This window comes from Schistocerca americana, chromosome X (assembly GCF_021461395.2).
Source record: "Schistocerca americana isolate TAMUIC-IGC-003095 chromosome X, iqSchAmer2.1, whole genome shotgun sequence".
Classification (NCBI taxonomy): Eukaryota; Metazoa; Arthropoda; class Insecta; order Orthoptera; family Acrididae; genus Schistocerca; species Schistocerca americana.
The window spans coordinates 996,008,874-996,153,052 of NC_060130.1; positions in this window are offsets into that span (position 1 = coordinate 996,008,874).

Below are 144,179 nucleotides of genomic sequence, written 5' to 3' on the forward strand. Positions count from 1 at the left end.
TCTGGTAACGCCTTTTCATGGTACCAGCCATTTACAGGGAAGTCTCATGATAACCATCTGCACTGCTGCTAGTACAATCTTCTCCAACAGCACAATTACCTCCAGAGGCATCGTCGCCTCCAATGGCACATCGCCACCAGTGGTACCCCGCCTCCAGTGGCACTGTTGTTTCCAATGGGGCATTGTCGCCTCCAGCAGGGCTCCGTCGCCTCCAGCAGGACACCATCGCCCCCAGTGACAACGTCGCCTCCAGCGTCATTGTCGTCTCCATGCAGCACTGTCGTCTCCACGAGGCACCTTCGTCTGCAATGGCATCGTCATCTCCAGTGGCACCGTCATCTCAAATGGCGCTATCCCCTACAGTGGCACTATCGCCTCCAGTGCCACTTTTGCCTCCAATGGTGCCATCACCTCAAGTGGCACCATTGCCTCCAGTGGCACCATCGCTTCAAGCAGCACCTTCACCTTTGGCATCACGTTCTCCATTCTTCTGGTCTGACCCCAACAGGTCATATGCTTTTGGTTACATCCTGTTCATGACCCATTATTGCCTCTATTCCACAGGATCTACATGCTTCTCCTATAATTCTTCCTCCTAGATGGGTCATGCTCCTCATGCATTTGCACTGTTTCCAGACAAGCACTACTGCAAGACTCAACACGTCTTCTGTCAGTCCACGCCCTGTGCTGCTCCTGCTTTGTCGCCTGTGCTAGATCCCTCATGCCAGTGGCACCTCTTGCAGCCACATGGGTCTCATTGCATTGCACAGGCCTGCAACTGTTCCTCATCTGGACACTCCATTCAGGCCATAAGCAGGACTTCCCTGAGCCTACAGTTGTGCACTACTGGAAATTTCGACTCAAACCAGGGCCACGCTGGGTCTCACCTCCTTCGCCACCTATGGCGGCCAGATCGGCCTTCCATGATGACACTATAGCATCTCCTTCCCAGCCTCAACCAGGCAGCTGCTCCTTCTATGATGGCATCTCTCTTTTTCAGATTTGGTCTTATCAGTTCTCGTTGGAGCCAGAGCCATCTGTCACCATGTTCAAGCCACCTGCCTTTGGCAATGCTTCCTGAGCCCAGCCCTCCACAGTCACGATCACCCATCACAAGGACAGCCTTACCAACTCTGGAGCGTCTCCACGCTTTGGCAGCAGATTTGGTCTTATCAGTTCTCGTTGGAGCCAGAGCCATCTGTCACCATGTTCAAGCCACCTGCCTTTGGCAATGCTTCCTGAGCCCAGCCCTCCACAGTCACGATCACCCATCACAAGGACAGCCTTACCAACTCTGGAGCGTCTCCACGCTTTGGCAGCCATGTCTTTTGCGAGACGCCTACGCCGTCACTTACGTCAGGGGAAGATGGATGCTGTATCCCATGGCGAAACATCCATCAAAAATACAGTTATGTACCAAGGATTTCCGGAGCTCTGGCCCAATAGTGTCACTCTCTCTGCAGCCACCATGGTACCGTGTGAATCCAGCCTGGCCACCAGAAATAAAAGCAAACAGCGCTGCCATTGCGGTATTACGCTGCTTCCACGAGTCACGTGCCTCCGCAGATGTCCTTTCGGCGCACGAGTATTTAGATCGCTACTCGATCACTCCGCAGTCAGGTCACTTTCCGGGCTTCATACCGACCACGGAACTATCTTGCCAAGTGTCCTCTACGCTGGCCTCGCCTAGCGGTCGATCAGTCGGAGTTTCTGTGCTCAACACTGACTGCGCCAAGTAGTCCATTCATCAGAGTCCACCGCAACCCGCAGTTGCTCGGGATTTTATTTATGACTCGCCTCCGAGCTCATTGCCCCAAGGGACACTATCACAATGGACCTCGCCCACATATAAACAACCCTGTCCAGTGTCAATGATTTCCCACTAGGACATTCCAGTGCAATGCCAGTGATTACCTGCTATGATATCGCAGTGTTTCAGTGATCAACCATCAGAATGAACCAAGTAGTAAAGATTCATATTCCAAGAAACTGTTACTGTATTTGTTTACTTAGCGCTATAAAAATCTCGTTGTTATTGGTTATTTGGGCACATCAGTTGTAGCGTGTTGTTTCCCTCAGTCACGATCACTACAACAACTTTCTTAATTAAGTGAAATAATAGTCTTATCTAAGGGTGTTAATAAATGGAGAATGGAAAAGAAAAACTTTCTAAGTGTCAGAACTCACATTTGACAGGAGAATGAAGAAAACGATGTTTTGTTGGTATATAACTGATTTGTGTCCAGAAACTTGAGAAGGTATTCTGACAACACACAATTATGATGAACATCGCATCATCAGTCACGAAAGAGACAGAGAGAGAGAGAGAGAGAGAGAGAGAGAGATCAGAAAATAAATATTTTATTAAGAACGTTCTGAGTGCCATACCTGGAAACCGACTAGGTCTAAGTTTCAGTAAAAAAAAGTTTTGTTCCAAGAGCCACTAGTACAGAAGCACTACGTTTTGTTTGTGACAATACAAGCGCAAAAATACAGCAGTAAGTTTATAACTAGTGGAACTGTCGCCAAAAACCGTTAATCATATCTTTCAAATTTTGGAACTCCAGGGAGAAGCCTTGCATGGCGAAAAGACCATGCGCCATTTAATAATGTACGAGGGCAGTTCAATAAGTAATGCAACACATTTTTTTCTCGGCCAATTTTGGTTGAAAAAACCGGAAATTTCTTGTGGAATATTTTCAAACATTCCCGCTTCGTCTCGTATAGTTTTATTGACTTCCAACAGGTGGCAGCGCTGTACGGAGCAGTTAAGATGGCGTCTGTAACGGATGTGCGTTGCAAACAACGGGCAGTGATCGAGTTTCTTTTGGCGGAAAACCAGGGCAGCTCAGATATTCATAGGCGCTTGCAGAATGTCTACGGTGATCTGGCAGTGGACAAAAGCACGGTGAGTCGTTGGGCAAAGCGTGTGTCATCATCGCCGCAAGGTCAAGCTAGACTGTCTGATCTCCCGCGTGCGGGCCGGCCGTGCACAGCTGTGACTCCTGCAATGGCGGAGCGTGCGAACACACTCGTTCGAGATGATCGACGGATCACCATCAAACAACTCAGTGCTCAACTTGACATCTCTGTTGGTAGTGCTGTCACAATTGTTCACCAGTTGGGATATTCAAAGGTTTGTTCCCGCTGGGTGCCTCGTTGTCTAACCGAACACCATAAAGAGCAAAGGAGAACCATCTGTGCGGAATTGCTTGCTCGTCATGTGGCTGAGGGTGACAATTTCTTGTCAAAGATTGTTACAGGCGATGAAACATGGGTTCATCACTTCGAACCTGAAACAAAATGGCAATCAATGGAGTGGCGCCACACCCACTCCCCTACCAAGAAAAAGTTTAAAGCCATACCCTCAGCCGGTAAAGTCATGGTTACAGTCTTCTGGGACGCTGAAGTGTATTGTGCTACTCTTCAGAAATTGAAGAAACGCCTTCAGCGTGTTCGTAGGCACAAAAATCTGAACGAACTTCTCCTTCTTCATGACAACGCAAGACCTCACACAAGTCTTCGCACCCGAGAGGAGCTCACAAAACTTCAGTGGACTGTTCTTCCTCATGCACCCTACAGCCCCGATCTCGCACCGTCGGAATTCCATATGTTTGGCCCAATGAAGGACGCAATCCGTGGGAGGCACTACGCGGATGATGAAGAAGTTATTGATGCAGTACGACGTTGGCTCCGACATCGACCAGTGAAATGGTACCGTGCAGGCATACAGGCCCTCATTTCAAAGTGGCCTAAGGCCGTAGCATTGAATGGAGATTACGTTGAAAAATAGTGTTGTGTAGCTAAAAGATTGGGGAATAACCTGGTGTATTTCAATGCTGAATAAAACAACCCCTGTTTCAGAAAAAAAAATGTGTTGCATTACTTATTGAACTGCCCTCGTATGTTCGAAACACATCTTCCCTGATTTTGCACCTAAGTAGAGGGACATGCAACGGACACAGCAGAACTGAAAATGCCTTTTGTAAAATATCAGAACTTAGAACGTTCTCCATTTCCACTCTTCAAATGATAATAGTGTGTCACTCGTAGTATATTCTATGTAGACCAACTTTAGAGATAGGTAGCTATTGGATAGTAGGATTAACGCAGTGAATACAAATTATCGGTTAATGAGTGAGTGACCGTGGCTGGCTTCTTCCTCTGGCATTGGTTGAACGGTGTGGACATGTCTTTGAACCAAGTAACGCATAGAATAGGCCCCTTAACTCATCTGAGACAGCGCAGACAAGTAAGGAACGGGCTCGAATCGAAAGGATGTTGGTTCGAATACTAATACCACCATTCAGATTCAGCGTCCGTTAAACGAACGTTCAGCCAAGTCACATCCTTCTTAACTGTGCCAGCGTTTGGCACTTTGACCGTAAACTTTGTCATGAGTATAATCTAGCTCGCCTGGACCATAAAATGGTGCGCTTCACTGTAAATTATTGTCAGAAGGCGAGGGAATGATATTCGCGAAGAGCTAATGCAATAGAAAAACCTCTCACAACAGAGCGCGGCGCGGGACGACGAAGCGGCAGCGGCGTGCACTCAACGGCGGAAATGAATTGCCGGTGGAGCTCGTACACCCACTCGCTGTCTCGCGTCATTCTCCTCGAAACAAAGAGCGCTCAGCGACCGTCTTGCACCGGCTCCATGGCCCGCTGGTAGGCGCGGGGGAATATGTAGCAAACCTTCAAACCATTGCGACAAGCATACAGCTCAAATTGTCAAATGTATTCTTAGGTTAAATTTATGTAAGAGTCTGTACAGATTTTAGTAATTCCTTCTAACTGGAGCCAAAAGCCCTTAGGAAATTACTAAGTGACATCATTTTCCCTTTCACTGCTTACAGATGTTAGACACCCGTGCGTCAAATACAGTTAGCTGATTTTGGTCTCTATGAACATTATCGAGTGAATAGTACGCAGAGATAACGAACGTATGGTCCACTTGAGAACGGCTATGGAGGCATATCCCAGATAAAGTTGCTAGACATACAGACGTTTGTATAATAACTGCGACCAAATAAAGGAAAAATGTTGTCAATAATATTGTGCTTTTCCGGCAACACAATATGAGCAAAGGAAATACATTTCCGTGACGATACTTGTTCAAAGCCGGCCGAAGTGGCCGTGCGGTTAAAGGCGCTGCAGTCTGGAACCACAAGACCGCTACGGTCGCAGGTTCGAATCCTGCCTCGGGCATGGATGTTTGTGATGTCCTTAGGTTAGTTAGGTTTAACCAGTTCTCAGTTCTAGGGGACTAACGACTTCAGCAGTTGAGTCCCATAGTGCTCAGAGCCACTTGAACCATATGTTTGTTCAAAAATGTTTCGTTTGAAACGAGAAAATACTTGCTAAATATAAGCAGAAAATGTTCATATATGTAAAAATATGTTAAAGCCAATTTCAGACATCATCAACAGTTGGAAAACCGGGAGAGACAATTCGTTTAGTTATAAGTATTATTACAATTGCCACTTTGGTTTGATGTTATTCCTAGTTCTCTGAAGCGATAAAAGAACAACAAGAATCTTAAATGACATTGTTAGGGCTATACTGGTCTTCTCATGAAAAGCGTAGGGCTTATATGAGTCCACGGTTTCCATTCTTTCAGACATGTCTGAAAGAACAGACACTATGCATTCATATAATTGATTTACCTCGATGGGCAATGAATCCACCACATTAAGTGCAGCTGCAAAATTACTCTCGTTACCTGCGGGAATCTCAAAGTAGCGAGCACGAATGACATGGACGGGGATTACGGATAGGTGGAGCTGGGTGAGAATTTGGGTCGACCGGAAGGCGTGGGCCGTGCATTTGCGATAAACACTGTGTCCAGGTGGCGCAATGGCCTATTAAGCGGGAGATCCCGATTTCGAATTTTGATGTGGCACACATTTTCACTTGTTGCCGCTGATTTCTCATAAAGTCCCGATGCAGCTGACATCAGTAGCTACTTCTCTTTCCCGTACTCCCCTCCTACTTTCTTTTTATGTCTCCCTTTTTATCACCCTTTTTTTATGTAATCACCCTTCTGCATTTTTGTAAAACCAACTGGCTGAAGAGCGGTGGACTGTGCCGCTGCCAGCAGGTGAATGAATTTACAATTAATAAATAAAACTTATGAAAGTTGAAACTTTTAACTAATGTGTGACTTCGGTATCTTTTAAGTGCCCCACAAATCACCGACTGTGTTATTTTAACGGTGTGGCAACTTTTTAACTGTCCCCCAATAAACTTCTCCGTTTTTGTGTATGTCTTAACTCACATCGGGTCCACTTGTTATGTTTTTTTTGTCCCCCTTTTACCACCCCCTTCTTCTGTTAGCGTTCCACTTTCATGTATGTTGTAAAACCGTTTAGTTGAAGGGTGGTGGACTGTACCGCTGCCAGCTCTCCCGGAGCAGGGGAATGAAATTACAATAAAGAAAAATAAAGAGCTTCCGCTTTCCACTTTCAATTTAAATAAAACATAGCGTTTCGCTAAATAATTGTGTCACCCTGTTCTCACCCAAATTACATTCGAAACAAATCAGGCGGTAACTGCGTTCACAGTTTTATGTTTCTGTTCACAGTAATACGAGGGGAGAAGGGAAGATTTTGGTTTAACATCCCTTCGATGATGATGTCATTACAAATGGGCTCGTCAAGGGGTGGACACGACATTGGATGTAGCCTTAGCAAGGAGCAGTACTGACATTTGCCTTAACCAGTTTATGGAAAGCAACAAGAATTTATATCTATCTGCAAGACTGGGATTTAAACGCCACTGCTCCCGGATCTAGATCCATTGCCTTAAATTGAAAAAAGAATCATCTTTGAACACGGTGTTATATATCAGTTTTATAGATTCATACTTTTCCAGAATATTTATCGTTCATCATCTCTGTGATCACAACACACCTGCATCCACGCGATACAGCTGTACCGATGCACCACTGGCGTAAGTCTACTGTTATATCTTGATATAATCATTATTTCAATAACACGGAAATATTCGCTAGACTGCCAGAACTACAGATTCCATCCGAAATAATGTTAACATTGTACCTCTTATGACAGTAACACGTGCTTCAAACCGAGCGAGGTGGTGCATTTGCAACACACTGGACTCGCATTCGGATGAACGACGGTTCAAATCTGCGTCTGGCCATTCAGATTTAGGTTTACCATGATTTCCCTAAATCGCTTCAGTAAAAATCCCGGATGGTTTCTTTGAAAAGGACATGGCGATTTACTTCCTTATCATTTTGTAATCCGAGCTTGTGCTCTGTCTATAATGATCTCACTGTCGATGGGATGTTAAATTCTTTTCTTCATGTTTCAAGAAATTTTGAAAATGGTTTATCCTCTCTGTATATACAATTAAAAACCGTCATATTTGTTTTTGGAAGTTTTTCAGCAGAAAATGTGCATTGACAAAGGCAGCTGCTGCTTACAAAGTAAGGCGAAGCATTGGAGAGCTGCTGGACTCTTGGTTCAGAGGAAGCTGGCATCAGTCCGAAATGACATCGTCTATTTGAAGTGACCGACCTAAAGCGAATGCAAGAATAACAAGATTCGTCTTACATGCTCCTCACCTTCCACTGATCAACAGCTTATTAAATGGCACAGTTTTTATTAAATCTTATTTTATTTATTGGTCTACGGTCAACCAAGATTTATACATATTAGTAACAACTGTCAGTTTTGACTGTTATCTGTGTACACAAGTTAAATTCATTTACAACAAAAGAGTTATAATGTTTATAAAGTTTGTATGTATACTACAATTATCTACGTACAAAAATTAAAATAAATTGAGTTACCAAAATAGAAGTATTATTTTCATAAAATTTATATATATACACTGCAGGTTGTCGGTCAGACTTGTCTTCTGTTGCGTAATTGGGGTTCTACTCCAGGCAATGCGTTTCTTGGTTTGCAGCTCTGCACCTTCGGAGTGGTCCCTCTCACATGTGATTTCATGTTGCCGGTCTCCTCTGGTCCACGGTATCAATCCAAATGACACTGGCTTCAAAGCCTTCGCTGTATTGTATACTTTTATTTGATGTATTGGACACCCATATAAAATGAAAGCAAACGGAAAACTTAGATTTGCTGAACGGGTTCCGGGAAACTGAAACACATCTGTTATGGCAATCGTGTACAAGCCGCTAGTGCAACCAATTCTTGACTATTGTTCCAGTCTTGGGAGTACTTATCAAGTAGCCATGACAACAGATACCGAAAGAATTCACTTACAGTGCTAGGATCGTAACATGTCGGTATAGCTCATACGAAAGAGTAACAGGAATGCTTGGGGAACTTAAATGAGAATCACTGGAAGAAAGGAAACGTGGTTCTTGCGAAACCAGGTTGGGTAGATTTTAGACAACATTTATTCGAAGAAGACTTCGCGACTATAACGCTGCAACCAACGTAGTGATCACGAGAATAAGATAAAAGAGATTAGGGCGCGTACAGGGGCATATATACAGTCTTTTTCCCTCAATCCAAAATGCGGGTGAAACAGGAATGAAAGTTGGTAATATTGTTACGATGTAACCCCCGGCATGCACTGCATTGGAGTATGTACAGGGTGTTTCAAAAATGACCGGTATATTTGAAACGGCAATAAAAACTAAACGAGCAGCGATAGAAATACACCGTTTGTTGCAATATGCTTGGGACAACAGTGCATTTTCAGGCGGACAAACTTTCGAAATTACAGTAGTTACAATTTTCAACAACAGATGGCGCTGCAAGTGATGTGAAAGATATAGAAGACAACGCAGTCTGTGGGTGCGCCATTCTGTACGTCGTCTTTCTGCTGTAAGCGTGTGCTGTTCACAACGTGCAAGTGTGCTGTAGACAACATGGTTTATTCCTTAGAACAGAGGATTTTTCTGGTGTTGGAATTCCACCGCCTAGAACACAGTGTTGTTGCAACAAGACGAAGTTTTCAACGGAGGTTTAATGTAACCAAAGGACCGAAAAGCGATACAATAAAGGATCTGTTTGAAAAATTTCAACGGACTGGGAACGTGACGGATGAACGTGCTGGAAAGGTAGGGCGACCGCGTACGGCAACCACAGAGGGCAACGCGCAGCTAGTGCAGCAGGTGATCCAACAGCGGCCTCGGGTTTCCGTTCGCCGTGTTGCAGCTGCGGTCCAAATGACGCCAACGTCCACGTATCGTCTCATGCGCCAGAGTTTACACCTCTATCCATACAAAATTCAAACGCGGCAACCCCTCAGCGCCGCTACCATTGCTGCACGAGAGACATTCGCTAACGATATAGTGCACAGGATTGATGACGGCGATATGCATGTGGGCAGCATTTGGTTTACTGACGAAGCTTATTTTTACCTGGACGGCTTCGTCAATAAACAGAACTGGCGCATATGGGGAACCGAAAAGCCCCATGTTGCAGTCCCATCGTCCCTGCATCCTCAAAAAGTACTGGTCTGGGCCGCCATTTCTTCCAAAGGAATCATTGGCCCATTTTTCAGATCCGAAACGATTACTGCATCACGCTATCTGGACATTCTTCGTGAATTTGTGGCGGTACAAACTGCCTTAGACGACACTGCGAACACCTCGTGGTTTATGCAAGATGGTGCCCGGCCACATCGCACGGCCGACGTCTTTAATTTCCTGAATGAACATTTCGATGATCGTGTGATTGCTTTGGGCTATCCGAAACATACAGGAGGCGGCGTGGATTGGCCTCCCTATTCGCCAGACATGAACCCCTGTGACTTCTTTTTGTGGGGACACTTGAAAGACCAGGTGTACCGCCAGAATCCAGAAACAATTGATCAGCTGAAGCAGTACATCTCATCTGCATGTGAAGCCATTCCGCCAGACACGTTGTCAAGGGTTTCGGGTAATTTCATTCAGAGACTACGCCATATTATTGCTACGCATGGTGGATATGTGGAAAATATCGTACTATAGAGTTTCCCAGACCGCAGTGCCATCTGTTGTTGAAAATTGTAACTACTGTAATTTCGAAAGTTTGTCTGCCTGAAAATGTACTGTTGTCCCAAGCATATTGCAACAAACGGTGTATTTCTATCGCTGCTCGTTTAGTTTTTATTGCCGTTTCAAATATACCGGTCATTTTTGAAACACCCTGTACATAGGTGTACGACGGCACGATGAAAAGTAATACGTATGAATTTTTTTATAAAACTCTGAAAGCTCTTTAAATAAAACAAACGTTTTAACATCCTACGTCTTTATTCTTCACGCCTACTTATTTGGAACCCTGTGTCGCTAGAGGGCTCCGAATTGTAGTGTGTGACATGCCGCTGAGTAACGGAACTGCCAGAGGGTGAGAAGCAACGTGCTGTACTAAAGTTTCCAATTCGAAGAGTTCACCACATATGGAGCAGGCACTACTTCAGCGTTACTATGCCAGACCATACACGAGCGCTGCGACATCTGGAACAACGACATTCTTCGTACAGTCCCGACTTGCCACATTAGATTTTTATCTGTTTCCATAACTTAAAGTACTCCGTCGAAGACTTCACTTTGATGGTGATGAAGCGGCGCAAGCAGAGGTGAGGTGGTGGCTCCGTCAACAATGTGAAACATTCTGCAGTGACGGTATCAACAAACCGGTCTCTTGTTAGGAGAAATGAGTTCGTCGACAGGGTGTCATGTCTATGCTGAAAAATATATATGTAGAGATGCAGAATAAAAAAGTATAATGTTAATAACGTTCGTTTACTTAAGAGTTTATACATTAAAAATTCGCAGGCAACGCTTCTCAGCACGCCCTCGAAGATATGTGTTATGAAAAGCAAGTCTGTCGCTGTGTCGTTTGAGTGACTGAAATAAATACTTGTGAACGAAGTTATTGTTTTGTTGTCAAGGATGAGGACGTAATAAAGATACGGAGAGTGTGATAACCGATGGAAGACATATCCTTCTCTTTTCAAAAGCGTCAAAAGTGCGCCAAGCTTGACGTCCCCTTCCTGTGTCCGGATCACCATTCCTGCCATTCCTCCTGGATGTGCAACAGAAAGACTTGATATGAGACACTGATGTACTGGGAAAGTCTAGTGATTAATACTTTTGCACCACTAATTCTCCTACCTTGTGAAATAGGGTTGTGAAAACCGAGCGAGGTGGAGCAATAGTAACACGTCAGACTCAGATTTGGGAAGACGGCGGTTCTATGCTCCGTCCAGATAATCAGGTTTAGGTTTCTCGTTGATGTCTTTTAGAGAAAATTTCGGAATGAGTCCTCTGAAAAGGTCACGTCCGGTTTCCCTCCTCCTCCACACCGAACTCGTGTTCCGTCTCTAATGAAACCGTCGTCTACTTTACGCCATAACCTTCCTCTGTTTCCTGTAGTTGGTAAAATATGTTTCACCGCCAAGATTCGAACCAGTCAGTTGTGGATGTTTTGTTTTTGCATTGATTACAGCCTCTCGGGGCAACCCTACGTCACATCCCGAGTGTTTTGTGTTGTGACTTGGCAAGACAGCCAAGCCACTAGGAGAGGAAGCCGAAAGGCACGCGTTTAAGCTCACGCAGGCTGGCGTGAGGTCTGGAACAGGTAAAGTAATTATACTAGCAAAAAAGGTATGTAGCTTCTGGAATACTTATATTTAATCCATAATTGGTGAACATCGGTCTGACGGTACATGCATCACAAGATAAATAGCAAATGATAATGGCGCCTTGCTAGGTCGTAGCAAATGACGTAGCTGAAGGCTATGCTAACTATCGTCTCGGCAAATGAGAGCGTAATTTGTCAGTGAACCATCGCTAGCAAAGTCGGCTGTACAACTGGGGTCGAGTGTTAGGAAGTGTCTCAAGACCTGCCGTGTGGCGGCGCTCGGTCTGCAATCACTGACAGTGGCGACACGCGGGTCCGACGTATACTAACGGACCGCGGCCGATTTAAAGGCTACCACCTAGCAAGTGTGGTGTCTGGCGGTGACACCACATTTTGTCCATCGTAACGTCTCCCGTTCTCTCCGCATTAACTGGTGTTTATAATCACTTGTGTGACTAAATAGTGATTCGCCACACTTGGTTACTGCTCTTTGACTTCACGATGGTGGGTGGAATAACAGAAACCCTCCGAATTCTCCTATAGTGTTCAGTCGCCATAAAGCAGTTCTGCGCCGAACGTCGGAGACCGATGCATTAGGAAGCTTGGAAACTTTTTGCTTACGAGTAGCACACCTACTTCTTTTCACCATCTGGGCTACATTCCAATTTTTTCTGCCTGTCGTAAATCTTCGACAAATTCCTCCGCTAACAACTTCCCTCAGTCCTGGAGTCAGCTGGTTGCCACTTTAATCGTGGTGACACTCTGTCCCACCCAAATCCATCCAACTACGCATCCACGATAATAATCACTCAGAAGACGCATTGCAGCCAGATTCAAAGAGGATTGTTGACACACGGGGATGTTAAGCTGTGACCGTTCGTTATAACTGGCTGCATTTGCATATGAGTCTCCCGAAATGGGCACACGAAGACTGATTGCGGCAGACTTTCCCTCGAAAATAAGCTCCGTTCGTGCAGTTCGTGGACCACGAGCGCACATTTGGTGTCAATGTTCTCGATCCGTCATCTCGTGCAAACACATCGCCGAAGCGCAATGTCTCCTAGTAATTTTCAGATAGTGAAATAAAGGAGTAGCACGGTGCGAAATTATCTACTTAACGCGCATTCAGCAGCGTGGTGCAGGTCTCAGACCTTATGTAAAAGTCAATCCGCCTACATACACGGGCGTGGGACGAAAGTAACTTCCTCATGATGTGTCACTCTAAATAACGTAGCTCGGTGAAACTTGAACCATACGTACGAGGAAAGAACTGCTACAGTATAGCACAGGAGATAACTAAGAGAAATACGCAATCAGACGAACAGAATTGGCACTTCTATTTGAAGAGAATGAATACATTAAAGTCACCGCGATTTTTGATGGCCCTGTGGCGGGACACGGTGTGTGCTCACCACGGACGGCACTGCATGTTCGCTGGCCGCAAGGTTGGTACGGAGTTCATGTGGTGAGGTGTTGACTGCTGCTGGATGGTTGTTGTCTCACCGACACACGTGCGCGATCGGAGGAACGAAGAGGCCGGTCAATTCGCTGAATATCCAAGAGCTCGTCCACCTGCGCAGTTCGGTGTATCATAAACTTCAGAGACTTCAGCGTAATTAACGTCTTTGCGTATAAGTGTCATTTATGTTCGTCTTATTGGGTATTCCTTTCCATTACTTCCTGTGTTATACTGTAGCAGTTCTTTCTATGTATGGTTGAAGGTTCATCGAACTATATTACTTGGCCGTAACACATTAAATGAATGTTACTATCATCCTTACATTTTGCACACCTGTATGTACATTACCCCCAGATGTAAATTATCTGCGCTAGCAAAAGTTGAATCAGATTCGTTCTTACTGTCAGGCTTAACTAAATTGCTTAATTTGTTCGACGACGACTACTGAAACAGCGCATATTGGGGAGTAATAGACTGTCACAACAGACTACTTAATGATGTACCCAGACACCAATGTAAGATTCCCTTCGCAGCTTTTTGCTATCCAGAAGACGACAAATACGATAATTTTGAAACCGAATGACTAAACAGAGTGCCTTCGGGCGAATTAACGGGTGAAACGAGATGACACACCAATAATAACAGTTTCTGATCCATGTTACAAATGATACAGCAGGTCATAACTACCAATCCATTTGGAAACTCAATAAAAAGGCACTTAAGAGCGAATGATTGGGTGAAACTATATAACAGATAAATAATACCAGGTTCAGATCCACGTTACGTAAATACTTCTGCTTACAGTGTGTTGCATGTGAGTCACTACTGCACGCCTACGAGGAGAAAACGGCAAGTGCTACAACCCGATTTCCCAGAAACTGCGCTCCTTGAAAGAGGGGTCAAAATAAGTGAACACGTCTCTCCGTTCATCCGTAGATTCTCAACCGTTTCAGAGGAAACGACGGTCAAAGTTTTCGAGGCACTGTACGTGCCTTTTAACGTATCTTAAGTCCGATTGAAGCGGCGGCATAATGGCTAGTGTCACAGCTTGACAGTTTTGCACTTCGTGTTCTAAAACCGATTATTGTTTTTATTTTCGTTTTCGCTTTTCAGCAGCTACCCAAGTCCGTAGAAGATTCCTACACGAATGTATTCCAACGTATGTTTAAATAACGTTGTCCTTATTCGTCTTTTAACTGTTTGTCTGGTGGATGAATTAAAAAAATTAAGGAATGAGAAAATCAGTTAAAATTGTTTTCGATGAAATTCCTGTAGTCCATCTTGATTCATAATCAATTGCATGCGCCAGTTTTCAGAAAACATCTTTTATGCTTAGTCTGCCACAAAACTAACGACGTTTCTTTCCCAAGTGAGACTGATACTAAGAAATGTCACTGTGGTAAACCTGCCTTACGCGATACTCATAGTATACTGAATATCTATGTTTAGAATGCTTTTACGATCGGTATCGTCCAAGGCAATGCAGAAAATCTTCCTGAAGAATAAACGTGAGAATAAAATATAAGACTTAATATAAGAATTGATATAAGAATGAAATATGAGAGTATGGTAATTTAAAAAAGATTGTAATCCCTGAAAATGCCACATATACATATATTATACAATAAATGTATGACAATTGTCGTGCACCTTGTTGTAATTTTACAGTTAAAATAATGCCCCTTTGTCTCCTAATTTGATATAAAATATTTGTTTAGTAAACTTCCACGAACATGGGTAGATGAATGAAATAAAACAAAATAAAATGTAAAAAAAATCAGGTTTCGAACACTGGGGACAAAACCGTGAAGCCACTGTGAGTATCGCGCAAGGCAGGTTTACCACAGTGACATGGTGCCACTGCCTCGGTTTCACTTTCCGCGTGCTAAAAGGCATATAAATTACGGCGAAAGCTTTGGCCATCTCTTTCTCAGAAACGGTCGAGTATCTACAGATAAACCGATAAACTTGTTCGCTTATTTTGACTCCTCTCCGACTGAGCGAAGTTACTACGAAATCAGTTGACGGTATACTTGCCGTGTCCTCCTCGTTAGTTGATCGCTATCTTGTGTTCACCACCGTGCTAGACAGTATCCGAAATAGTTGTATGTCAACCTGATCTTTTTATCGCGGTGAATTACCTGAAAGCAACGTTACTTGAATTATTCACTGAAGATCGTCGTAGTTCATAGTGAAGTAATACGAACGTTATAGATAAGACTGGAAACGACAAAGCGATTATTTCTGCTAAGGACCCAAGGCGAATAAGAGCGTGGTCTCCCTTGCAAGACCTTATAAAAGACTCGATTTCGTTAAGAGAGCAATATCATTCTAACAGATTGGCATTGGGCGCTACCAGCCCGAAGCACTTTCCGGCAGGGCACCGTTGCATTCTTCAACGTGTACAGATGCTACAGTCCCAACTTTGATGATTACCGATCCAGCTATCCGACTCTTAATTGCGTCCGCCACACCTGTTCAAATTCTTACAGCTGCGTTCACGTTTCTTCTATTTCTAATACGAATACTATTTGTGATAAAGCCTACCGAAGAAAAAATTAGTCAGTCCCAGGGCAGACCATGCAAATACCATGTAACACCGTCCTAGCCTTGATAATGAACTCAGTTCGACGACGGAGAGAGTCCATAAGTTTCTTCAGCTATGCCATATCCAGCTGAAGCCACTCATTGATGATTAGGTCCTGTAGAGCTACCAAACTGCGGGACTGTTGATTGTTGCGTTTCATCCCATGTTCCAAACAGTCGCGGAAACTTTCTGAGTGATTAAGGTCAGGTAATACAGCGGACCAGCGAGAGAGTGCCTGTGTGTTCAAATGGTTCAAATGGCTCTAAGCGCTATGGGACTTAACATCTGAGTTCATCAGTCCCCTAGAGTTAGAACCTAACTAACCTAAGGACATCACACACATCCATGCCCGAGGCAGGATTCGAACCTGCGACCGTAGCCTGTGTGTTCTTCAGACTGATGAGTGTAGCTCTGTGAACACGGCTGTTGTCATTTTCGAAAGCGGGACTGTCCACAGCACACTCATCATGAAAAAATAGAAATAAGGTCAAAACTTGGTCACCAAAAATCTCGAAATAAACATCCTGATTCATATTCACGGGAAACTGAATGGGTGGGCGGAAATCATGGGACGTAAACCTCCCCCAAAACATCACAGAACCACCTCCAGCCTGAGTTACAGCCCTACAAACTGAGGATTAAATATTTCATCGAGCGATCGCTACACGTCTCTACCGTCCAGCTGCTGTGTTCTTTAACCATTGAAAAGTGCAGCTCTATGTTAGCAATTGGCTTTTGCAAGTACCTGATTCCAGATGTCCCTTGCATGCAGTTCCATTCACAATTCTGATATGGACCTGTAGTTGGTGGTTAAGATGGATCTGCATTTTGTAGCTGCGTCAGTTCCTGTCAGTTTTGAAACCGAATGTCATTACGAAGGCGAAACACTGTTTTCCTGTCCCTGTGAGTTAGAATCTTTTCAAAACCACTGTTGTTACGCCGTCGCATATGGCTGCGAAAGTGCACCATTCGTTGTAGAGACGTTGGACATTCAGCACTGATACACCAGCAATTCGAGTAACTTCATTCATGGTGTGGTCAAGGGGTACATCCAAACACAATAGCTCGTTTTTGTCATTCTGTCATGGGTACACATGTGCCCATCTTACTCCGCTAATTTCACACACCAGAGTGTCGCGTATTTACTACTTCACTACAGTGGCATCATATGGTTGCCTGGTACCGGTTCTGCGGGGCTCCTAAGAGACCAGTGGCTCTTTTAAGGGGGTAACTAGCAAACTGTCTGGTGAGGTTGTCTTGCAAACTGTATGTAATAGTAACATTGGTTTCCAAAATGTAGCAGATTTTAATCCTGTTCTTTCGTACTTCATGTCATTAATTTCCTTCCGCACCCTTTAAGTACAACATGCTTAAAATTTGATCTAAAGTATTAAGAGTTACCATTTGATGAGGTAGTGTTAATTTCGTTTGTGCCATCAAACAGGCCGCATTAATGGCCTGCGGATTCCGGATGTCGCTTGTTTGATTATGGCATTCTGAGGATATTCTAATATAAGGGGTGATCAAAAAAATTTTGTTCAAAGGCCGTACAGCCGGTAATCGATATACCAATCAGGCAAATCACCCTGAGCGTTGAGGCAATCATCCCACCGACGCACTAAACTGAAGATAGCATTTTGGTACAACGCAGTGTCCTGCTGCGTGAACAAGTCGTAACTGCCAGCTGCACATCTTCGTCCGACAGGAATCATCAACCTTTCAGTACCTTTTTTAAGAAACCGAAGGTGTGATAATCACACGCGAGTAGAGATGAGGACTATAGGGCCGAGAGTGTCTCCTACTTGAGTTCGGGTAACTTTTGCGTTACGGCATTTCAGTCTTACGTTTCGTGTCTAATCGCGCACTATTCTACGACAGCGATTTACGAAAGACATGCTGCCCCAGACTTGATATTCATTCTCCGACCTCCGATGGGTGTCTACCCGTGTTTGTCCTTCGGCATCCAAGACAAGAGTAACATTACGTTCGTCCTGTTTGGACGCATTTGGTAATAACTTGGCCACAGTTCAGGTTCCCGCACGCACGTCGGAAAGACACGAAAGCCACACTAATGTATGTCGGTGCTCACACAACCGCATCGCATCGCTACAAAACCGCCCTCAAACTAAAACTTTTTGATCGCTCCTTATACAGCTAGACTCGTTTCCAGGAGAAAGTGGTTGAAATGTCTGTCCGGTCTTTCAGATTTAGTTTTTCTGTGATTACCTAAATCACAAACAAAAAATCTGTGACGGTTCCTACGATAAGGAGACGGACGGTTTCCTTACAACTTCTTCCGCTACCCAGAGATTGTGCTCTATCATTATGACCTCGTCTTCTTTCCTACAAACATCCACGTGGCGGTACCAATTTACACTCCTGGAAATGGAAAAAAGAACACAGTGACACCGGTGTGTCAGACCCACCATACTTGCTCCGGACACTGCGAGAGGGCTGTACAAGCAATGATCACACGCACGGCACAGCGGACACACCAGGAACCGCGGAGTTGGCCGTCGAATGGCGCTAGCTGCGCAGCATTTGTGCACCGCCGCCGTCAGTGTCAGCCAGTTTGCCGTGGCATACGGAGCTCCATCGCAGTCTTTAACACTGGTAGCATGCCGCGACAGCGTGGACGTGAACCGTATGGGCAGTTGACGGACTTTGAGCGAGGGCGTATAGTGGGCATGCGGGAGGCCGGGTGGACGTACCGCCGAATTGCTCAACACGTGGGGCATGAGGTCTCCACAGTACATCGATGTTGTCGCCAGTGGTCGGCGGAAGGTGCACGTGCCCGTCGACCTGGGACCGGACCGCAGCGACGCACAGATGCACGACAAGACCGTAGGATCCTACGCAGTGCCGTAGGGGACCGCATCGCCACTTTCCAGCAAATTAGGGACACTGTTGCTCCTGGGGTATCGGCGAGGACCATTCGCAACCGTCTCCATGAAGCTGGGCTACGGTCCCGCACACCGTTAGGCCGTCTTCCGCTCACGCCCCAACATCGTGCAGCCCGCCTCCAGTGGTGTCGCGACAGGCGTGAATGGAGGGACGAATGGAGACGTGTCGTCTTCAGTGATGAGAGTCGCTTCTGCCTTGGTGCCAATGATGGTTGTATGCGTGTTTGGCGCCGTGCAGGTGAGCGCCACAATCAGGACTGCATACGACCGAGGCACACAGGTCCAACACCCGGCATCATGGTGTGGGGAGCGATTTCCTACACTGGCCGTACACCACTGGTGATCGTCGAGGAGACACTGAATAGTGCACGGTACATCCAAACCGTCATCGAACCCATCGTTCTACCATTCCTAGACCGGCAAGGGAACTTGCTGTTCCAACAGGTCAATGCACGTCCGCATGTATCCCGTGCCACCCAACATGCTCTAGAAGGTGTACGTCAACTGCCCTGGCCAGCAAGATCTCCGGATCTGTCCCCCATTAAGCATGTTTGGGACTGGATGAAGCGTCGTCTCACGCGGTCTGCACGCCCAGCACGAACGCTGGTCCAACTGAGGCGCCAGGTGGAAATGGCATGGCAAGCCGTTCCACAGGACTACATCCAGCATCTCTACGATCGTCTCCATGGGAGAATAGCAGCCTGCATTGCTGCGAAAGGTGGATATACACTGTACTAGTGCCGACATTGTGCATGCTCTGTTGCCTGTGTCTATGTGCCTGTGGTTCTGTCAGTGTGATCATGTGATGTATCTGACCCCAGGAATGTATCAATAAAGTCTCCCCTTCCTGGGACAATGAATTCACGGTGTTCTTATTTCAATTTCCAGGAGTGTAGGTATTGTGCGGTTTCCCTAAATAGCTTCTACTAAGTTGCACAGTATTTCCTTTCTCCATTCCCGGCTACAGCTTAGCAGCTACCGATCGTGTCAATAGGATGTTAAATGCTAAATCCATTTTTTACGTGCAGTTCACACTCACCTGATTTCAAAGACGGGTAACGCCATAGTGAACGAAAATGCCTGACGTGTAATTAAGCGAATGTCTAGACTGAAACTCGAGTGTGCTGTTGAGAGACCGAGCGTGAAATATATCTCCGACTGAAAGTGAGAGAGAACTTTTTGGAGAGCTGACCCGAGGGAGGGCTAGAATTATCAGCGCTGCGGTCGCGTCGTTAATCGGATCAACCGACTCTGGCGTCACGAACTGACTGCCGCAGACCGCTGCGAAATCTCGGTGGATTACACCACCACGAGAGTGGAGTGAGGGCTCGAGTCGCGGAAGTGAGACTGTATCTCGGGGGAGTCCTCAGTTCGAAACAACACATTTCATTGGACCGTCTGTTTTTGATGACGAGTGATCTGTCTTTTACAGCTGGAAATACGAGAAGAATATTGATATAGGAATTAGGAGGAACGGAATATAGCGCACATAAAGAAATTTTATCAATGGTTTCGTATAACACTTCGTTCCAATATTCACTGGAAATGAGGTCAGCGTCATCGTAATGATAATTCATAAATAGCATTTGGTGTCTACCACTCAGTGACTAAATAAAACTTGTTGAATCCATCGACGATATGTTCTTGTTAAACATAACCTTTTTGGTTGTTGACATTGAATCACTTTGTGTGGCAATCCATTATCTCCTATCCTAATAAAATACTGGTGCCATTTGGATTGATGGGTCCGTACATAATGTTTCTTTTCTTATACATGCCGTTGTTTTCATATATTTTTACTTTCCACTCTGCACCACGAAGTTAAGTCACTTAGGGAACGTAAGCACCTCATCTGAACGCTGTTTATTCTTGCTTTATCATTTGGGCGTTGACAACAAGATGTAGTCCTTTGTATAAAAGCAGTTTTAATATGACATTGTAAAATCTAATTTGTATATCTTAGCCAGAGCTCTCTCACATTGACGAGGTGGGGAAAGGCCGTGTGGCGCGGGGGGGGGGGGGGGGGGGGGGGGGAGGGCTTAGTACACACCGAGACAGACTACTGTACCAGGGAAGACTAGATTTACTCGCTTGCTGGTTGGTAGGAGGCGAAGACAACGAAGTGTTTATTTACTTGTTGTTGTTGCAAACTAAACCTGCGGACGTTTTACCCAACACAGGTTGTATAACACAAACTGAAATTGTGACAAAAGCTCGAACACTACATTCACAAAAATCTGAACACAGTTTTCAATAGAATAGCTAGAATAATCTATCGTAAGAACACACCACCTGACACTTTGAAACTAAATATCAGTTTTACATAATGTAACTTTAAGCAGGTGTATCATTTTACATTGGCACTGTCTTTTGGAGCTACTGGTTCTCCGGCACTCAGTCTATATTTGACTATTAAAAACTAACAAAGTATGGCTACTGTATTAATAGAACGAGACTACTGCTAAATTACTCTGCCCTTCGTTACATTATCCAGTCCGACTGAAATCTTTCATATACAGAATAGTTTCTTTCTTTCAGTGTGAGATGACGACCGTGTCATCAGAATATTTTACTACGTATCTCATCAGTGGTACACATTCTCAAATGACGCAGCGACAGCATCCAAGACTGCATCCACATCAGACTCACCGGAGTCACCGTTCTACTGTAATGTGCCGAGAGAACATAGCACTGGACACCCTTTCTCAAGCTGACACTGGGACTTACAAAAATTTTTCTCCTATTGGTTTTTATTTTCTCACTGCTGTTAAGGCTACGTCTTCATCTTTTCACAACTCCAGATGCGTTACTCCTTCTGCGCCTGTCGTTAACACATGCTGATGTGTCATCCCTAATGAGCTGCTTTGACTAGTTTTGACTGTACTTCGACGTCAGATACAGCTTGTATTTTGACATTCAGGGTAACAAAGGATTGTCGGCAACGAGGGAGGCGACGTTCGTTCGCAGAATGAACGGCTGACTATTTTAGGTTTTGTTAAGTCCTCAACAGCAGTGGTGACCCCAGTACCACGAAATTCGTGGATCAGGCAACCTATTTTTCGCGCATTTAACAGAAGAAGAAGCACTGCCTTGAGGACTATCCAGAGTCAGATGCACTGGTCCTACATGCCACGGATGAAGTTATGACGAATCAAGGCAGGAGGAAAAGGAGTTACGATTACGATAATCTGTGAATGGTATACGGAAAATGCCCACGACGGTGCTGTGGACAGTGGAGCCTCAATCTTCCCCACACATCCACAGCCGTCTTTGTATCCTCTGCCTTACGGCGTCATTTGGATGCAGTGTTGTGAGACCTGAGGTCAGCACCCCGTTCTCGCAGCCGTCATCGTGCTATCGGTGTGGATACTTGTCTTATTTCAAACAAGTCCATTTTCTAGCTAGGTAAGTGACACGGTTGTATGACCCCGCACGGTAGAATGAACGTTTTGTCTGCCCTCTTCGGCGCTAGCCGTGTGGCGCCACTGAGAACCCTCATGGTGTTGAATATAGCCCTCCTAAAATCATCTATGCTGTGTTGGCGAGATATTCGTCGGATCCCGACCAACGCGCTCAGTGGTACTGCAAAACGATACACTGCAGTCGCAGCTGCCCACGATTCTGCCGCTGTCGGATTCCAACACGTGCTGGTAACCGCTTCTCCTTGTTACACGAGGCATAACACTTTTCATAGGCAACCACCATTCAAATTCGATTTCTGAATGTGAAACCAGTCGCGTAATCTTTCCTTATAGACAGATTGTAGATGACGGTCTTGCTACCTATCTTGAATGGTAGCGATAAAATGCTAATAATTTTCATGCGTAAGCATGTAGTACACTTCATGCTGTTGCAGTCTTAACTGGCAGCAGTGTATTGGGTAAGAATGACACTCAGTTAAAGCAATATACGGGAAAAGGCTCACAAACGGAAGGCAGACTTAAAACGAGAGTAAAAAATTAAGAAACGTGTGTGATGCCACACTCTCCAGGGGTGCCAAACTATTCTCAGAATTAGGGTGCTTAAAGGTTAACAGGCCCTTCAGGCTAGCCGTGATATTAATTAATTTTGCCTTTAATCTGGCTCGTGATTTTGTGTATGTCGCGGGGGCGAACGAGAGATACCAAGCAAGCAGCAATGATGCCCCGGTATGTAGGTATTGTCTATAACTTTTGCTGGTCATAACTGCAACAAACTCTGAAGTTGGTAATTTTCGCGAAGATGGCGTTTTCCCTTGTAAGGGAATCATCTGGGCTTTGCGAATGGTCCTTCGCGCACGAATACAACACAGAAACGTCGGTTTCCCGAGTTCTTGTGACGTCAAAATGCGTTTCCTTGACTGGTAAAGTTAGTCTTGAAACCACATGGTATTATCGTTTGTGTGCCATGACTGTTTAAATTAGTGCTACAGGCACCATAAGGGTCGATAGGAGACTGCCGGTTGGTAGCAGAAACAGTTAATGATCGTGGTGTTCGCTAGATGCGGCATTCAGGCCATCCAGAAATACGATGGCAACTTGAAATTACGATTGCATCCAGAACGCCTATACTTCCATGCCGCCGCTGAGGTAATCTGCCACATTCTACTGCCGCGTCTCATCACTGGGCAACATCTCCCTCGCTCGTCCTCAGTTACATGTTTTATTTCTTCAGTTTGTGTCCTCTGATTAATTATGGGTAACTTTTGTTGACAGATCGAGTGTTTCCCACTGGCCCAGTAACAACTTGATGGCATCCATGCACATTTGCAACGTATTTCAGTGCCTTTTTGCCAGGCAGACCAGGCTGATGTGTGAGCTTCATTGTTAATTTGTTTGTGGATCTACATGGAAAAATACATGTATAATTGAGTTTGTGGTTAACTCTTAATGGAACTGTGTTGTGGTTCCCCTTTCTGTCCTTAATCTATCTATTGTAATTATTAAGGCAGGGTCAAATCACTGCTGCAGTAGGAGATGAATTCGACGGTGTATGCACGGTCAGGGTAGAGACTAAGGTAGTGGCAGCTCGTTTACAAGCCACTCAGCTGGAAATGCGGTTTCACCTTGCACAAACGCTTGCAGACTGAAGGCCTCTAACTCGTAATGGGGAGTTCTGGACCAGACCACTACAATGTTTAAGAAGATAAATGGTGAGCTGAAGTAATAAGACATCGTCGAATAACGATCAGCTTGTTTGTAAGCTGGAAGGCTTTACAATGAGTACTGTAGATGGTAATTATTCGTGTATTAGCACTTTTAGCTATGTTCACTGTTAATATGGGAGAAAGATTAATTACTTGCCATCGCGCATGCTACAGTCAAATTATTCTTGTTCTAGAGTACTGCAGCTCGGGTTGGGATCCTTACCAGATAGGAGGTTGGGATCCTTACCAGATAGGACTGACGGAGTGCACCTAAAAAGTTCAAAGAACGGCAGCACGTTTTGTATTATCGTGAAATATGGGAGAGAGAGTCACTGAAATGATACAGGATTTGGACTGGACATCATTAAAAGAAAGGTGTGTTTCGTTGCGACGGAATGTTCTCACGAAATTCCAATCACCAACTTTCTCCTCCAAATGCGAAAATATTTTGTTGACACCGACCTACATAGAGAGAAACGATCACCACGATAAAATAAGGGAAATCAGAGCTCGCACGGAAAGATATTCGTTCTTTCCGCGCGCTGTACGAGATTGGAATAATAGAGAATTGTGAAGGTGGTTCGATAAACCCTCTGCAAGGCATTTAAATGTGATTTGCAGAGTATCCATGTAGATGTAGATGTAGTAGATGTTCTCACATTTTTCCGTGACTGGCATGTACTAGGCTCTAAAAATTGTGAATTAATCACTGACAACAGATTATGTAAATTCTGAAAACAGCTTTTCATTCGTTATAATCAGGCCAATTAACAGTACTTGACAACTCTTGACAGTTTGATGGCCGTTGATTGACTCAATTTTCTTTCATGTTGCCATCGTGTACACACAGTGTTTTTTGTTATTTAGTTTAATACATACGAAATCTATAAAAACAGCAGTGGAAGAAATAAGGATATGACTACCGTTTCATAAGTTCTCTCTTCTCGAAAATGCCAAAACCGTTAAAAAAAAGAGTAGTAAACCTGCATTAACCATCTGGTTCCAGTAACGAATCTTTAATTACTTAATCAAGTCATTAATTTTTGTTCGTATAATTCCTCAGTTTAAGGATGGTTGTCGTTCAATGGCTGGCTGGTTCAAATGGCTCTGAGCACTATGGGACTTAACATCTATGGTCATCAGTCCCCTAGAACTTAGAACTACTTAAACCTAACTAACCTAAGGACACCACACAACACCCAGCCATCACGAGGCAGAGAAAATCCCTGACCCCGCCGGGAATCGAACCCGGGAACCCGGGCGTGGGAAGCGAGAACGCTACCGCACGACCACGAGGTGCGGGCGTTCAATGGCCTATGGTGCAATATTGTTGAGATCTTACTTCTTGTTCGTACAGAACAGTGTACAAGTGGCCATTTACCAGAACAAAATGACCAGAATGAAATTTTTCCTTTGCAGCGGAGTGTGCATTGATATGAAACTTCCTGGCAGATTAAAACTGTGTGCCGGGGCGAGACTCGAAATCCGGACCTTTGGCGGGCAAGTGCTCTACTGATCGAGCTACCCAAGCACAACTCACAACCAGTCCTCACAGCTTTACGTCCGCCATATGTTTTATAAAAAGACTCACTTCCCTGCTTCAGTCACTTTTACAAACAAGGTTTGATTTAGCACGACACATTCGGCAGTTTCCTGTCATCATGAAGTGTCCATATGTTAAATAGACACTATTTAGTAATACTATATATGTAACAGTTATGATTTTTTGTTGTTATTCTGTCTGACACTGAGGTTAGGCGACAAAGTTGTTATGCTGAGAATATTCCAAGCTACGCTACCTAGAGGACTAAACAAGAACAACAACATTGTTTGGACTTTCAGGGAGCTTTGTGTATAAAACTGGTGCTAAACGTAATTAATGAAGTACTCATGAAATTCATATGTGTTACGAAACAGTGACCACTACTGGAAATCAAACTCACGAACTGGTAGGTAACCAGTAGACATATTGCGAGAGCTGTGGAAATCATTAATTACGAAAATAGAAAATTTTTCGAAAACTTTGCCACTATTAAGATGCAATCCCAATGTGTAGAAGCTACGAGACTAGTTTGTAAGTATCGAAATACTGAACATTTCCATCGATCGAAACCGGTAGTAAATATAAAATTATTTTGTCATCAGCTCTTGGACGTTTTGTGTTAGGAATTTTTTCAAAAACTATGATATTGTCTATACATGAACGTGTCCACTTCTAACGTAACTTCTGCTCAGTTGGGAAACTGAACACGCTCCCCTTACTTCCTCACAAATAATTGCCTTTGCTGACAGAAACACAACCCGTTTGCGGTATGACATCGGAACAACCACCGCACAACATTCACTACACGCACCCTACTACAGGAGTGGCCGCACAGTGTATCGTCACCGTAGCTTCAGATGTTTAGGGTTCTGGCTTTATCTCACGTGGCGTTCTTCTCAAGAATGTGAAAGTGGACACCTTTGGACGTAATTTTAGCAACTGAGAATAGGAACGGTAATGAATCTGGGAAACTGTGCACACATCTCTAATTTTCCAACAGCGTCACATCCTCTCAGCAAACCTGCAAAATTGTTCCTGACTATTGAAAACACTTTCCACAACCAGGATAAGAAGTAGCTCATTCTAGTTCAAATTCCATAGCCAAATCGGCCTCTGGTCGCTATAAGAGAGAGCGCCTGTGCGACATGTTGCACTAACTGTTGCAAGAGCGCAAATACGATTGTGACGGAGTGGCTGTGTTTGGGACCGACACGTTCTGAATACCTCGGCCAACTGTTACCGCGAGCGATCGATTCTTCCCGTCTCGGGGGGCGCCAGGCACCGGCCTTTCCCAGGAGATTACTCAGCAGCTCACTTTCTCACCATTCATACTCGTCTTCTTCAGTCGAATCAATAAGCAGTTACGGGTTACAAAACTGTTTGCCATCAACAAGAAAACCAGGGAACAAAGCAGAAAGTACGAGGGCTAGCCATAAATTAACTGTTTTCATTTAGTATGGGAAGCAGTGGCGGAAATGGAACAATGGCTACAGTGAATCGCTCAGTATGTCAGCGTGCTTAGAGCTGCGGTAACGAGAAAGCCACATTGCATCTCGTTTTTCCGCAATAGTTATCCAAAATGAGCGAAGCAAGAAGACCCAGCCAGATGTGAAATCCGTTCTGTGGTACGGAATTTGGTAGCAAAATAAATCTCAAACTTTTTTGCACTCCTTATGAGGTATTGAAAAGAATTGGGGAGAAGAGGAGTTTGTGGCACAACTTGACAAAAAGAAGGGACCGGTTGGTAGGACATGATCTGAGGCATCAAGGGATCACAAATTTAGCATTGGAGGGCAGCGTGGAGGGTAAAAATCGTAGAGGGAGACAAAGAGATGAATACACTAAGCGGATTCAGAAGGATGTAGGTTGCAGTAAGTACTGGGAGATGAAGAAGCTTGCACAGGATAGAGTAGCATGGAGAGCTGCATCAAACCAGTCTCAGGACTGAACAACACAACAACATATGAAATTTTTGCTGTATATATACGAAATGTGGCGGCTCCTGGTGTTATGAATGGAGTCGTTTGTTTAAGAGTGGAAGGGCAATTTTACATGATGAGGAGAGTTCTGGCCGTCACATGTAATTAGCAACGAACTGGAAAAAAAAAGTGGAGGGGGAAGAAAGGAAAGGAAAGGGACTATTGATATCAGCTGCATCGGGACATTACTTTGAATCAGAGGCGACGAGCGAAAACGTGTGCCAGACCGGGTTTCGAACCTGGAATCTACTGCTTACTACAGTGCGCTTAAAAATATTTGCGACTTTTGACGCTCTTCTCACCCAACGGTGCATGACGCCGTTGGCCAGTTAACACCAATGGCGAACCGACTTTCCCTACCATGCCGCCAGCAGTTCGGTTGGTAAGGCGTTCCTGTTGCCACGCCGTGGATAAACTGTGCCACGTGCTGTCACGTATTAGATGCACTTGCGTTCATTAGCTCTCGTTGTAAAGAGATATTTTCTGGCGTTGAAGTGTTCTAAAGTCGTCGGGTATTGTGAGCGAGTATTTCGTGTCCGCGCTGCATTAATAATGACAGTGCAGCACGCCTGAACAGGAGATTCGCAACAAAAGTGGTCTTCCAAGAAAGCGTTCATCGCCAGTGAAGATAATGTTCTGCTGCAAAATAATCCTCCGAATTCGACAACAGCAACGGACAATGCTCCACACCACTCGGTCTTTGATGGATAAAGCTCCAACAGCGCGGCGCAGGAAACCGCCAATTTTTCTCTGGGTACAAATAAATGTTCGATTGGATAAAGTTGAACCTAGCTTGTGTAAGGCGAAGTTAATGGAACTTGTAGTACTGCATAAGCCAAAAACTGCACGTTACCGGGTCGACGAACCGGCTAACGCTAAAGGGCATAATTTAATTATACCTCCTCCCTATCATGCTCATTTAAATTCGACTGAGAATATATGGGCCTAGGTGGAAAGTAATGTGGCAAAAAACAACAACAAATATACGCTCATTGAAGTTGGAATGCTGACAAATGAAGTCATTGCAGATGTTACGTCACAGGATATTGTTGGTCCTTAAAAGTTAGGTTATTTCATTTACAACCATCTGTAGTTGCTTGAATATCACGGTAGATACTGTAGTTTCGCATATTAATTATATGGCAAAGTACTCTCCTCTTTATGTTCTATAATTTACCAGATTCTTGTTTCGATATCTCAGGCTGTTCATGAGATACGTGGGATTTATGAGTATTTAATTCTGCTTTTTCACTGGCGCGGGTACCTTCGTGATGGAACCCTTTACATACATTAAATTTTATCGACGTTGGAGACAGATAGCGATATCCTTTCAAGTTTAAAGAACAATTCAATATGTTATCTAAATGTCATACACAGCAACATATGACGTGACACACACTAAATGCAATTTCATAGTGACCCCTATTTTCCACTGCAGATCTTAAGAACTTATTGCAGTAGTTCACCTTACTATCCAAATATCACGATAACTATGACCATTAACGAAATGGAAGGCAGTTCATCATGAAGCTGACAAATGTCTAACGTAACTGTACACCCGCACTCAAGAAAGTCGATTCGTTGCCCATCAGTTATATGAATTCACGGTGTCTGGTCTTGGGACATGTCCAGCAGGAATCTCAAAGTAGCACACGGAGGACATTGACAGGGACTGAGGATAGGTGCCGCTCGCTGAGAGTATGGGTCAGCCGACAGGCTTGCCGAGGTAATCCGCGAGTGTCTGGGTGGCCAACTGCCTAGTCAGCAGGAAATAATGGGTTCGAATCCGGTCCGGGATATGTTTTCACTCGTCGTTCCTGATTCCGTATGATATACGGATGCAGCTAATATCAATAGTCCCTTCCCTTTCCTTTCTCCCCCTCCACCTCCACCTTCAATTTACATGTAAAACACAAGGGTAGTAGCATCAATTGAATTTACGCTCTAGAGCCCAGAATTGAGGCAAAGTAATTTACACCACTTCATATAACTGTACATATACATGAAAAAGTACTCTATGACTCTGAAAAGAACATCAAGATCCTGTCACGGGATGACTGCATCTCAGATGGCAAAATTTTATGCAGTGGGAATTTGTCACAACATCAAGAGGTATGATGAATGCTGAATGGTAGGTTATGTAGAGAAGTAATATAAAGATTTAGTTTTCTGATATTTCAAATGAAATTGGGTGAGCTATTGAGGTGTTCTATTTATAGTGTATTAACATTATAAATCGTACAACTTTCATAATCTAATATAGGGGACCAGTCTAACGTGCCGGTCCAGGGTATCACTGTAGTTTGTTACGTATATGCTGATCATGGTACAAATCGAATGACTTGCCACTACATCAGCAGAAACGTCCGGTATTATCAAAGACGGAAAGAAATGAATTTAAAAATAAATGTTGCAAATAACTATAGAAAACTAATTTTTATAATTTCAGTTTTTTCGCGTACCTCATTCAGTATTTCAACTTTAGCTGAGTATGATTCTTATGGCTCCTATGTCGTTTTAATGGTAGATTCAGGTATTTTATTTTTCGCTGTTGTTGTACGATACTGTATTATTTCCTTGGCGTCAAGATTTATTTTTTGTCTTTCTCAAAGTTTTGTTTTAGTTAGCACTGAGATGCCTGAAATACGAAAATTGGAGGCGCTCTCATTTTCTAGGGTTTGTTGTTCAATTATTAGCGGTATTCGCTGTCCACAGAGTAGCTTACAGTACAAGTGTTGGGAGTACTAACGATTCAGATCGACAGTATGGCGTAGTAGATTCCGATATTAAGGGAATTCTGAGTTAAAATAGCATCTAGAGAAGCTTTCGTTCGAGTTTCTTGTCCTACCGCCAAAACTAAATTAAAAACGTCTCAGGAAAATGTGAAGGCGAACGTTCCAGCACGCGCACTTTGATATTACTAGAGTTATCAACAGGTTTAAGTTTCTATACGTGTGGCACCCTATTATGATCACGACTTAAAGAGAGCTGCACGTGTATTATTTTTTAAATTTTTAACTCGTGGCCGGCCGGTGCGGCCGAGCACTTCTACGCGCTTCAGTCTGGAAACGCGCGACCGTTACGGTCGCAGGTTCGAATCCTGCCTCGGGCATGGATGTGTGTGATGTTCTTAGGTTAGTTAGGTTTAAGTAGTTCTAAGTTCTAGGGGAGTGATGACCTCAGATGTTAGGTCCCATAGTGCTCAGTGCCATTTGAACCATTTTAACTCGTTTTGAAGCTCGTTTAGATATGACATAAGTTGAATAAATCACTACTTTTCTCGTGTTTCAGTGCTCGAGATAAAAGTAAGAAAGCTGTTGCAATAGCCAAACACATGATTACATATATTCAAGGTGTCTATAGTTAAAGGTATAGTTTCAGAACGCTGTAGAAAGAGAAAAAAAACGTTCAGAATTACGTAAAATTTGAACAACATATTATTAATACCGGGAGAAACTTCATGAAACAAAAAAATTTAACGAAATTTTGACCAACAGATGGCGCTGTAAGTGTGAGGATGAGGCGCGGCACACGGCTGCGTCCGAGACGCCCGACGTGGCTGCCTCGCTCTGCTGAGTTCCGGGCGCCCAGCGGCACTGGTCCGATGTCTGCTTTGGGTCTGGAGAAAATGATTACAAAATTCGAAAAGACAGGTTCTTTTGAAGTGCAATGTGACCCGAGGTCTGTCGAAGATTTGGCTACAGCATTGCAGGAGGGATCGAGCGGTGGTGTGCAATCATGCAGTACATGGGGAACTGCTAGAACGTTGGACGTGTCTGAGAGCTAAATGCTACGGAACGTCCTGTATTGCTATGCGTACAAAATTACACATGTCCAGAAGTTTCTTTCTGCTGACCTGCCGGCAAGACGAACATTCGCTCTGGAACCTCTTGTTCGCGTGGAAGTAACAATGAACGCCATGGAACATTCTGTGGGCAGACGAATTACATTTCCATTTCCAAGCACATGCCAATATGCAGAATTGGAGAATATGGGCATCGAAAAATCCGCAGGCACATCAACCGATGCCACTTCATTCTGCAAAAGGTGACTGTGTGGTGCGAGTTGACAGTGTAGTTTATCGTAAGGCCGTATTTTTCGAGGGGATGAGTCCTGAGGACCCTGTTACCTGTACTGTCATTGGTAAACGCTATGAGACTCTTTCGCACACCCCTTCAACATCGATGAAGTGTCGGTAGGATCGTTTTTATGCGAGGTGGCGCTCCCGCACACACGGCCCAGCCAGTGAAGGGGATGCGGCAGAGGCATTTCGGAAATTCTAAAATAATCAGCTCTCATTTCCCTGCAGCCTGACCGTCTATATCGCTTAATCTTAATCCACGTGACTTCTGGCTGTGGGGTTATCCGGAGGATGTTGTGTTCAGTGCTCCAGTTACGAACGTAGCTTAACTGAAGGCATGCATTGCGCAAGGCATCTCAACGTAAACCCTGAGACACTCCGAAACATGCCATTTCTCGATTTGAAATTGTGCCATAAAACGGTGGAGAGCATAATGAACATGTCTTGCGCCAGTCTCATTACAAATGTAAACCGATGTCATTTTGCAGTTTACGCGGTTTTTGGCCCCAGGCCAATTAAACACTGATGTCATTTTGCTTTTTTATGCAGTTTTTGGGCTCAGGACATTTAATCCCTTAATTCCGAGTGTCGCGCATTCGCCAGTGACGTAAGTTACTGATTCCTCATGAAGCTACCAACGCTTTTGACAAGTGCTGCATTCTCCTGAATGTTTCGGATATCTCTAAAGCAGCACGATTTTTAATTTTGATCTTTCAGCTAGAAATTTATCCAGGCATTAAGGCGTTAAAAACCGATTTCTTTTCCATTCGATGCTGTACGATCTTTCGGTGGTGGATGGGCTTAACTAACTAATAGTGCCACAACTGTTGAGTGCTATACTTGAGGAGTCATTGAAAAGTACGGATGGAGTAATGTGCAACTCAAACTATAGTCATCGTATTGCGATTCATCTGTCATTTGTAGCTGACCCCATTTACGTTAAGACGCTTACAGCGCCATCTGTTGCTAGAATTTTCGTTAATTTTTTTTTTGTTCCATGACGTTTCCCCCCTGCGTCAATAACATTCTGTTCAGTTTTGACGTCATCCCGAGCAGTGGTTCTGTTTCTGCAGCGTTCTGAAATCGGAACATTAATTACGGACACCCTGTACGTGCAGGCTCTGTTGTGCACTGAAGTGAATCTCTAAATAAGAACGGATATTGAATTACAGAGCAATGTATAAATCCACAAATAAGCAGATATTAAATGAAAGATGGGCGGATACCAGTAGGGTGATGCGTAAACTTTCAAAAAACACCGTAGCCACATATTATTGCACGACTTGCACCAATACTCAAAGAATTTTTATTCGTATATTAAACCAGGCAGTGGGCCACAAAAATTTTATTCCCTTATGGGTGAGGCGGTTATCGAAACAGGAAAAAAAGCCAAAATGCCGAATTCTGTCTTAAAAGGCTCATCCTCAAAGGAAAATGAAGTTATGCTGCCACTCTTCAATAACTGTACTTCTGCAAAAGTGATTGCCGCAGTTTTCCACACAAATAATTTTTTGTGAATGTAGACTTTCTCGGCGTGCACTGTTAATGAGAAGACCTCGAATTACTAGCTGAGTGACAGTTTTGATCTACAGCAACGTGTCAATGAGTGTCGCACACAGCCTCTTCTGGCCAAGTGTTGACATACAGCGGACGTCCTTCTTTTTATACGCGGGAGGTGGCCGCTCCTTTCGTCAAAACTGTTCAGTCAAACCTAGGCGGTAAGTGCGTTCAGAGAAAGTCAAGACTCAGCCAACCACGAAGAGGATGAGGAGGAGACAGGAGAATCGGTTTTCTCCCAATATCAGGCCACCCTCCGCCAAAATCGGGACGTTGGTTGGGAAGTGAGACACTGCGAAAGACAAAGCGTTTCTGTGCTCTGTGAAAGACCATCAAATTACGGGTGCCATTGAATTTAGCATCCCATGTCAACGAGGCCACCAAGACACCCAATAACTGGAGCGCTATATCTCGCTGCACTGCGAGGAACACGTCAGGTGCTTATGTCTGGGACACAAGTCAATGTTAACAATGTACCGTCATATGGTACAGCGGTTAGAACACGCACACCCCTCCAGTGTCATGAAACAAACAAGGATGAATGACGAAGAACGAAGCGGCAGACAAACTCTCTGCTGTGGACTGGGAATCACTAAGTGGACAATTCTGAGTGTTTTGCAGAGGACATAGTCACAAATGGTGCTTCTCTGGACTACCAGTTTTGGACTCTTTCCTCGGACGAAGAAACCGTTGCGTCCGTCGTACGCATTTCCAGATTGGCGACTGGATACTTTTCGAGGTGCAACGTTGGAATGACGGGCAAATATGTAGCCTTATTCGGCAGTCAATGTCTCCACGAAGTCATGCATCTTTGGGAGAAACGTGTGAGGTACAGAATCACCAGGTTTCATGATCGTAATTTGTCTTTTTTTCATGTGATTATTAAAACTTCATGACTACCTCTCATAGATGAGCATTTTGAGAACACGAAGCAGCTATGCCGATAGCACAATACATGAATCAATATAAACAGGGGTCCACGAGAATGTCGTTAAGAGGGATGCGGGCTGTCGACGCAGGTTGTAAAGCCGGGCCAGTTACGGTGTGCCGAACGTGACGCATGCAGAGGATGCGGGCCAAGGATCGGCCTCCCTCGGCTTTGCTTGGCCCTCCTCGGAAGTAGCCGGTACAACGCGACCCATGCGGCGTAGCATTTGTTTGGTCGACAAAGCTCTCTTCAGTTCATTTTGCTGTTTGTTCGTGGTATGGTGAACGTTCACAGGTCCAGTGGTTGTTTGGACAGAAACATTCAGCAAGAGATCTATCGTCGCAAGCTTTTGAAAATGAATGGGAATGACAGAAGAGACGGATGACAATTCTCAATGTATATCGTGCAGTCGCATAAGCTATGGAGACCGGAATTTGCTATGAAACGACATTACAATAACATGCAGAAAGAATTTAAAGGTTGGTAATGAAATAGCAAGCAATTACAGCCATCGAGAGACGGGTCTCGTTGTTCTGTATTTCAAGGAGCTTTTTGTGCTAAATTTGCAGGTGTGGAACACGTGAAGAAATCTGTGGTACGAATAGCAAAATTTCTGACGTGGCACACATTATTACGCTGTCAGTTGCTACAGTTTTCGATTGACCTGAACGAAGAGTATGGAGACTTTATATATTAGTGCAAAGAACTTTGGTTAAATCAATGGGCACGTGTGGAACGATTTTTCGATTTAAAACCCACTATACTTTAATTTATGAAGGAAAAAGGAGTTCGAGAACGAAAATTAGAACATCCGGAATGAATTATAGACCTCGCATTTTAAGTGGACGTGACTGCACACTGCCCACAGTAAGACACTGAAATATGGAAAACAACTTTTTTCATGGGGACGCACTTGATAGGAAAGATCACACTGTAGAAAGGGCACATTCTGACGAATACAGTTCAGTTCCGTAAGCTCACTGGCGTTAAAGAAAACGCGAGGTATCGAAAAATCTTTGTGGACTTAAAAATATTACAAGGCTAGTTTCCTAAACGTTTTGAGGACACTGCCAATCTAACATTTATCTTCGAGCTGTTTGCGAGACGATTTGCAAAAAAAAAAAAAAAAAAAAAAAAAAAAAAAAAAAAAAAAAAAAAAAAAAAAAAAAATTGGCACTATGGGACTTAACATCTGAGGTCATCAGTCCCCTAGCACTTAGAACTAGTTAAACCTAACTAACCTAAGGACATCACGCACATCCATGCCCGAGGCAGGATTCGAACCTGCGACCGTAGCGGTCGCGCGGTTCCAGACTGTAGCGCCTAGAACCGCTCGGCCACTCCGGCCGGCGACCCTTTGCAGTTTTAGTTGAAAGCGCCCCTATGCATGTGCAGATGTAACTGGTCTGCAAGGTAAGTCCCTTTTTTTAAAGACAAATCCCTTTAACATTAAAACTGTCCAGGACGTACACACTGCTTTCCTCAGGCAGAGTTTGCACGTCTCCGTAATGAGGTTGCAAAAGTGCTGCTATTGTATATTTCGGCCAACATATGTGTGTGAAAGACATTTTTTTCACTATGAAACTAAATAAGAGGCTATTCCGTGGCGACTGTCCGCATGCCGACAGTTTATACCAGATAAAAATTATATGTCTACAGCACGCCAAAAATAATTAAATAATACTGACAATCGGTTTTTTTAATCTATGTTTTTGAGAAACGTGAAATGTAAAACCAAGTGCGACTGCATTGCTACTGTAAGGCGGTGGGTTCGCAGACTTCTTCTCATGCTCAGACAGCGTGGCGTGGCGATGGGGAAAACGTGCCAGCTGAGCGCTAAGGCACTACGGTCAGTCAGCCCAGTTCTTGGTCACCTCTGTCGTAGAGAGACCCCGTGTTATCGGTATCGGCCATATGCCGAGAGAGCGCACAGTTGTGGCGGTCATGCTGATCTAGTGTGTCCAAACATAGATTTCGAACGCTGTTTCCTGACCTAAACCTTCCCATGCGTATAAATAGGCTGACATCCGCAATATCTTCGCCAGAAGATGGTGGTATGGTCGTCGTTGAATCATTGCCGCATTTCAACACTGCCACCCAGCTGGAAATCTTAAAGATTTTTACTAAATAATTGTGCTTCTCACCGACTTGCACGGCAGATGAGTCAGTAGTTGTGTAAATCCGTAATAGAGTTCAAAGTTGCATGCATCGACACATCTGCCAAGTAAAAAGTGCCAGTCAGTACTATTTTCCACTTTTACTGGCCAGTAGATCTGTTTTTCAATAAAAGCTGGGAGCAGCTGCTTCTACGCAGCCACGTGCTTCAAAAACATACAAGTATTCAAGCAGTAATTGTTTTCGTTATTAAAAAAATCTGCATCTTTTTCTCCACTTCTGTAACAAACATCTCGTGCGATTAACAAAGTTTTTCGACTATTAATTTTTCACTTTTTCTGTTATTTTCAGACCACCTAGTACGGAGGTACCTTCCTTTCCACTAAATATTGTTATAGAGAGATGAAATATTAATTTCTAACCATTACATGGTAATATTTATTCTCGTTCCGCTTTTTTCTACAGTCGCAAATCATACATTGAAACTGTGTAGTCGTATAGTCTAATCTCTTTGACTGTACACAGAACCAAGGCGTTAAGATGAAAAATCTTCAGTAACAATGCTTCATTGACTCCTCAATAGGCAATGATATTAAATCATAAATGTAAACAAAGTACAGTGCAAGAGACATCTATGAAGCATCAGTAACTCCATCTCCGCGGAGACGGGTAAGGAAAATCACGTTCATAAAATGTCTTAAATATGAATAATGTTCCGAGACTACATCCACTCATTCGGCTGATGTTAAATAACGAGTGCATTAATAGATTAAAATGAGTATGTAGCAGCGTAATATTCGTTAGGTCTTCAAGTCATATGCAGCACGTCAACTGAAAGCGTAGTTAACGAGTGAATGTGTGTCCCGAGTAAATCTGCTGGATACCTTCGTAACTGCTTTGCTGTTGTTGGTGAGAGTCAGGCTTTTCCTTAATCCGATTTTTTTATAAACACCACATCACAAGCTCTGTTGTGTTTATACATCTACTTAATGCAGTTTGTTTTTTCATTTTACGCAAGACACAAATTTTATACGCACTCAAATTAGAAAACATTTAGTTTAAATTATAATGATGACGATTACCATGATTATGATATCGATGACGATAATGGTATTGATGATGATGATGATGATGATGATGGTGATGGATGACGATCATGATGAAACGCATACAAAAATTAATATCCAAAACTTGTTCATATCTTGATGTCTATGTGTTTTAAATAGTTCCCAATGATGTTGTAGATACTTACATCGCCCGTACTTACGAGGGCTGTAATGAATAGTTAATTGATTTAAATTCAAGTATAAATTCATTTCATGTCTTCGGTTTATAGTGGATGATAAAAAAAAGTGATTGAAATTCGATTATCCTTCATTGCGACAACCGCACATGGGGGAAGGGGGGCTAAGACATTAATTTTATATAATTGATTGGAGTAACATCCACATCCGAAACCTACTGGTATTATGGAGCTTTGAGGCTAGTTACTTGTATCTTTCCTCTTTAGGTATGGCTATACAGGGTGTCTCCCGTGATGGGTTACTGGTCCCCCATCGGGGGCCTCCCAAGGTGGCGGATAGGGGAACGCTCACCTGATATGGTGGATACCGGAGAAATAAAATACGTGGGGCGGACCAAAACCAGTAGCTGCTGCCTTGCAGAGAGAGAGAGGACCTTCAAAGGCTACGGGAGAGAACTCCGACAGAAAACTCCTGTGAGCTTGATTGCAGTCAAGGGAGTAGCCCTCCCATCAAGCTAGGGTTCATGGGCCGATGACCCTTGAACCTGAAAGTAACATATCACAGAAACTGCAACAGAGAATATCAACAATCAGACAGATTTAAAGATGACAACCTTGGAAATGAAAAAGGTGATACGTATAGGTTTCTGGAACGTGAGAACAATGTGGCAAACTGGTAAACAAATGGAAGTGGTACAAGAAATGGAACGATGCAGAGTAGAAATTTTGGGATTAAGTGAAACAAGAGTAACTGGATTTGGAGAAAGAAGAATAAAGGAAGGACGTGTTCTGCTGTATTCTGGAAGAAAGGATGAAACACATACTGAAGGGATGGCATTACTAACAGACCGGAGAGCAAAGCACTCTTTGATAGAGTGGCATCCAATTACAGAGAGAATCATAGTCGCTCGTTTTGCAACGAGAGTGAGACCAGTCACCATTGTACAGAAGTGCCTGAGGATGAAGAGAAAGACAAGTTTTATAGCAAACTTCGAGAAACATTGCAAAAGTGTCGAAAAAGAGATATCCTCCTACTGATGGGTGACTTTAACGCAAAAACTGGGAATGACAATGATGGGATATACCGTATTATCGCTCAACATGACAACGGAGAACGCCTCACTGACCTATGCGGCATGTTAAACTTGATTATAGGTGGCTCCATTTACCCACATAAACGGTGCCACAAAGTGTCGTGGGTCTCACCTGACGGCAACACAGAGAACCAGACAGACCACTCTGCAATTAACAGGACCTGGCGAAAATCACTCCTAGATGTGAGGGATAAAAGAGGAGCAGATGTCGGAAGCGACCACCACCTTATGCTAGCAACAGTCCGACTAAAAATAGCTGCACACAAAAGACATTGTGGGCAAAAGAGGATTAAGTTTAATTGTAGAAAGTTGGACAATACAAATGTCCGTAAAGAGTTCTTGACCCAGTTGAGAAATTGTTTTGAAGTGCTTAGCAGAGGAATCGGAGAGAATAACATCGAGGGGCAATGGGATGCGGTGAAAATGACCTACGTAGAGGCTGCTGAAGAAATTCTTGGAACAAAGGATCACAGCAGACATGACTGGATCTCTGACCGTAATTGGGACGCAATACAGCAGAGGAGAAAGGCAAAACTTCAGCTAAATTGTGCACAGACAGGGGAGGCAAAAGAAGATATCCAACAGGAGCTCGGAATATTAAATAAGATCGTGAGAAGGAGTTTCCGAAAAGATAAGAGAACCTTCATCAATAGTCTCGCAGCTAAGGCAGAGGCTGAAGCTAACAGAGGCAATAGCAAGACACTATACAACATCACAACAAAACTGTCAAATAAGAAATTTGGGGGTGATTTGCCAATCAAGGACAAGCAAAGAAAACTACTCACCATTCGAGAAGACCAACTAAAGAGATGGAGGGAACATTTTGAGAACGTTCTGCACCGCGAAACTACAGATGACAGTGTAACTCAGCTGAATGCGGATGGCGAACGACTCCTGCAGGATATGCCAATTAATGTAGAGGCGCCATCCAGAGAAGAAATCGCCAGAGCTGTCCAACAAATAAGAAACGGGAAAGCTCCAGGCCTGGACAACACCAACCCAGAGTTACTTAAAGCAGATCCCTATATAACAGCAGAAATTTTACATCCACTCCTGACAACCATATGGATGAATGAACAAGTACCAAATGAATGGAACACAGGCTTGCTCATCAAGCTCCCCGAGAAAGGAGACCTATCCGTTTGTGATCATTGGAGAGGAATCACCCTGCTGTCAATCCCAAGTAAGATCCTTTCACAAATATCCTAAATAGGATAAAATCACATGTAGACAAGAAAATAAGAAGGGAACAAGCAGGATTCAGGGAAGGTCGCTCTTGCATTGACCAGATAAACACCTTCAGAATAATAGCAAAACATTCATATGAATACCAGTCACAACTTAACATGCTGTTTGTAGACTTTGAAAAGGCATCTGACAGTATAACTAGAACAAAAATTTGGAGTTCACAGCGAACTTTTGGAATCCCGAAGAAAATAATAGCTCTCGTCAACTGCATGTATGAAAACTACTCATGCCAGATTCGACATCAAGGTCTGCTTTCAGATCCAATAGCAGTGAAACAGGAGTTAAGCAAGGCTGCATGCTCTCACCGATGCTTTTTATATAGTACTTATCTTGTAATGGCGCAAGCAATAGATAAAGTGAGAGGAATAAAATGGAGCAATGGGACATATCTAGAAGACCTAGATTTTGCAGATGACCTTTGCCTTCTATCCCACAGCCTCAACGACATGAAAGAGAAACTAGAAGACCTGAAATCTGCAGCGAAGGAAGTTGGCTTGAAAATTAACGCCCAAAAAACCAAAGACATGCGGGCAAATGATAACAGCACTGCAGAGCTTGAGAGCCAGATAATTGAAAAGGTGGATACGTTTTGCTACCTTGGAAGCATGATTACACCAGATGGCGGTGCAGCAGAGGACATTAACAGCCGCATCAACAAAGCAAGAGGAGCTTTTACAACTCTACGCCCTATCTGGAGATCGAAGGAAATATCACTGAGGACCAAACTGCATGTATTTGAAAGTATTGTAAAATCTGTGCTCCTTTACGGGTGTGAAACATGAGAAGTGACAAAACAGTTGATCCACAAGCTGCAGACATTCAACAACAGATGCCTGAGGAACATCCTGGGGATATAGTGGCTGAGTGTCATCTCTAACGAAACTCTTTGGGAAAGAACGAACCAGAAGCCAATTGAGTTGCAAATCAGAAGCAAGAAGTGGAGATGGTGAGGACATACTCGTCGTAGAAGACCAAATGAACATATTCCGAGAGAAGCATTTGACTGGGTTCCGCAAGGACGACGGAGACGAGGCTGCCCAAAATGAGACGGAGACGGTCAGTTGAAGCAGAAGGCCATCAACAAGGAGTAGGATGGGAAGAAATGAAGATACTAGCAGAAGACAGAACGAGATGGCGGTCCTTTGTTGTAGCCCTATGCTCCACATAAGGAGTTACAGGAATTAATAAATAATAATAAATACAGGATGTTTGCACAAACGCAAGGGGGCGAGAATGAACGAATTATGTTGTCCCAACAAATAAAGGCTGAATCATAATTAATGGCGTAAATGTATACAGTTGAAAGTACACGATAGTAGAAGCTAAAATGTCTAGTAAACCTGGGATCTAAACCGCATACTTGAAGAGCAGTCAGCACATCTTCACCTTCGATACCGTGAAATAAATCTCTTCTACTGCAAGCTCTGTGCTTCCCATATTTTGAGAGGTAGTGGTATGGACAAAAACAAGAAAATGTTCATTAAACGTGAATTCTAAACTGCATAACTAGCACTTGTTTATTTTCGCTAGTGTGAAACACATCTCTTTTACTGAACACGTGCACGTAGCTCTTAATGTGTGCATTTCAGAGCCCATATTTACCGGGCAAATTTTTCTTGTTCTAGTCCATACTTCCTCCTCCAAAAATTTAGAAGACAAAGAAATTTATTTCGGAGTATCGAATATGAGGAAGTGCCCATAGTTCTTCAGGTACGCAGTTTAGAGCCCATGTTTATTAGACTTATTTGCTTCTAGTATGGTGTACATTCAACTGTATACGTTTGTGGCATTAGTTGTGATACACCCTATGCCGCGCGGGATTAGTCGAGCTGTCTAGGGCGCTGCAGTCATGGGCTGCGCGGCTGGTCCCGGCGGAGGTTCCAGTCCTCCCTCGGGCATGGGTGTGTGTGTTTGTCCTTAGGATGATTTACGTTAAGTAGTGTGTAAGCTTAGGGACTGATAACCTTAGCAGTTGAGTCCCATAGGATTTCACACACATTTGAACATACACCCTGTATAGATCTGATACGACGTATTACGACTGAGTACACGAACACATAACAGAGTCGCTAAGCATCCAAACAGCGGTTGTGCACTTGAAGAAAAACAGATTACGACAAGTGTTTCACAACACCACCGATCGTGAGGAGGCACACTTCAGCACAGCTCCTCGTCACTGCCCGCACACGATCAAAAATCCATAGCGTGCGCTTCATACATTGACAACCATCCATGGTATACTTTCTCGGAATTCCTTGACGTTGTCAACATGGCTAGAATACATCAAAGCTTTCAAATATCCCGTACAAAAAAAAAAAAAAACATATATCCAACGGGTTCCAGTCTAGTGACCGGGGAGGCCGTTTTCGTTCGCACCTATAATAGTGAAACATCCTGTATACCGAGGTAAAGTGTCCCCTTTCTCGTTTGGGACTAAGTACAATTTTTTTCCAATCGTCTTGTGCTTGTCGACGTATTTTCGATATGTAATCGTTACGTGGAAGTGTAATGCCTTCGAATATGCCATGCCTTATTTATCCTTCCTGTCGTTTGTTAGCCTTTTTTCATCAACGTTTACACTTCTAGTTGTGTGAATCAAACTCAGTACTGAAAAGGAAACTACTAGTCACATTTGTTACTATGAATTTAATAATTCGTACAATATTTGTTTTCTAGCGTTCCGTCCTCGTCTTCACCGTAAGTCTACCTCTGGCCACGTACAAAAATGTAATTTCCGTGGCCGCTACCGAATGCTGTCCGTTCGTCGGAGGCCGGGCTATTCGCTCGTCCGTGGATGACAATAGCAGCCACGCTGGACTTGACAGCTGCCACGGCCAGAGGCACGCCCACCTCTCGTACCTTTTAGCAGGTTGCCTCACAGCCGGCAGACCACACCACTGTTTAGCGAGAATAGCGCTGTCAGCAGATGAAACCCCTCTTTCCAGTTTACGGATCAGTTTCAGCGTTCCATCATTCCAAACACAGGAACCAAATTCATCAATAAGTTCGGGTAAAGCTTTTACATAACTGTCATGATAGTCATATCCCTGGCATGGCTGCAGACGTTAAAATTTTCACAAGCAATTGATAGCTGTTCAACTGGTTTTACTATATTGTACCATTCTCTTCTTGAGGCTCCTTTATTGGTTCATACCATCGCTATGTCTTTACCGATTTTCTAGGCCTAACGGCCATCGCTGCAGAGAGTACTTTCAAATGGCTCTGAGCACTATAGGACTTAACATCTGAGGTCATCAATCCCCTAGAACTTAGAACTACGTAAACCTAACTAACCTAAGGACATCACATACATCCATGCCCGAGACAGGATTCGAACCTGCGACCATAGCAGTCGCGCGGTTCCGGACTGAAGCGCCCAGAACCGCTCGGCCACCGCGGTCGGCTTGCAGTTACTACTGTTGTAGCGTTCTATGAACAGATTAATTCGCAAAAACTGAAACTCCGTCCGAACGGGCCTTGAAGGCCCAGTGGTAGCGGCCGACCGCCGCGTCATCCTCAGCCCACAGGCGTCGCCAGATGCGGATATGGAGGGCACGTGCTCAGCACGCGGCTCTCCCGGCCGTTGTCAGTTTTCATGAGCAGAGCCACTACTTCACAATCAGGTAGCTCCTAAGTGCACCCCGCTTGCCAACAGCCCTCGGCAGACACGGACAGCCGCCCAACCAAGTGCTAGGCCGCCGCAAAAGCGCTGAACTTCGGTGTGACCACTAAGGCAATGGCCGTTGCCTACTTCCTAAAATAAGGCCTCTTTGATTCCCGACGCTGAACATGTAATCCACTGCAAAATTTGGTATTTCATAATACGGTCCCATGTTTGTTAATGAGACGTTAACAAGAAATCTTCGAAACCAAAGAATCTGACGGCTCATTGATTATATGGTCTTACCTACCTCAATTATACAGGGTGTTCGACAAGTCTGTTCGCAGTGCCGTATGATTGTTAGCCGCGCGTGCTGTATGCTTCAGTGAATATACCGAAATGAAACTCAGTAAAATACAAGTTATTAATTTATTGAATATTCATTTTTACTTACAAATTTTCACATTAATTGTTGAAAGTGTCCACCCTGTTGTTTAATACACAATTCAATTCGTCTAATCATGTTTCCAAACACAAGCTGTAACATTTCTTCTGTAACAGAAGCAATGAAAGTGGACATAGCAGTTTTCAGTTCATCGATGGATTTTGGACGGTTTTTATAGACAGTTGCTTTCGCTGCACCCCAGAAGAAAAAATCAGGTGGTGTTAGGTCAGGCGATCGTGGAGGCCAAAGTCCCTGTGAAATTATGCGATCACCAAAAACATCAGCAAGCAATCTTATTTGATGTCATTATGGAATTATGAAGTTGAGGTGAGTGTCGAGCATGTAAATAAGTAGCATGTGGAGACATTGTAATATACACTCCTGGAAATGGAAAAAAGAACACATTGACACCGGTGTGTCAGACCCACCATACTTGCTCCGGACACTGCGAGAGGGCTGTACAAGCAATGATCACACGCACGGCACAGCGGACACACCAGGAACCGCGGTGTTGGCCGTCGAATGGCGCTAGCTGCGCAGCATTTGTGCACCACTGCCGTCAGTGTCAGCCAGTTTCCCGTGGCATACGGAGCTCCATCGCAGTCTTTAACACCGGTAGCATGCTGCGACAGCGTGGACGTGAACCGTATGTGCAGTTGACGGACTTTGAGCGAGGGCGTATAGTGGGCATGCGGGAGGCCGGGTGGACGCACCGCCGAATTGCTCAACACGTGGGGCTTGAGGTCTCCACAGTACATCGATGTCGTCGCCAGTGGTCGGCGGAAGGTGCACGTGCCCGTCGACCTGGGACCGGACCGCAGCGACGCACGGATGCTCGCCAAGACCGTAGGATCCTACGCAGTGCCGTAGGGGACCGCACCGCCACTTCCCAGCAAATTAGGGACACTGTTGCTCCTGGGGTATCGGCGAGGACCATTCGCAACCGTCTCCATGAAGCTGGGCTACGGTCCCGCACACCGTTAGGCCGTCTTCCGCTCACGCCCCAACATCGTGCAGCCCGCCTCTAGTGGTGTCGCGACAGGCGTGAATGGAGGGACGAATGGAGACGTGTCGTCTTCAGCGATGAGAGTCGCTTCTGCCTTGGTGCCAATGATGGTCGTATGCTTGTTTTGCGCCGTGCAGGTGAGCGCCACAATCAGGACTGCATACGACCGAGGCACACAGGGCCAACACCCGGCATCATGGTGTGGGGAGCGATCTCCTACACTGGCCGTACACCACTGGTGATCGTCGAGGGGACACTGAATAGTGCACGGTACATCCAAACCGTCATCGAACCCATCGTTCTACCATTCCTAGACCGGCAAGGGAACTTGCTGTTCCAACAGGACAATGCTCGTCCGCATGTATCCCGTGCCACCCAACGTGCTCTAGAAGGTGTAAGTCAACCACCCTGGCCAGCAAGATCTCCGGATCTGTCCCCCACTGAGCATGTTTGGGACTGGATGAAGCGTCGTCTCACGCGGTCTGCACGTCCAGCACGAACGCTGGTCCAACTGAGGCGCCAGGTGGAAATGGCATGGCAAGCCGTTCCACAGGACTACATCCAGCATCTCTACGATCGTCTCCATGGGAGAATAGCAGCCTGCATTGCTGCGAAAGGTGGATATACACTGTACTAGTGCCGACATTGTGCATGCTCTGTTGGCTGTGTCTATGTACCTGTGGTTCTGTCAGTGTGATCATGTGATGTATCTGACCCCAGGAATGTGTCAATAAAGTTTCCCCTTCCTGGGACAATGAATTCACGGTGTTCTTATTTCAATTTCCAGGAGTGTATATATGTATATTTCCTGTTCCATGCGTGCACAGTCCTGTCGTCGCATACTGTCCAATCTGCGTAATCAAAGAGGGCATGCTGAAAAGTAATGCCTCTGAATTTTTATGTGAAAACTCTTAAAGCTTTCTATATAAAACGGACGGTATTACCATTCTACATCTTTATTTTTCATGTTTACATATTTTGAGCCCTCTGTCGTTCGACGGCTTTGAATTACATCGTGGAACATGGCGGTGTATAACTTAACTACACTGCACAACAGAACTGAAGGATCATTTTCTCAAAACACCATCTCCCAATAAGACTACAAGATTGAAATTCGGCTCAAAGGTGCGTATAACCTTCCTCTCTAAGGGCGCAAATGGATGAAAGCCTGCGACATCACTTTCGGGATCGACGACGCTTCCAACAGTGATTTGTCGACACCTGCGAAAAACAGGCCACAGCTCATACGTCTCTGTGGCGTGTAAGGTGGGTTAACGATGTCACATTGGCACCAAACTTCACCACAATTCTGCCCGGCGCCAGCGTAGGCATCTCACGCGATGGGAAGGTCGACACAGCCTCTCTTACTCACATTTAACCCCTTCTTTCGACGCCTTTGCGGTGGAGGTTAGAACCGTAACGCCCAGCGTAAAAGTCACGCGGTTTTCTGATGAATGGCCGAATAAAGCATCCCACACACACCGCCGCTCACAACCGGCACGGTGTTAGCATAACGAGCTTCAATGAAACCATCCCTTTCCCTGAGGCGCTGATTACCACACTTTTAGCAGCTAACACGTCCGTTCCCGTTATCTGAGCGGTCAGTGCGTCGGAACGCCACACCCAAGGGCCCAGGTTCGATTCCCGTCTGGGGCAGGAGATTTTCTCCGCTCAGGGATTGGGTGTTGTGTTGTCCTCATCATCATCATTTCATCCCCATCTCCGGAGCCGAAGTCGTCCAATGTGGCGTCGAATGCAAAAAGTACTTGCCCTCGGCGGCCGTACTTCAGCGAATGGGGGACTGCTGGTCCACAATACCGTACGCTTATTTCCATTTTTCCAGCGGCAAACACATTTAGCTGCCAACACCGCCTGAGAAGTACCGAAGGGGTTGCATAACCCTCAGGCGTCAGAGCCGCCCCGACACGTGGGTTAATGTGTGCCGAAGCTCGACACAGGAACATTTGTAACGCGATCAACTGAGGTGCGTGGGTGGTAGTCAGGCTGTTACCGAACTAGGGGGTCTTAGAGGGGTCCTTTGCCGTTTCATTCCCGCACATTTTAATGTTTCAACGCCCCTCCCCCGTCATCACGTCATAGGAGAGCGCGGAAAAGAAGGGATGAAATTGGAAAAGTACCCTTTCCTGCCACGGATCACGCTCAGATTCCGTCGAACGGGTTTGGACGGTACCTAGTGGTTCCATCCTGTGCGCCAGAACAAGGATTGCAATCGTACTCTGCTCCAAGGGGGTAAGATTGCGACTGATGGGGATGCAGCAGCCGGCCGGTGTGGCCGAGCGGTTCTCGGCGCTTCAGTCCTGAACCGCGGGACCGCTACGGTCGCAGGTTCGAGTCCTGCCGTGGACATGGATGTGTGTGATGTCCTTAGGTTAGTTAGGTTTAAGTAGTTCTAAGTTCTAGGGGACTGATGACCTCAGATGTTAAGTCCCATAGATCTCACAGCCATTTGAACCATGTTTTTGGGATGCAGCCACACAGATTACTTAGAAAAGGATTGAAACGTCCGAGGATGTCAGCTCTGTCAAAGATTGTCAAAAACGTCTTCCTGTTGCTCATCGCACTCGACCGCGAAATGTGTGGAAATCAACGCCTCGGAAAAGTGATGCTTTCATTGACGCTCTTTATGCCAACTACTAAAGCCGTTCGTTCCGATTCTGATCGGTGGTGTGTTGTATGGGATGTTTTCTTTGACCATTCACGAGAAAACCACGTGACTTCTAAGCTAACCTCCAATGCAGTGACGTCAAAAGAAGAGCTGAAATGTGGGTAACAGGGGGCTTTGTCGACCTTCTCACAGTGTGACACGTCCAGCTGGTGCTGGGCAGAATTGTGGGGAAGTTTGGTGACAATGTGACATCGTTAACCTACCGTACACGTCACAGGAACGTTTGAGCCGCTTCCTTTTTCTCGGGTGTATCGATGTCTTGGTGTTTTTAGAGTCGTTGGGCCAGAGAGTGAGGTCGCTGTTGCGTCAAGCTTTTTTCCATTAGAGAGAAAGTTTGTACATGTCTTTGAGTCAAATTTCAAACTTATGCGTCGCACTGTAAGACAATCACGGTGTCTCACGGAAGTGAACTCCAATTCTGTTACGTATCGTATGACGGTGGTTGAGAAACAGTTTGCTGAAATCGCGTTTCGAATTCCAAGAGTTCGTCGATTTGTGGAACCCCCTCTCCTTCTACATCTACATCTACATCCATACTCCGCAAGCCACCTGACGGTGTGTGGCGGAGGGTACCTTGAGTACCTCTATCGGTTCTCCCTTCTATTCCAGTCTCGTATTGTTCGTGGAAAGAAGGATTGTCGGTATGCTTCTGTGTGGGCTCTAATCTCTCTGATTTTATCCTCATGGTCTCTTCGCGAGATATACGTACGAGGGAGCAAAATACTGCTTGACTCTTCGGTGAAGGTATGTTCTCGAAACTTCAACAAAAGCCCGTACCGAGCTACTGAGCGTCTCTCCTGCAGAGTCTTCCACTGGAGTTTATCTATCATCCCCGTAACGCTTTCGCGATTGCTAAATGATCCTGTAACGAAGCGCGCTGCTCTCCGTTAGATCTTCTCTGTTTCTTCTATCAACCCTGTCTCGTACGGATCCCACACTGCTGAGCAGTATTCAAGCAGTGGGCGAACAAGCGTACTGTAACCTACTTCCTTTGTTTTCGGATTGCATTTCCTTATGATTCTTCCGATGAATCTCAGTCTGCCATCTGCTTTACCAACGATCAACTTTATATGATCATTCCATTTTAAATCACTCCTAATGCATACCCCCAGATAATTTATGGAATTAACTGCTTCCAGTTGCTGACCTGCTATTTTGTAGCTAAATGATAATGTATCTATCTTTCAATGTATTCGCAGCACATTACACTTGTCTATATTGAGATTCAGTTGACATTCCCTGCACCATGCGTCAATTCGCTGCAGATCCTCCTGCATTTCAGTACAATTTTCCATTGTTACAACCTCTCGATATACCACAGCATCATCCGCAAAAAGCCTCAGTGAACTTCCGATGTCATCCACAAGGTCATTTATGTATATTGTGAATAGCAACGACCCTACGACACTCCCCTGCGGCACACCTGAAATCACTCTTACTTCGGAAGACTTCTCTCCATTGAGAGTGACATGCTGCGTTCTGTTATCTAGGAACTCCTCAATCCAATCACACAATTGGTCTGATAGTCCATATGCTCTTACTTTGTTCATTAAACGACTGTGGGGAACTGTATCGAACGCCTTGCGGAAGTCAAGAAACACGGCATCTACCTGTGAACCCGTGTCTATGGCCCTCTGAGTCTCGTGGACGAATAGCGCGAGCTGGGTTTCACACGACCGTCTTTTTCGAAACCCATGCTGACACGACAGTGCCAGACTATACACGTGCGCTGCGATATCTGCACTAATCCGATGCCTCGGATCACTGTCATCGATCATTCTCCTCACAGTCAGAAATTGGCCACCTCGGATTGTGATCTGTTTCCAAATCTTGGAAAAGTGTGGCAGAACCGTTATTATTTACAGTGTAGATTAATGATCTAGTAGAATGCGTCGGCTGCTCTTTCAGACTGTTCACAGATGATGCTGTTGTCTATAACACAGTCACAACACCAGAAGACAATTCGATTTGCAGAATTACCTACAAAGGATTGATGAATGGTGCAGGCCCTGGCAGTTGACCCTGAACGTAAATATATGTAACACATTTCGCTTACACAGAAGAAGAAAGCCACTACTATAAAACGATACAACTGATGAGAAACAATATATAACGTAAAATATCTAGCAGAAACTATCCAGATCAAATGGCTCTGAGCACTATGGGACTTAACATCTTAGGTCATCAGTCCCCTAGAACTTAGAACTACTTAAACCTAACTAACCTAAGGACATCACACACATCCATGCCCGAGGCAGGATTCGAACCTGCGACCGTAGCAGTCCCACGGTTCCGGACTGCAGCGCCTAGAACCGCACGGCCACCGCGGCCGGCAACTATCCAGATCGGCATTAAGCGAAATGAATACATAAAACAAATCGTAGGAGAGATAGATCACAGATTGAGATTCATAGGGACAATCTTAAGAAAATATAACTCATTGTCGAAGTAAGCCGGCCGATGTGGCCGTGCGATTGTAGGCGCTTCAGTCTGGAACCGTGTGACCGCTACGGTCGCAGGTTCGAATCCTGCCTCGGGCATGGATGTGTGTCATGTCCTTAGGTTAGTTAGGTTTAATTAGTTCTAAGTTCTAGGCGACGGATGACCTCAGAAGTTAAGTCGCATTGCGCTCAGAGCCATTTTTCGCGAAGTAAGTGGCTTATGAGGCACTTGTTCGGCCGATTCTTGCGTACTTGTTCAACACTGGATCCTTACCGGATAGAAATGCGTGATAAATACCGAGCTCTCTCACAATATATTTATTCACAACCAGTTTCGATCATTGACCATCTTCGCAGTAGAAAAATTTTGTGACGATTTCACATGTCATGCATGATGTTTAACTAGAATAGATTCCAAAGTTGACTCGCAAACATCAGAAAAAGATACTTCTCACCATAATACCGGCTTAAGAAAACAGAAAACATTGAAAAATGAAAACATATGACAGCCGTAAGTGCGCAGCACTGATCAAAAGTATCCGTAAGCCCCCCATAAATTTCGAAATTGACCAGTATATGTTACGGGAGGTGGACAAGGCAGTATTGAAGAACGTGGGAAGTGTTGTATTGTCAGTAGACAAGGCGTAACAACAGACCATCTTGGTCACGAGAGCTCAGTGACTACGAACGTGGGCTACTCATTGGATGACACATAAATAAGAAATCCATCAAGAATATTTCTACCCTTTTAGAGTTGTCCAAGTCGACAACTGGTGATGTGAAAACGTGAAGGAACAACCGCAGACCGGGCACACCTCATGTACAGACAGACAGGGACCGTGCACCGTTTCTCCTTGTCTTTTTAAAAAATCGCACAAAATGAGCGGAAGGAATCAAAGCAGTCCAGGTAACAGAGTGATTGCAGGGGAGTTCAGAAGAATGGAGCAGCTACTGGACAGTGGATACCGCTATACCCTGGAGAGCCTTACCTGGTATCACGTGTAGTGCCCACAGTGAAATAAGGACCAAGTGGTATTATGGTACGGACGTGTTTTTCGTGGTTAGGTCGTGGTCCCTTTACTGCGCATAAGAAAACGCTAAATGCGGAAGGATCCCATTTTACCGCATCGTGTGCTGCGTACAGTACAGGAACTATTCGAGATGACTATTGTTTGTTTGCACATAACAATGCACCCTGTCATAAAGCAGCATATGTGAGGGAATGATCTGTGGAGATGTCTGAAATGGACTGGTCTGCGCAGAGCTCTGACAGGAATGGAACACCTTCAGGATGAATTAGAAGGTCGACTTTGCTCCAGATCCCAGTGTCCGTCACTGCTTTCTCTGGTTTCGACTCCTGAGGAGGACTGGGATACAATTCGTCCACAGGCATTCAGAAATCTCATTGAAAGTTTCTCCAGCAGTGTCGAGCCGTCATAAAGGCGAAGGGTGCAGACACCTCTTCTTAATGTGGATTGGTAGATGTCCGAATACTTTGCTCGAACAGCGTATGTACTTGGTGATCGTGGTGGTCTAGTGGGTAGAGTGCTAGGCTCCGGGGCTGGCGGTCCTGGGTTCAACCCCGTGTGGGAGAGGGGCTTTTCCTTGTTGTGGTCCCTCCAGAAGGGCCACAAGTCCACTACGCCTACTATTAAACTGAGTACCGAGGATCATTCCCGGGGATAAAAGGCGGCCGGAGTTACGGGCTCGACAGCCTCACCCTCGTAGCGCTGCGGCGAACGAAAGGTTGTACTCTACCTGCAGCCAGACTAGAAGCCTATTCAACTATTCACATTTTACCTTTTGAATATGCACTTAGCCACGATAGGCTATTTTTCTGTGTTAAAAATATGATTCGAACTCTTGTTATTCTGATTGATTATAACATTCAGATAGCATTTACGGCCAATATTCTCGCAAAATATATATTATTTTTATATAATTAAAGCTTTTAAAAAATCATTAAATATCAAGATCTGGTCGCTTGATCGAATACGCTCTTTTATTGGCTGATACTCTGGTGACGTCACAGACTAGAAACAAGACGAAGCTATACATGTGTTGTAGGAGTACTAGCCGAAGTTACGAGGTTTTTACGTACTTTTTCTGTGACTAGTTTAGCTATTTAGTGATGGAAAATTCAATTACAATTTTGATGTACCAATAGAAAGAAATTTTTTGAACGCTGATAGTGGAAATCTTCTGAAAGTTGATGCATTTATGCTACACCCATGTAGAGCTGCCGTATGTGCAACGATCGACAATCTTTTCCCTGCTCTCTGCAACATCATTAAATCCGCTTAAAACTAAGGAACTCTGGAACTTTTGCAAATGGATCAGTATATTATAACTAGATTGTCGACTATCAGTCATGAGCTACGTCCAAAGCACAACAATATTATTCTTGGGCAATCTTAGTGCTGATTTCGAATATAAAAGACAGTCAGCAGCTGTTTCTCTGACGAGGCGCTCAGAGGCGCAGCTGATTGTGGGTAAGAAGTCCGGGAAAGGTCATACATTTTAAAAGTTTGTACGAAATACGAAAATAGCGTTAGCAAAAATATATTGAAGCAGTTGTTTTGATAGTGTATTACATATAGCTTCACACTAATCTGTGTCTAATAAATATACTATAGAGGATAAATGCATTTACTTTGCGATCAAACATTTCACTTTTATGAAAGTACTGCTAGTGGCGAAGATATCACCATACGCCCACAGATCAACGAGGTGCATGACGAAAACTTTTTCTAATGCGGACAGTAGTCTTGTTTATATAGATGAGGAAAACGTGCCTCTTGGCGATTTTTGTTCCCCATAAGCCCATGAAACGCTTTTTTTTTTGTCGAAGTGCTCGCTCCACCTCCTAATTAGAATAACTATTTTTCTTAAAAGTCTGCTGTAGATAACAGAGATCTTCTTGTAAATAATGAGATTTGCTTATTTTAGTTTTCTAAAATAAAACAAAAATTAAGACTTTTACCATGTCATATGTGTGTCTTTTTAAAAGAAATATGCTATCCCATTTTAATGTGCTGCGAATTCTGATACGGTGACTAGGACCTCACATTTGTCATTGCACTATGTAACTCTATTCGACGAGAATTTAGGACGCCATTATATGTTGATCTTTTTATACTGCTGTGTGGACCACAAAATGCTGACAAGTGGATGCTTGTTATGTAATTTCTGTGTGGTGCTGGTTGACAATGCCGGTGGGGGTGAAATTTCATAATAGTCAATGAAATTAACTTTTTGATTCAAATAAAAAAGTCTAGTGCAGGAAAGTTACTAGTTTCATAAAATTTTATGTGGCTATTTATACAAGAATAAAAGACTGTTGCTAATACTCAGATAAAATCTCACCCAGCATATTGAACGTTAGATATTTTCTTCATGCTTTGAACTACTATTCACCACAACAAAATTCAATATTAAAATCATAAGTAGATCTCTGGCGTCGTAATTCCTGTCAGATTCTATATCACCTTTTCTACTGAATCAGCACATCTGTTTACTATAATCTGCCGAAGAACCCTCGAACAAAAAGCCCTGCCCTGTAGTTGGAAAAAAGGGCAGTTCACATCCATCTACGAGAACGGATGCGGAAGTGATCCACAAAATTACCGTCCAATATCCTTGTTGTAGAATCGTAGAACATTATAGTGCAGTCATAGTGAGGCAACCCATAGATCAAGGTGGTCGGGTAGATGCAGTGTTTCTCGATTTCATAGAAGCGTTTTAACTTAGTAGCACACCTACGTTTATTATCAAAAGTACGATCGGATGGGGTATCCAGCGAAATTTGTGCCTGGATTGAGAATTTTTTTGTGAGAAAGACTCATCAAGTTATGTTGGATGGAAAATGGTCGGCAGCTGTATAAATAACTTCGGGTATATCCCAGGGAAGTGTGTTGGGTACCTTGCTGTTCATGTTGTACAGTATATTAATGGTCTTGCAGAATTTTCACAGGTGATGCAGTTATTTCCAATGAAGCAGAATCTGAAAGATATCCAGTTAGATCTTGATAAGATTTCAAAGTGGTACACAGATTGACAACTTCATTTAAATGTTCAGAAATGGAAGATTATGCACTTCCAAAAGACAAAACATGTCACAGTATGAAAGAGTTACAGCTGGACTCGGTAAATACATACGAATACCTGGATGTAACATTTGTAGGAACAAGAAATGGAACGATCACACAGGCTCAGTGGTGGGTAAAGCAGGTAGCAGGCTCAGGTTTATTGGTAGGATATTACGGAAATGCAGTCAGTCTACAAAGGAGATCGCTTGCAAATCACTCATGCGACACATCCTAGAATATTGCTCAAGTGTGTGGTATCCGTAGCAGATAGGCCTAACAAGGGATGTTGAACGTATAAAAAGAAGAGCAGTAAGAATGGTCATGATTTGTTTGATCCACGGGAGAGTGTCATAGAGATGTTGAAAGAAATGACCTGGCACACACTTTAAGACAGACGTAAACTATCCCGAGAAAGCCTACTTACAAAGTTCCAAAAAGCGGCTGTAAGTGGTGACTCTACGAATATACTACAACTCCATATATATCGCTCCTATAGGGAACGTGAGGACAAGATTAAGATTAATTTAAGGACATAGAGAGGCATTTAAACAGTAACTCTTCCCACGCTTCATACGTGACTGGAGCGAACCCTTATAAGAGGTACAATGTGACGTACCCTATGTCACGTACTTCACAGTCGTTTGCAAAGTTTTGAGGTAGATGTAGACAGCACTTCTTAGGTGGAGGAGGAAGGCATTAGTGTTTAACGTCCCGTCGCCAACGAAGTCATTAGAGACGGAGCGCAAGCTCGGGTGAGGGAAGGAAATCGGCCGTGCCCTTTCAAAGGAACCATCCCGGCATTTGCCTGGAGCGATTTAGGGAAAACACGGAAAACCTAAATCAGGATGGCCGGAGACGGGATTGAACCGTCGTCCCCCCGAATGCGAGTCCAGTGGCACTTCTTAGGTCTTCCAGTGTGTAAAAAGGCTTGCTGTGACCACTCACTGATCCCAAGCATACTTTAACTGGTTCATGTAATCACGTACCACAGCTCATTCCGTTCGAAACATATCTGCAATATGCTAATCTAGATTGACTTCAGCTGCTGGCGACAGGGAAAATTTGTGCCGGACAGTGGCTCGAATCTGGAGTTCCCGCTTATCGCAAGCGGTCGCCTTAACTTCGACTATCCGAGCACGCATCCAGGCCCAACCCAAACTTCCGTGTTGTAGGGAGTCGATAAACCTCACGCACATTTCGTGACTCCCGCGCAGGTAGAGAAAAATATTTTTATCATCGTTTTAGCCCGTCAAGGCATGGATACATAATTGATGGTTACCATGTCTATGTTTATAAAGTGTCTTTATCTGCACTTTACAATGTCCTTCAGACATGCATGCACATCTGAAGGATATTTTGATGTGCAGATACGACCAGTGTATGAAGACAGATTCCATTCGGTTGATTGCTGTCTCCTGGAGAAAGCGTTCCGAGAGAACGGCACCACAACACTCGTCTGCTATCGTGTGGAAAGACAGGCCCATCGTTGAAATGGTAACTGCAGGGCTTGTCATTTGGTTGGAGTATACTTTCCTCAATATTGTGCAGTCGTTAAATAATACTTAATATCGATGAGAGACGTCCAATACCTTTGCATGAGACTGGCCCGAAATATGACTGACCCACCGCCCTGCTGAACAAGCAGGGCTGTATGACGTGTCTTGGTACTTCGCCGCCTTCACACGATCACCAGGAGTCAGACAAGCCCAGCACATGTCAGTGAAGAGAACTTATTGCCAATCATCCAGATCCCATTCCTCCATCTTGGTGCTTGTGTTGGGCCAGTTAGATACTGTCGGGGGCGACACGGTCCGCCCAGTAGCCCTCACGAAGTCAGTGCGCGATTTTTTTGCATTCTTCGAGTCACGGTGGTGGGGCAAATATATTAAGGACAGTTTGTACAACCTTGCGTAGAATATAACGTAGCTCTTGGTGCACAGGAACTGTCGGCGCTGAGCATTCAGGTGGAGGTCTCACTAGACAGAAAACCCGCTTTTTCATCTGTTCAGTTACTGGGCAATGTGTCGATGAATGATTCTGCACATTTCTTTCGTAGAGAAATTTTTATGTCTCTTTGGAGTATTGTAGATCTCGAATGTTGAAAGCATAATTTCCACGAAACATTTAAGTTATATTACTTCTTCTGGGTATCATCAGAAGAAATAATATTATTAAATAAGCTGTTGGGATTAAACCTGCAAGTGGATTTATAAATTGATGCGGAGAATTCTGCTTAAATTTAGCCTAGAATCATTCTCACTCTCTGGACGAACATCAGAGGTGTAGAGTTACCCTTAATTTCACTATCGATAACATCCGATGTTAGTCATCTTTATGTGGTGGCGATTGCAAAAGTCATTAGCACTTCTTTCTGGAGGACGCAACTGGTCTAGTTTGCATATGCCATCCCCGTAAGTTTATTACCGGAAACAGGTAAGGCTAAAAGTGAAGCGAAAAACGTTATGCATTAGGAAAATAAGTTGCAGAGTTTTGGATAATATGTGAGAGGACGTTGTGTTGAAATATAGACACAGCAGTGTGCCGAGATAGCGCTCCCTACATCTTCAATTCCAGAAACAGTTTGAGGAGCACACAAGGGACTTCCATAATGATGCCCCTACGCCAAATTCAGCAGACCTCTGCGCCCTACGAACGGTTATGGAGTTACATATTCATTTCAACAAACACCACTTTCCTTGTACTGTTTTCAAAATTTAGCTCCTACAACTACTGAATGGTTGAAGTGTAAGCTGAATATGGGCGTTGATTTAGTGATTTCAGTCGTCTTTAGGTCTAGGAGATATCGATGATTATAACGTTGTCTATGTGACTGTATCTTATACTCTACTTCCCATATATTCGACTGTAGTACCTTCGTCTGTAGTTCGCAAACGCTACGCGAATTTTACCACTCGATAAATTGTACTTATTTTACCGTGTCTAATAATACATTTATTATTTACGAGACACTTAAGGTCCCAGCACGAAGTGTCTCCACCACGCTTGACCGTTGATGTCAGGGAACATTTAGGCAACTATTTTTTCCAGTTGTTGGATTGGAAGTGGTGGACCAATACCGTGGTCACCATGTTTTCCCAACCTCACTTCTACGGATTTCTCATATAAAAAAGTGCTTCTTTTTATCTCTTTCAAACACTCTAAAATTATGTTTACTTAGTTTTTTATGCCCTATATGGCGCAGAAGAAGATACGTATCATTATAAAGTCCTGTCAACACAGTTGTCATTTTAAGAAGAATAGTGGCTGAATTGAAGGTAAGCGGAAAGAGAAAACAAGATTCTGCTTTTTTCAGGAAGCGTCGTACCATTCATATGAGGTTTAGGGAAAACTGGGAAAGTCAGAATTGGTTCAAATGGTTCAAATGGTTCTGAGCACTATGGGACTTAACTTCTGAGGTCATCAGTCCCCTAGAACTTAGAACTACTTAAACCTAACTAACCTAAGGACAGCACACACATCCATGCCCGAGGCAGGATTCGAACCTGCGACCGTAGCGGTCGCGCAATTCCAGACTGTAGCGCCTAAAACCGAAAGTCAGAATTGTCAGACAGTGATGCGAACTTGGTGATTTTAAATGCAGGTCTACTGTTTGAGCTACCGTTTCATTACCATCTGTACATCGTACAAAATTGGCCCTCACAGGAACGACTTAGGTCTTTAAGAAGTCAGTGAATAAGCAAATAAAAGTTTCTCCATCACCAGCTGTCTGAAAGAGTTGTGTTTCAATTCTGACAGGTTAGTGTGTTGCTAAATCTCTTAAAATCAAACGTATGTCTTAAAAGGGAAATATCTGAAACGTTGTGCAATGGAAACATTTATTTCATAATACGCACTCTAAATGAACCTACTCACGTTTCCAATCGCTGACTTCCTGTCTCTCCTATTCTAAATTGAAGTTAGATAATTCCACTTATTCCACTGCAAATGTATACACCTACTGTGTTGGGAGCAGACCATGAAGAATTATAACTGTGAGACGGCTTGTGAAGTGCGTTCGAATAGCTCTGGCATATAGCACTGGCAAACGACGCTGTAAGTGCGGGTTCGGTTCGGTTCCAGCACAGAAATTTATTTTCCCTCTAAATATTCAGATAAAGCTGCCGCTACAGCTCACACTGCACGAGTTAGCAGTCAATTGGCAAAGCATAAAAGTTTCTCCGTTCCTAATAACAATGTGTTGTAGTTACACGCTTCATTCTTTCATTAGCTAACATGAGCAAAAGGGCGAGAACCGTACACTGGACAATACGAGCACTACCGAACAAAATAAGCAAGATGAAGCTGCCAATTATGTACGTGATAGCTTTCTTCTATAGCAGGGATTTTATGCTCGTTCGCTTTTGTGCTAAACTCTCCATCGACACTCTGTGACCTTTGCCAAAGCTTATGAATAAAAAAAGCGGTATCGTAAAGGCTGGCGCACAGTGCTGCATCTCTGTGGTCTTTCCGAGGCCCCATAAAAGCTATGGGAAAGTTAGTGCGGGAATGGGCGCTGGGCTGTATCGCGAGCACTAAAGAAAACATTAATATTGGCCACGAGCGGCGTGTTTACTGTGAGCTTCGAGTGTTCTGCAAGCGACGGCCCGCCATGGCCTATATATCCGCACGCTTTCCTATCTGTTACTTGACTACACCGCTTGTCTACACTTCCTGTCTCACCTGACTCATTCCAAAACATCTACGTAATTTAAACTAGATTTACATGTTTTACAATGGTGCGAGGACATCGTCGCACATGTAAATAAACAATCTTGTTCTGCATGTCATCTTATAGTGTTCATGCACGCAGTAGTAGCACACAAGAAAATATTATGTCTTGGAAGCGTATACTTCATTTCCTCTTCTCATATCAACGCCCTTGTTTTAGTATGAAGTGAGAAAATAAACACAAAAAGCTAAAGTTTCTGAAAAGCATACAAGTCATTTCCTCTTCTCATATCATAGCTTTTGTTTTAGTATGAAGGGTTCTGAAGCATAATATGACACGAAATTCTTATCGAAGGCCCCATCGGAAACGCAAAAAGCAGGGAGTTCTCCATTCTTTTATCCAACAGTCTGTTTCCTTTCATGCATTACTACCGCTCGCAGATTCTTATACAAGGACTTGCGGGCATCAAGTTCTTCAACATAATGAGCCTTATGTTTCTGTGCTAATTACGGTATGGAAAAAAAATGCAACGAAGACGAGTTCCTGTAGAGCAGTGAAGATATTTGCACATGTCTGTAATCAGAAATGACTGCCAGCTGCCACAATACTTTACAGAATTCAGGAGACGGACAGAAATGTCAAATTCACGTCGCTTTCCCATTCGTATTCAATCCAAATGGTTCAAATGGCTCTGAGCACTATGGGACTCAACTGCTGAGGTCATTAGTCCCCTAGAACTTAGAACTAGTTAAACCTAACTAACCTAAGGACATCACAAACATCCATGCCCGAGGCAGGATTCGAACCTGCGACCGTAGCGGTCTTGCGGTTCCAGACTGCAGCGCCTTTAACCGCACGGCCACTTCGGCCGGCGTATTCAATCCAAAATGAGGTGCTATTAAGGTAGTTGAGCGTTCTAGGAATTACACTTTGATAATTACCATATGAGTATTCCGATAGCCAAAAGAACCGGTTAGTGCGAAACCATCGGGAACTGCATTAATATCAAACTGCAACAACTTGAGACAATATGTGGACTCTCCCCTTCTCTGGATAATCTCTTTCTGTTATTTAGGATTCTCTCTGTCTTACGCGTAATGCAAATGGAGCTTCAAATTCATGAGGCGCTTTCCGCTATTCTTGACAAACATCAGCAACTTGTAGTCACTGCGAGTTACAACTGTGTGATGATAATGGTACAGGCTGTCAGTAGTTGTAGGGGTGTTATGTTGTCAAACTGCTTACAGTAACGTTAATGGTGGCGCACATAATCTAGCGCTGACTACCTACGTAAATAAAGATAGTGCGGTTGCATCGTCGCTTCTCTTTATTTGGCATCAGCTTGAGTAATCTGATTTAACGAACATAGTACTCCATTCAGAGCTGCTAATGATACAGTATGACTACAGAGATAGTCGTGCAGGTATTATATTAACTCTATTGTGAATTTATCGATAAATATTACCATCAACTGTGCAGCTGAAATGACTCACTACACTGGTACTCTATGTTGCACTTGGCTAAGTGATCAGCTGCTTCCTGCTTCTACTGTTCGTAAATGCTTGTATACTGACCATTCATTACTTGACTAAATATGTGCTACAATCTGATTCGCATGTATATGTCATGGCCTAGCGGCATCACAAAGCAATGACTAAAGAATGGATGCCGTTGAAGTCCCCTTACATTGATGGCAAGACAAATGTTCGCAAATCACCTGTACTGCCTCAAACAACAATTTAATCTTACATATCGAAGGACAGAAGTCCACACTGTCACAGGGCGTTGAAATACAGGAACGATGGCAGATGAAAATTCGTGAGCGCCCGGGGTTCGAACCTGGACCTCCTGCTGACTAGGCAGATGCGCTGACCATTGTACTATTGGGACACAACGTCCAAGGTGGCTGCAGGTCCTATCTATACACGCTCCTTATCAGACGAAAATTCCCATCTTTACCGCATACCATATATATGAGGTACCCCCCCCCCCCCCCCCCCCCGGTCATTTTTCCACTCTCTCACAGTCACACTGTATTCTGGCGAGAGTTCGGACGGTGAGGTGCGTCTAGCGCTGAAAGCTTTCGATCGCCCGTCGAGACCTGAATAATTATACAGGATGTTTCAGGAGAATAGTAAATATTGTAAGGGGTGGCGGTACCCATAAATTACAGAAAAATGCCATATAACATGTGTTCAACATTTATAGAGTACATACAGCTGGGTTCAATGTATTTTCGTTTCGTTTGTTGGTCCCCGTTGCCTACATTTCCTTGAAAATGAGATTCCAGCATTATTGGAACAGGTTCCTTTTGTTACAAGAATACGCATGTTCCTCCAGTATGACGGGGATCCTGCACATTCTAGTCGTCTGGTGACACATCGTCCAAACATAACATTTCATATTCTTGGCCACGGAGGTCCCCGGACCTTATCTCTTTCGATTTTTGCCTGTGGGGATGATTGAAAGGCGAAATCTACAAAGAAAAAGTAAACTCAAGAGCCTATTTGATCGCTCGGATTTTGAATAGTGCAACCATCATAAAAGAACGCAAAGACGACGTACGAAAAGGTACACGTGGTGTTATCAAGAGAAGTCAAAAGTGGATTGAAGTTGGAGGGGAAATTTTTAAAGATCTACTTTGATCGTCCTCATTTGCCTTTGCTTTGAGTTTGTTAGGGTTATGTACTAACAGTTGTACCTCTGTACTCACCGTTAGCACTCAGTGGATCGAAGTACTACAAATAATTAGACTCTAGCCCCTAAACCTAGCTGCAGAAATGCGAATAAGACTCATTGAAATATAATGAGGATATTCCAGCCCTTTCCAGCCACAACTTTGAGACGAAGCTGTAGTCATTTCCGATGTCACTCACAGAATACATTAGCTGGCATCCTTTCTGGCAGTGTAACTGAAACTTGGAAACAACGCAAAGTATGTTTGGCAACTCTGTGACCGACGAGTTGCTTCCTTGATGGCACAGAACTATCCTGCTAAATGTACTTGATATTATGAGGTCATTTCAATTAAATAATGTAAGTGATTTTCTCTTGAGAAATGATATAAGGATATCAGTTAATGCTTTTGAGTCCACGAAAGTCGTCCCACACGGAAAATACAAATACTCTCGTCTCTTATGTTGCGATTTATCTGTCATAGCGGCTACTGTGTCAATAAGTAACTCACAGACGCCGCACCTTTCCGCTAGCCCCGAGGTAGTCTGCTTTCCGCAGCGCTGCGGCGAGGACGCCTTGTTTACGTCCCGTCCGCGCGGTCGCAAGTGCCCGTAGTTGTTTACTACTTCGTCGCCGCTAGTTTAGAGTCCATCACTACCGACGCAATATGGCACATTCATACAAACAAACCACCATCAAGATCAGCTTTCAACCCGATCATGCACGACCAGGAGCTTTTGAAGTGCTACGTTTTCTACGTGACGACGTTAAAATTGAACCGCAGGACATAATTGGTATCCATCTCTCTATTACGAGCAATGTTATCTACGTCAAGTTAGTAAGTGACGAGGTGTGCAACAAAATAGTGAGCGCACATGCGAACGATCTTAAATTCAAACATTCTGATGGCCATATTGGGGCGGTCTCTCTCGATCACGCGGGGCTTGGCCTCCGTACGATACGAGTCTTCGAACTCCCTTTCGAAGTACCACCGTACGTAGCCACCGCGGCTTTCCAGCCTTACTACAGAGTGGTCAGCCACATGGCCGAAAAATGGACCACCTTTACAACGTACCCGGCTCTTAACGGGGCACGACAGATCAAAATTGAACTGACCGAACATGTACCATCCTATCTGCTCATCGGCGGATGTAGTGCGATCATTATGTATGGCGGTCAGCCACGCACTTACTCCGGTTGTGGCCAAGAAGGGCACGCCAGGTCGGATTGTCTCCGACGACGGCTTACTCAAATCCCGACAGGTGAATCTATGTCTCCTTCTATGGTGACTACCCTTCCTCTCAATTATGCTGAGGTTGCACGGATGGCAACCCTTTCCTATGCTGACCATATTCGATCGATAGCCACCCCCGATACTGAGGCCATGACGGATTCTGCAGTACCGGATCCGGCCTCTCCTGAGGATAATCACCGACCGACCTTGCAAGAAAGCACGGATGCCAGGATGGACATCGACCCACGGGTTGTGCCGACAGCAGCTTTTCTTCCACACACCGGAGTAGCTGAAGAAATCCACCAGCATTCGGATACTGAAACACACGTAAACAGCGTTCCCCGCGGAAACACACGAGACGGCGGCGTTCAAATTTCGTCGAAAGCTTTTGATCCGTCCCTAGTGGATCGAACCCGTACACGACAGCACAAATTGCGGTCCCACTACACTCCAGAATAGTGCAACCATGTTCCGCAGATCCAAAATGCCCTTAGACAAAGGTTGAAACGTCTGGGGGAGTCAGCAGTGCAGAGGTTGTCAAGAACGTTGTCCTGATTCTCATAGTACTGCGAAGTTTCGTTTTCAGCCGCGAAATGTGTGGGAACAGACAGGTCAAATGAAGAGGTTGTTTCACTGACTACCATTATGCTACCCCCTCAGGCCATTCCCTGTTGATTTTGAGCGGTGGTGTGCGCGGAATGTTTTCCTCGGCTACCCATAAGAAAACCGCGTGATTTCAACGCTGGACGTCGCAGTTCTGACCTGTATTGCAGAGGTGTCAGCAAAGGTTGTCAGGAAGGTCGTCCTGTTGCTCTATAGCACTGCGAAATGTCGTTTTCGACCGCGAAATTTCTTGGAATAAACACCACAAATGAAAGGGGTCATTATGGCCATTATGGCACCCCCTGAGACCTTTCCGTGTCGATTTTGAGAAATGGTGCGTCCGAAATATTTTACTCGTCCACCCACAAAGAAACACAGAGGCGGCAAAAGAAGGGAAGAAATGTGTGTAAGGGGAGATGTGGCGATTTTCCCATCGTGGGAGACGTTCACGGCCGCGCTGGCCAGAGTTGTTGAAAATTGGTGCCAGTGCGACATCATTAACTCACTCCACATAAACTTCCGAGCTATGACCTTTTTTTCGAGTGTCGATATCTTGCTGACTGAATCGTCACCGAGCCCGAGGGCGATGTTAGAAAGCGCCACGCAAAAAAATTTGTAAATTTGTGGTAAGATCTTATGGGACAAAACTGTTTAGGTCATCGGTCCCTAAGCTTACACACTACTTAATCTAACTTAAAGTAACTTACGCTAAGGACAACACACACACCCATGCCCGAGGGAGGACTCGGACCTCCGACGGGGGAGCCGCCCGGGCCCTGACAAGACGCCCTAGACCGCCCTGCTACCCCGCACGATCCCCACGCCTTTGCGCCATTACACAGGAAGTTTGTAGGTACTTTCAAGCCAAATTTGAAATTTATGCGTCACAATGGGAGACAATTGCTGGGTTTAGAAAAAGGTATCCTGTAATTGCGTTGCACTCTGTAGTTGCCAGACACATGAACGTCAGACTACTGACGATGGTAATTATGATCATGGTAAATCCAAAGATATTCATGTAAGCTTTTGTCGATAATGGCATGGAAAAGTGCTGTTCGTGGTTGTGTGAGGTACCGTGGGACGCTATTTCGGTGCAGAGAGGATCCAGTCCTTTAGAAAAGTATATCAGGGACTACAGCTGAAACGAGAAAACAGTCTCGAGTGTGCTTTCAAAAGTATGAAATGTGGTACTGATAATGTTATTGACTGGGCATTATGTGGTCCAGCCATACGAAAAATCATCAATATAAATTCTCAAATATGCAAAAAAATGGTTCAAATGGCTCTGAGCACTATGAGACTTAACATCTGTGGTCATCAGTCCCCTAGAACTTAGAACTACTTAAACCTAACTAACCTAAGGACATCACACACATCCATGCCCGAGGCAGGATTCGAACCTGCGACCGTAGCAAAATATGCAAAAGAATTTGCTGCCGCAAGCCGGTGCTGAGATGTAAACAATGTAAGAATTTCACGCAGACGGAAATGATTTCGATTTTGCAACGGGTAAATTCCTACTAGAATCCAGATTTAAAATATTTAGGAGAAAAATATTGCTGGGAATTTTAATCGTTCTTTTGGTTACATTTTTGGTTTGATCTGTTGTGTTAAAGCCACTGTATCGTGGCCTTCTCGCTTATCCAGCCAAATAGAGCTGATGGCATCTTAGATTTTCAATAAAATATGCTGTCAAAATTGAAATGGAGACCAGGACCAAGCGTACCTCTGAAAAGTCCACAGCCCTGGGCTACTGGAGCACGAAGAAGTGGCGCTTCGTTATGCCATCAAGCACGATGCATCGCAAAACCTGGGCCCCTGTACTACCAAATCGGTCATTGCTCATGTTGCTGTTGTGATTTGATCGGTCACTAATTGCATTTCAAACTAATAGTCGAAGAGAATCATTCTGCAGATTGGAGCTGGTTTAATCAGTGATAACCACATTCTTCGATTAATTCGTGGTACAATCTCTAAGTTATAGACTTCATGATAAACGATGCTGTTTCTGCGTAGCCGTGAACATATCCCACATTGCTGGGCGCCTGACGTAGAAACCACCGCTTATCCTCCGAGACACCTTTTGTTGGATCGCTACAACTTCTGAGACAGTCGAAAGCTCTGATATATTAAAACTGCACCCAGGGAAATTTTTTCCCATACAAAAATCTGTGAAATTTGCTTCCAGTATTCTTGGAAACACCCGACTTTCTAGGTCATGGTCTACACGCACTTTGAGATGCTCGTCCCCCTGAAACGCTCCGTATGCCAGCAGTGAGGTACTGTGCCACCCTGTCTGAGCCGCGTCGACGCCTTCATGCGAATGACAAGCAACGTAAACATCCTGTTGCCGGAAGAAGAGAACCAGCGTTAATCCACATAACGTTCTATGGTATGTCTTCTTACATATCCATATTGCACTGGTTCTCCTTGGCTTCACGTTTAAATTCTACTTTTTCTTCTTTTATGGTGTAGATTACGTCCTGCTATGAAAAATCTTTCGAGATTTCCTCGTTAGAAAATTGTTTGTTATTCATTAAGTTATTCGATGACGCATACTCTATCTTTTGAAATAATGTCTTACTCAGTATATGATTTCATAGTCGTCATATATCTTCCACTGGGAATTATGATTACAAAGTTCATTGTTTTCATACTTTTTTGCCACTTAGACATGTTATGGGCTCACTGTGCGCTCAGAACTGAAAAGAGCGACGTGATGCCATCGACGGACTTACTACAGTCACTGCCCAATACATCTATGCTGAGTTTCAGCTGACTTTCACTCTGGTTTCCATTTCGCGATCTATCGGACCTTACTTTCCGAATATCTTTTGTATTTCAGCATGAAATGTGACGGACATTAAAGACACTGCCTCAGTCTCTTCAGGAATTTAATCAGTCTTTTTTTCGTTCTGTTCGACTCGTTTTCCAATATTCAAAACATCTCGTTTTCACCGAAATGCATACAACACCAACATCATCATTAAGTAAAGTCAGTTCGTGAAAAAAAAAAAAAAAACGGTTTCACATGACTGAGTAATCGACGCCGCTATTGCTTTTGTCAGTTTTACTAGAAACACCCGCAAGGGCAGCAGTGCGTGTTAAAGCGCCACTTCCGCCAGCGGGAGGTGCGGCAGAAGCGGATCGAATCCGCGCCGTGGACTGACGTCAGGGGCCGGTGTTCTGGCAAGCCTGGATGTGGTTCTTAGGCGGTTTCCCACACCCCGCTAGGTGAATAGCGGGGTTGTACCAAAGTCCCGCCTCGGTTACATGATTCGCAAAGATTTTGAAAACCTCCGCTCACTTTCACATGAAAAACATTATAGTCGCAGACACGGAGAGCATCCGGCCAGCACTTACAATAACCATGCCACGTCCTTTAATAATCATGCCACCACTTCAACGATGCTGGACAAAGGCACAAGAAAAAGAAAAAGGAGAATATTGGTTTAAATCCCATTTGATTGGGAAAGAATTCGTTACAGTTTTCCACCATCTCCCCTTCCCCAGCTCCCTTTCCCTCTCAATATATCTCTCTAATCTTTCATTACCCATTCCCGCCGTGAATTCAGCAACATAGTGCATTGTACAGAGTAGCGAACTGTTCATCTTCCAGGCTTATGGAAGAAGTTTCCAGTCAAGCAATTTGTAACAAATCTCAGTCAGAGGAAAAGAAAATTTAATTGCAGTTTCTATACAGTGTCTAACTGGTAGAGTCAGTTCTGATAAAATGTTTCGCTTTGGGGGACATCATTTAAACCACAACAGATATCTTACTGAGCCCTATAGCTTGGCTTCGTGCAACAGTGAATTTATTAAAAAGATTCAAGTGCTTAGGTTGACTTCCTGAAGTGTTCATTTCAATATTGTCAGTTTCTTCTTTTATATTAGATGTAGAACTGCCGACATCCGGTTCTAATTACCTCGATGTCGACGGGTTGTTAAATCTCAGTTTTTCTCCTTACTTATTAATAGTGGCGAAACGTGGAATTTTTTTTCTTAACTGCTGAAAATCTTAATATAAGATTTAATTCTTTTAGTTTATTTTAAGAAGCTATGTTTCAAAATTTTGCTGTGATGCTCATTGAAATATTTGTTTAATGTCGTGCTTGCAGTCATTGGTATGTTAGTAAACGATAATTGAAATACTTCACTACGAAAGAAGACATATGTGTTGATTGGCAACATTCATAGTTACGATCTGGGGACTGTCTATTACTACCACATAAAGCTTGAGTACAGTAAATCAAATATGTATGGTCCACCATCTAACTCTTAGCATCTGTTTTCCAAAACCCGAATTGACTTTGAATGTGAGATATTGCAAACGATGTTGCCATCAAAGTACCATATTTTCCACAGCACATCGCAGTAAAGACTGCGCTTTAACGTAATTATCGCGAGGCAGATCCAATAGAAGCTACACCTCTTCAACTGCTCACTCCTCACACTTACCTTGTTAATTAAGTTGAAAGAGGGCGCTCTAGCGTACGGGTGATACGAGTTGTGCGTAAATGTAATGAAATGCTAATTGCAGTGCTAAGGACCCGCTACGAATCTGATGCATTTTATTTAGTTGCTATATGTTCTTCGGGGTTTGCTATGCTTGGCTGTAGTTGTTCCGGATTCACTCGAAACCTGTGTACACGAGAAGAGAATCGTTTATCTAGAGTCACTGTTTGTATTCCGTTTCTAAGTACCACTTCTCAGTGAAGTACGAGGAGCCTACAACTGATTAGGAGCCATAAAAACAGTTCAAAAAATGGCTCTAATCACTATTGGACCTAACATCTGAGGTCATCAATCACCTAGACTTAGAACTGCTTAAACTTAACTAACCTAAAGACATCATACACATCCATGCCCGAGGCAGGATTCGAACCTGCGATCGTAGCAGCAGCGCGGTTCCGTTCTGAAGCTCCTAGAACCGCTCGGCCACAGCGGCCGGCAATAACAGTTGTTCAAACCGTATTGTTGCAGCAGTTATCAACGTTGCGTGTTGGGTGCAAAGGAGTCTTTGCAATATCGTGATTGTATGGCTGAATCACTACTCTGGGAGACCTGGAAAAGAGTGTTAGTCCGTCGCTGTATGGTTTAAAGACCAAGGAGAGTGTGCAAAAATTAAATTGGTTGGTGACGTTCGGGACACTAAGTAGAGGTCAAAGAAGTAGCTGTCACTGCAAAGCAAGCATCATGACATGGAGCTATTAAATATGATAACTTCCCTCTTGCACATATATGAACCCTATGCCGGTTGTCATCGGCCAGGAAAGAGAAATTGTCGAGGACATCTACAATCAAAGGCATTCACTATGACCTAATTCATGCCACGATTCCAAGAGTACCGTGATTTAATAAGGCACAAATATCAAGGAGCTTCACGACAGTTATAGCGTGGCTCAAATTTAATCACTGGAAGTTCAATACACACTTCCATCGGCTCAATCTGATTCAAAATGGTTCAAATGGCTCTGAGCACTATGGGACTTAACAGCTGTGGTCATCAGTCCCCTAGAACTTGGAACTACTTAAACCTAACTAACCTAAGGACATCACACACATCCATGCCCGAGGCAGGATTCGAACCTGCGACCGTAGCAGTCGCACGGTTCCGGACTGCGCGCCTAGAACCGCGAGACCATCGCGGCCGGCGGCTCAATCTGAGCACCACCCCCCTGTGTGTTGGAGGAGAGAAAGAAGTCCAAACCATATATTCTTAGAATGTCCTCAGAACATGTATAACATCACCGCTCTTGCAAGTAATCTTCGGGTACTTGTTATCAGTCTCTAAGCAGCGTCCAAACTTTGTTAACATCCAACGATATAGCAATGTATAATACACCACTCCCATGACGATCATGTTTCCGACGGCAGTGGCATTTTTCAGCAAGATAATGCGCCTTGTCACAAGGCCAGGAGTGTAACGGAGTGGGAGTGGTTCGAGGAACACAGTGGCGAGTTCGAATTGATGCGTTAGCCCCCCCCCCCCCCCCTCCGCAATTTGCCTAATTCCGATCGAACACCTCTGGGATGTGAGGGTCAGAGCTCATCGTCACCCTCACTCTCCCCGGAATGTACAGGAATTTGAGTTGTGTGTGCAGATGTGACGCCAACTCCCTCCACTGACCTTCCAGGCCTCATTTATCCCATGCCACGACGCGTTGCCTCTGTTATCCGTGTCAAATGTGGACATACTGGCTATTAGGTAGGCGGTCATACGTTGTGTCTGATCAGTGCATATTGGCTCTGAGCACAATGGGACTTAACATCTATGGTCATCAGTCCCCTAGAACTTAGAACTACTTAAACCTAACTAACCTAAGGACATCACACAACACCCAGCCATCACGAGGCAGAGAAAATCCCTGACCCCCCCGGGAATCGAACCCGGGAACCCGGGCGTGGGAAGCGAGAACGCTACCGCACGACCACGAGATGCGGGCAGTGGATATTCCCACGTGCTACTCAACAGGATACTGAACGCTCAACCAATTAATGTAACTCATTACATAATTCCTATATGTAAGTGTCTGAATACTGGTTTAAAGACATACAAAAGAGCGTTTCATTAGTTTAGATACATAGCCATCGTTATGGACTGAACTGGGAATATCCTGCCTCACGGAGTGACCGCGCGTTTAGAGGCGCGATGTCACGAATCGTGCGGCCTCTCCCGCCGGAGGTTTGAGTCCTCCCTCGGGCATGGGTGTGTGTGTTGTCCTTAGCGTAAGTTAGTTTCAGTAGTGGGTAAGTCTAGGGACCGATGACTTCAGCAGTTTGGACCCTTAATAATTCACACGCATTTGAACATTTCTTTGAAACATCCCAAATCATTTCTTATTGTGTTACCAGTAGTATTTTTATAGCATAATGCCTCCGTGTACCCTGTGTTATATTTTCGTCTTATTTCATGTCGGAATCTGTCCTTTGTTAAGTCTGTAACTTCGTGCCAGGGTAAGACTGAAGCTAGTGTATTCTCTGAACTGTCAAAACAAACTGACGTATATCATTTCCGCCGGCCGCTGTGGCCGAGCGGTTCTAGGCGCTTCAGTCCGGAACCGCGTTGCTGCTACGGTCTCGGGCTCGAATCCCGCCCCGGGCATGGATGTGTGTGATGTCTTTAGATTAGTTAGGTTTAAGTAGTTCTAAGTTTAGCGGACTGATGACCTCAGATGTTAAGTCCCATAGTGCTTAGAGCTATTTGAACCATTTTATGTGATTTCCAGTGTTGATATGGCTGTACGGGCACATTCAGAATGACAGTAAGTTAAAAAAAGGAGTATGAGGAGGGGTTGTCAACATCGTGTTAGCTCTGACTATAAATACGAGCAACCTGCCATTTACACTAGTTTAGGAAAGTAAATTGTAAACAGAAGAGGAGCACAGCCGAAAGGGGAACACTTTACAGTTATAACAGTGCATCAATTTTACAAAAGATTGCGGAGACAGATGTCTACAACATGGATTTGTATGAACAACACTTAATTGTATTTACTTTCATTTGAACTGAATATTTCCGCGTAAGGCATCAGTGAATGAAAATATGATAAATAAGTTAAATTACTGAATTCTGTGTTCACAAAATTAGCAGCCATCCTGGTGGAAAAAGCAGGTCTACTATTCGTTTTTACAATATACGTATGCGTCAAGGTCCACACCGAAGAACTTAGACTCTTTATAAAGTCTTTTATCTTATGCTTGTACACTACATTGCCGGCCGCGGTGGTCTTGCGGTTCTAGGCGCTTCAGTCCGGAACCGCGCGACGGCTACGGTCGCAGGTTCGAATCCTGCCTCGGGCATCGATGTGTGTGATGTCCTTAGATTAGTTAGGTTTAAGTAGTTCTAAGTTCTAGGGGACTGATGACCTTAGATGTTAAGTCCCATAGGGCTCAGAGCCATTTGAACCATTTTTTTGTACACTACATTAATAGCAGAAGGGATGATGTTGGCAGGACAAAACTTGATGAATTTTTTCTTTCAAAACTTCAAAGCTAGTCGGTTTGTGCAAAATCGGAGTATCGCTTTAACAAAATCATTATTTATTATTTTCCTTATTGATATATCTTTACTTTGTTTGGCAACAATGTTCGCGCAGTGTGCAAAAAAGGACTAATTGTTTTTAGAATTAATTTTCACTCTGCCTAGGGGTATGTGCTTGTTTGAAACTTTCTCTTAGATTAAAACGGTGTGTCGGACCGGGACTCGAAACTGGGACGTTTGCCTTTTGCGGGCAAGACGGAGCTATCCAAGCGCAACCCCTCCTACCTCCCAAACTTCACAGAAGTTCTCCCTGCAGCACTCCTGGAAGAAAGGATATTACGGAGACATGGCTTAGCCACATGGGTTGATGGGGGGGATACTGGAGTGCTAAGGCTGTCCGAAAAAGTAGCGACGAAAGTGTATCAAATTAATTTCATCTCAAGCAATAGAGGGTTCGTTCGAATATTACTGAACTGGAGGAGGGTATGTTCTTCATGTTTATGAGGCATTAAATTGCTTAACAGAAGATGGAATATCGCAAGTTTGATTGTAAACTACGGCAGGCATCTGTGACATTTACCACAACGTTCCAACTTTAACAATAACAGTTATCTACAACTACAACGCACAAAATTTTAAAGGGACACCTTTTCTAAATCCTTCTATTTTCTCCCATAGCTACCCAAAAGTTCAGAATTTGTTTGGAACGTGACTACAACCTTCCTGTGTAATGCAAAAGCGTGGCGCCCTGCGACGTCATCCCCGGACTCGGAGACGCTTCAAATTGACGAATCTTTTGTTGTTTGGCCTCATGGCGGTGAGAATTTGAACGACTTTTTAGAAAAACTGCATTCAATCCACTCAAGTATTTGTATCACAATGGAGGTGGAAAAGGATAGCTGTCCTTCGTTCCATGATGTGTTGGTCAGGAGGAAGGTGGATGGTACGTCGAGACATGCCTTTTATAGAAAGTTTAATCACATAGACTTGTATCTGTAACCATCAAGGTGCCACCATACGGCTCAACGTGAAGGGGTACTTCGTACCTTGGTTCGCAGGGCCCATGTCGTCTCGGACCCTGATACCAGTAGTCATCACTTCAAACATCTTCTGAAAATGGACGTTCATGCCACCTTTTTGACCTTCGCTGACATTCAAAGACTTTACTGTTACACATCATTGGATTCGTCTCGATAGCCGCTATTAGAAAATGAGTACCAAACTATAGCATCCCATTAAAGAAAATTGACCTTCATATCTCTGAAGCGACCCCACCTAACAACAAAAAAACAACGACATATTATGGCCCCCGTTGTCCCATGCAACATTTGTCTCACTAACTTTTTATCTCCTATCATACTTTCAGAGTTATTCTTGGTGGCAATAGTTAGTAACTCACCCTGTACAACAACACAGATTCTGGCATGCGCTTGCAGCTATTGGGATAATGTTTTTAAGGAAGCTGTTGAAATTAGATTAGCAAGTAACTTCATAACGAGAGATGGTGTTCTTTTTTTCTAAAATCCGCGTGGAATCCTGCTCTCTTCCTTGCCGAAAACAGAGTTACAGAGTTTATGACACCTCTCTCGTTGATTATTGATTTCACTGTTGACAACTTTTGACGACGTTCATCTGTGGTTTGTGATGGTGCTAGTATTTACGGTGTATGTGAGTGTTATATTTCCAGAGTTTCTCTGGAAACCGAAATTTTAAATTCACTTGCACAACACTTACTTGCTGCAGTTTTCCCTTAAAAATATCAAGGTGTGGTCCTAGCGAAATATCCGCGGTTGTAGACAACATCACCCAGAAACTTTCCCGTAAGTTATTTGAACGTTGTATATTCTGGGAGAAACTAAAGTGTTGGATTAATGACATCACACTGGCACCAAATATAACAACAATTCCGCCCAGCGCCGTCGTGGATGTTTCACACCATGTGAACGTCGTCACACTTCTTCGTGCCCACATGTCAACCCATCTCTTGACGTCTCTGCAACGTAGGTCAGAACCGCAGCACCCAGTTCTGAAATTACGCAGTTTTCTTATATCTGGCCGAAACATTTTGGACACACTAGTACTCAGAATCGACACAAAAATGAATCAGGATGTCTTATTAACTGCGTCAATAAAACCATTCCTTCCCTCGGGACGTTCATTTTTACGCATTCGCTGCGGAAAACGACAGTTAACAGTGCGATGTGCAACAGGACGACCATCTTGACTACCTCTGACACTGCTGACCTTCCTCCCCCCCTCCCCCCCCCCCACTCCACCCTCTCCCCGGATGATTCAATATGTCTCTAAGGATATCGCAAGCCTGCAACCCCACTGAACGTGATGTCTCCGTCTATAAGTGTAACGTGGCCGCACTTTTTGCTCCAGTATGCACGGTGGAATTATAAGGGATCTTTCAAAACCAAGGTGTGGCATTGGACATTGGTACGCGCGTGAGTAAAACAGTAAATGGATTCTTTAAGACGCCACCTTTTACCCTAATTCGGCATCACCATCGGTGCCACCCTTGTACTTTTATTGAGCACGTTAAAAAAGTCTCTGTGCAGACACAGCTATCCATCGATCCCTGCACGCCGGGAGGACATTCAACCATTTTGACACTGTCCTGCTTGCCACATGCAAAATCTGAGGTGTATCGAAGGAATTGTCTATCACGCCAGGGTGTAAATGGGTGTCTCTGTACGCAGACTTCTTAAAAGAGCCTGGCAGCGATTCTCAGGTGGCACCGAGGTAAACACACCTTTTTTTTCGGGTCACATTCAGTTTTCGACGAATGGTTTTGAAAGATCCCTAATGTTTCCACTCTTGCGGAAACGCTAGACTCTAAAGCGGTGAGATCACGTACAGTGGGGTTGCAGTCCCGTGATGTCTTTAAAGAAGAACTGAATGGTTCACAGAGGGAGAGGGTGTCGCCATGGTCAAAGGCTGTCAAGAAGGTCGTCCTGTTGCACATCGCACTGAAACTTCATGAAATAGGTGAAAATGAACGCCCCAAAGGAAGGGATGGTTCCATTCACGCAGCTGATGAGACATCCTGAGTCCCTCTCTTATCCACTTTGACCAGCGCGGCGTGTCCGAAATATTTTCCTCGGCCACGATAAGAAAACAGCTTGATTTCAGCGCTGGGCGTCGCAGCTCTGAGCCATGTGTGAGAGGGGTAAAGACGGGCTGACATGTGGGCAAGGGGAGGTGTGACAATTCCCCAGTGGTGTGAAACGTAGACATTGGCCACGTGTTGACACCAGGCAAGATCGAGCCTCAGTGGAAGAAAATGACGATGTTTCAAAAAGTGGTCCTTTAACTTTGTTAGTGTAACTAATAAAGGCAGTACATCCCCGGAATGAGTTCGTAATCATCGAAATCTTTTTGAGTAATTCTACATAATCCTGTGATAGGTGGACATTCTCTTGCTGAAATGTAAGCCCAGGATGCCTTGTCACGAAGGCAATTAAACGGGTCGTAGAATATCGTCGACGTACTGTTTTGCTGTAACGGTGCCGCGAATGACAACCTAAGAGGTCCTGCTACGAAAATGCACCACAAACCATCATTCCGGTATGTCGGGCGACATTCAGGTTGGTGTCCCACCGCTGCCCGTGGCACCTCCAGCCACGCCTTTGGGACTCATTTCGGAGCAGGCTCGGAGTTGTACCCCAGTCAACGAGACGTGTCTGGGATACCAGTCTGAATGTTGCCGGCGATATGGCCCAACATCCACGAGTGACCGGCTGCGGTGTCACAACAGGACCTCTTTGGCTGTCATCCTCGGCACCGTTGCAGCACACCGGTACGTTGACGGTATTATATGCCCCATTTTGTTGTCTTCATGGCAAGCCACGCTGGGTTTACATTTCAGCAAGAGAATGTCCACCTGCACACGTCGAGAGCTTCTACTGCCTGTCTGCGTGCTTATCAAACTTTATCTTGCCCAGCAAGATCTCCGGATCTCTCCCTACCTTCGATTGTTTGGAGGATTATGGGCTGGGCCTTCCTACCATCTCGGTATTTTGACGATCTAAACCGCCAAAGGACAGAATGTGGCACGATATCCCTCAGAAGGACATCCAACAACGCTGTCAATCTATGCCAACCCAGAGGTGGATCAATGCCTTATTGACTTGCTCAATTTGTGAAGCACGTTCTCTTCAAAGAATCATCCAATTTTTCTTGAATTTTAATCATTTATTTGTCTGTACATGTACATCATCTACCTTTTTTTCTTAGAGTGTACGCTAGGAAAAGCGGAAGTCCTATAAGACTTTCTTGGGGAACGCCAGGTACCACTTCTGTTTTATTCAATGACATTCCATCGGTTACTACTACGAACTGTGACCTGCCTGACAGGAAATCACGAATCCAGTCGCGCAATTGAGACGGTACTTCATAGGCACACAGTTTGATTAGAAGTATCTTGTGAGGAACGATGTCAAAAGCCCTCTGGAAATCTAGAGATATGGAATCAATTTGACGTTCCTTGTCGATAGCACCGAATACTTCGTGCGAATGAAGAGCCAGTTAAATTTAACAAGACCGATGTTTTCTGGACCCGTGCTGACTATGAGTCAATAGACTGTTTTCTTCGATATAATTAATAATGTTCGAACACAGTATATGTTCCAAACTTCTGCTGCAAATTGACGTCAGTGATATGGGTCTATAATTCATCGCATCAGTCTTATTTCCTTTTTTGAGTATTGGTGTCACCTGCCCAACTTTCTAGTCTTTAGGTACGGATCTTTCGTCGAGCGGGTTGTTGTGTATGGTGGCAAATTGTGGAGCTATTGTATCAGCACACTCTGAAAGGAGAGCCGGCCGGGATGGCCGAGCGGTTCTAGGTGCTACAGTCTGGAACCGCACGACCGCTACGGTCGCTGGTTCAAATCCTGCCTCGGGCATGGATGTGTGCGATGTCCTTAGGTTAGTTACGTTTAAGTAGTTCTAAGCTCTAGGGGACTGATGACTTCAGAAGTTAAGTCCCATAGTGCTCAGAGCCATTTGAACCAAAGGAACCTAATTCTTATACAGCCTGGACCGGGAGACTTTCCTTGATTAAGTAATTAAAGATGCATCTCACAGCCGAAGATATCTACTTCTAAATTAGTTATGTTGGTAGCTGTTCTTGATTCAAATTCTGGAATATTTACTTCGTCTTCTTTGGTGAAGGAATTTTGGAATACTGTATTTAGTATTACCGCTTTAGTTTTACTACCATCTGTAATATTACTACTAGTATCACACAGTGAAGTTATGGGTTGTAGTTTGCCACAAGTCTACTTTACATATGACTAGAATCTCTTCGGATTTTCTGCCACCTTTCGAGACAGGGTTTCGATGTGGAATCTATTAAAAGCATCTCGCACTGACGTCTGCCCTAACATTAATATGAGATTTGTAAAAGAATATAGGACAAAGCGTTGAATACGGTATTCAGTACTGTGTCAGCACCTAACAGTTTTACGTTATTGCTTCGGCCAAGGGACCCTCATCACTTACGGCGTTCTTCCCAAGAAATTCACATGCCTGTTTTACAATGGATTCCTGTGACACACAGGCAATAAAACTGTAGTGAAACACTTTTTTATGGAAATAATTATAGTAAGGCCAATTTGAAAATTATTTGATTGTACCTATGTTTAAGGAATGATTATTATGACGAACACTTTACTACCGGTAAATAAAGGGTCAACGCTCAAATCGGCTACATTGTCAAGCAAAACAAATGAATTAAAAGTTATAAATAGCAAATTATCTCTCTAAGGAAAAGGTACAGCCACCACTGGCATCTAGTTCATCCTTCCTATATACAATGTATTTTAATCAGAGTTAAAGGTTTCGGTGTTATTCATTTCTAGTTTTAGCAACTATCTGTCCCTGTTACAGAGTTGGCACTTTTATCTTTAATGTGATGTTAAATTTAATAGACTCTGCCGCATCTCAGCGAAAAATACAGCATCTTACCGACCATTTATATGACTGTTTTTTACATTAATCTGACGCGAACAATAATGACACAGACCCAAACACACAAATTCTTATTCAATTAGACATTGATAGATTGTTCCTTGGATTAAAAGGAGTTGTCAAGCAGCCATTATTTTAGTTTGTGTTTGAAGTTAATTTTGTTTTCTAGTACATTCTGCACATCCTTGGATAAGTGATCAAAGGTTCTTATGGCTGAATATGGTTCAAATGGCTCTGAGCACTATGGGACTTAACGTCAGTCCGCTAGGACTTAGAACTGCTTAAACCTAGCTAACCTAAGGACATCACACACATCCATGCCCGAGGCACGATTCGAACCTGCGACCGTAGCGGTCGCGCGATTCCAGACTATAGGGCCTAGAACCGCTCGGGCACTCCGGCGGGCTCTTATGGCTGAATACCTCATTCCTTTCAGTGCTAAACAAAGAATGAGTGATGTATGATATAAGTCATTTCTATTTCTAGTATTAGATCTATGTTGGTATTTATTATTTTTTTTTTCCAAATTGTGACTGGCTGTTGGAAACAGCTTCGTAAAGGAGTGAATGCACCTTGAGACTGTTATCAGTATGCCTGTCTGTTTAAAGTGCTATGTGCAACACTTTCTCCACCGTAAAGAGATGCATAGAAAGGGAAGTCAACATTATGACATTTTCATCTGCCAAGTTTGCTATTATCGTAATTAAAAAAGTTTCAGAGATTAGAGGTTGAATATTTGTTACATGTGACTTCTAGTTCAGAATCTGAGTAGGCTAATAATTTACTATTTTCTGCTTAATTTGTTGATTCTTTCTCATTCATTATTAATGAAGTTATTAATTCCAAGAAAATTTTATTTACGTTTAAACTTCTCCATTTTGCATGATTATAATACTTGCATCGTCAGTAAACAGAACTATTTCTTCTTCTTGAGTATACGATGGTAGATATGTTACGAACAAGAGCGAACACAATATCGATCTCTGTGGTATACCTGTAGTGGCTGTTTCCGTTTTGACGAAAGGCGACCGTAATCCATATAATGGAACACATGGCGTTCTCGCACAACAGCTGCATCGTAAAAGATTGAGGGCTACGTAGGTTACGTAATTATTACTTCTTTTGTCACGAGTGTAGCATCCAGCTGACATCGGCGTCATTAGGAATTCTCGTTGCGTAACGCACAGAGGCTGCGCGGTGCTGGAGCTAAAATAACGGCTTCTCTGCGCTCGCATGTTTTCTTACTTCGTAATCATCTGTGCCCTGGGACTAGAGCTTTATAAAATTTAAGGAGTCCTGCAAAAACGCAGAAATATATTACTAGTCAAAAAATTATAACTTCATGAAGGACTTGAAAGGAAAGCTTAACACTTTGCAAGACTGAATTAAATATCCAAAGTACAGCGTGTAACAGAAAGAATCATCCGATCTGGCACGTCTATATTTCTGAAACTAATAAAAATATACAATGAATTTTGTTTTTTTGATGAACGGGAAACTCAAATAAAGTTTTTCATACCTTTTCACGGGTGTTCAATATGCTCCCCTTGAGGTGAACGGCATATGTCAGTGCGGTATTCAAATGGTTCCCACACTGCAGTGAGCATGTCTTGAGTTACAGCTTCCACAGCTGCTGTTACGCGATGTCTCAGTTCATTCATTGCTGTTAGTAAAAGAGGCACGTAAACAGAATCTTTCATAAACCTCCACAAGAAATGATCACATACAGTCAGGTCCGGTGACCTTGGTCAGTAATGTAAGGCTGAATCGTTTGGTCCAGTGCGACCCAATCCATCGTTCAGTAATCCTTTGATTTAAAAATTCCAGCAATTCCAGATGACACTGTGGCGGTGCTCTATCCTCTTGGTAAATGAAATCGTTCGAATCAGTCTCGAACTATAGGAAAAGAAAGTTCACAAGCATATCGAGATATGTACTTCCTGTAACAGGGTTCTCGGCAAAGAAAAATGGGCCATAGACCTTTTCCCGCGAAACTGCACAAAACACATTAAATTTTGGAAAGCCCCTCTCACGTTGTATGACTTCATGTTTTGTTCCGTACCTCATATTCTCACATTATGACGGTTCACCTTTCCATTTAAATAGAATGTTGAGTCGTCACTAAACATTAAGCGTGGAAGAAAACTGTCATCCTCCATCTTGCCAAGAACGAAATTACGTAACTCTATGCGTCGTTGTTTGTCACCTTCACGAAAAGATTTCAGTAGCTGAATTCTGAATGGTTTCATGTGTACACGTCGACGCAACATACGCCAAACGGACATCGGGGGCATGTTGAGCTGTCGAGCTGCACGGCGAAAGGATTTCTGCGGATTCCTTGTGCAACTATGGCCGATGCGTTCGACGTCTGTCCGACACTCGGGGACGGCCCGGTGATTTGCCTTTACACAAACAACCTGTTTCTCGGAACTGTTCACGCCATCGCCTAATGGTCTGTGCTGTAGGAAGATCCACACCATTCCTGGTACGTTATTTCTAACCCGCACTGCGCAAAACGTAGAACACAAAACGTTTTCTGTTGTCGCCACACCATTTTTACCAGAACTGAAGTGGACACACACTGCTGCTACCTAGCGAGAACCATGTAAAACTCGAGAGTTTGCTCTTTCCCACAGTGTGTTGTTCATGCACGTATCTCAAATAGCGTAACAGTTATGATTTTCTTAAATCGGATGATTCTTTTTGATACATCTTGTACACTGCCTGGAAAAAAAACTTCGGGAAAAAAATTTGTATACCCTTTTAGAGGTTTGCAGTTAACTCAGAACTTACTGTTATAAGAGTGCAGGTGACTGGGTGTTGTGTGATGTCCTTAGGTTAGTTAGGTTTAAGTAGTTCTAAGTTCTAGGGGACTGATGACCATAGATGGTAAGTCCCATAGTGCTCAGAGCTATTTGAACCATTTGAACAACAGTGCATGTGGAATACATCAAATAATTATATTTACAGATAAACAGCACAAGCGGCTCTGAGGTAAAAGGTATCGATCCATGCTGGTTGGTTGGTTGGGGAGAGGGGACCAAACAGCGAGGCCATCGGTCCCATCGGATTAGGGAAGGATGGGGAAGGAAGTCGGCCGCCCTTTCGAAGGAACCATCCTGGCATTTGCCTGAAGATCCATGCTGAAACACCCATGTTAATAAGTTGTGTAGCCTCCGCAGGCGGCAATGCAGGCACTGACTCTGACATCCAGTTGATCGTACAGTTGGCGAATACCGTCCTGGGATATGTCATGCCACGCCTGCTCGAACTGTTCACGTAGTTCTGTGTGATTTATTGGATGATAAGTCACACGAGTCACTTTTTGTCCTATCATTGGAGACAAATCCAGAGATCGTGCTGGCCAGGGAAATTGCTGCACGTATTGCAAAGCACATTCAGTTTTACGGGCAGTGCGTGGGCGAGCATTATCCTGTTGGAACAATACATCACTTTCCTGTCGCGAGAATGGTCAAATAACAGGTGTAACAACATTCGCACGTACCGAGAGCTGCTCCATGAACATCAAAGGTGAACGAGGCTTGTAGCTTACCGCACCCATATCATAAGGCCCGGGCTGGTGTGTACAGCACGCGTACCTGCCGCATCGCGGTCGCGAAGTGCGCCGAGGCAGTTTCAGATAAGTTTTTACAGTCTGACGATGATTTTTAGATCTGTAGTTTTAGCTTGACGATGTCCACTATGGTCAAACGGTAGCTACTGCTATTCTGAAGAAGGTCGGGTTATCCCGACTGAAACCTAGGTAAATTCTAGGTAAGCGGTGCAACTGAAGCTGTTGATTATTAAAATTAAAATTATCATCGAACTAACACCGGCCGCAAGCGTACATGAAAATTGCATCTTCTAAACTCACAGCAAAACAAACCAGAACTGCTAAAACTAGTGATCACCCAAACATGGGTACTGCATCTCTACACCACACTCCTCACTTAGAAACCCTTAATCCAACCTACCCTGTATTATGCCAGTGCCACCAGGATTTCCGTTTCATCAAATTCTATCATTCCCTCAAATTTCTCGCACCCAGTCCACTCGCTTGGACTTTTCACAAACTCGTCATCAATTATCCTATCGTATGATTCCTGACCCTCAACCTTTTAGTTTGTCGCTCTTCTAGCAAGAAATCACACCATCCTTACGCCTGCAGGATCTCCACACCCCGTAACAAAGAAACGTTAACCAGCTCCCCCTACTTGACAACGAAATCTGCTCAGAAATCGACCTACGCTTCCATCTTTGACATAAAATGAGTCACCAAGAGTCATGGGAAGGGTCATCCCATTGCGAGACGTGCCGTGTATGAAGCCTGAATGTCGCGGCTAGATGCGGCATATGGACATAAGATCTGAGCAGTTTTACTGACAGGTGTGTAGTCAACACGGCAGCGAATCGCAAGTCAACCGACTTTAAACGTGGGATTATAATCGGAACAAGTTGTACGGGTCATAGCATATCAGTTTTTTTCACAATAAGTCAACTGTGTCTAGGATATAGGTTTAGTATCGCAGAGACAATGGTTTTGTACACGTAAAATGTTGCGTAGGACAATCGAAAGTGTTTGACCAACAGACATCATATCGCTCCTGCATAGCAGTCAGGAATGAAGCGATAGGATAATTAATGAAGCGTATGCGAAGCTGTTTAATGAGGAAGATAAGAGAGACGAAATTCATATAGGATTCGTGTGGGGAATGTAGACTGATATGGAAGCCCAAGCGAGTGGACTGAGTTCGAGAACTTTGAGGGGATGATAGGATTTGGTGAAACGGAAATCCTGACGGCACTGGCATAATACAGGATAGGTTGGATTAAGGGTTTGTAAGTATGGAGTATGGTGGAGAGATGCAGTCCCCATGTTTGGGTGATCAGTAGTTTTAGTAGTTTTGGTTTATTGTGGTCGATTAGTTGTGAGTTTGGCAGGTGGAATTTTCATGTACGTTTGCTGCCGGGGATTAGCTCGATCTATTTTGATAAGTTAGTTGATTCGATGGGATGTTGGTAAATGATGAGGTTGAAGTCAAGAGGGTGGAAACTTAATGCAGACACAGTAGTCACATCTGGAGGACACTGTACGTGGGATATCATTGGTAGAGTGGAGGCCGTCCCACAATCGGCGCGAGATGGGCTGGGATTTGAATGTCATGCGCAGTGGCATGATACTGTACGTGTGGGGAATATCCCACGAGAGAGGGGAATTAAAAAAGCAGTACGTCGAAGGAGACCATATACTGCCACCCGGTAGCAAGATGGTTATCTTTTCCTAAATGCTGGAAAAAGTCCAACTGGCATGCATATTGTGGTGTCACCGCCAGACACCACACTTGCTAGGTGGTAGCCTTTAAATCGGCCGCGGTCCGTTAGTATACGTCGGACCCGCGTGTCGCCACTATCAGTGATTGCAGACCGAGCGCCGCCACACGGCAGGTCTAGAGACACTTCCTAGCACTCGCCCCAGTTGTACAGCCGACTTTGCTAGCGATGGTTCACTGACAAATTACGCTCTCATTTGCCGAGACGATAGTTAGCATAGCCTTCAGCTACGTCATTTGCTACGACCTAGCAAAGCGCCATTACCAGTTACTATTGATGCTGTAAAACATGTACCGTCAAGAGCGATGTTCACCATTTACGGATTAAAGTTAAGTATTCCAACAGCTACGTCCTTTTTTGCTAAAGTCTAACTTCCTTGTCCTGTTCCAGACCTCACGCCAGCCTGCGTGAGCTAAAACGCGTGCCTTTCGGCTTCCTCTCATAGTGGGTTGGCTCTCTTGCCAATCCACAACAGATATAGTCACTAGGACACCCATCACCCATCAGGCTATGTATCATTGAGTGAGAGGCATTCTTTACACTTGAAGGTAACACTTATTTGGTGAATCTTAGCCTAGGTGGTAGCTTGCTGTTCAGATGGGTGAGTAACTCCGGCCGTATTTTCGACAGAATTTGCAGCCTATCCAATATTGTGTTAGAGACCAGTCCGTATAAAAACTGTCTTGACTAGAATGAAAGTTTTAATGCGGAGCAATGTATGCGCTGTATTTGAAACTCGCTGCCAGGTTAAAACTGTGTTCCTGAGCGGGACTCGAACACCGTACGTTTGTCTTTTGCAGACAAGTGCACTACCGACTGAGATATCCAAGAGCAACTTGCGAAATCCCCTCGCCACTACACTTCGTCTAATACATCTGTCCCCATCGTCCGAACTTCATAGAAGTTCTCCTGCGTAACCCTAGATATACCACAGTAGTTTAGGCAGTCGTTCTTAAAAATGGGAACTATAAGATTATATCTTAAAACAGAAGGTATTTCTTCAGTGTTCCAAATTGTAACAAACGGTTCATGTAAAGATCCCAGATTCGAGTCCCGGTCCGCACATTTTTAATCATTCTGGATGTTTCAAATCAGCGCACACCCCACTGCAGAGTGAAAATTCATTCTGAAACGATTCCCTAGGCTGCGGCTAAGCCGTTTCTCCACAACATCCTTTCTCCCAAAAGTTTTAGTCCAGGAAGGTATGCAAGAGAACTTTCATGAAGATTTGAAAGTGCACTGCTCAAACTTAAGGACGAAACAGTTAAACTATAGTAACATATTAACAACTCGGTGGAAATGAGTGAAAGTGTCTGAGCATGTTCCCAGAGGTCTCCCAGTAGTGTACAGAAAACTGGACGTACATGGCGAGAGGTCAGCGTGACTATAGTCCCAACTGGGGCCGGAGTCGCAACACGAGGCAGATGAAGGAACGGTAAAAGTCATTGTGCGTCAATCACCAGCGTAAGTGTGGTACCGAAAACATAAGCTTAATCGTTTCCATTAAAACTGATGTGTTAGTTTCTGGGTGGTTATTTGACACTGGTCAGTTGTTGTTATTATTACCTCGTATTTTGTTTTTTTCTGGGCTCCGAGGACGTTACAAAGAAACTGTTTCAAGGTTAAAAGTAGAGTACTGGTAGTGTACAGGGTGATTCAAAAAGATTACCACAACTTTAGGAATTTAAAACTCTGCAACGACAAAAGGTAGAGCTAAGCACTATCTGACGGCGAATTAAGGGAGCTATAAAGTTTCATTTAGTTGTACATTTGTTCGCTTGAGGCGCTGTTGACTAGGCGTCAGCGTCAGTTGATGCTAAGATGGCGACCGCTCAACAAAAAGCTTTTTGTGTTATTGAGTACGGCAGAAGTGAATCGACGACAGTTGTTCAGCGTGCATTTCGAACGAAGTATGGTGTTAAACCTCCTGATAGGTGGTGTATTAAACGTTGGTATAAACAGTTTACAGAGAATGGGTGTTTGTGCAAAGGGAAAAGTTCTGGACGGCCGAGAACGAGTGATGAAAATGTAGCACGCATGCAGCAAGCATTTGTTCGCAGCCCAGGAAAATCGACTCGCAGAGCTAGCAGAGAGCTGCAAATTCCACAATCAACTGTATGGAGAGTCCTACGAAAAAGGTTAGTTATGAAACCTTATCGTCAACTACCCGAGGCGATGGATCGGCCGCCAGGCAGCCCGTGACAGAGCACTTCATCACTGGCCTCCAAGAAGCCCTGATCTTACCCCCTGCGATTTTTTCTTATGGGGGTATGTTAAGGATATGGTGTTTCGGCCACCTCTCCCAGCCACCATTGATGATTTGAAACGAGAAATAACAGCAGCTATCCAAACTGTTACGCCTGATATGCTACAGAGAGTGTGGAACGAGTTGGAGTATCGGGTTGATATTGCTCGAGTGTCTGGAGGGGGCCATATTGAACATCTCTGAACTTGTTTTTGAGTGAAAAAAAACCTTTTTCAATACTCTTTGTAACGATGTATAACAGAAGGTTATATTATGTTTCTTTCATTAAATACACATTTTTAAAGTTGTGGTATTCTTTTTGAATCACCCTGTATAATTTATAGTATGACAGTCGGATCACGGGTGCTTCTGAATGTAACCAGACTGCCACAGGGCTCAAATCAGTGGTATAGGACTAAGTGCGTAAGGCTAATGAACATTAAAAATATTGTAATGTTGTGTTTTTCTCAAAGAAACCGAGAGACTATGGCTTTATTTACTGACTCACACTTTTAAAGCGTGTGGGTTAGGGGCGCTCAACAGAGCGGTTATCAGTGTTTACACTTTTAAAGAGATTGCGTTCGCGTCATGTTACTGTTTATGTTTGATTGTATAAGGCTTCATTGTCAGGTGGCACAGATTAGAACACGAGTGTGACGCATTTATGAGCGTTCTTCGTGATTCCACAATCACGCTGACACTTGTTGTTGTTGACGTGAGCAGTGGAGCTGAGTTCCTCTCAGCTCTTTATGGATCCCACTTCAGCTTATTCCCGGAGATCGCTAAGTGCCGGGTCAACTGGCGTGCTGGACCGGATGACGCTTCAGATTTCAGGTCGTCAGTCGGCGGCAGGGCTTGTGGAGTCCCGCTCTGTGGTGAAAAGTTTAGGCCGCAGACGGCGATACTCGCCAGCTCTCAGCTCGATACGTCACCTTATTCCAGATTTCGATATTTCAGTGCCACGCAGCACTTTCATTCAGTTTGCACGAACGCTGCAGTGAATGCTAAATTTCTCTTTCAATATTTTACTATTTTTTTAGGCGGTTTATTTCGCAACACTTTGTTCCTTCATTCTAGTAATCTTGTGGAGAGAGTCACTGATGTCTTCCGCAACTATGAACCTTGTGTGACCTGTTGGAAACATTAACATTATTTAGTATCTCAGGTAAAACAGTACAGGCTAACACATTAATGGATATCTGTGGTATCTCGATGAGAAATTCTACAATGAATACGTGATTTGTTTGCATATCACTCGCTGATTGCTGGAAGATTCACAGCGTGTTTATCTGGTGATGAGCTCTCGGGAAGGTATGGGTATTCTAAATTAGTGTTACTCACATTTTCTACATAATTTCGCAAATGTTAAAAGAATTAAAATTATGTTTTCGAAAATGTTAATCAGTTGCATCTTATGAGCAGATAATAATCTAAGGCCACATAAAATATGAAATACTATTTTACTGAAGGTCGATCCTCGTCGTCGAGCGCTTCAAACGGAACCGCATCCCGAAACACAAATTTTGTAGCACAAATTTTGTCAGCTGCTATTAAAATGAAATTATTTACATAGTACACAGCAGTATTAATTTCCCCATTCTTACTCAGTTCTACAGTCGCGAATCCGATAGAAGCAGGAATAGATTAAGAACTCTGACGGGATTGGCGTTATTTGTAAGCCTCCCGCGTCCTCTGGAAAGACGCCATTTGCCGAATAGTGGACCACACTGTTCACTCGACCTTCATCTGTATCCATACTGTGCAAACCATTGCGTGATGCATGCCGACGTCACATCCCATTGTCCAAATATAAGACGTTTCTCACCGTTTCATTCGCGTATGAAATTCTGGAATGTCAACTGCTTAAATGCCTCTATGCCTACTTCTCAGTCCTACGGGGTCCATATACAGGGTGAATCGCCGACAACTTACGCCGCAAATATTGTGGAATGGAAAGCGCTATTGATGTGTGGTTTTGACAGAATAGATTGGTAGTCGGGGGATCGTATTGTCAGCTAATCTACAGATTGTAATAATACTTAGAGTGTGTATTTCTTGTGCAAACGTACACTTTTCTAAATGAAACAATGCCTATTGACAGTAAGAAACTTAAGGTAGGGTACATTAGAATGTCAGTGGTTTTCTGCACGAGATGTCATATTTTGAAAGGTTTCTACACTGACATTTGTACAATACCTGCGCAATACAGGTATATACACTAGTTATGTAGATTTTCACACATAATGAGACAGTTGACCATCACAGGTTGTGTTCAAAATAACCACCGGCAGCGGCAAAACACGTTTCCAGTCTGGTATGGAATGACTGCTACACGCGCGCTTGTATTTCAGCGGAGATGTCCGAGCAGGCTTCAGCAAAACGCCGTTGCATACGATCGAGTGTAGTTGGTATCTATTGCATACAGCGTCTTTCAGCTTTGCCCACAGAAAAAAGTGTACAGGTGTCACACCCGGGGAACGGGCCGGCCAAGGTACAGTTTGTCAGCGTCCAATCTAGCGATTTGAAAACAATTCGTGAAGACATGCTGTAGTACTTCGTGCTCTATGAGCTGGGCAGCCATCATGTTGGTACCAAACGTTCCTCCTAGTCTGCAGAGGAACGTCTTCTAGCATCCGTGGAAGACTATCTGTTAGGAGGCTGCGATACTTATGCGCGTTCCGTGTTCCGTCTACGAAAAACGGGCCTATGAGTTGACGGTTAACTATCTTACGCCACACGTTTACACTCCATGGACGGTGACGTTTCACCTGGCGAAGCCAACGGGGGTTGTCAGTAGAACAATACTGCATGTTTCGGCGGTTTACCTGGCTATGATTGGTAAATGTGGCTTCGTCACTGAACAAGATACGTGATACATCTGTAGTACCTTGTCTTAATGCCCATGTACAGAAGTAAACACGACTCTCATAATCGTTTCCGTGCAGCTCTTGATGGAGAGAGATGTGATAGGGATGGAACCTATGTCGTTCGAGAATGCGTAGGACACTGACCTGACTCATGCCAAACCTCTTCCACGTATAATTGCACGGGAGCTAATGTGCAGATCATCTGCAACAGCAGCAATATGATCAATTTCCCCCTCTTTTGTCGTCACTTATTTCCTTCCTTTAACGTTATCTAGGTGTTACACTACCACTTTTTCGCAACTGGTTGAACAGGTTCACAAATAACTCCCGACGTGGTTGACATCTATTGGGATATCTTGTCGCATACACCGTACGAGGACGAACTGCGTGCTTCCTACACTCTCCATACGTCCTGAGCATGTCGGCTTTTTCTGCGATGGTAAATCCCATCGTCCACTCACGACCTGCTGATTGGACTGTCACACATTGACTGACTAGCAAGTACCAATGCACTCGTGGAACACTCAAGCACACTGTAAACAATACATAATAACATCGACAATAGGCATTGTTCAATTTAAAAAAGTGTACGTTTGCACAAAAATACGATTTCTAAGTATCATTGTAATCCATTTATTGGGTAACAATACGAGTCCCTAACTACCAATCCATCCTGTGGAAACCGCACATCAGTAGCGCTTCCAATTTGTGCAATATTTGCAGTGCGAGTTTTAGGTGGTTCGCCCTATTACGGAAAGTTAGCATATTGCTAAACTCATCGCTCAAAACTACTTCTTGGAACTTTGTACATAGGATTTCGCGGAATATTTCCGTCTTTCTACAAGCACCCACAAGTTTAGATTTTTCGCCTTTCCGTGACATTTTCCCTTGAATAAAACAAACCTGTGACCATCCATGTTGCCCTTTGTACACGCTCAGTGCACCTTATCGCATTTTTGTAACCAGTTTCCTTAGTACGCTGACTGTATTTTCCCAGAGTCCCACCAAAAACCTGTAACCTTCCATATGCTTTGCGTCCCATTGAGGCCTTGCGATGATTCAGTTTCATAGTCTCACAAATTGTCAGATTCGGGTAGTTGTACTGATAATGTAATCATAACGGGTTACGTTCACAGTTTAACATTTCTGAAAATTCAGAACAAGTTTCCTATCTTTACACCATTTCAAAATTTTATCGGGATTTGATTGGGATTGTGCTTCATTTTCACCACTTGTATCTTCTGCAGAAGTCCGCATGCAATATTGTTATTGTGTGCCACGTCGTTAATATACAACACGAACCCTTTTTATTATTATTCCAATGCATTTGGCGAGGCGTTTTTGAACATAGGAAAACTATCGACAGTCTTTGGTATCACAACGCGAGTAACACAAAGACTGCCCTTAGCTTACGTGCACGGTGCGAGCCTCTGGCATGACGTCAGACGCTAGTAGGTTCGGCAGTTCGTGCTGCCTGTCACGCTAGGTCCCATCGATTTTTCTTGGCTGTGTATAATACATCGCCCCTGAGTACATTTCTCCGTGCTGTGGGACCCAGCATCAATCGGGACGGGTGTGAGGACGCTTATTAAATAGTGACATCCAGCCAGAGCGGCCATCATGCAACGACTTCCAATATCAGTTCATCTACATCTATGCTCCGCAGGCTACTTTACAGTTTGTGCGGAAAGTATTCATATACAAATGTCAATTCCCTCTTTTCTGCCCCCACTCAAGAATGATGCGTGGGAAAAATCATTGTTCACAAGCCCTCGAGGGAATTCGAATTTCTCTAATCTTACCCTAATGACCTTTTCGCCAGACATAAATAAGAGGACGCAGTATAGTGGTTGATTCTTCTAGGATGGCAAGCTCTCGGAATTTTAACTACAAACTACATCCACATCTACATACATACACCGCAAGCCACCGTACGGTGCGTGGCGGAGAGTACTCTGTACCACTACTAATCATTTCCTTTCCTGTTCCACACGCAAATACAGCGACGGACAAACGACTGTCTATATGCCTCCGTATGAGCCCTAATTTCTCGTATCTTATGTCCGTGGTCGTTAATCGGTTTGCATGTTGTCAGCAGCAGAATCGTTCTGCAGTCAGCTTCAAATGCGGGTTCTCTAAATTTTCTCAACAGTGGTTCTCGAAAATAACGTCGTTTTTCCTCTAGGGATTCCAATTTCAGTTCCCGGAGCATCTCCGTAACACTTGCCTGTTGTCCTAACATAACGGTAACAACTATAGCAACTCACCTATGAATTGCTTCGATGTCTTCCTTTCGTCCGACCTGTTGGGGAGCCCAAACACTCTAGCAATACTCGAACAGGTCGCACTAGTGTTCTGTACGAGGCCTCGTTTACAGATGAAACACATTTTCCTACAATTCTCCAAGCAAACCGAACTCGACCATTCGCCTTCTCTATCGCAATCCTCACATGCCCGTTCCATTTCATATCCCTTTCCAACGTTACGCCCAGATATTTAAACAACGTGATTGTGTCAAGCATACACACTCTATACGAACATTACAGGTTTGTTTTTCGTACTCATCCGCATTAACTTACATTTTTCTACATTTAGAGCTAGTTGCCATTCATCACACCAACTAGAATCAACTTGTGTCCTCCTACGTTTCCCACCCCGTCCTCCAGATCATTTATGTATATAGAAAATACTAGCAGTGCGACCACCCTTCCATGGGGCACTCCTGACTATACCTTTGTCTCCGATGGACACTCGCCGTCGAGGACAACATACTGGATTTTATTACGTAAGAAGTCTTCGATTTACTCATATATCTGGGAACCTGTTCAATATGCTCAAAGGTTCGTCAACAGTTTGCAGTGAAGAACCGTGCCAAATGCTTTCCGGTAACCTAGAAATATGGAATCTGCCTGTTGCCCTTCGTCCATAGTTCGCAGTATATCATGTGAGAATAAGGTAAGCTGCGTTTCGCAAAGGCGACGCTTTCTAAAACCGTGCTGACTGGTGCACATAGTTATCTCGAACTGAGGATATATTAAACTACATCATTATGCACAATGCCTTCGTTGTAGCGTCCGCAATTCAGTGACGCTTTCGTTCATACTAAACGAACCTATGACGAAACGGTTTGTACTTATTTGGATTTTTTCTGTTAACTCTGTCACTCGTAATTGGTAAGTCCAACGCAAGGGCCCTGTTCTCAAGTGTCGGTCGAATAAGAGCTTCGTAAGATCCTTCTTCTTTGGTGGGCTACACTCCCTGACGATTCTTGCAATTAATCTGTGTGGCGTCTGTCTTTCCTACGATAAGTTTCATGTGCTCGTTTCACTTTAAGTCGCTCCGCCCCCACACTTCCAAATATTTAATAGATGTGACTGTTTACAGAGACTGTTCACTATATATGTAATTTAAAGAAAACGCGTCTTTTTGCCCATGTACGCACAATAAGTTATATTTGTTTGTGTTGAGGGTCAAGTGCCAACCCGTAGCACCAAACTTTGATTCTCTGCCGCTATTCCTTCATTTCGCTGCAATTTTTCTAGCGTTGCGTCTTCTCTACAGGATGAACCAGAACTCCACCGACAAACTTCCAGAGGTTGTTCGGGGATTACTTTCGAGTATTTTGGCATAAAGTACCCGTGCTCTCCGGTGGCTGGTTACGGAGTAATAATTTAATTACGACTTACTCAGTTTCTTGCCAACAGGGACCTTTCTTAATGTGCAAATACCTTCACAACAGCAAAAAAAGCCAGTAATATAAATCACTAAAAAATACAACAAACAACATAGTGTAATGCAACATTCTAAACACGTGACGTGGCTACCGTCGCTGCGGGAACCGCTGAGCATAGCGTCATTGTACCGCTCTTGCACCACATTCGGTGAACCCACGCACGAGGTTCAGATCGGCCAACTCTTCATCAATAAACGTATCCTTGCTACTGTGTATCACTGTTAACCCAAAACTAACACCACCAGAAAAACAACCCAGAGACAGAATAGAGAAGTACTGAATACAAAGTTAGGGTCTGTTTTTCTCAGTCGGCGTATTAAACGATTTTTTATAAAGCTAATGAAGCAATCAGCGTAAATCTTTTTGCACATTGTTGCTCATAATTATTTATTGATTGTGTCGATGAATGAAGTCCTGCCGTCTGCAAATCTTATCTGAAATAAAAAAACAAACAATTTTCTTAATCTATAGGTTTACTGTGCATTGAGTAATTGCATAGCTCTGTGAAATTTAAATAAAATAATAAGATTATGGACGTTTGAAACAAAAGTCTAGTTTTGTCATGTTTGTTTGGTCACGTTTTTGTAGTAACACGAATAAATTAAAATACAAAATTGGTCTAATGCTGCTCGCGGACATGCCCGAGGTGTAATTCAGCTAAATTTCAGAAATATGTCATTATTAGTGTGTCCGCAATCCATTCCGTCAGCTTGAAAGACTCTGTATCAGAAATACGCGTTTAGAGAGAGCAGTATGATTTCCAACAGATTAAAAATGAATTTGGGTTAAAATTTTCATACTCTCAGCCAATCTGCTATCCCTATGCCGTATACCTCAAAATTCTGCTGCTCCACGGTTTTCGCATGTTTGCGGGCGGCACGTGCTTCGTGGAAATCGCGCGGTGGAGTTCTGCAAGCGATCATTGTCGAAATCGATGGAAAATGTTAGTGCGTGGTATCCAGCTTCAGTTCCCACGATTTGCAGTACTTCCAAAATTGGTATGAAAACTTCGTTGAAAACCGAAGCTTACATAAAGTACGACATTTCAATGGTTCTCGAGCCGCAGCTGATATGTTTTAGAGCAAACCACCAGATGATCCATACCGTCTGGCATGCATGTTTACCAACAATACTTCACCGACAGTGCCAAGCGTGCCCGCGTTCGCATCTGCGCCACTGGGAGCCTCTGCGCGCACGAACTAAATGACGCGTAACTTTGTTCCTACCTGAGATATCTGCTTCTCGTTTTGAGATGATATTCTGCACACTTGTAGCTTCAAAAAATCATAAAAACGACAAATCTAATTTTTGAAGCTGACTGAGGAGAATGGATCCTTAAGGGTGAAGAGTAAAGGAATTACTGTTACCACCAGCAAGTACCGTGAATGAACTGAACAAGTTTGCTTCCAAACAAGACATAGATTGCATAACGTAGACAATATACATAAATGACCTTGTGGATGACATCGGAAGTTCACTGAGGCTTTTTGCAGATGATGCTGTGGTGTATCGAGAGGTTGTAACAATGGAAAATTGAACTGAAATGCAGGAGAATCTGCAGCGAATTGACGCATGGTGCAGGGAATGGCAATTGAATCTCAATGTAGACAAGTGTAATGTGCTGCGAATACATAGAAAGATAGATCCCTTATCATTTAGCTACAAAATAGCAGGTCAGCAACTGGAAGCAGTTAATTCCATAAATTATCTGGGAGTACGCATTAGGAGTGATTTAAAATGGAATGATCATATAAAGTTGATCGTCGGTAAAGCAGATGCCAGACTGAGATTCATCGGAAGAATCATAAGGAAATGCAATCCGAAAACAAAGGAAGTAGGTTACAGTACGCTTGTTCGCCTACTGCTTACTGCTCAGCAGTGTGGGATCCGTACCAGACAGGGTTGATAGACGAGATAGAGAAGATCCAACGGAGAGCAGCGCGCTTCGTTACAGGATCATTTAGCAATTGCGAAAGCGTTACGGAGATGATAGATAAACTCCAGTGGAAGACTCTGCAGGAGACACGCTCAGTAGCTCGGTACGGGCTTTTGTTGAAGTTTCGAGAACATACCTTCACCGAAGAGTCAAGCAGTATTTTGCTCCCTCCTACGTATATCTCGCGAAGAGACCATGAGGATAAAATCAGAGAGATTAGAGCCCACACAGAAGCATACCGACATTCCTTCTTTCCACGAACAATACGGGACTGGAATAGAAGGGAGAACCGATAGAGGTACTCAAGGTACCCTCCGCCACACACCGTCAGGTGGCTTGCGGAGTATGGATGTAGATGTAGACCTTGCAGGTACCTTAACTGCAATACAGATACAAAGAGAAATCGGGACCAGAAATCAAACAAAATGCAACTTTTGTGTAATGAGCCACCGGAGACCTAGGGTCCCTTACACCAAAATCCTGGCAACTTGTTCCTGAATAAATTAAAAAAGTTTGTCGGTAGAGTTCTGGTTCACTCTGTATACAGCGTGTCCAAAAAAAAAAAAAAACACCTTAGGGACAGGTTTCTTATACAGAAATTAAGTAAAAAATATGTAGTAAACAGGGGCATACCTTAAGATGTATGAGCACTTGTTCATCTTCGATACTATGAAACAGATAGCTTCTATTACAAAGTCTTTACATTCTATATTTAGTAACAGGAAGTATTGACAAAAACAAGGAAAATAAACAGCGTAAACGTGGGGACTAAAATGCACACTTTGAGTTATGAGCACTCGTTCATCTTCGCAAGTGTCAAACACACATCTTCTACTGGACAAGTGCTTATAGCTCTTACAGTGTGCATTTTAAAGCCCTTGTTTACTAGATATTTTTTCTTGTTCTCCCAAAATATTAAATCTGAAACTGTAAATCTGTGGTAAGTTCCTACGGGATCAAACTGCTGAGGTCATCGATCCCAAAGCTTGGACACTACTTAATCTAACTTAAACCAACTTACGCTAAGGACAACACACGCACCCTTACCCGAGGGATGACTCGGACGTCCGACGGAGGGAGCCGCGCGAATGTGGCAAGGTGTCTCAGACCGTGCCAAAACAATGAAAGCAAAGAGCTTGCAGTAGAAGAGATGTGTTTCATAGTATGAAGATGAACCGGCGCTCATCTTTCTTAAGGTATGTGCTGTAGAGCCCTTGTTTACTAGACATATTTTCTTGTTTTGGTGTAAGGTACCTGTCCCTAAAGTTTGTTGGTGTTTTTTTGGGACACCCTGTATACATCAGTATCATCCGGGAACACGCCTCATGGAGCTTCCGATGTTATCCACGCGGCTATTTTTCTGTACTGTAAACGGTAATGATCGTACAGCACTTCCTTGGTATACGCCCGAAACTAGTTTTATATATGCAGATATCTCTCCGTTAAGAATGGCACGATGAAATATATTTGTAGGCTTTCTTCATCTCAATCGGAAGTCTTGTCTGATAGTCCATACGATCCTATTTTGTTCATTAGGCGAGAGTGCAGAACTATATCTAACATCTGCCGGAAGTTCAAAGTTCTTCGCTCACAATGTCAATTATGCCGGTCAAACTTCATCGCAAAGTTCCTTTTTACGAAGGCACCATTTTTCGCTTTCTAATGCAATACGATCATGACATTCAGGGAAAAAAAATCATCTACAGAAGCCTCAAAGGACGATGAAGTCACGTGACAATCTCACTGTCCTGGCCAAAAGAGAAGAAACGCCAATTGTGGCAGCAGTGAAGAGCAGAAAGAAATTCAATTTTTTTCTTGTGAATATGCCACGGAGTTTGAAAACCTATACCTGACCAGAATTTCCTGCTATCAACGAGCGCTCAACTGCGTAATTTGAGCACTTCCTCAAGCCTGGCTGAAACGTTGATAGTATTTCATGTTGACCCCTATGGCTTTTTAATACTGCAGCCAAGGGTTCTGCTCAGAGTAGGGGAGAGTGTTGTATTCTAAAACATTTTTCAGACTTAAATTTAGAAGTTTAATATATTTTATTATTCCATTTTTAAATTATGGCATTCACTTGTTATGCGCTTAAGTCTTTCTCTGAAATGACAAAAAGTACTACCAAAATTAAGGTTTTTCCAAATGAGGAAACATGTTCCATGGTAAGAAATGCAACCTATAAAACCTTGCCATTATTCTGTTTAACAGTCTATTTATTAAACTATTGCTGAACTACACATCAACAATCATAAGTGAAATCAAATCAAGGAGAAGTATTAACATAAACCAGCTACAAGTTAAATACATTTTGAAGTTGAACTACTGGAAACTAACACGAATTCGCATTTTCAAGACAGGCAGAACTGTTAACACTTTAATGATAGTCAGTTGTAAGTAGGCTGTTTAGGTTTTCTTATTGGTAACGCCACGTAGCGCTCTGTATGAAAATCACTAGCTGTGCTGTGTGCAGTCTGTGGCTAGTTTGCATTGTTGTCTGCCATTGTAGTGTTGGGCAGCTGGATGTTAACAGCGCGTAGCGTTGCGCAGTTGGAGGTGAGCCGCCAGCAGTGGTGGATGTGGGAAGTGAGATGGCGGATTTTTGAGTACATTTGTAAGACTGGATGTCATGAACTGCTATATATATTATGACTATTAAGGTAAATACATTTTTTGTTCTCTATTAAAATCTTTCATTTGCTAACTATGCCTATCAGTAGTTAGTGCCTTCCGTAGTTTGAATCTTTTATTTAGCTAGCAGTAGTGGCGCTCGCTGTTTTGCAGTACTTCGAGTAACGAAGATTTTTGTGAGGCAAGTGATTTGTGAAACGTATAGGTTAATGTTAGTCAGGGCCATTCTTTTGTAGGGATTACTGAAAGTCAGATTGCGTTGCGCCAAAAATATTGTGTGTCAGTTTAAGCACAGTCATGTATAATTTTTCTAAGGGGACGTTTCACAGTTAATTTGCAAATATCTCATTTTCCATGGTAAAAGATCTTCCTCTATTTCAGGGTACAAGACTGCGCACGGCCAACGAAAAATGGCTTAACTGTCCATATGTTATATATTTAGTTTTAAAAATATATGAATTTTACTTTATATAGAAATCTGTAACTGAAAAATGAACGATGTGAGTAGAACTCGAAATATTTACAAATGCTGCGCAAAACACAACCTCATATCTAACAACAGCAAAATTTGTAGGAAGTGGCGCAAACCTCTTATGGTGGTCTCTACTGTGCATTAGTTCATGTGATTCCAAAATCAAACTGAATTACCGACCAAAAACATCGTGTGTTCCTATGTACACTATCCTCTGGATAAAAAAACTCTCTCGTGTGTGGAAATAGTACCATTTGGGTGCTATATAGAGGGTGTAGGCTTCCTAAAAAAATGTTATTCATTTTTTCGATATTATTTTGAAAATTTTGAGTGTTTGCTAGTTTGCAAAAACCTTTATCAGTAGTATTTTTTGAGTGAATCGTAATCCAAAGTGCACATAAAACACCATCTCCTGTATGAATGAGGGTAAATCTTCATCGTCATGACCTTTGCTAACCCTTTCACAAGCTGTGTATATGAAACGAATTAAGTCTGCTGTCACTAGATACAGTAAAATTTCTTTTGTTAGCATTACTGTACACTTAAGAGATTGAAACAGTTTTTTAAACTGCATGCTAGGAATGCATATCACTGTAACATAGTTAAAATATAAAACAACCACATTTCGTACAGTCGTAAGAAAGAGTACATACAGGAGAATGGCAATAGGTGTATTTGGATCATAGTCCAAGAACTTATCAAATTATAAGTGGAACAGAACAATCGCGGGAGGCTGGAGTAGTATACAGTAAAAGTGGACTCAAGTCAAGTATAATTACACGTGGTCATTACACAATAACGCTATGCTATATAATAAATGGTCTTACCACACTATCAGACAGAAGAGGCAAACGCATGTCATGAAGCGTATGTAGCATACGGGCATGCGTAGTAGTTATCCAGCGTATCACTTGAAACTGTATGAATGTACTGGATGATGTGCTGCGACATCTAGTGGAAAAGGGGACAGAAAACCGAAGAGTTCCGTTCTCTAGGCGTGGCTCTTGTATCTGAACGATATAATTGATAAGAGAATAACCAAAACGCGTTCTTCATCAGGCAGTCAAATAGCTGTTTCAAAAGGGCAGCATGGTTTGTAGGAAGGTAACACCGAACGATCCACACTTTCCTAGTGTGGTACAGAGCAGTACGATTATAGGAAATGCGTTTAGCAAGAATTTTGTATGCTCATATTTGTTTATTGAATCACGTGCGCATTGAAAGTAAAGAAGTGTCACTATAATCTATCTGCCTTGTTTATACAACGGTCTTAATGTTTAGAAAATATTCTGTACATTAAATGTCTTTCCCGAGCCCTGTATGACATCCCCACATTAGATGGTTTACGTGAGTATCAAGTGTTTCGAATTAGATTTCCGAAAGCATTTCCTAAGAAACGGCTGACAGGCTAATCACATTGCTGCCTCTTTCTCACTTTCCCCATTTTCTAACGCAATGGATTGATTAAGGGGCACTTGCAGTATTCACGTTATTTTTCCCCCCATGGATCCATATTTCTGAAGGACCTGAATTAGTTAGGCTTGGTTTTAATACCTATTTTCTAACATTTCAGAGACTGCGACAGTTGTTATACGTTCCTCTGCGACACCATTATTTTCGTGTATACTTCATCAAATTCTTTTGAAGAATCTACAGAGTTCCAATTTGATATCATCTCTTTACATCTGACTTCGATAAGAAATAACGCGACGTGTTCTGCGACGTTACTCTTATTACACTATTATCAGCGAAGGATTTTTACTTACGAACAAGCACATATCGCAGCGTCTGTTCTTCTACAACAGTAGGATGAATGTGACAAAGTAAGCAAGTTTACACGATTCTGCCTCGTGCCAATAACATTCGATGCATTAGCACATTGGAAAACCAGCTCCACATCCATTCCCAGTAATAACGAACACGCTACCTCGTTGTGTACACACTTAAGTCTTTCCTAGAGATTGGAAACTTCTGGGTGCCTCTGATTCCAAAATTTGACAAAAGCAACTCTCGCCGTGACTACGTCGCTGCTAAAGCTCTTGCTATTCGTGCATTGCCGGGTCATGGCAGCACGCAGCCGACAGCGTTCATTATTATTAATGAATCACGCCAGTCTGCCCTCGAACAGCGCAGCTAAAGTTGCCGGGTGTGGAGGTTAACAGACACCGTCAAACAGATGAACTTGTGTGATTGTTATGTGGAACTTGCAGACAGTCACTTTCCGTTTGTTGGTAGCTTCAGGGCGAAGCAGCAATCTACAACATTATATGCAGGCTATGTGAAACAACTTTCTCTCCATCTAACGTCAGTTTATCATAGATCACTATAGCAACGAAGGGTAAGAAGCGATTGGAAAAAGGACCTATAATACTGACGCCAATGTGTTGTAGTATTACAGCATACGTTTTATTCTCAACCCTTGTGAAGAACGAAACTTTCTTCTATGAAAATCAACATGGATTCCGAAGAGATCTAATGAAAGTAGCTACACTCTCTTCGTTCTGTAAGTGCAGACCACCATAGACAACGGCGTCCATGTTAATGCTGTGTTCTTTGAAATCCGGAAGGTGCTGGATACGATTCCGTATTGTCTTAGTAAATAAAATATTTTCTAGTAGAGTGTCGGGTCAAATTTCTTACTGGAATAAGGACTTTCCGCCAGACAGCACTCGATACATCGTGTTTTACGGGACGAAATCGGCGGATGTGAAAGTAACCGTTCACAATATATCTAAATTATCCAGCGGATATCATCGGATGCTCCGTGAGGCTGTTTATGGACGACGCTGTTGACTATATAAAGATATCAACGCCAGGGGAATTTTAAAGAAAAGCAAGGAGACGTATAGGGGATGGACGATTGCTGTAGGAGACAGCAGTTAACCTTGAACGTTAAAATACGTAACATATTATTCATAAATAATCGAATAGATCCATTACTGCTCGATTACATTAAATGGGATAAGTCACTTGAAACAGTAACAACCGTAAAATACCTAGGAATAACCCAGGGAACGATCTAAGATGGAATGATCACATAAAAAATGTTGGAGAAGCAGATGCCAGATACAGTGGAAGAATTATATTTCCTCCACGAAGCTAATGGCTCGCAAAGTACTCCTGTGATTGAGTCTTACGCATTTTTCGTAAGTCTGCCACTCTTAGTAGTTAGGATTAATACACAGTGCAGTCACACTAATGTGGTCAAAGCCTATTATCGACGTCGGCGTAGAATAACCACTCAAAGACGTCAGATGACAGTGGAGGGTGTCTAAAAAGTGTCCGGGGAAGTCGGAAAATAGTGCAGTAATTGTCGAACTGCGGAAACGGAGCGATTTATCTGACTTCAAAAGGTCATGATCATTGGATTTCGGGCCAAGGGTGGAAACAGTTCCGAAACGGCTAAATATGTAAACTGTTCGCGTGTCGCCTTTATTAAAGTATATCGTGCACAGAAATGGCACTGTTCAAAACCGGTGGAGAGGCAAATGTGGTTCATCACGACCCATAGATGACAGGGGGGAACGACGACTGAGGAGGTGCCTACGGGCGAATAGAAGTGCAACTATTGAGCAACTGGCCATCAAGATGAACCAAGTGGCTACGAAGGCACAATGGATCAATACAAGCCTGCATCTAGTCTTGGGGACCATGACCACCCCTATGTGCAGTTTGCTTTCCCTCGGCACTATGACATCTACCAGAAGGACAATGCAGCTGCCAGTGTACGTGCGTGGTTCGAAGAGCACCAGGATGAATCTGCCGTGCTCCCCTGGCTACCAAACAACCCGGATGTAAGCCCGGTCGAGTGTGTGGGACCACCTCGATCGGGTTGTTGGTGCTATGACTCCTCTACCGAGAAACCTAACGCTGTTGGCCAAGGCATGGCACCACATCCGTCACGGTACCTTCCAGAACATCACTGTCTCTCTTCCAGCACGCCTTACAGTGGTTCCTGCTGCAAAACGTTTGTTATTCGGTGTGATTGGACAGTGTAAAAGAGATAGAGAAACTACAAAGAAGAGCGGCGTGTTTCGTCACAGGTTAGTTTTCTAAGCACGATATGGATATACCGATCAATCTCCAGTGTTAGACGCTGCAAAGAGGCGCTCGGCACGGCAAAAAGGCTTACTGCGAAAATTCCGAGAGCTTACATTCCAAGAAAAATCTGGGAAGACTTTACTATCTCCCACACATATTTCACGAAATGACTGCGACGGGAGAAACTGAGGCTCACCTACAGTCGCTCCCTTCCTACAGTCCACGAATGTAAAACCAATCGAGAGAAATAATAGTGGTAGCAGAAGTAGCACCCGTTAAATACTGCACGTTGGCTAGCGGAGAATAGATATACACTGCTCTGCGTTCACGCTCTGTTAATTATGTGGCCATTACCACATGAATCACTTGAGTACAGATGACAGCTCCGACAACGCACTGCCATTTCCTACTTTGTGTACGCGATACTACCGCCATCTGTGCATGTGTACATCGCTTTTCCATGACTTCTGTCTCCTCAGTGTAAATGACATCAAAAACTAGACGAGGCTGTCCTCATACAGTGCTGTTGCATATTTATGGAAGTAGACACTAGAAGACTTCAGCGAAAAATAGGAGGACCAGCAGAGCTTCGACAATACGTGCAGGTTGAAAGTTGCCTATTAAACAAAATCTTTCGATTTACTAATGATATACTTTCATTAAATCGCGATCTCGTTTTCGCCAATACTTTGCAAAGATGTTTCTGTAAGCAGTGTCGATATACGATACCGTATACAGTGTAGGCCGTGTATTGTCTCTCCGAGATATTAGGCGGAAGCTTTCTGTCACAAGTAGGGAGACCGTGCTTGCGAATAGGTGCTCCGTATCGCTACACCGCTTTGCTGGAGTTTGATACGGCGGGAGCTGCCCTGTTATACTGGCCAGAAAATTTGATTTATTGTGGTTAATGGAAATGGTTGCTCGTATGCAAGGTCTCCTGTTAAATGATTCGTGTGATATTCGTATCTCACGGCTACTTTTCACTAACTGCGTGTGATAAACTTGCTGTGATTTGTGGAAGTGAGATGGTATCGTGATATTACGAAAGGTTCATGTCTATGTGAAATCAGTAGGCTTGAAGCTGATTGCAGAATCATATTCTTCTTGTTTAGTCCGAAACGTTACGCAGTCAGTACAGTCATTCTCCCCTTCCATTTAGATTATTCTGTGGTTTACTGGAAGTCGCTCATAGAATTTAATTTGTGTGATTGCTACTACATCTGACCTACGTTGCATGCGTCTTCCGAATGCCAAATGGCTTGTGGATTATGTTCACGAGATTTCGAACTAATTATATAACCTAACTGCACATGCTATTTCTCATTTCCATTATCTTAATTAAGTTATTGAAGATTCGAGTATGTAGCGGCATAATCTTTGTTTAAAGTCATTTAGAGATCAGGTGTTACAATGTGCCACCATCGTCTCAACCAACCGTTCCACATGATACAATTTGCCAAGAATTTATTATCTCAGATAGCTTCCTCTGTCTATAACATTACGTATACCGTTCTTATTTATGCTAATTTCAGCAGAGAAGTTAAGTCTTAACCTCATTAGCTAGCTGGAGATATGTGTGACTAGTCCTATGAAGTGTAGTGTTCATGTTGCAGAAACGAAATTTCATAGCGTTACCACTATGTGGCTAGTGTCACCTGATGCTGTTGTGTCTAGGAATCCTGCGGACTCGGTTCGCTAGACTTTTTTTTCTGTACGCTGCTCTTCAGCCTACAGAATTTTTAAAACATAAGAAGAAGATAAGAAACAATAAAATCAGGCGATAAAACGGTGACTTAAATTGTAAAACCGCGGAAAATGGTGGAAAGTTAAAACATAAAATAAAAGGTGGGCGATGCTAATAAAATACACAGGAAGCAGACTGGTAAAATAGTAGACAGACAATTAGAAAACACGGCGACAGTCTGGTTTCTGTTGGCAAGAGATATAAAAATCACACCCAGCGACAGTATGATGTCCATTCGCAACACTTCGGTAAAGACGCACAACGCTTAACAATCACTGGGAACACTGCACTAAAAAGTCGGCACGAAGATGACACACCACAGCCGAAGGTAGATGGGGGGGGGGGGGGGGACCTGGACAGATGAGGGGGAAAAAAGGGGGGAGGAGAATTTATCCATGAAGACTATCGAAGTAAAATTAGACATATTCGAGCAGACACGGAGGCTTACCAACTGTCGCTCTTTCTGCGCAGCATTCGTGAGGGGATCACGCACGGTGCGACTGACAGTGGTAGGCCTAGTATCCTCTGCCACACACCATACGGTCGCTTGTGGGATATAGATGTAGATGCAGATGTGAAAACGGTACAAATTCATAATCTGTGAGAATGGGCATGCTAAACTGGCAGGAAGAAACATTAAAAACAGTGACGCCTCGGACACTGAACATGCGAATCGGTTTAGCGAAAACAGCTTCTAACATCCGATTCCAAAGATCTTTTAATGAAGTACTTGTCGAGAATTATTCTGTTCACTGCAAAGCTGTGTATAGCTTCCTCTTAAAATGTCACTTAAGTTCCAGTATTCCACGTTCAGAGAGCATTATCTGTCTTTAATATAACTAGGTGGCATATAGTATGTACAAAACTTAATCCGAAAAATTTAATAAGGTGCACGAACGAAACATATCTGACTTCTTATCGCGACAGTTCACAGTAAAACCTCGAGCTTTCGAAGATTACCTCCACTGTCTTTGTCAGGAGCAATGTTGTTGTTGTGGTCATCAGTCCTGAGACTGGTTTGATGCAGCTCTCCATGCTACTCTATCCTGTGCAAGTTTCTTCATCTCCCAGTACCTACTGCAACCTACATCCTTCTGAATCTGCTTAGTGTATTCATCTCTTGGTCTCCCCCTACGATTTTTACCCTCCACGCTGTCCTCCAATACTAAATTGGTGATCCCTTGATGCCTCAGAACATGCCCTACCAACCGATCCCCTCTTCTGGTCAAGTAGTGCCACAAACTTCTCTTCTCCCCAATCCTATTCAATACCTCCTCATTAGTTACGTGATCTGCCCATCTAATCTTCAGCATTCTTCTGTAGCACCACGTTTCGAAAGCTTCTATTCTCTTCTTGTCCAAACTATTTACCGTACATGTTTCACTTCCATACATGGCCACACTCCATACAAATACTTTCAGAAATGACTTCCTGACACTTAAATCTATACTCGATGTTAACAAATTTCTCTTCTTCAGAAACGCTTTCCTTGCCATTGCCAGTCTACATTTTATATCCTCTCTAGTTCGACCATCATCAGTTATTTTGCTCCCCAAATAGCAAAACTCCTTTACTACTTTAAGTGTCTCATTTCCTAATCTAATACCGTCAACATCACCCGACTTAATTCGACTACATTCCATTATCCTCGTTTTGCTTTTGTTGATGTACATCTTATATCCTCCCTTCAAGACACCATCCATTCCGTTCAACTGCTCTTCCAAGTCCCTTGCTGTCTCTGACAGAATTACAATGTCATCGGCGAACCTCAAAGTTTTTATTTCTTCTCCATGGATTTTAATACCTACTCCGAATTTTTCTTTTGTTTCCTTTACTGCCTGCTCAATATACAGATTGAATAACATCGGGGAGAGGCTACAACCCTGTCTTACTCCCTTCCCAACCACCGCTTCCCTTTCATGTCCCTCGACTCTTATAACTGCCATCTGGTTTCTGTACAAATTGTAAATAGCCTTTCGCTCCCTGTATTTTACCCCTGCCACCTTTAGAATTTGAAAGAGTGCATTCTAGTCAACATGGTCAAAAGCTTTCTCTAAGTCTACAAATGCTAGAAACGTAGGTTTGCCTTTCCTTAATATTTCTTCTAAGATAAGTCGTAAGGTCAGTATTGCCGCACGTGTTCCAGTATTTCTACGGAATCCAAACTGACCTTCCCCGAGGTCGGCTTCTACTAGTTTCTCCATTCGTCTGTAAAGAATTCGTGTTAGTATTTTGCAGCTGTGGCTTATTAAACTGATTGTTCGGTAATTTTCACATCTATCAACACCTGCTTTCTTTGGGATTGGAATTATTATATTCTTCTTGAAGTCTGAGGGTATTTCGCATGTTTCATACATCTTGCTCACCAGATGGTAGAGTTTTGTCAGGACTGGCTCTCCCAAGGCCGTCAGTAGTTCCAATGGAATGTTGTCTACTCCGGGGCCCTTGTTTCGACTCAGGTCTTTCAGTGCTCTGTCAAACTCTTCACGCAGTATCGTATCTCCCATTTCATCTTCATCCACATCCTCTTCCATTCCCATAATATTGTCCTCAAGTACATCGCCCTTGTATAGACCCTCTATATACTCCTTCCACCTTTCTGCTTTCCCTTCTTTGCTTAGAACTGGGTTTCCATCTGAGCTCTTGATGTTCATACAAGTCGTTCTATCTCCAAAGGTCTCTTTAATTTTCCCGTAGGCAGTATTCATCTTACCCCTAGTGAGATAAGCCTCTACATCCTTACATTTGTCCTCTAGCCATCCCTGCTTAGCCATTTTGCACTTCCTGTCGATCTCATTTTTGAGGCGTTTGTATTCCTTTTTGCCTGCTTCATTTACTGCATTTTTATATTTTCTCCTTTCATCAATTAAATTCAATATTTCTTCTGTTACTCAAGGATTTCTACTAGCCCTCGTCTTTTTACCTACTTGATCCTCTGCTGCCTTCACTACTTCATCCCTCAAAGCTACCCATTCTTCTTCTACTGTATTTCTTTCCCCCATTCCCGTCAATTGTTCCCTTATGCTCTCCCTGAAACTCTGCACAACCTCTGGTTCTTTCAGTTTATCCAGGTCCCATCTCCATAATTCCCACCTTTTTGCAGTTTCTTCAGTTTTAATCTACAGGTCATAACCAATAGATTGTGGTCAGAGTTCACATCTGCCCCTGGAAATGTCTTACAATTTAAAACCTGGTTCCTAAATCTCTGTCTTACCATTATATAATCTATCTGATCCCCTTTAGTATCTCCAGGGTTCTTCCATGTATACAACCTTCTATCATGATTCTTAAACCAAGTGTTAGCTATGATTAAGTTGTGCTCTGTGCAAAATTCTACCAGGCGGCTTCCTCTTTCATTTCTTAGCCCCAATCCATATTCACCTACTACGTTTCCTTCTCTTCCTTTTCCTACACTCGAATTCCAGTCACCCATGACTATTAAATTTTCGTCTCCCTTCACTATCTGAATAATTTCTTTTATTTCATCATACATTTCTTCAATTTCTTCGTCATCTGCAGAGCTAGTTGGCATATAAACTTGTACTACTGTAGTAGGTGTGGGCTTCGTATCTATCTTGGCCACAATAATGCGTTCACTAAGCTGTTTGTAGTAGCTTACCCGCGTTGCTATTTTCCTATTCATTATTAAACCTACTCCTGCATTACCCCTATTTGACTTTGTGTTTATAACCCTGTAGTCACCTGACCAGAAGTCTTGTTCCTCCAGCCACCGAGCTTCACTAATTCCCACTATATCTAACTCTAACGTATCCATTTCCCTTTTCAAATTTTCTAACCTACCTGCCCGATTAAGGGACCTGACATTCCACGCTCCGATCCGTAGAACGCCAGTTTTCTTTCTCCTGATAACGACATCCTCTTGAGTAGTCCCCGCCCGGAGATCCGAATGGGGGACTATTTTACCTCCGGAATATTTTACCCAAGAGGACGCCATCATCATTTAATCATACAGTAAAGCTGCATGCCCTCGGGAAAAATTACGGCCGTAGTTTCCCCTTGCTTTCAGCCGTTCGCAGTACCAGCACAGCAAGGCCGTTTTGGTTATTGTTACAAGGCCAGATCAGTCAATCATCCAGACTGCTGCCCTTGCAACTACTGAAAAGGCTACTGCCCATCTTCAGGAACCACACGTTTGTCTGGCCTCTCAACAGATACCCCTCCGTTGTGGTTGTACCTACGGTACGGCTATCTGTATCGCTGAGGCACGCAAGCCTTCCCACCAACGGCAAGGTCCATGGTAGATGTAGATGCAGATGTGAAAACGGTACAAATTCATAATCTGTGAGAATGGGCATGCTAAACTGGCAGGAAGAAACATTAAAAACAGTGACGCCTCGGACACTGAACATGCGAATCGGTTTAGCGAAAACAGCTTCTAACATCCGATTCCAAAGATCTTTTAATGAAGTACTTGTCGAGAATTATTCTGTTCACTGCAAAGCTGTGTATAGCTTCCTCTTAAAATGTCACTTATGTTCCTGTATTCCACGTTCAGAGAGCATTATCTGTCTTTAATATAACTAGGTGGCATATAGTATGTACAAAACTTAATCCGAAAAATTTAATAAGGTGCACGAACGAAACATATCTGACTTCTTATCTCGACAGTTCACAGTAAAACCTCGAGCTTTCGAAGATTACCTCCACTGTCTTTGTCAGGAGCAACTGACTGTCAAAATTGCTGCTTTGGTAGCCTCATATAGTCCATAGACGACTTTTGATTGGGAGATAATTACATAATGTTGTCGCAGATGTTGTCAAATTCTGCGCTGGCGGTGACACCGCTTCCGTAGTTGCGTAAATATTGCGACGAATATCTCTGCCTCGTTTCTGCATCAAGAGTTCGCTTCCATGCACCGCTAAGATTGCATCCGCTGTCACGGCTGAATTTCTTCTCGCACATTATTATGTCTAAAGCCTCTTTCATTACAGAATCCAAGTATGCCTCGGACAAATCATTTGTTTCGTCAACCAGTTTTTTTGATATGGTTCAAATGGCTCTGAGCACTATGGGACTTAACATCTTAGGTCATCAGTCCCCTAGAACTTAGAACTACTTAAACCTAGCTAACCTAAGGACATCACACACATCCATGCCCGAGGCAGGATTCGAACCTGCGACCGTAGCAGTCCCGCGGTTCCGGACTGCAGCGCCTATAACCGCACGGCCACCGCGGCCGCCTTTTGTGATATTTTCCCAGGCTCCTACACATTGGCGCTCTGTAGTTAAAGAGGCTGCAGAAATAAGAATGTGCGAGAACCGTGACATCGGATATAATCTTAGCGGTGCATGGAAGCCAGCTCTCGATGCAGAAAAGAGGCAGAGATATTCGTCGCAACATTTACGCTGCTGCTGCAGTGGTGGCGTCACTGACACAGACGTTGACACATCTGCGACAGCATCGCGTAATTACCGACCAATCAGAAGCCGTCTGTGGCCTATCCAGTGCGTCTCTCTTAAGAATCACAAGGCGGATTTTCTCTGGTGTTTCAGCGGATATTTGCAATTTTGTTCTTGCTATGTGTTGCTGAACCCAAACCAGACGAATACTGCTCATCACGTCTTTCATGCGACACTCAGTTTCGTCGGAAAGCGTCGGTTTGTTTCCCGTTACAAACAAAATTTTTTTATAGCGGGATTTTACGTGCCCACTTGATAGAACCGTCGTAAATTAGTCTAGTGCGATATTCGTTTTATCGATATACGTTAACAGCGACATTAAAACACGAAGAGTAACTATTACTCCAGCAGCGATAGGACCGCTGCGTGCTACAGCAGTGCAGAAACGCTGCTCAGTCGCTGCTGGATTTTCGTTATTTACTATCCCTGTTAATGCATATCGATAAAACTAGTATACCACTGTAATGGTACTTGAATTACGCAACCATTACAGCACCTCACCTGAACCTCTCGATACCAGCAATACTCTACTGTATTTCTGTTAGGTAGTTAAGATATTTCTGAGACAACATTCAGATTTAATTTCATTGATGTAGAGGTACTTTGATACATCGATGTGTTTATATTGCAATGATATTATTCTTATGTGTATTCTTTGTTTTGTCACTATGATCTTTGACGTACTTGTAACTCTGATTTTTGGGGGAGAAAGTGGTACTTAGAGTCGGACCTTGAAAAAGTCAAGTCTTGGACGTCATGTTGGAAATACGCATATTGTAGTTACCTTATAAAATGTGAGGAAGACGTTTTCAAGTATGTTTTGTACTGTGAAGTGATGTTTTGTGTGTTACGTGATATTGCAACAAAAGCAATAAAAAGGAAGTGTAACTTAAATTCGGAGTGCTGATTACTTTTTTACATCAGCGTTGTCCTGCAAAAGTGTAATCTTCAAGAATGGTCTGTGAAACACAGCTACAAAACTTTTGAATATAGCAGAATAAAACCTAGGCCTCTTTGCATCCGAGCTTGGAATCATCACCACCTAGATTTTCGACGATTGAGCCATGATTTTACACCGAGACCAGCGTGGGAAACACGAAAAGATGAGTGCCTAGTTTATTCATTAATACATGAAATGACTTTATTATCTGTGCTCTAATGACACCTGCCACACAATAACTTTGTTGTTGCCCGAAAATGCAGTATTTAGCAGCGTGAGCAACACCACAATCATTATTAAATTTTGACCTTTGTTGTGGTAGGGTTGTTAGACCACTGTACTAATTTGGGAACGCTCTATCCACGGGGTGCGTAAAATTACGCTTTAAAAATAATTTAGTTCGTAGTGGGAAACAAATCAACTGCTTCCATCGACAATACTTGCTGATATTAACAAAGCAAAAGTAGAGTAAATTAGAATGTCAGTGGTGTTTGTTGCAGGATTCTAGTGGGGGTCGTTTACGAGATATCGTATTTTGAAAAGTTTCCAAACCGACACTTGTTTGTGCCATTCAACCTGCGAAGTTACTCGGTACGGTGTAGTTGTGTTTGCTAACAGTCTGCTTGTATGTTCCTCGAGAGCACTGCAGCTTGCTAGCGAGTGTGTGACAGTCCAACGAGCAGGTCGTGAGTGGGCGGTGGGATTCACCAATGCAGGAAAAGCCGACATGCTCATGGTGTACAGAGAGTGTAGGAAGAATGCAGTTCGTTCTTGTTCGGTGTATGCGGCAAGATATCCCAATAGTGCCTAACCACTCGGTAGTTATTTATGAACGTCTTCAACCAGTTTCGTGAAAGTGGCAGTATAACACCTAGATAACGTTAAAGGAAGGAAATAAGTGACGACAAAAGAGGGGGAAATTGATCATATTGCTGCTGTTGCAGATGATCTGCACATTAGCTCCCGTGCAATTATACGTGGAAGAGGTTTGGCATGAGTCAGGTCAGTGTCCTACGCATTCTCGAACGACATAGGTTCCATCCCTATCATATTTATCTCCATCAAGAGCTGCATGGAAATGAATATGAGTATCGAGTTAACTTATGTACGTGGGCATAGAGACGGGATACTCCAGATGTATCATGTATCTTATTTAGTGATGAAGCCACATTTACCAATCATAGCCAGGTAAACGGCCGAAACGTGCACTATTGGTCTGTAGACAATCCCCGTTGGCTTCGTCAGGTGGAACGTCAGCGTCCGTGGAGTGTAAACGTGTGGTGTGGGCTAGAGAACCATCAGTTCACAGGCCCGTTTCTTATAGACGGAACACTGAACGCGTACATGTATTGCAGGACGCTAAAAAACGTTCCTCTGCAGACTAGGAGGAACCTGTGGTACCATCATGATGGCTGTCCAGCCCATGGTGCCCGAAGTACTACAGCATGTCTTCACGAATTGTTCCCAAATCGTTGGATTGGACCCTTAGGACGTGTACCTTGGCCGGCGTGTTCCCCGGATTTGATGCCTGTAGACTTTTTTCTGCGGAGAAAACTGAAAGATGGTATCTACAATGACATACCAACTACACCCAATGATACGCAATGACAGATTACTGTAGCCTGTTCTGACACGTCCGCTGAAACACTAGCGCGTGTGCACGCTGTCCATGATCACGTTGAATACAACCTGTGAAGGTCAGTTGTTTCGTTACTGGCCAGAATCCACATAACTAGTGATAGCACTTGTGTTGTTCTTTAGTGTGCGCTATCACAGGTATTGTACAAGTTCCAGTGTGGAAACTTTTCAAAATACAGCAATATTTCGCAAACAACTCGCATTAAAATCCTTCAACAAACGCCAATGACATTCTAATGTATCCTACTTCTAGTTTCTTAATGTAAATAGGCACTGTTCTACTGAAAAAAGTATATGTTTGCACAAAAAATACACTTTCTAAGTTCGAGGTCTGGTCAAAAATTTCCGGAATATTCGTAATTTTGGGCCAATGGTATTTTGGAGCGAAATGCTGTTGGAATCCCTGAACACGCCTGTGTTTAATGTATAACTGCCGGGAGTTTTATTGTAGTATATCTGCTAGTTATTGTTCGGTTCTGTATTGAGTTGAACGTTGTGTCGCACAGTTTGCGAAACTCGAGACGGCAGAATTACAGGTGCAACGGGTCTGCATTAAATTTTGCGTCAAACTCAAGAGAACCTTTACAGATACACACAGATGATGCAGGAAGCCTATAGTCATGAGTGCTTAAGCGATACTCGGTGTTACCAATGGTTCTCACGGTTTAAAAATGGTAGGACGGAAGTTAAAGATGGCCCTATCATCACAGTTGGCGTGTGACTATTGCACAAAAAACGAATTCACTGTGCTGCTTCTTCCTCCGTAATCTCCGGACCTGGCCCCTGAGGACATTTTTTATTTCCAAAGTTAGAAACCTCGTTTAAAGGGCGAAGATTTGCAACGATGGACAAGATAAAAGAAAATTCGCAGACGACGCTACACGTGACCCAGCAAGAAGCGTATCAATACTGATTCCGGAAGTGGAAACGGCATTTGGAGCGGTGTATCAATCGTGGAGGAGAATATTTCGAAGCAGACCTTACACAATAACTAAGAGGGAAGCGTAGAAAAATTTTGTGACAAAGATCTGGAATTTTTTGAACAGACTCCATATTATTACAACATGTTGATTGGCTAACAATACGAGCTTTGATTAACAAACCATTCTGTGAAGACCGCCCGCATCTCGTGGTCGTGCGGTAGCGGTCTCGCTTCCCACGCCCGGGTTCCCGGGTTCGATTCCCGGCGGGATCAGGGATTTTCTCTGCCTCGTGATGGCTGGGTGTTGTGTGTTGTCCTTAGGTTAGTTAGGTTTACGTAGTTCTAAGTTCTAGGGGACTGATGATCATAGATGTTAAGTCCCATAGTGCTCAGAGCCATTTGAACCATTTTTTGGGGAGACCGCATATCAGTAGCAGTTTCCATTTCCGCAATGTTTGCGGTGCAAGTTTTAGGTGATTCACCGTGTATGTCTAAGCCGAAAAAGGATAAAGTTTAGTCGGAAAGTGCGTGACTGCCAGTAGTGGAAGTGGAAGTGGAAGGAAGCGTTGTGCGAGTGATGATGCACTATCATAGCCCAAAATAAAATTATCAAATGATACTGTTGATGTCTACTGACGTGAGTTACCAGTTTCTTCTTCCTGTACGCCACTGGGACAGTCTTTCGCAGAACCCGTTTCAGTGGACGCTAAATTCTAGAAAGTAAGAAAAAATAGTGAACACTTTGCTAGTGCCTTAGTTGCGAGGAAGGGTTTTCTGTGAACGAAAACGTCACGATCCTACCACTAACTGTACTTGTGCAATGTTACACCTTTATTCTTTTTCTTCTTTTTTTAAGACAACACGTGACTGCTCCATATTCAGATGCGTGACAGAAATTCTGGACGCATGTTTTATTAATGAATGTATGGCAGTATATATAAGTAGTGGAATAATTTTGTGTGGTATGTCGAGAGGTTTAATGTTGGAGGTGATGTCCCCGTAATAACGTATATTTTCAGTAGAGGGGAGTACTTTACTTGATAATAGTCAGCTTAGGAACGTATGACGCTTCCTGGTCAATGTTTCAGCCTAGTGATCGACTTTAGAATCACATGACGGAATGACGGAATGCGCACTATAGACCGCCATAATTAGTTTCCATCGTTTTCCACTGCGACTGGTGTTGTGAAATATGAGTTGCGTTTTGGGAGCATTTGTAAATGTTTTGAGTTCTGCACGCTTCAGTGCTGTACAGTATTGTTAATTATTCAGCTGCAAAATCCTTATGTAAGTAAAACGCTATAAATTTTTAAAACTAACCATATAATATGTGGGTGGTTAAGCCATATTTCGTCGGTCACGTATCAATCTTTTACCTTGAAACGGAAGAAGATCATCCACAATGGAACACGAGATACACTGATCTTCAGAAAAAGCATAACATCTTGAACGACTGTAGATAGGACCTCCATATTCAAAGAATGTATACATTAGCATGTTCCGCAGATATGATTAGCATTTCAGTCACCTCGGTTCAGCATGTGTCCTGTTGCCTAGTAGGCACAGGGTCCGCCATAGGCCCTGATGGCATCGACGAGTATCAGGCGCGAATGGCGACTTGTGGTGTTCACCTGGTCCCCAAGTTCATCTATGGTGGTTGGCATTGGGTCACAGCTTTGCAGCCGTCGTTTGACTGTATCCCACACATTTTCGATTCGCGACAAATCTGCTGATCATGCAGACCAGGGCAAAAGGCTGACATCCTGCGACACCAAGAAGGCACGTGTTAGTGCAGTAACAGTGGTCGTGCATTGTCTTGCTGAAATATGGCGTCCGGGGTATTGTGCAGAAAGGGTATGGCTACGGGTCGTAGGATGTCGCACTGGCCACAGGGCTCTGGACACGCACCAACTGCGATTTGTGGTTGTAATCAATAGCACCCCACACCGTAAGGTCATGAGTTGGCACTGTACAGGTATGTCTTGTGCGAATGCACTCACTGTGATGCCGCTCCCCCTGTATGCGGCGAACCAAAATGCGGCGATAATTTTCAAACAAGCAGAACCTGGATTTGTCCGAAAACAACATCTGACGCCAATCCTGTCCCACTGACGTGGTTCCATACACCATTGCCGTCTAGCATATTTCTGCACATTCGACAAAGGTAGGCAGAGAAGTGGACGACACGCACGTAACCCATGCCGTAATAAACGGCGACGGACTGTCACCTCTGATAGTGGACTGTTTGTTACACTCATCCACTGTTGCGCCAGAGCCGACGAGGGCTCAGATATGTCTTGCAATGCCATTCGGATGAGGTGTCGACCTTCTCGGGGGGTGGTCTGGGTGGTGCGACCTGACCCATCTTGTCGTATTCTACGGCCTTCCGTGAACCATTCTGCACACACCCGGTCCACTGCCAACACACTTCGTCCCACACGAACAGTGATTTCCCGGATGGAGGCATCACATTCTCTCGTGATCTTAATGTGCCCTCTTTCAGACTCGCTGATTTGACGGTACGGTTCGCGCATACGTCTGCGAAGCATCCTGCACGTCTGCAGAAGTTGCACATATCTATTACCTTCGGTTTATAGCGATAACGACAGGCAAGTGTTTACCGGTAGGTGGTATTGCCCCGCGATATGTCGATGTTGGTCTTGAACCTGTGGGCCAACATGGTTCAGATGCTAATCATTTCTGCAGAACAAACTAACGTACAAGTCCTGTGAATATGAACGTCCTGTCTCTAGTCGTTCAAGGTGTTCTTTTTTCTGAAGATGAGTGTATTTTGGAAATTAACTGAATTCCTTTATACTATTAACAATTTTATCTTTCTTAAAAATGTAAAGTTGTGTTAGTTCCCAATAGCTTCTAGCTAACAATGTACTTAATTTGGAATCGGTTTTTGATTACATTGCTAATTAATCTAATTTCGTGTACTGATTATTGATGTGTTGTAGAGTAATAATGTAACAGGCTATTAAATACAGTACTGACAAGTCTTTCTCGACCACAACCCTTTTAAATCTTAATAGAATATTTGTTTCTATGCACATGACTATATTGAACGTTGGAACACTTTTCCGCATTTGGAAAAACCTTATTTTTATGGAGTCATTTTTGATTTCATTTAAGAACTGCAGAACAAAAAAGTGAATTCTGTCATTTATAAACTTAATAAAAAATTATGAACTTCTTTTACAGAACTGGTTAGAGGCGAAAGTGTGAAAAGTGTTCTAAGGTAGAACACTCTCTCCTAAACACTTTCTAAGACATGCTCCTTCGAAGGTGTCCGCGTGTATCTGAAAACATAAATATTGTCTATTCACTTATGTTCGTATTCAGACAAGAAGATATGTCTGTTAATCGAGACATTTGAAAACCATACTTGATCTGTATTTTTGTTTCTCGGCCGGAATGCTGTAGGTAGTGGATCACAAATTACACGCACATGGTGGTAACACTTCTCTTCTTTCCACTTCTGTATCTCCGGAATTCCTATACGTAAATCCCTCCTTCATCAATTTTAAGACAGAATTTAGTCTATTGTTTTTCCTTTCTGTTTCAGAGCAAATCAATTCGACTTTATCGCAATTTCACGAGTCTAAAGTTAAATGAACTGCTTTAATCCGTTCGCGTGTACTGTTATGAACTTCTTATTCGTTAATTGGAGTACTACATTATGTCCATGAGTCCTTACAATATGAAAAGGACCTCTCCGTGGGCTTGGTAACTTCTTTGACTGTCCTCTTCTCACACTTACGTCATGTAAGAATACCTAGTCTCCTGTCTTGAATTCCTTAGGGTTTTGAGAGCGATCATAATACTCCTTATTTTTCGCTTTAAATTCCTTGTTAAAACTCGCGTCTGACGCATCCCTTTCTGTAGTTCCGTTACGTCATCATCGTAGTTGTATCGTACTTTGGCTGGATCACGCTGTAGGATCCCGAGTATGGTGCATATTCTGCAGAAAAATAACTCACATCGAGTGAACCCTGTTGATGAATGCGGTGTAGTGTTATATACAAAAGTGGCAAAATGCATCCATTAATCCCAGTTTTTGTGCTTCGTTCCCACATGATGGAATAGGTATTGTGTTAGCGTTTGATGCGTCGTTTCGAGCGTTTCATTCCTTTGAGGATGGTATGCACAAGATTCAATCTTCTAGATCTTGAGTAAATGACAACCACTTTTTAAGACGTCACTTAAGAAGTTTGTTTGTTATTCACTCAGTAATACTGACGGTATTTTGCAATTGAAAATTATTCTCTGTACTAAGACCCGCTCTATTGTGTCAGCATCCTGTTGTGCTATATGCTCCGCTAAAACGAATTTCATAGGGGCACCATGAAACATTAGGATGTATCTGTTCTGCCCGCATCTCGTGGTCGTGCGGTAGCGTTCTCGCTTCCCACGCCCGGGTTCCCGGGTTCGATTCCCGGCGGGGTCAGGGATTTTCTCTGCCTCGTGATGGCTGAGTGTTGTGTGATGTCCTTAGGTTAGTTAGGTTTAAGTAGTTCTAAGTTCTAGGGGACTTATGACCACAGCAGTTGAGTCCCATAGTGCTCACAGCCATTTGAACCATTTGATGTATCTGTTCTCTTTCTCTGTTCTCTGAAGTGGTCCGACAATATTAGTATCACAACAAGTGACTTCCTGGTTCGGTATTTCGGTCAGCACTAAGGGAATCTTCATCTTATTATTCATAATCTTGTTCTTCTGGCAACTCTCCCAACTTCGAATGCATTCTTCTGTGTCTTTCCTCATACCTCTCCATGATCTATATCTTTTAATATGGTCATACAGGATGACAGTTGAACTGCATGAAGCAAAATCGTTATAACTTCTGAACGGTTTGCGTTAAGACGTTCAAACTGGGGCATGATGGGAATTAGTATGAGCATGCGCAAGCACCTTCTTGTTGTCGGCCATTTGCACGTGAAAATGTCACGGTACAGCTTGCCTGAGCGCATAGCGCTTGTGAAGGCCTACTGTGCAAGCAATAACAGCCCAACTGCGGCCCAAAGGAAGTTTGCGACCGAGTTGAAGCTGAAGACAACCGGTCCAAGTGTGCTAACAATCAAGAATTTGATTCGCAAGTTTGAGAGAACGGCTAGTGTTCGTGATGGCTGTGTTGGCAATGTCGGTCGTCCAAAAAGGGATAAAACTCCTGAAAACATCGAGAAGACTCTAGCTTTGTTTCAAACCAGCCCCAGGAAATCGATCAGATGAGCTGCGAAATAGGTGGGACTCAACCAGAAGACACTGCGACAAATTATTGTTGAAGACCTGCATCTCTTCCCATACAAAATTCAAACCCAACAGCCATTAAGCCCCAGCGCCATGGAGCAGCGGTTGTGTTTCTTCAACACTATTGACCACAGAAATGACGATCAGGACTTCGATGTGAATATGATTTGGTTTAGTGACGAAGCCCACTCTCATTTGGATGGGTTCGTTAATAAGCAAAATTGGCGCATTTGGGCGACAGAGAATCCGTATTTTGCGATCGAGAAGTCTCTTCACCCTCAACGAGTGACTGTTTGGTGTGCAATATCCAGTCACCGAATAATCGGTGCGATATTCCTTGAAGGTGTCGTGGCCACCGAACGATATGTGAAGGTTTTGAAAGATGATTTCATCCCCGTTATCCAAAGGGGCCCTGATTTCGACAAGATATGGTTCATGCAAGACGGAGCTCAATCCCATCAAAGCAGGAGAGTGTTTGATGTCCTGGAGGAGTACTTTGGTGACCACATTCTGGCTCTGGGCTACCCAGAGGCCATTGGCATGGGCCTCGATTGGCCACCATATTCTCCAGATCTGAACACGTGTGACTCCTTTTTCTGCGGCTTTATTAAAGACAAGGTGTAAAGCAATAACCGCCATTCATGAGGAACCGCCATTCATGAGGTCTTCGACAGCAAAGATTTTCTGACACTTCAGCAGGTCATGCAGAATTTTGCTATTCCTCTGCGCCACGTCATCGCCAATGATGGCAGGCATATCGAACTTGTCATAACCTAAATCCGAATATCTGAAGTGGTGTTTACATGTTGAATTTTGTGTGCACGCCGTAGTTTGTAACTAATTTAAGTTTATTTTTCATTCATCTCAATAATTGTCACTCTGTATATGCTGGTGTCCACCTTTTGATGAATCGTGAAAGTCCTTCAGACTAGTTCGTTTCTCCTCATCACTGATGAATGGATGCTGTTTGTCTTATTCTTCCTTGTCGATATCTTCCACATTGCAGCTGCGTCTTCTGGTATCCATGACAATCCATCAGCTGCTGTGTTTGCTACCCTTTTTTGTATATTATCTCTAAGTCATATTCTATCAGTTTAATCCTAAATTTCATTAACCTTGATGGATCACTTACATACGCCAACCATTTCAAGGATTTCTGATCAGTAAAAACAATGAATCTTCTTCCGTACACCTAAGGTCGGTAGTCCTTCACTGGCCACACAAAGGCTAAGAGCATTCGCTCGATCGTCCTATCCTCTGTCGACGTGGTTAAGCGTTCTGGATGCAAAGGCTACTGACAGCTCCTGTTCTGATTCTACTTGACTCAATAAGGCACCGATCGACAGCTCGCTAGCGTCCGTTGTAATGATCAACTGCTTCGTAGAATCATGATTTTGTATGACTGGGGGAGGCTAATTATTTTCTCTTTCAATTCATGGAAAGCTGCTTCCTGCTGAATCAGTTTCCTCCTTTCTTCAGCAGTATAAATTAGACTTTCGCTATCCGACTGAAGTCCTTGATAAAGCGATTATAAAATGTCACGATCCCTAGAAAGCTCTAATTGCTTCGTGGTACCCACGTGTGCTCAGCGTAATGATATCTTCCCTTCATTTCCCACCGGCCGGAGTAGCCGTGCGGTTCTAGGCGCTACAGTCTTGAACCGAGCGACCGCTACGGTCGCAGGTTCGAATCCTGCCTCGGGCATGGATGTGTGTGATGTCCTTAGGTTAGTTAGGTTTAATTAGTTCTAAGTTCTAGGCGACTGATGACCTCAGAAGTTAAGTCGCATAGTGCTCAGAGCCATTTGAACCATTTGAACCTTCATTTCCAGGTTTCTGAATCTTCATGTTCACTAGCCTAGCACCGGAAATTCACTGTCGTGCTAAGTGTCCTTTATTTACAAATGTAACGTATCACGGGTCTCGCCCGATCACACGGCTCTGGATGCCCTTGGAGATCACATCGACGACCCAGTGTTGGTCGCTTACTTCGAGTTTCCCTGTGATGACCTCTGCATAGTGCTTCCTCTATCCTTCTCGGTAGTGACGGAGGATCGTGTGCCCGTTTCTCTGCTTCACTGCAACACACCATCATGGCGTCTATTTTCCAGACGTGTTATTCCATAGTGCAATTTCTTGCATAACGGCCTCCTCTCTTACACCTAAAACAGTAATCTCTCAGGCGACTGGATTCATCGAACTTTTCTTGACAAGAGGTGATGAATGCTTCTTCTGTTAATGCTAGAGCCACTGATTGTGCTAAGGTTAAATCCTCCCCTCTTGCTCTCACGACTGTTTTAATCCATCTTCGATTCCCTGTTTGAACACTACTCGCGCCAGCTTCCCGATTCGAGCATACGTACCTGGAACGTCTAATTCCCTCATCACTTCTTGGACGGCTTCTCGAAATTGGCGTTGCAATGTATCAACGCGACTAGCCGATTCGGCCATACTTTCGGCCCATTTCTGTCTACTAGAGTATAATAAACAAGCACGGTAATCCAGAGTCCGTTTTGACTCATAGTTCTCCAACAGAATTCGCTTCACATCTTCCGAAGCTGCTGTCAAATGGCGTAGGAGCAGTTTGCTGCGAGCTGCACCCACAGTCCTACTATTAACAAAGTTTAAATAGCACGGTGTGACCATGGCTTCACGTTAGTTAGAATGCTGGGTTACAGTTGTCCACGAATTCTCTAATTTCATTCTTATTGCCATCAAAAGCTCTCCAGAATTAACTTAAATGTTTTAGACAAAACTTTATTCTCATTGTGGACTTCATTACCTTCCAGATTTATGTTAGATGTTGTGGTGTGCGTACTGTAAGACCTTCGGTACACACACCATCAGATTATTTGACTTGTCGCTCTAACGAAGTAGGCGAGTGTCAGCAATATGTCTCGTGGTGTTATCGTGGCGTGTTTATCTTCTGCCGTTAGGTCAGACGATAGAAATGCCACATGCACGCTTGGAGTAGCAGATTGACGGTGACCAACTTTAAACAGAACTTGATTAATTTTCACACACATTTATTAAAATAATAACAAACATAAACATTACGTAACTTGATTCTGGATGCTATTTACAATTGACAATCTGAAGTTCCTTTGGTCTTGGTACGTTAATCTTATTCTCACATATCTCTGATACTTGACAAAGTGTCGATACATTTATCTTCATGGCTATGTACAGGATTATGGTAATCTCATTAGGCGCAGACTGAAACTTGACTATAGACTGGTACAGACTAATGCAGACTCGTACAGACTGGTGCAGACAAATGCAGACTGACTAATCGGAGGTCTGTACACTTGTTTTAATACCTCGTGCGTTCATGTATAACTGCGCGAGTGTGATCCGCGAGGAGAAAAGGTTCTATGTTAGCAGCAATCTCATTGGCTGCGTTACATATTAATAAGCAGATCGGCGGATGCAGAATTTGGTCCGTCTCTAAGGCAGCGCCATCTCGTAGTGCGGAGACGGACGAGCGCTGCGCCTGCGCTGTTGTGCTTGGCGGGGCGCGCTCTAGTGGGAAAGTTGTCGACGCGCTGACTACGAGGAACTATGTACACAACAGATGTTTTTTATCCTTCTTTGTAGATGTAGACCCCGTTTCCATATTATGTTATGACCCACTCACCGTTTTTCTCGGACAGGTGGCGGTGCTATGTTCACGTCTCCTGCGGGCGTGAGGTGGGAATTCAGTGCGATCAGCTTAGACGTGCCGTTGATTGAAGTGTCGGTGTCTCCGACCTCGGCTGTCGTAGCTGCTGTGCGGGCGTTCTGTCATGTTTGTTGCTGCGGGCTTCTCGCTGCGTTCTCGTCATTCTTTTACACGGGCTGGTCACTTCTTCGTCTTGCCTCGCTCCTGTTTTACACTAAACAGGACTGCTCTCCCTGAACATCGTACCTAATCGACCTCGAAAGCTCAAGACGAAGCTAGCCAAGGGAATATCTTATCTTCCGTACTCTAAGGCACTATACTTTTTTGTAAAGGTGCTCAGCCAGGAATCAAAGCCAGGAACCCACATCTGATACCAGTGTTGTATGTCTTAACCTGACGTGGATCGTGACATACTTACTTTAGAATATCATTCTCAGATCAGAGGTGAGGCGGTATTTTGAGGTCATCTGTTTCTTGGTACACGAGCGGCTGCGTACGGGAGTGAAACAGAGGTGGGGTTAAGTTGATATTTTTCAGGTCGCTGTAGTTGGAAACAATACAAAAGGACTCGGATGTTAGGCTAAGGATGTAGATATGTTGATGATAGGGGAAATGAGACTCTGGGTTGACTTACTGGTCTGGTTTTTATTGCTTCTTCACGTGTTAGTAAGGAAGAAGCAGAAGAGCACAGACACTGATTTATAAAAATATCGATGAGGTTTACTAGATTCTCCAATCAATTACCAGGACGAATGACAACCCTACACATATAACCTTACTAAGATTTGGATATTCACAGTAGTGTGTGGCACTACAGATCGCGAACCATGGAGATACAAGATTCTACTGTTCTAATCGAACCCTTTACAATGTAACGAGTACTAGAAAGTATCTAGTATTCATCGCAATGAAAGTGATATATAGACGTAGGTAAATGAAGACAAATGTACGAGGGAAACCAATGACTTTTTCTCAGAGGTACACAAAGGTGAACATTACAAGACCTTCTCTGTCACAAAGATAATTGAGTCCAACTGCTCATTTTGCCAGCATCTGCAGTAGGCGCACTCATTCGAGACGGCAGTCGCTGGATCTCGTCTTTTCGATGGAACTCTCGAACTCTGCGGAACTCTGCCTTTCTTGGCATTTGAGGGCCTGTGCATACGGTGGTGACGCTGTTGGCTTATAGATGATATGTGGCTGCGTAGCTTCTTACCTCCAATTAGCAGTCAGTGAGCTCGAGTTGGGTCGGACAGTGAACTATGTGCATCTCTCTTCACGCGAATACTACACCAAGGTCGTGGTCACTGTGCCACTTCAGTAAATGAAGTCATCCCGGTTACTCGTACAACGTAAAGTTTCTCACACAACAACAGAAGCTCTGCTCAACTGTGCTAGTGAAATGTTACGTGCGAGATATCACTTTAGTAGTCTGTGCCATCAGACGAAGAAAGTGAAATGTGTTTAGCATCAAATGTTTTAAATTTTCCGTAAACTGTTTTACTATTTTTCAAATTTACGAAAACTAAAAGGTGTCTAAAGCTGACTTAACAACATTGTACGATGGTGGATTCGACCTCCTTGAGGAGACGGTAGAGTCGCTACTAGTCTCCGAGTCGATGGCTTTCACACGCTGTTACGCCTGTGAAGCGACGACCGCGTTACGAAGGATGCGCTCTGAGACTCACTACAATGCTGTATATGAACCGGCTACGCGTGAGAAATATTTTCAGTGAGAGAGAGCATTAACAACGTGTTAGCTAGGGCATTAGTAGAACACCGTCTTTGTCGAGGTAGGTCAGTAAAGCGGAGACAACATGAGGTCTTGAGTTATCTTGTTGGTAGATAACGTCACGGAGATCTCACAGATAGGCACATCAACCGGTCTTAAAGTATCAGACATTTAACACTTGACGTCCAAATACCGGATATGCGTACCAAAGTGATCGTATTGTGTACCCGTTGGCACCCTATACAATCACGCCAGGTGCTGCGCCAGTGATGAATGCAATCTCGCAACGTTCATTCTCTCCGGAGTCTCCAAATACAAGTACGTTCATCATAATGTTGTACGCCTAACCGGAACTGTTATGAAAAGACGACGTGGTGGTGCAACTTCTGTCTCTATTGTTATCGCTGGGCGCACCACTGTCGGCGTGACTCTTTTTGTACGCAGAATGTAGATGCCGTTATTCATACCTACTTTGTGTGGTTGCGCTGAAATACTAGTAATCTGCATATCCAAGCATGTAGTAGGCTTCGTGCGTGCCGCCTTCTTTATGTTGCAGTTTTAATGACTAGCAGTGCACTTATTTCCGTGCCGACCGGAGTGGCCGAGCGGTTCTAGGCGCTATAGTCTGGAACCGCGCGACCGCTACGGTCGCAGGTTCGAATCCTGCCTCGGGCATGGATGTGTGTGATGTCCTTAGGTTAGTTAGGTTTAAGTAGTTCTAAGTTCTAGGGGACTGATGACCTCAGAAGTTAAGTCCCATACTGCTCAGAGCCATCTGAACCATTTTTGAACTTATTTCCGGACTCTTTGCTAAATTATGACTTCTTCGCTGGTATGGTTATAATTTGTTTGTCGCTTCATTTTGCGAATTTTTCGCTTGCAGTTAGCGTCCGCTTTTCCGCACCGAATTTGTGCAGTCCCTTCCTACTTCAGTGTTTATGAACTGTCTGAAATCCACTGCACTAGCTGTTCTTCTGTCGAGCGCGATACAAAAGTGACAACTAAACGTTTGTTCTGACGCGGGGTTAATTCAGCTTAACACGCCCAACCAGCCGCCCTGTCACGTGGCACGGATCACTCGTATGAGTTGTGCTGACGATCAGACTGCCGTAGGCAGAGTTCACGTAAGCCAGGAAAAGAGCATGCAATGGATTCGCAGTTGCGAATATGGACAATCATGGCCTGTATAATGGATTGACGACAATGGCGACCAGAGCGGGACTCGAATCCGGCTTGGCTGATTATCGCGAGCGGTCGCCTTACCGTTAGACTATCTGAGCACGACTCACGACAGACCAAAACTTCCATCTGTCGACAACCATGTTTCTATAACCTGCACTCGTACACCAATTATGTGTATTCCGGTACAGGGGAGACATTTTAATTTAAAGTCTCTTGCCCGATGTCGGCAAATAATACACTACTGCATCGCCTGTGTTATTCAGAGGGAACATTTCATCTTACTTTCGAACAACACAGGCACTGAAATATTGTATTGTATGTGTAGATAAGAGAGCAGTTCCGAATTCGCATATTTTGCAGATGTCACCGATAATCGTTTTAAAAGTTCGATCGTTTGTACGTGACAGTCACATCGTTTATGCAGAGAAAGGCAACACATTTTCAGGCCTACTTATTAAATTTCCTTTGCAGTCATATACATAATTCCGCGAGGCTTCGGGATAGGACCCGGATCACGTCGATTTCCTGCCACAAGATTTCACCTGACAACCATTCTGCCATCTTGAGGTGAGTGTTTTGCCCTGGATATTGGTGTTCACATGGCTAACTTTATACTAGAAACTGGCGTGGAGACGCATGCGCAGAAGCAGCCGCTACTTTGCAACCTCTGCCGAGTGTCGGTCTCTCTTCGAAGATAGCTCCATCCACTTCGCAAGCCCGCATTCCGACAAACAGCGCGCTTGTGGTATTCACCATTACGCATGCGCCTGCGGGCTGTAGATGGAGTACTTTTCGAACAAGACGTAAAACTCGTCAGGGGTCGCTCAAGTAGCGGCTGCCTTTACGCATGCGTCTCCTCCCCAATTTCTGGTATAAGGGTGGCGATGTGAACTAGCAGTCTCCAATGCAAAACACTCACCTGACAGCCGAAATATTGTGGCAAGAAGTCGACGTTATCGGGCTGCAATCCCGAAATTTCATGGAATAATCTTTAAACCAGGAAAATTCCAAGAACCATGTACTTCATTAATTATAAAATTATACAGGTGGATTACTGCTGAAAGTAAAAGTAACAAACAACCACTGTTAAATATTCTATTTGTTAAAAAATATCACCGTTACCAGTTTCGAATTGACACGTTCATCTGCAGCGTATGTTCACATTTTCGAGTACGAAGTCGTTAGAGACAGAGCGCAAACTCGAGTTCGATAGTGATAGGAAAGGAAACTAAAAGTGTCTCTTTCAAATAAACTATCTCGGCGTTTACCTTAATCGGTTACAGGAAACTAAGGGAAATTCAAATCTGATTGATCGCACTGGGAGATGAAGAGTGCGAATTAAATTCAAGTGATAACATGTTAATTGTAGGAAGTTATAGGGCTGCCACTAATAAGCTCTAGAAGAAGCACTGAAAATATTTAAAAGAAATACTGAGATACTTAGTAAGAAAAATCTTCTGCTACCAGAGTCATATATTTACTATGAAGAGAAGTTCAGACTTGTCACAGAACATCTGCAAACAATTACAAAACGTTTTCTTCAATACCGCCCAGAAGGGAAATGAGAATTCAATTCACAGCATAATATGGTGAAAAATAGCCCTTTTCATGCACTTCAGTATGCCCTAGAGAGGACATAGGTAACATATAAAAGTGTACCAAACCAGGCATTTTGGAATGCGTACTTCGTCATGTGCAACACGCCATGTAAGTTTCGTCCAGAAAGCTGCAAAACAAGCTACGTATGTAAACCTCTGAAATGAGATCTGTATTACTCAGCAACGTGGGATTTCAGTGCAGAATAGAGCTGTGCAGTGTATCATCCAGTAAACTCTAATTTTTGTCCGTGTAAAACATATGAAGCTGTCTATTTTTGCGTGATGGTTATGATAATTTATGTTCTGGTTTGGTCCACATAACCTGAAATAGTGCGCTTCGTGGAAGAACGGGATGTCTACATTGAAGTATTGTCGATGTACCAGGATTTTTTCATATTGCGTTTGCCGTATAACTGATGCAGAATATTGTTAATCGGATGGTATCATCATTCTTTCAGTAATTTTTAGATACAACGGAAGAAATTTATGTGGTTTTAGAATGGAAAAAAATTTATGACTGAAACAAGGGTATTATTTAGCGTGAAAGAATCTATTTGTGTTATATTACAAACGAATCAAAATCAGCAATGTCATTGGTAGTCAGTTATCGAAATAACTGAATCAGTATGTACGAGTTTTAAGATACTGAAAACTACTATTTTGCATCAAGACGGATCAGAATTCATCCGCATTTGCCTGCGGTCTTAGCGCAGCGCTTGTGCGGTCGATACCACCCCTACACTGCACCCCCGCTTACTTCGCTCAACGTATAAGCTAACCTAAAGCTTCCAGATACTTGTTGCAACAAACTGAGAACATTGACAGATGGCATGCAGGACTAACTCGTGTTTTAATGCTATCCCTCCATCGTGCTGATATTAATCGAAGCTTGTCTTCACTTTCTCTGCAGAAAGACCTTGTGAGGCATCAGGAAATTCCTAGAGTCATGAATAAAAACGGGGTATTCAAAATTTCTGCGTTTAGTACTGTGATATGTGGCTTTCGTATTTACTGTTAGACGGTTCTTATGTACTGGTAACTTTGTAGAAAACTGACTTACGAATTATGTAAAGCGCATAGGGCTATAATTTGTGTGACGCAAATTTAAACCACAAACCCAGCGATTCTCTGCTTCAGACTGCTGCCTCTCTCAGCAACACCAAATTTGTGACGCTGCGGTTGCCCGAGGAAGTGTAGTTGTGTTGTCTGTGTGAGCAGATTATTAATTGATTAATAACAGTAAGTATACTTACATGTAAATGCGTTATGCAGTACGAGAGACAATCAGAAATTTTTACTAAATGTATTGAACGTCATTTTTCTCCTAATCACTGGGTTGCCTGACAACGGCCTTAATATAATACCATATTCCTTGCTACAAATAAGCGCCACATTTGAAGATGACTGTCCTCCACCATGAGAATTCACTTATCCATGTTACTTACGCGTCAAAATCTATAGCACAGCAGCTGATCGGTATGAGGCGCGCACGTCCTTGAGAAGTACGCGAAGACAAAATCCTCTAACCACACAGTGGCCACGATACTTTTCCCTCTGCCCCTGAAGTAAACGACCAACTTTACTAACTCACAGACAAATTTACCAACGTCAATTAAAATTAAGTACATCTTAAATTAATACTGTCTCTCAAAGAATTTTTGTTTGTTACTGAGCAGGAAAACTATATTCTTAAGAAGCTCTTAACTTCAGTTGACGTTTTTGAATTCGGCTCTTAGTTGCTAACTGCGTATTACTGTAAAACACGGCTTAGAACAGTGGGCCGTATGAATAGTTGGTTCGGGCCGCATCCGGGCGACTGGCCGCAGTTTGAGAACCACTCATCTAACGTTATCACAGCGCGGTGTAAGCCCATCAGACTAATGGACGATTCAGCTGCCCCTACCGATATTGTTTTATGCAACCCGTAATTCTATTTCTGGCCTTCAAAAAGATTTTCATATTCTATCGCTCGTCACACGCAAACTAATAGTCATACAGCAATAATGAACAGGACCTTTTTGTAGGACATTTAATGTAGTTTAATTGGGCTGGAATACGTTTTCTCTGGAGGTCACGGTTTTAGAGTTATTCAAGAAAAAGGAATAAAGGAGACCTTCAAACGCACCTCCACCACACTTACCCTCACTAGCAGGATTTCTAGTATGTTGTTCGTTCCCTCCTACCACTGTAAAAAATTTTCCGACTACACGAACTATTCCCGACATTCGACCTTTCTTGTTCTCCATTGACTGGGCTATTACGTCACCACGACAGTCGCCTATTTCGTTAACATTATTAATTTAAACGTGTCCATGAGGGAAATGAAAGAGAAACGACCTTTGTGAACGCTATGGTAAAACTAATTGCGTTGACAGTGCGATCCAAACTTAACCCTTACAAGTGCAGTAGTTTAGTAGTGAGAAGTCCTGACGAATACAACTAGGCAGTTGTTTATTTTATGCTGTTAAAATAAAAAAATGGGTAATTCTCACACAAACGTGAATTTTACAGTTTGCAAGTGCTCAACTATGCTGGCGACGAAGGTCACTTAATGAATGTGGAAAATAATTCGTGCAATCAGAAATTTTTATACACTGGTAGGAGGAAGTGCCATGAACAACATATCAGAAATCCTGATCGGTAGCGGCTGTGTGTCGGAGGGGGGGGGGGGGGGGGGCGTTTGACGCTAACTTTTGTATGTTTTCCTTGAATAACTCAGAAACTACGGCCTCTAGCGAAAACATATCCCAAAACAAAAATTAACCACATTAAATTTCCTACAAAGAGGTGCTATTCATTCTTTTCTGTAGAACTAACACTTCGCGCGTAGCGAGCGAGACAATATGGAAATCTCGCACGTGGTTTTTGGAGGCCACATATAACATTACAGATTGCATAAAATGACATCGGTAGGGGCAGCTGAATCAAAAATATTAAGAATTTTTGCAATCTTCTCCTAAACCGACGCGCTCTGAGCATTGGCTTGAGAGAGAGAGAGAGAGAGAGAGAGAGAGAGAGAGAGAGAGAGAACGAGGGAGAGAGGGGGTAAATCAAACACACATCAAATTTCTGTGTCAGGTTGGCGACCTATTATGTAATAGACTAGTCAGTCGGTATTGTCTCTACACCAACAAATGCTGCAGACCTCACAGGTCCACACAGGTCTGCATCGCAAGAATAACTCATGAAACTGCCGAGAAATCCACATACAGGAAAGTACACATTGTTTTACTGAGGTTGGTAACGCTAATTTTTTACAGTTGGGATGTCTGACGTAGAATTCAAGCACCTTACCATGGACAATGTATACTAAAACTAGCGACAGAGATAGTGACCGCTCGCAATAACACTACCTGAGATCAACGGCAATGACAGCGGGATGATGTACGGGACAGTGTTGGAAAATTTTTATTGTGCTTCGTACACAGTGTGTTCCTGCACTACACCGACAAAATTGCTGGTTTTGTGTAGGGAAATTTTCTGAGTATTTTGTCATCACGGATCCGTGGCATCCGGTTACTCTTTGCAGAATAACACTGCAATTAAGATTTATTCGGTTTGTTATTACATTTGTTTCTGTAAAAATACGTTCACAGCTGTGGAAAATCCTTAGTATGCTATCACCAAAACGCAAGAGACAAAACACAAAATAATGCAACAACCCTCGGACAAAACACAGTGTGTTCAATCTGTTATGTCAGTGTACGTTGCCGTAAGTAAGAAATGAACTGTTTCCTTACAAGTATTGTTTAAAATATTGAGCATATGATCACCACGAAGTGTATAGCAACTGTTAACGCACGACTGACTCTGCCGAAAAAAAAAAAAAAAAAAAAAACACGAGATAGAATCGAGCGCTACCGAATGCAAGCTTGAGGGAGAAATGTAAAGTGGGAATTACAGTTGTCAACAGAAAATGCAATGAGTGAGTGGAATAAGTTTGTTTCCAAACAGAACACGGAAAGCACACCGTCGAAAATCTCACTGTTTGGCAGATATTTCCACTTGAGTACAGATACAAAGGTATGGGGGGATAAGAAATTAAATAAAATGCAGTTACTGTGTTATGAGCCACCGGAGACCACGAGAACCGTGTACCGAAGTACTCACAAAATATCGCTGAACAACCATAGAAATTTTTATCGGTAGACCACGGGTTCACCTTGTAGCTATTGGTACATGCCATCTGAATCTGTTTCTTATAATCTTCTGCAATAAAAGCTTTTTCTGCTGTGCAGCAACATGATGTACACTCTAAGAAAATAAAAAAAGGCACATCACGCAGGAATTATACGAACTGGGCGGAAATCGGTAAATGTGAAGTATTTGTACAGACAAACAAATGATTGCAATTTCAGAAAAATTGGATGATTTATTCAAGAGAAAGAGTTTCCCAAAGCCAACAAGTCGATAACGCATTGTCAGTTATTCGGGTTCTCCTTGACTGACAGGGTTGTTGAATGTCCTGCTGAGGGATATCGTGTCAAATTCTGTCCAGCTGGAGCAATCCTCAGAATCCTGAGCTGGTGGGAGGGCCCTGCCCATAATTCTCCAAACGTTCTCAGTCGGGGAGAGTTCCGGCGACCTCGCTGGCCAAAGAAGGATTTGGCAAGAATGAAGACAACCAATAGAAACTCTCATAGTGTGTCGGTAGGCATTATCTTACTGAAATGTTTATCCAGGATGGCTTGCCACGAAGGCAACAGAACGGGTCGCGGAATATCGTTGATGTACTGTCGTGTTGCAAGAGTACCACTCCTTGTTGTCGATTCGTATGGAGGGTGACATTCAGGTTGGCATACCACCGCTGTCCACACACACCCTCGCTGTACATCGAGGCTCAGTTCGAAGCGGGAGTTATCTCCGAAGAAACTTCTACTCCAGTCAGTGAGATTCCATACCGAAGACGTGTTTGGAGACGTACCAACCTGGCTGTCGGCCGTCATGCGGACCGAGAGAGGGTACATCGAACCACATTCAAGCTATTTCTCTACCGTTCCACTCTCGAGCAGCGTTTGACAACCACGAACACTTAAATCTTTCTGAACGAGCTCTGATTTCACTTATTTTATTATGATGATCATTTCTCCCTTTGTAGGTGGGCACCAACAAAATTTTTTCCCACTCTCAGGAGAAAGTTTGTGTTTGATATTTCATCAGAATATCCTGCTGCAAGGAAAAATGCCTTTCTTTTAATGACTGCCACACCAGTTCATGTATCATATTCGAGGCGCTCTCTCCCTATTTCGCGATAGTACGAAACGAGCTGCCCTTCTTTGAACTTTTCCGATGTCCTCCGTCGATCCTATCTGATGCGGATCCCACACCGCGTAGCAATACTCCAGAAGAGGACGTATAAGCGTACTGTAGGCAGTCTCTTTAGTACACCTGTTGCATTTTCTCAGTGATCTGCCATTAAATCTTAGTTATTGGTTTTCTTTACCCACAACATTATCTATATGATTGTTTCCACTTGCATATACATAATTGCAATCCCTAAGTATTTAGTTCAATTTACAAGCTCTAGATTTGTGTGATTTATTGTGTAACCGAAATTTAGAGGATTTCTTTTGCTACTCATGTGGATGACTTCACATTTTTCATTATATAGAGTTAATTTCAACTTGTCACACCAAACAGATATCTTATCTAAATCGTTTTGCAATTTGTTCTGATCATCCGATGACTTTATAAGACGGTAAATGACAACATCATCTGCAAACAATCTCGGAGTGTTGCTGAGGCTGTCTCCTAAATCGTTTCTGAAGATCAGAAACAGCAGAGGACATATACCACTTCCTTGGGGAACGCCAGATATTCCTTCTGTTTTACTAGATGACTTTCCGTCAGTTACTACGAACTGTGACGTACGGTGTCGAAAACCTTCTGTAAATATAAAAATATGGAATCAGATCTGTTAATAGCACTCATTACTTCGTGTGAATAAAGAGCCAGTTGTCTTTCACAAGAGCGATACTTTCTGTATCCGTTTTGGCTGTTTTTCAATGACTCGTTTTCATCGAGGTAACTCATAATGTTCGAAAATAGTATATGTTCCAAATGCCTAGTACAAATCGGCATTAGCGAGATGGGTCTGTAATTTATCTGATTACTCTTATTTCCTATTTTGGGTATTGGTGCGACTTGTTCAACGTTCCAGTCTTAAGGTTGTATGTGATTGCTAAACGTGGGACTATTGTATGAGCGTAATCCGAGGGGAATCTGACTGGTATACAATCAGGACGGGAGGCATTTCTTTTATTAAGTGATTTAAGCTGCATTGTTACACCGAGGATATCTGCTTCTAAGTTACTCAGCTTGGTAGTTCTTGGTTCGAATTCTGAAATATTTACTTTTTTTTCTTCTTTGGTGAACGAATTTCGGAAAAACCGCATTTAGTAACTCTGCTTTAGTGGCACTGTCATCAGTAACATCCCCACTGTTATCGCGCAGTGAAGTATTCATTTTGTCTTTCCACTTGACTGTATTACACAGCAAATCATATTGGGTAATTCTTCAAAATGGTTCAAATGGCTCTGAGCACTATGGGACTTAACAGCTGTGGTCATCAGTCCCCTAGAACTTAGAACTACTTAAACCTAACTAACCTAAGGACATCACACAGATCCATGCCCGAGGCAGGATTCGAACCTGCGACCGTAGCAGTCGCGCGGTTCCGGACTGCGCGCCTAGAACCGCGAGACCACCGCGGCCGGCTGCGTAATTCTGTCCAGAAATTCGTCCCGGGAGAATACTGGCAGTTTTCACTGCATCGGCTCCATAACGTAGTAACCGAACGTTTTCTTTCGTGTGGTACTTTATATTGTTAATGAAGTCGTCAGACAATGATTCAGCGTAGTTTCTTAACGAAAGAAGACATAGTTACCTGCTTACAGAACTTTTAATACTGTGGCACATACGTTTTTCAACTTAGTAAGTAGGCTAATCTCGTTTTTTGTACGTAAAACTAAAATTTTCCTGTATAATGTAGTATGTTTACAAGTTTAGATCGCGTTAATGAAGCAAACATTCTTCAAATCACGCTCTAGAAATATTTTCGTCCTCTGCATGCGAATCCGATCCGAGCAGCAAGCTAGTCGTCATGACGGCTGACACTACATTTCTATTCGATAGTCTTTCTTAATTCGGGCTACCTTCGAGTGGACGGAAGTCCTTTAACGGCTCCTAGTTGTACCAGTGTGCCCACACAGGGGGCTGGACTCCTACGCTACTTCCTGCCTGTCCATACTTACATGTTACAGGTGGCACATTTGCGAGTTAAATATCTAGCGCCGTCATTGACATTTTCAACCCACACCTCCAAGCTGACGAGAAATGCTAAAGTTATCCAGTAAAGAAACCCAATATGGAAGAGAACTGCTCGAAGTTGGTGTAATATCCAGCAGCGATACCGACAGCAACGAGGTTGAGATCGATAGCGTGGAGGCCCTCTTCGTGTTTAACGACGGGCGGCGGCACGCCTCTCCAGGGGGCGGTCACATGGCCCAGTTCAATCGTCTCCCGGACGGCTGAAGGCCAAGCCCGGAGCGCACCGACCTGTTGTGTCCTCTGTGCAGTGTAGCTACTTTTACCAACGGACGTACCGCGCCGCGTTAACTGTGGACTTGTGGTTGGCTTTTCTTCTGACTCAACTCGTTACTCTCTTAGCGACGGCTGCTTAAGGACTGGTTTTGTAAAGCACTGATAAGAACTGTGTCGTACTTCCTTCAAACCAGACGTTCTGTGGTAGCATACATTAAAACTGCAACACTAGTATGGGTAGAAGATATTGAATTTTGAATTATTGTGCATGTACAGTACAGGGCTATTACAAATGATTGAAGCGATTTCATAAATTCACTGTAGCTCCATTCATTGACATATGGTCACGACTCCCTACAGATACGTAGAAAAACTCATAAAGCTTTGTTCGGCTGAAGCCGCACTTCAGGTTTCTGCCGCCAGAGCGCTCGAGAGCGCAGTGAGACAAAATGGCGACAGGAGCCGAGGAGCACTCACATCAGTCAGTCATAACAGTGCAACGACACTTCAGGACGAAGTTCAACAAAGATCCACGAACTGCTAACTCCATTCGGCGATGGTATGCGCAGCTTAAAGCTTCTGGATGCCTCTGTAAGGGGAAATCAACGGGTCGGCCTGCAGTGAGCGAAGAAACGGTTGAACGCGTGCGGGCAAGTTTCACGCGTAGCCTGCGGAAGTCGACGAATAAAGCAAGCAGGGAGCTAAACGTACCACAGCCGACGGTTTGGAAAATCTTACGGAAAAGGTTGAAGCAGAAGCCTTACCGTTTACAACTGCTACAAGCCCTGACACCCGATGACAAAGTCAAACGCTTTAAATTTTCGGCGTGGTTGCAACAGCTCATGGAAGAGGAAGCGTTCAGTGCGAAACTTGTTTTCAGTGATGAAGCAACATTTTTTCTTAATGGTGAAGTGAACAGACACAATGCGCGAATCTGGGCGGTAGAGAATCCTCACGCTTTCGTGCAGCAAATTCGCAATTCACCAAAAGTTAACGTGTTTTGTGCAATCTCACGGTTTAAAGTTTACGGCCCCTTTTTCTTCTGCGAAAAAAACGTTACAGGACACGTGTATCTGGACATGCTGGAAAATTGGCTCATGCCACAACTGGAGACCGACAGCGCCGACTTCATCTTTCAACAGGATGGTGCTCCACCGCACTTCCATCATGATGTTCGGCATTTCTTAAACAGGAGATTGGGAAACCGATGGATCGGTCGTGGGGGAGATCATGATCAGCAATTCATGTCATGGCCTCCACGCTCTCCCGACTTAACCCCATACGATTTCTTTCTGTGGGGTTATGTGAAAGATTCAGTGTTTAAACCTCCTCTACCAAGAAACGTGCCAGAACTGCGAGCTCGCATCAACGATGCTTTCGAACTCGTCGATGGGGACATGCTGCGAGGAGTGTGGGAGGAACTTGATTATCGGCTTGATGTCTGCCGAATCACTAAAGGGGCACATATCGAACATTTGTGAATGCCCAAACAAACTTTTTGAGTTTTTGTATGTGTGTGCAAAGCATTGTGAAAATATCTCAAATAATAAAGTTATTGTAGAGCTGTGAAATCGCTTCAATCATTTGTAATAACCCTGTACAGAGTGTTTGGCCGGCCGGAGTGGCCGTTCGGTTCTAGGCGCTACAGTCTGGAGCTGAGCGACCGCTACGGACGCAGGTTCGAATGCTGCCTCGGGAATGGATGTGTGTGATGTCCTTAGGTTAGTTAGGTTTAATTAGTTCTAAGTTCTAGGCGACTGATGACCTCAGAAGTTAAGTCGCGTAGTGCTCAGAGCTAGTACAGGGTGTTTATAAAATCGCTCCCCATTTTCCACTTGAACACTTTATTATGGGCTATAAATAACGTGAACTTACATAGACAGTCCTTGATACATTTCATTTTAATGTGATGTCTCAGCAAATGTAAGCACAAGTCCCATCGTACCTGTGTAGCCCAAAATACCCTTAGCAACGTAGCTGCCGTTATTTTTTCCACACCTGAAAAACTGGTTTTTCAATTGTATAAGTTTTTTGATTTTCACTCGATACACCTCGGACTTGATAAAGATGAAAACGTCCAGTGAGGTTAAATCGAGCGAGCGGGGAGCCCAGAGACCTAGCTGTGCACGGCCAATACATCTCCCACAAAAAGTGGCTTTCAGATAGTCCTGGATACAGGACAACAGCTGTTCTTTCCTCTGCTAGGTACATTCTTTTATACTCTCCTAAAAGAAGTCAATAATTTTAACGCTAAGTCATGAATGAAAACGGACTTTATAAACACCCTGTATAGTAGGAACAATGAATTTTTAACTTTGTAGGTGATTTGGGCTTGTACAGGGTGCGAAATCTAGTACACAGAGCTGCCAACTCTAGAAGCAACAATAGCTCTGACTCAATTGGACATCGAGTCGGACTGGCTTTGGACGACAGATGCAGCTAAGCCATTCATACTCCTTCGTATCATCAATCGTAGTGGCTGGCGAGTATCGGAGTGCCAGTCTCTCGAAAACCCGCGACCAGATAATTTCATTGGGTAATAGATCTGGAGCTCGTGCTAGCAAGGGCTGGTCGGGTCAGCACGAGAAACATGAGGTCTCGCTTTACCTTTTTGAAAGATAACGTCATGGTGACCCCGTTGAGAGCCGTCGGCCTGAAAATGACAGAACTGCAATGCCTGCTCTCCAAGTTACCGGCTAGGCGAAAACACGTGGTTATGTTGTATACCCAATGGCATCCCGTGCTATCACGCCAGGTGCTGGGCCCAAGGGGCTGGACACATGACTAGGTCCTCAGTGATACTGTTTGCAGAATAACGACTAACCTGAGAAGACAACACGGTGTCACTCCTGAGTCCAATGTTATCGTTGGATGCACAACTATCGGTCGACCTCTCTGCTGCTACATCAAGGAAAGCCGCAAATCCCCGTTACTACATGAATAGGTCTAGTATGCCAGGATTGCTTTGTGGAGAGCGAGCGCGCGGCACACCGCCATTCACGGAAGCGCGTGGCGCACCCGCGCGAGATTTGCAACGGGCGGTGGGATCCCTCTGCCGCTGGGCGGCCACGTGGCCCGCAGCTTGAGGCATTGTTTGTTTTTCCGCGCATTACGCGAAAACTGTGTAACTTACGGTGAAGAGCGATGCGGCAGTGGATTGTGGTCAGCTATATGCACCTTCTGAAATATCGATCTTTATTTTAAGTCACGAGACGCAAAAGTTATAGCAACTCGAAAGTTGCTTAATATCACGAATACTGAAAAACTTAATAAAAATAGTAAATAACAACTTACAGAGATGCGAGCGCTCATTAAAACGTCTCGTCATAGCGGATCGAGTGCCATACTCATATGTTAAGATTCATAAATAATTAAGCTCGTAAAGAGCAATAAACAAAGTTTAATGGGAAATTGTTTATAAAATTCAACAGAAAATTCGTGACGTAAAGGACGCCACTATATAATATTTTGGGTGGCATCACACTAATTTAAACTAGTTAAGTTATACCATACACTTAACTTGCAATAGTTTTCATTGTTTGCAAATTATTATTAACATTTGTCACCCATGATTAATTATTATAAATATGAAGATTTTGAGCAGCGCAATGTGTAGATCGCTCTAGATTACGTATAAAAACAATGCTATATGCAATTCTATGTTAAAACTTTGCAGCACAGATGTAAACAAAGAAATTTGCGCTGTGGTGAAATCTTGCACAAAACTAAAACTTCATTTACGGGCGATAGAATAATCCTAGAAATTAATGAAACATGGTAAATAAGATGTACTTTTTAGCGCGGTTCCGATGGTGTAATTATTTCTGTTGAGGGCTGTATGTGTCAAAATTTGTAACCTTAACTGATGAGATTGGTACTTGCATAGCCTGTGTGGCCGTGCGGTTTTAGGCGCTTCAGTCTGGAACCGCGTGACCGATACGGTCGCAGGTTCGAATCCTGCCTCGGGCATGGATGTGTGTGATGTCCTTAGGTTAGTTAGATTTAAGTAGTTCTAAGTTCTAGGGGACTGATGACCACAGATGTTAAGTCCCATAGTGCTCAGAGCCATTTGAGCCAGGGTGGGTTAGATTTCCGAGCCTATATAGCGAGCGGCCATCTTAGCCGGATGTCAGTCGTTCGGCAGTCGGTGAGCGAGTGGATGGAGAGCGAGCCCCACTTGTGGGTGGCCCATGTAGTCGTCTGAGTAAGAATTTTTCGAGCCGATTTATTTCGACAAAGAGTATTGTTTAATAGTGCAAGTGAGCAAGCATATATTTAGTAAACTGGAAGTGCTTCGATTATTTATGTGAGTACGAATTACGAGGTATTCATCGGCGTAAGTGAACATGTGGCGATTTGTGATTTCCCTCCAAAGCCGGCCGAAGTGGCCGTGCGGTTAAAGGCGCTGCAGTCTGGAACCGCAAGACCGCTACGGTCGCAGGTTCGAATCCTGCCTCGGGCATGGATGTTTGTGATGTCCTTAGGTTAGTTAGGTTTAACTAGTTCTAAGTTCTAGGGGACTAATGACCTCAGCAGTTGAGTCCCATAGTGCTCAGAGCCATTTCCCTCCAAAACTGCTAGATCAAAGGGGACAGTGGGACTTCTGGTTCTGTTCGAGTTGATTGAGTACTTTCGATTACATTATGCCGATGCCTACATTACTGTTATTGGGGGCTCGGAGTCAAATTATTATTAAAATAAATCTGTAAACCGTCTCACCAGTGCTAATTTCATTGTGTGAAAGAAAAGGACGACAACAATAAACAGTGATGATTAAAACTTAATTGAACTGTGTCGTGAAAAATGATTTTGCTATAATAATTGTTTCCCTTGCATAAGCTGTACTCATGTCTGAGTGAATATTTTTTCAAAAACTATAATTAATGCACGGGTCTGGGACAGTTTACTAATGCACCAAAGTGTGGAAATCATCCTGTGAGACTTACGTGAGAGCCAAAATTTGCGCTAACAGTTTTTAACGAACATTTGTATATGCACTTCGTGTGAACTCTTCAACCGCCCTTATTTTCCGCCCTGTCGCAATTGTAGCGGTGCTGACAATCTGTTGTGCTGCAGGTGTCAACACACCATCTGCGTGGATACTTGTCTTGCTGCAAACAAGGCCATTTCTTAACCCAAGATGCGAGACGTCGCTCTGCGACCCTGCATAATGGTGCGAGCAGTGTGTCGGCCCCCTCAGGTTCTAGCCGCGCGGGGTAGTAGAAATCCTGAATGTAATTGAGTATGTTGCTCCTGAAGCCCTCTATTCCATATTCGCGTCGTAGTCACGGGTAGACCACATAAACAGTAATATTGTGGAACGATACATGGGCTCTGATCCTGCCCCTTCATGCCACTTCGGGCCAATTCGACGCTTGTGGCACGCCACCTTCATGTCGTTGCAAATTTGATGGCAACAGTCTAGAACAGTTGATTTAAATTAGAAAGTAGGTTGATGTTTTATAAATGTTCGGCCTGATTTAGTCGCTGGTGACATTCGAAACTAAGTTCTACCACTTATTAAGGCCATTTTTGCTACGCTGACACGTCTTCATCTATATAACAAGGGCAGCTCAGTTTCGTAGTACTTCTAACTTCCATCGAACACAAATTTTCGAATACATCCCACTGAATGTGTGCTTTTGTGGCTTTATACGCGCAAACTCAGATAAAAACGTTTTTTTTTCTTCAACATTACATATTAAGATTATAGCGGGGTTTGCTGACAGGCCAAAAGATTTTATAGAACGATATTTAGTAATGTTACACTCTCCAATACATGACACGTACGTTTGTGAAAAAAAAATCGACGTTTTCATGGTATGCTGTTGCGAGCCTTGGGGACATTACCTCTGACATTTGAAGGTGGCCATACGTGTTCCCTGGGTTGCGTAGTGTGAGGATTTTGACGGCGTCTACTGTTGCTTCAGAGACAATTGTGAGGGGAGAATCATTAAATGGACAGCTTCGCTCGCCACCATAGACAGAACTATATCTAGTGGCTGTATACACGGCTCCACCGCAGGATCGACTTTCTGGGGCACTGTAATGGTGCATTTATTAATGTTATAAGGTATTGTAAGTAGGCTGTTTAGGTTTTTTATTGGTAACGCCACCTCTGTATGAAAATCACTGGCTGTGCTGTGTGCAGTCTGTGGCTGCTTTGCATTGTTGTAATACTCGCCATTGTAGTGTCAGGCAGCTGGCTGTGAACAGCGCGTAGCGTTGCGCAGTTGGAGGTGAGCCGCCAGCAGTGGTGGATGTGGGGAGAGAGATGGCGGAGTTTTGAAATTTGTCATGAACTGCTATATTTATATATGATGATATCAAGGTAAATACATTGTTTGTTCTCTATTAATATCTTTCATTTGCTAACTATCCCTATCAGTAGTTAGTGCCTTCAGTAGTTTGAATCTTTTATTTAGCTGGCATTAGTGGCGCTCGCTGTATTGCAGTAGCTTGAGCAGCGAAGATTTTTGTGAGGTAAGTGATTTGTGAAAGGTATAGTTTAATGTTAGTCAGGGCCATTCTTTTGTAGGGAATTTTGAAAGTCAGATTGCGTTGCGCTAACAAAATATTGTGTGTCAGTTTAAGCACAGTCCTGTATAAATTTTTCAAAGGGGACGTTTCAGTATGAACTGGGAGGTTGTAGCCTGTGCCGACGAGCTACTGATGACTGTCAGAGGAAATTCCAGGAAGAGTGTTGAGTGCAAGAGCAGTGCGGCATAATCTGTTACAGACTCGTGCCATCTATTGAATAAGATTCAAACACCTACCTTCTGCTTACGGTGAGGCTGTCGCATCCAAGGCGCCGCACGACTAAACTATACAGTGACAGGTTGTGATGCGGTACTCTGGATTTCGATGAAAATCAGAATTTTCACGAGCGTATCTCAGATTTGTGTGACGAGGTTTCCAAAGTTCTGAATAATATCATCAGGATCACGCTTGGGAATCACGAACTTTCTCCGAACACTCTGCGCTTGTACTATAGCATGATATTGGAATCTATCGTCTCGTTTAGAGCGAGTATGTGATTCCGTGATGGGTCATCGAAGGAGAGACATATAGACACAGCGCAGTTGATTATAGGATACCGACTCATTAGTATATTGGAAGTAAAGCCGTTTCTTGATAGTGAGAGCTAATTTGAATGGAACACTGCTACGACGGGTAGAAGTGCTATGGACGTCTTGCGAGTGTTGTTGAGAGCCATAAAATGAAGCACATGCAGCCTTCACTTTTCTTTACAGGTCACAAACCACCGCCCAGCTATTTATTCAAAATAATCTTCAGAGTGGATGGGTCTGAAGTCCAAAAGTGAAACCAGCGCACATCGGCTTGGAACTCGGTGATTTCGACCACATTTCAAACGATATCAAAGATCTCCATCAAGGTATCAGTGTCTACAGCATCTTACGCAGTGTGAACTTTTTTCGGCTTGATAGGCTGGCAGATCAAATCTCGACACGTACCTACAGAACAGACCGGTGAGTAGGCCAGCTGGTGACGGGAGACGGCAGCAGAAACTGCAGCTCAGCTCTAGAAGAGCTACCTATTGCTTCGGCGTGTCTGAGATGTCTCAGTTGAACTCGAATTACATTTTTTATATTTTGATAAGCTTACGAAATTTTTCCATTATTTTCCACATTTTATGTGGTACGGATACCCTTGTGCGATTGAATTTTCACTGTAGGTCTGTGGTTAGTACGATTCAATTTATATGCACCTGATGGAACCTAACGGCACCATATTGAACATGCAGCTAGAAGTGAATATTAGTTTCTAATTATGAAAATTTTACATAGACAGTGCACTGTCACATATTGTGACTGATTGTCCTAGATAACAGAAAGCAGCATGTCATTCTCAATGGAGAGAAGTCTTCCGAAGTAATAGTGATTTCAGGTGTGCCGCAGGGGAGTGTCATAGGAGCGTTGCTATTCACAATATACATAAATGACCTGGTGGATGACATCGGACGTTCACTGAGGCTTTTTGCAGATGATGCTGTGATGTATCGAGAGGTTGTAACAACGGAAAATTGTACTGAAATGCAGGAGGATCTGCAGCGAATTGACGCATGGTGCAGGGAATGGCAATTGAATCTCAATGTAGAGAAGTGTAATGTGCGGCGAATACATAGAAAGATAGATCCCTTATCATTTAGCTACAAAATAGCAGGTCAGCAACTGGAAGCAATTAATTCCATAAATTATCTGGGAGTACGCATTAGGAGTGATTTAAAATGGAATGATCATATAAAGTTGATCGTCGGTAAAGCAGATGCCAGACTGAGGTTCATTGGAAGAATCCTAAGGAAATGCAATCCGAAAACAAAGGAAGTAGGCTACAGTACGCTTGTTCGCTCACTGCTTGAATACTGCTCAGCAGTGTGGGATCCGTACCAGATAGGGTTAATAGAAGAGATAGAGAAGATCCAACGGAGAGCAGCGCGCTTCGTTACAGGATCATTTAGTAATCGCGAAAGCGTTACGGAGATGATAGATAAACTCCAGTGGAAGACTCTGCGGGAGAGACGCTCAGTAGCTCAGTACGGGCTTTTGTTAAAGTTTCGAGAACATACCTTCACCGAAGAGTCAAGCAGTATATTGCTCCCTCCTACGTATATCTCGCGAAGAGACCATGAGGATAAAATCAGAGACATTAGAGCCCACACAGAAGCATACCGACAATCCTTCTTTCCACAAACAATACGAAACTGGAATAGAAGGGAGAACCGATAGAGGTACTCACGGTACCCTCCGCCACATACCGTCAGGTGGCTTGCGGAGTATGGATGTAGATGTAGATGTAGTGACTTGATGGTGGGGTGCTAGACTGATTGGCTGTCGTTATTGGTGGCAGTGGGCTGACCCTTTAACAGGTTACCAAGGTAGCGGGAGCGCAGTAGAGTTACCGTTAAATTTGTAATGACCTTTTCTGCATACCGAAATAAATAGTTTTTAAGTTTGAAAGATTCCTCTGGCACAGTGTGGAATTCCAGTTGTAAAAGGTTAATTCAGACAAACATTCATCCATTATAACTTTAATTTTTTTTCTTCTCGTGGACTTGTTGAGAAGTATTACATTAATGAATTTATCCAGATGCTTTCACAACGACGAAAACTGGCAGTGTTACGAGGGCATGCTGAAAAGTAATGCTTCTGAATATTTTATGTGAAAATTCTTAAAGCTTTTTAGACAAAACAAACGTCATTAACGTTCTACCTCATTCTTCATGCCACACCGTGTAACACTGTTGTGTGTAACGTAAGTATGTCGGTGTGTGAGAAACAGCGTGCTTTAATAGAACTTCCAATTCAAGGAGTTCGTCCACAGATGGAGCACCCTCTTCTTCTGCATGACAGTGCCAGAGCACACGAGCGCTTCGACGTCTGCGTCAATCCGACACCTTGCGTCTATTGTCAGATCGTCCTCCATACAGCCGTGACTTGGTCTCACCCGGTTTTCATCTCCATTACATTTCGGGTGTGCAACCGCTCAAATACTACTTCTTCAACTGATACTTCGGCCGAGTATCGTCCGGCGATTCTCAGAGTGAATCACAACACTGACGAAAAGGTGCAAAACACGGCCGTAATATGCTGCACCGCGGCGGTAACGCACACGTGGGTCATGGGTGTTGGTCGGCGGCAAAGAGGTACGCTCACACACACGCCACCTGTGGTGAAAGCGTTCAGACATTCGATTCGCTTATCGATATATATTCGGCGGCGATAACACCTCGAGGACTACTGTGCAAGTTCATTTCACCAAAAGACGGATTCCATGGCTTATAAAAAAACCATTATTTCTATTTATTTAGTTATGGGTAAATTTCTATGCTTCCTTGAATATAGAATCCGAAAAGGAAGAAGTGGATGTTAAAATCTTCACGTCACTGTAGTTCATCGAATGACCTGTATCTATACAATGTTCTGCTACAACTGACTGTAGTAAGCGCGTGTATCTTCGGCGTTCCAAGCACCTCTCTTGAACGATGCGTGTTGTCTGACTTATCACATTTTTCGCAAGGGAAGTGATACCCATCCACCTTACGAATCAATAAATCAACCTTCACAGAATCGCGCAACGCTACAATCTTCGTAGAAGCGCAGAGTGTTCGGAGAAAGTTCGTGATTCCCAAGCGTCATCCTGATGATATTATTCAGAACTTTGGAAACCTCGTCACACAAATCTGAGATACGCTCGTGAAAATTCTGATTTTCATCGAAATCCAGAGTACCGCATCACAACCTGTCACTGTATAGTTTAGTCGTGCGGCGCCTTGGATGCGACAGCCTCACCGTAAGCAGAAGGTAGGTGTTTGAATCTTAACATGGTGATTCTCGATAATATGGATGATCTGCGTGGAAAGAGCACCAACATAATACATAAACGCTCTTGATCCGAAGGTATTAATTCCTTCTCTCAGATCACGTACTTGCATTCTAAGATTCGTACGGAATACTCTGCGAATTTGTTGTTGGGAATATCTATTCGCTTTAAAAATGCTCTCGAGGTTCGTGTGCACTTCTTGCAAATTATCTTTATCGGATATAGAGTGTCCTGCGCACTAAGGTCTTAAGGACACCTACAGTGTGTGAAGGCAGCTACTGGCATGTAAATATAGATTCGTACGCGTTGGTTTACGATGTACACCATGTCCTAATGTCCTGAAGACCTTAGTGAACAGGGTACAATATATATCTGGAAATGATAATTTACAACTAGTGCTCACACACCTCACGAGAATTTTTAAAGCGGACGGATATTCCCAACAACAAATGCGCAGAGCATTCAGTGAGAGTTCTAGAATGCAAGTACGTGATCTGGAGGATGGAAGTAATACATTCAGACCAAGAACATTCTTGTATTATGTCGGTTCTCTTTCCTCGAAGATCAGCTTTATCCTCGAGAAACTCCGTGTTAGGGTGATCTTTCGGCCTTCTACGTAGATTGCAACGTTACTCTATTCTGAAGAATGATTTATTGCTTCGTAAGGCGGGTGTGTATCAGATTCCGAGGGGAAAATGTGATAAGTCGTTTATAGGCCAGACAACACGCACCGTTCATGAGAGGTGCTTGGAACATCGAAGACACACACGCGTACTACAGTCAGGCGAGTCAGCCGTGGCAGAACATCGTATAGATACGGGTCATTCGATGAACTACAGTGAGGTGGAGATTTTAACATTAACCTCTCCCTTTTGGGATTTTATTTCAAGGAAACTATAGAAATTAGATTAACCGTTTCTAGGTCCCCGGTTAACATACAATACAATACAAGGTTACATTAGATTACCATCACTTGACTAGGATTAGTAAACTTCTTTTGACCGCAGTTTGGTTGACAACCCAGGCAGCCCAGTAGCCTCAGACCCGTTACGTCGACAACCGCCACGCAGCATGCAGCGGTAAATGACGCCAGACTAGTACTAGTGACAATATTCACTGGAGATACACGGACGTTACGTTATATCAAGCATTTAATCAGATAGTCTGAAAACAACCACAATTAGTTCCTGGAAATCAATATCACTAAGAGCAGATATCCACAGTATTTTACCAAGCTGCGATAAAATTACAGTAGCAGCAATGAGAGACTAGTCTCCTCTAGATTTTTTTTAAACAATAACACAGTTGTCACACACTATAATTTTTAATCATATATCAGTAGAACTTTACACAGGTTTCAGATACTCCTGGACAAAAAATTAGCTCATATCGCGTGCTAACAGCATTAGTAAATCAACCAACACCCCTTTTTTTCTTCAGATGGAAGGGTGCCCCTTCAGCATACTTAAATATCAGTTTCTACAAACATCTGTATCTGAGTGTGTTTCACTGTAATGAGAACCTTTAAAACCACTCTGCTTATATCACAAAGAAGTGCCTCATTCCACATCCGTCTGCTCAGGCGTGGCATATCACATACATATAATCAGAAAGATTACGGTGAAGTGGGAAATTGCTCGATCTACCGCATTTTACGGACTATAAGACACATCTTAATATTCAAGCAATTTTTAAATAACATTTTTTAACATTTTTATTATTAGATTGCAAAGCCAGACTAAAAAAAACCTTAATTTATAAAACCGTACTGCTCTTTAAAATCCATGAAGATCGTCAGCTGACCTTTCTTCTTCTTCTTCTTCTTACTCTTCCTCTTCGTCGTCATCGTTGTACTCTTCATAAATAATGTGATCTTCACTGCCAACGAGAGCGTTGTTTATGCCGCACTTCTTGAAAGATTTAATAACAACATCGTCTCTTACTCCAGACCACGACTGTTTTATACACTGACACATTTTTTTGATTATAGGTCGTTTTAAAGCTCCCTTCGGTGTGAATTCATGCTGGGTTTCATCCGTTAACCATTTGTTCCAGTGCTCTCTCATATCCACTTGAAATGGTTTATTTATCGACACATCAAGA